At 39.1% G+C, this 144179-nt stretch overlaps 1 long non-coding RNA gene across 2 annotated transcripts; it reads right to left on the reverse strand.

Annotated features, from left to right (window-relative positions):
* Window positions 1-13725: 13725 nt before the first annotated feature.
* On the reverse strand, window positions 13726-116910 carry LOC116632393. Of its 2 annotated transcripts, XR_004299407.1 has the most exons (4): window positions 116806-116910; window positions 66929-67011; window positions 62250-62418; window positions 13726-14902 (listed from the first exon to the last, which is right to left on the reverse strand). It is a non-coding gene; the product is annotated as an uncharacterized LOC116632393 (long non-coding RNA). The 2 variants fall into 2 exon arrangements; XR_004299406.1 differs by lacking the exon at window positions 66929-67011.
* Window positions 116911-144179: the final 27269 nt, after the last annotated feature.

Here is a 144179-nt window from a genome sequence, read left to right on the forward strand (position 1 = left end):
GATTAAGTGTCCAAGGAAAGTGTCCAAGGCAAAGAACAGAGATTAAAGATCGAGAAAAAAAAAAAACAGTCTTGGCAACTTATTAGAGGTTATCAAATGGTCTAATATACAGGTAATTGATATGCCATAAGGAGCAGGGACCTAGAATGGAGTAGAAAAATGACTGAAAATATAACAGTTGAAAATTTCCCATTTTGATGAAATATAAAAATTTTCAAAAAGAACCTACTAAAGAAACATACAAGCAAAATAAACACCAAGAACCTGAGGTGAAGCTCATCACAGTCAAGATGACAAAAGCCAAAGATAAGGAGAAACTCTTGAAAGTGGTAAGAAAAAATGAGTTGGGGGGGAGGGGAAAAGATGGTGGAGGAGTAGGGGACCCTATTGCAACTGGTCCCCGGAATTGAGCTGGATATCTACCAGACCACTCTGAGCACCCACGAAATCAGCCTGAGATGTAAGAAGATCTGGATCTCTACAAACAGAAGATTGCAGGTGGTTGGTTTCAAGGTATGAAGCGAGGAGCCATGATCCCGCGGGCAGATATCAGAGGATAAATGGCAGCGGGACGGAGCCTCGCCATGGGGATCCAACACCCCCGGTGAGCGATAGTCTCCCATGCTGGGGACAAGGCACAGATTCGCAGACCGCTAGCAGCGGGGAAAGGACTTTAGACGGAAATCTGAGCAGCGGGGTCGTGCATGCAAACTGGGGGCAGCTGGTGGTTTTAGAGGCACAAAGGGCAGAGATGAGCCCTGACCTGGAGGCAGGACTGGGAGCACAGCTGAGGGGCGCACAACCCAGGTTGCTGCAGTTTATAGCAGCACAGACAGAAATAGAGAGAGTGTGGCCTGGAGAGCTCACTGAAGAACAGACTGCAGTCTCTCTGCTCTGAAGCAGAGGGTTGGAAATTGTCTCTTCTGCTCTGACTCTAGGAAGAGATGCAGAAACTAGTCACAGAAAGCCACCAGAGAACAAAAGCCCCCCAAAAAACGGTTTTTACTGAGCCCATCCCCTGCCACAGGGGGCAGGGCAACTCTGCCTAAACAGGGTTGCCTGAGTAACAGTGTGGCAGGCCCCTCCCCAAGACGACAGGGAAAACAGGAGGCCAGCAACCCTAAGGTCCCCAGAAAACAGGTGCATCTTGCTTGGGTTGTAGTCAATAATTTGGACTCTATACTTTCCCTCAACCACCCCTCAAAAGAACGACTAGGAGGAGGAACCACCAAAATAGGAAAGACTCAGAGATTATGACTTATACTGCAGATTTACAAATGGATGCAGATATAACCAAGATATGAGAGATGGAATTCAGGCTAGCAATTGTGAAGACAATAGCTAGAATGGAGAAATCAATTAATGGCAACATAGAGTCTCTAAGGGCAGAAATGAAAGCTGAATTGGCAGAACTTAAAAATGCTATCAATGAGATCCAATCTAATCTAGATAATCTAACAGCTAGGGTAAGTGAGGCAGAAGAACGAACTAGTGACCTGGAAGACAATTTAATAGATAAAAAGGGAAAAGAGGAGGCCAGGGAAAAACAACTCAGAATCCATGAAAATAGAATCAGAGAAATAAGTGACACCATGAAGCATTCCAATGTCAGAATTATTGGAATCCCGGAGGGGGTGGAGAGAGAGAGAGGACTAGAAGATATATTTGAGCAAATCGTAGCTGAGAATTTCCCTAATCTGGGGAATGAAACAAACATTCGTGTCCTAGAGGCAGAGAGGACCCCTCCCAAGATTAAGGAAAACAGGCCAACACCCCGGCATGTAATAGTAAAACTCACAAATCCTAGAACCAAGGAAACCATCTTAAGGACAGTTAGGGGGAAGAGATTCCTTACATACAGAGGGAGGAACATCAGAATAACGTCAGACCTATCCACAGAGACCTGGCAAGCCAGAAAGGCCTGGCAAGACATATTCAGGGTACTAAATGAGAAGAACATGCAGCCAAGAATACTTTATCCAGCAAGGCTGTCATTTAGAATGGATGGAGAGATGCAGAGCTTCCAAGACTGGCAGAAACTGAAAGAATATGTGATCACTAAGCTGGCCCTGCAAGAAATATTAAGGCGGGTTCTATAAAAGGAGAAAGACCCAAAGAGTGATATACAACAGAAATTTACAGGGACAATCTATAAAAACAACGTCTTCACAGGCAACATGATGACAATTCATTCATAGCTTTCAATAATCACTCTCAATGTGAATGGCCTAAATGCTCCCATAAAACGGCACAGGGTTGCAGACTGGATAAAAAGACAGGACCCATCCATATGCTGTCTACAAGAGACTCATTTTGAACCTAAAGACACATCCAGACTGAAAGTGAAGGGACGGAGATCCATCTTCCATGCCAGCGGACCTCAAAAGAAAGCTGGGGTAGCAATTCTTATATCGGACAAATTAGATTTTAAACTAAAGTCTGTAGTTAGAGACACAGAAGGACACTATATCATTCTTAAAAGGACTATCCAACAAGAAGATCTAACAACTGTAAATATCTATGCCCCCAACATGGGAGCAGCCATCTACATAAGCCAACTGTTAACCAAAATAAAGAGTCATATTGATAACAGTACGTTAATTGTAGGACACCTCAATACTCCACTCTCAGATCATCTAAGCAGAAAATCAACAAGGAAACAAGAGCTTTGAATGATACACTGGACCAGATGGACCTCATAGATATATACAGAACATTCCACCCTAAAACAACAGAATACTCATTCTTCTCGAGTGCACATGGAACTTTCTCCAGAATAGACCACATACTGGGTCACAAATCAGGTCTCAACCGATACCAAAAGATTGAGATTATTCCCTGCATATTCTCAGACCACAATGCTTTAAAACTGGAACTCAATCACAAGAAAAAATTTGGCAGAAATTCAAACACTTGGAAGCTGAAGACCACTCTGCTCAAGAACGTTTGGGTCAACCAGGAAATCAAAGAAGAACTTAAACAATTCATGGAAATCAATGAGAATGAAAACACATTGGTCCAAAACCTATGGGATACTGCAAAGGCATTCCTAAGGGGGAAATACATAGCCATCCAAGCCTCACTCAAAAAAATAGAAAAATCCCAAATTCACCAACTAACTTTACACCTTACAGAACTAGAGAAAAGGCAACAAACGATGCCTAAGCCACGCATTAGAAGAGAAATAATTAAGATTAGAGCAGAGATCAATGAATTAGAAACCAGAAACACAGTAGATCAGATCAACAAAACTAGAAGCTGGTTCTTTGAAAGAATTAATAAGATCTTATCCACTGGCCAGACTTATCCAAAAGAAAAGAGAAAGGACCCAAATTAATAAAATTATGAATGAAAGGGGAGAGATCACGACTAACACCAAGGGAATAGAAACAATTATTAGAAATTATTATCAACAACTATATGCCAATAAACTGAGCAATCTGGATGAAATGGAGGCCTTCCTGGAAACCTATAAGCTGCCAAGACTGAAACAGGAAGAAATTGACAACCTGAATAGGCCAATAACCAGTAACGAGATTGAAGCAGTGATCAAAAACCTCCCAAAAAACAAGAGTCCAGGGCCTGATGGATTCCCTGGAGAATTCTACCAAACATTCAAAGAAGAGATAATACGTATTCTACTGAAGCTGTTTCAAAAAATAGAAACAGAAGGAAAGCTTCCAGACTCATTCTATGAGGCCAGCATTACCTTAATCCCCAAACCAGGCAAAGACCCCATCAAAAAGGAGAATTTCAGAACAATATCCTTGATGAATATGGATTCCAAAATCCTCAACAAAATCCTAGCTAAGAGGATCCAGCAATACATCAAAAGGATCATCCACCACGACCAAGTGGGATTTATCCCCAGGATGCAAGGGTGGTTCAACATTCGCAAATCAATCAATGTGATAGAACACATTAATAAGAGGAGAGAGAAGAACCATATGGTCCTCTCAATTGATGCAGAAAAAGCATTTGACAAAATACAGCATCCTTTCCTGATTAAAACTCTTCAGAGTATAGGGATAGAGGGCACATTCCTCAAGTTCATAAAATCCAACTATGAAAAACCCACAGCAAATAACATCCTCAATGGGGAAAAGCTGAGAGCCTTTCCCTTAAGATCAGGAACACATCAAGGATGTCCACTCTCTCCACTACTGTTCAACATAGTACTAGAAGTCCTAGCAACAGCAATCAGACAACAAAAAGAAATAAAAGGCATCCGAATCAGCAAAGAAGAAGTCAAACTCTCTCTTTACGCAGATGAAATGATACTTTATGTGGAAAACCCAAAACACTCCACCCCAAAATTACTAGAACTCATCCAGCAATTCGGTAATGTGGCAGGATACAAAATCAATGCACAGAAATCAGTTGCTTTCTTATACACTAACAACGCAACTGTAGAAAGAGAAATTAGAGAAACGATTCCATTTACAATAGCACCAAAACCGTAAGATACCTTAGAATAAACCTAACCAAAGAGGTAAAGAGTCTATACTCTAGGAACTACAGAACACTCATGAAAGAAATTGAAGAAGACACAAAAAGATGGAAAAACATATCATGCTCATGGATCGGAAGAATAAACATTGTTAAAATGTCTATGCTACCCAGAGCAATCTATACCTTCAATGCCATCCCTATCAAAATTCCAATGACAGGGGCGCCTGGGTGGCTCAGTCGTTAAGCGTCTGCCTTCGGCTCAGGTCATGATTCCAGGGTCCTGGGATCGAGCCCCACATCAGGCTCCCTGCTCCACGGGAAGCCTGCTTCTCCCTCTCCCACTCCGCCAGCCTGTGTTCCCTCTCTCGCTGTGTCTCTCTCTGTCAAAAAATAAATAAAAATCTAAAAAAAAAAAAAAAAAAAATTCCAATGACATTTTTCAAAGTGCTGGGACAAACAATCCTAAAATTTGTATGGAATCAGCAAAGATCCTGAATCGCCAAGGAAATGTTGAAAAAGAAAAACAAAACTGGGGGCATCACGTTTTCTGATTTCAAACTATATTACAAAGCAGTGATCACCAAGACAGCATGGTACTGGCACAAAAACAGACATATAGACCAATGGAACAGAATAGAGAGCCCAGATATGGACCCTCAACTCTATGGTCAAATAATCTTCGACAAAGCAGGAAAAAACATCCAATGGAAAAAAGACAGTCTCTTCAATAAATGGTGCTGGAAAAATTGGACAGCCACATGCAGAAGAATGAAACTCGACCATTCTCTAGCACCATACACAAAGATAAACTCAAAATGGATGAAAGACCTCAATGTGAGACAGGAATCCATCAAAATCCTAGAGGAGAACATAAGCAGTAACCTCTTTGACATCGTCCACAGCAACTTCTTCCAAGACACATCTCCAAAAGCTAGTGAAACAAAAGCAAAAATGAACTTTTGGGACTTCATCAAGATAAAAAGCTTCTGCACAGCAAAGGAAACAGTCAACAAAACAAAGAGGCAACCCACAGAATGGGAGAAGATATTTGCAAATGACACTACAGATAAAGGGCTGGTATCCAAGATCTATAAAGAACTTCTCAAACTCAACACCCAAAAAACAAATAATCAAGTCAAAAAATGGGCAGAAGACATGAAAAGACACTTCTCCAAAGAAGACATACAAATGGCTAACAGACACATGAAAGAATGTTCATCATCATTAGCCATCAGGGAAATTCAAATCAAAACCACACTGAGATACCACCATATACCAGTTAGAATGGCAAAAATGGACAGGGAAAGAAACAACAAATGTTGGAGAGGTTGTGGAGAAAGGGGAACCCTCTTACACTGTTGGTGGGAATGCAAGTTGGTACAGCCACTTTGGAAAACAGTGTGGAGGTGCCTCAGAAAATTAAAAATAGAGCTACCCTATGACCCAGCAATTGCACTCCTGGGTATTTACCCCAAAGACACAGATGTAGTGAAAAGAAGGGCCATATGCACCCCAATGTTCATAGGAGCAATGTCCGCAATAGCCAAACTATGTAAAGAGCCGAGATACCCTTCAACAGATGAATGGATAAAGAAGATGTGGTCCATATATACAATGGAATATTACTCAGCCATCAGAAAAGATGAATCCCCAACTTTTACATCAACATGGCTGGGACTGGAGGAGATTATGCTAAGTGAAATAAGTCAAGCAGAGAAAGTCAATTATCATACGGTTTCACTTATTTGTGGAACATAAGGAATAGCATGGAGGACATTAGGAGAAGGAAGGGAAAAATGAAGGGGGGGAATTGGAGGGAGAGACGAATCATGAGACACTATGGACTCTGAGAAACAAACAGGGTTTTAGAGGGGAGGGGGGTGGGGGGATGGGTTAGCCCAGTGATGGGTATTAAGGAGGGTGCATACTGAATGGAGCACTGGGTGTTATACGAAAACAATGGATCGTGGATCACCACATCAAAAACAAATGATGTATTGTATGGTGACTAACATAATAAAAGAGAAAAGAAAGTATGAGTTAAATGTCACATAAAAAAAAGAAAGTGGTAAGAAAAAAACACCATGTTATGTTTTGAGGACCACAAATTCAATTAATGACTGATTTCATAGCAGAAACCATCAAGAATGAGAGAAATATATGGTACTTTATGAAATAGTTTTTTAAGTGTCAAGTTAGTATTCTTGGATACTCTATGCTAGATATTCAGGATATTTTCCTTCAAGAATGAAGATAAATTAAAGATATTTTTAGATAAAAGAAAACCAAGATGACTTCCCAGCAGCGTAATTGCACTACAGGAAATGCTAAAGGAAATTATTCAGGGTTTAAGGGAATGATATTGGATAGAAACTTGGAACCTCTGAAAATAATAAAAAGAACTGAATTCTGCCAGCAACCTGAGTGAATAAGGAACTGGATTCTTCTATCATCCCCAGAGAAGAACATAGCCCTGCCAACACCTTCATTTCTGACCTATAGAACCGTGACATAATAAATGTGTTGTTTAAGCTGCTAGTTCATGGTCAGCAAAAGATAACTAATAGAGGGGCTCTTGGATAATATTAACCCCTCTCTTGTGTTACAGAGAAAATTCTAAAGCGAAATCTGTACCATTTTATAAAGGGTCCCCAACAGAACTGAGCCCCCGTTTTCTACAGCAGTAACTAGCTCAATGACATGACTTAGGATAGGCTTTCTCTCATTGCCTGATTTATTCTTCCAAGTCCCACAACTCTAGGTCTCTCAAATCACGTTCTCAAGTAATACATCAGCAAACTAGCTTTTGTCTCAGATTCTGCTTTTTTGGGGGGGGGGACTCAAAGGGGGGACTCAAAGACAGCTGGTCCTGGGAGGAGCCCTAGAGTAAATCCTCAGGTTGGGAGATTACTCAGGTTAGGATCCTTGGTTGTTGTAAGCGACCCACACATCAGCTGGCAGTCAGGCCCCAAGTGCTGTTGGTAGGTGGGCTGGTCTGCATAGCTGGCTGCAGGAGCATCACAAGTGTAACACTCTATCCCTTGGTAGACTGGAACAAGTTACAAGTAAAAGTGAAGCACTGGCATTTGAGGTTGGGAAAGCATTTGAAAGGTTGGGGTCAGTGGCAATCCTAAGGTTTGTAGAATCGTCTGCCTTTGGTTGAATGTGTTAAGAGTTTCAACAAGAAAAAGACAGGTTTGGATTTTCCACTCCATTTAAGGCATACTGTGAAAGTGAACGAGTCTCATGGCAGCATTTGAGACTCTCTACAAGCCCCAATGGGGCAAAAATCAGGCTGAGCCTCCAATGGTACTGGTAGCACGCCTACAAGGAAACTGAATGCACAGCCTCAGCAGGACTCCTGCATAAAAAACCGGGTCCCTACCAGAGAAAGATTCTTGGCAAAGATGCTCTTGTAAATCAATTATGTGTAACTTAAGAATGTTACCTCATAAACATGAGTGTTTCATTTTTACAAGGATTTCTTTAGTCAGGAACTGCTTCTTGATTTTTTGAGTACTTCCAATGTCATACCAATATTTGACTGCAGAAGTTGAGGCAAGGCAAACAAAACTCCAGGTACTCAATTTTGGTGTGTTTACACTGCTAAAGTAGGTTAAGGAAAAAAAATGTATTTTTTTTTAATTGAGAGAAGATTTATTTAAACAAATAGTATTGCAAAAGTGTGTGGTTGCTTTGGGCTCTATATACTTTAAATAAAGGACGTGAATTCATTCTTTTGGAGAGAAGTATGCTAGTCACTACCAGATATGATAATATTGTGGAGTGTTACCACAGAGCTTTTGGTCCAGGCATAAATAAAAAAATTTGCCTTCATTGGGAGATCTGGCCCCTCAGTCAGTTGAATAAATTGGGCTTGAAAAAAGCGTGGAAGTTATTAGAGAAACCCTTTCTGGAGAAATAAAAGAACTAAAATCTAACCAAGTCGAAATCAAAAAGGCATTTAATGAGGTGCAATCAAAAATGGAGGCACTAACTGCTAGGATAAATGAGGCAGAAGAGAGAATCAGTGATATACAAGACCAAATGATGGAAAATAAAGAAGCTGAGAAAAAGAGAGATAAACAACTACTGGATCACGAGGGCAGAAATCGAGAGATAAGTGATACCATAAGACGAAACAATATTAGAATAATTGGGGTCCCAGAAGAAGACAACAGAGAGAGAGGGGCAGAAGGAATATTGGAGCAAATTATAGCAGAGAAATTTTCTAAATTGGGGAAGGAAACAGGCATCAAAATCCAGGAGGCACAGAGAACTCCCCTCAAAATCAATAAAAATGGGTCAACACCCTGACATCTAATAGTAAAACTTACAAGTCTCAGAGACAAAGAGAAAATCCTGAAAGCAGCTTGGGACAAGAGATCTGTAACCTACAATGGTAGAAACATTAGATTGGCAAAAGACCGATCCACAGAGACCTGGCAGGCCAGAAAGGACTGGCATGATATATTCAGAGCACTAAATGAGAAAAATATGCAGCCAAGAATACTGTATCCAGCTAGGCTGTCATTGAAAATAGAAGGACAGATAAAAAGCTTCCAGGACAAACAAAAACTAAAAGAATTTGCAAACACAAAACCAGCCCTACAAGAAATACTGAAAGGGGTCCTCTAAGCAAAGAAAGAGCCTAAAAGTAACATAGACCAGAAAGGAACAGAGACAGTATACAGTAACAGTCACCTTACAGGCAATACAATGGCACTAAATTCCTATCTTTCAATAGTTACCCTGAATGTAAATGGCCTAAATGCCCCAATCAAAAGACACAGGCTATCAGATTGGATTAAAAAACAAGACCCATCGATATGCTGTCTGCAAGAGACTCATTTTAGACCCAAAAACACCCCCAGATTGAAAGTGAGGGGGTGGAAAACCATTTACCATGCTAATGGACACCAAAAGAAAGCTGGGGTGGCAATCCTTATATCAGACAAATTAGATTTTAAACCAAAGACTGTAATAAGAGATGAGGAAGGACACTATATCCTACTTAAAGGGTCTATCCAACAAGAAGATCTAACAATTGTAAATATCTATGCCCCTAACATGGGAGCAGCCAATTATATAAGCCAATTAATAACAAAAACAAAGAAACACATTGACATTACAATAATAGTGGGGGACTTTAACACCCCCCTCACTGAAATGGACACATCATCTAACCAAAAGATCAACAAGGAAATAAATATTTTAAATGACACACTGGACCAAATGGACTTCACAGATATATTCAGAACATTCCATCCCAAAGCAATGGAATACACATTCTTCTCTAGTGCCCATGGAACATTCTCCAGAATAGATCACATCCTAGGTCATAAATCAGATCTCAACTGGTTCCAAAAGATTGGGATCATTCCCTGCCTATTTTTGGACCACAATGCTTTGAAACTAGAACTCAATCACAAGAGGAAAGTCGGAAAGAACTCAAGTACATGGAGGCTAAAGAGCATCCTACTAAAGAATGAATGGGTCAACCAGGAAATTAAAGAAGAATTTAAAAAATTCATGGAAACAAATGAAAATGAAAACACAACTGTTCAAAATCTTTGGGATACAGTAAAGGCAGTCCTGAGAGGAAAGTATAGAGCAATACAAGCCTTTCTCAAGAAAAAGAAAGGTCTCAAATATACAACCTAACCCTACACCTAAAGGAGCTGGAGAAAGAACAGCAAATAAAGCCTAAACCCAGCAGGAGAAGAGAAATAATAAACATCAGAGCAGAAATCAATGAAATAGAAACCAAAAGAACAGTAGAACAGATCAACGAAACTAGGAACTGGTTCTTTGAAAGAATTAACAAGATTGATAAACCCCTGGCCAGACTTATCAAAAAGAAAAGAGAAATGACCCAAATCAACAAAATCATGAATGAAAGAGGAGAGATCACAACCAACACCAAAGAAATACAAACAATTATAAGAACGTATTATGAGCAACTCTATGCTAGCAAATTAGATAACCTGGAAGAAATGGATGCATTCCTAGAGATGTATCAACTACCAAAACTGAACCAGGAAGAAGTAGAAAACCTGAACAGACCTATAACCACTAAGGAAATTGAAGAAGTCATCAAAAATCTCCCAAAAAACAAAAGCCCAGGGCCAGATGGCTTCCCAGGAGAATTCTACCAAACATTTAAAGAAGAATTAATACCTATTCTTCTGAAATTGTTCCAAAAAATAGAAATGGAAGGAAAACTTCCAAACTCGTTTTATGAGGCCACCATTACCTTGATCCCAAAACCAGACAAAGATCCCATCAAAAAGGAGAATTACAGACCAATATCCTTGATGAACATGGATGCAAAAATTCTCACCAAAATACTAGCCAACAGGATCCAACAGTACATTAAAAGGATTATTCACCACGACCAAGTCGATTTATCCCTGGGCTGCAAGGTTGGTTCAACATCCACAAATCAATCAATGTGATACTATACATTAATAAAAGAAAGAACAAGAAACATATGATCCTCTCAACAGATACAGAAAAAGCATTTGACAAAGTACAGCATCCTTTCTTGATCAAAACTCTTCAGAGTAGAGGGATAGAGGGTACATACCTCAATATCATAAAAGCTGCCTATGAAAAACCCACAGCGAATATCATTCTCAATGGGGAAAACCTGAGAGCTTTCCCCCTAAGGTCAGGAACACGGCAGAGATGTCCATTATCACCCCCGCTATTCAACGTAGTATTAGAAGTCCTAGCCATAGCAATCAGACAACAAAAAGAAACAAAAGACATCCAAATCGGCAAAGAAGAAGTCAAAGTCTCACTCTTTGCAGATGATATGATACTTTATGTGGAGAACACAAAAGACTCCACCCCAAAACTGCTGGAACTCATACAGGAATTCAATAAAGTGGCAGGATATAAAATCAATGCACACAAATCAGTGGCATTCCTATACACCAACAACAAGACAGAAGAAAGAGAAATTAAGGAGTCGATCCCATTTACAATTGCACCCAAAACCATAAGATACCTAGGAATAAATCTAACCAAAGAGGCAAAGGATCTGTACTCAGAAAACTATAAAATACTAATGAAAGAAATTGAGGAAGACACAAAGAAATGGAAAAATGTTCCATGTTCATGTATTGGAAGAACAAATATTGTGAAGATGTCAATGCTACCTAGAGCAATCTACACATTCAATGCAATCCCTATCAAAATACCATCCAGGGGCGCCTGGGTGGCTCAGTCGTTAAGCGTCTGCCTTCAGCTCAGGTCATGATCCCAGGGTCCTGGGATCGAGCCCCGCGTCTGGCTCCCTGCTCTGCGGGAAGCCTGCTTCTCCCTCTCCCACTCCCCCTGCTTGTGTTCCCTCTCTCGCTGTGTTTCTCTGTCAAATAAATAAATAAAATCTTTAAAAAAAAAAAAAAACAAAAAAAAACAACAAAATACCATCCACTTTTTTCAAAGAAACAGAACAAATAATCCTAAAATTTGTATGGAACCAGAAAAGACCCTGAATAGCCAGAGGAATGTTGAAAAAGAAAAGCAAAGCTGGTGGCATCACAATTCTGGACCTCAAGCTCTATTACAAAGCTGTCATCATCAAGACAGTATGGTACTGGCACAAAAACAGACACATAGATCAATGGAACAGAATAGAGAGCCCAGAAATGGACCCTCAACTCTATGGTCAACTCATCTTTGACAAAGCAGGAAAGAATGTCCAATGGAAAAAAGACAGTCTCTTCAACAAATGGTGTTGGGAAAATTGGATAGCCACATGCAGAAGAATGAAACTGGACCATTTCCTTACACCACACACAAAAGTAGACTCATATGGTTGAAAGACCTAAATATGAGACAGGAGTCCATCAAAATCCTAAAGGAGAACATAGGCAGCAACCTCTTTGACCTAAGCCACAGCCACTTCTTCCTAGAAACATCACCAAAGGCAAGGGAAGCAAGGGCAAAAATGAACTATTGAGACCTCATCAAGATAAAAAGCTTTTGCACAGCAAAAGAAACAGTCAACAAAACCAAAAGACAACTGACAGAATGGGAGAAGATATTTGCAAATGACATATCAGATAAAAGGCTAGTCTATATAGAACTTATCAAACTCTATAAAGAACTTATCATTATCTATATAGAACTTACCTATATCTATAAAGAACTTATCTATAAAGACCTTATCAAACTCAACACCCAAAGAATAAATGATCCAATCAAGAAATGGGCAGAAGACATCCAAATGGCCAACAGACATATGAAAAAGTGCTCAACATCACTCAGCATCAGGGAAATCCACAACAAAACCTCAGTGAGATACCACCTCACACCAGTCAGAATGGCTAAAATTAACAAGTCAGGAAATGACAGATGTTGGTGGGGATGCAGAGAAAGGGGAACTCTCCTACACTGTTGGTGGGAATGCAAGCTGGGGCAGCCACTCTGGAAAACAGTATGGAGGTTCCTCAAGAAGCTGAAAATAGAGCTACCATATGATCCAGCAATTGCACTACTGGGTATTTACCCCAAAGATACAAATGTAGGGATCCAAAGGGGTACATGCACCCCGATGTTTATAGCAGCAATGTCCACAATAGCCAAACTGTGGAAAGAGCCAAGATGTCCATCGACAGATGAATGGATAAAGAAGATGTGGTATATATATACAATGGAATATTATACAGCCATCAAAAGGAATGAAATCTTGCCATTTGCAACGACGTGGATGGAACTGGAGGATATTATGCTAAGCGAAATAAGTCAATCAGAGAAAGACATGTATCATATGACCTCACTGATATGAGGAATTCTTAATCTCAGGAAACAAACTAAGGGTTGCTGGAGTGGTGGGGGGTGGGAGGGATGGGGTGGCTGGGTAATAGACATTGGGGAGGTATGTGCTATGGTGAGCGCTGTGAATAGTGCAAGACTGTTGAATCCCAGACCTGTACCTCTGAAACAAATAATACATTATATGTTAAAAAAAAAAAAAAACCTGGATGGGAAGAATGAAGGGGGGAAAATCAGAGGGGGAGACGAACCATGAGAGACTATGGACTTTGAGAAACAAACTGAGGGTTCTGGAGGGGAGGGGGGTGGGGGTATGGGTTAGCCTGGTAATGGGTATTAAAGAGGGCACAAACTGCATGGAGCACTGGGTGTTATATGCAAACAATGAATCATGGAACACTACATCAAAAACTAATGATGTAATGTATGGTGATTAACATAATAAAAAAATGTTGAAAGAAAGGTTTATTATTGAATAAAACATCCAGCCAGAATATGCTGTGCAAAATCAGTCTGCTAAGAAATGGCAAAGATAGCAGGAAATCTTACCATTTTACGTAGCCAAGCAGGCAACTCATTACACACATGTTCTCAAGCTGAACAATAACTGGTCCTCAAGCGAGAGGATTTTACAGCACCCTGTGCCATGCATAAGTTCATCCTAAATGCACCTGGCAATTGGGGTGGCTGTAAGGGTTTGCTAATTAGATTTATCCAAAGGGAAAATAAACTTCTCAGATCTCTGTAACAGGAGACAGTATTGCAACTTAGAGCAATGTACCCACTGAAGTTAGCCTCTTACCCTCTCATGGAAACTAGGAAATAGGAGCACCATATTCCTTGATGGTCATGTTACAGAAATGGCTCCCAGATACTCCTGGGTCTTTAAGGGAATAAGAATCTTGCTGAGCTTTTTAGAAGACTTACATACATTTCTAAAAGACAGAGAAACAATTTACAAATTTTCTCAAGTAAATGCTGTCAGAATAAGGAGAACGAAGTATCTCTGATTTTCAACGGGAGAATTAAGCCTCTGATTTTTAACTGCATTTGACCTTACATAGAGCGCCATGTCTACCACATTGGTCTGCCTAGTCTATTATCCCTTCATAAAGACTCTTTTATTACATATAAAGTAACCATCCTTTTTAATTCCTACCAACACTGAAACTGGTATATAAAATCTCCAAATGTTTTTTCTGACCTATTAACAGTAATTAAAAAAAAAAAAAACAGGCCAAAAAACGTATAGGTTCTCAATATTAAAATTCATCTACGCAATATAAATTACTCCAGATTAATGCTTACATACAAACACAGAACCACAAACTTAACTACAACAATTTGAAAGACCCCAAACATTGAATTTCAAAGGATGAACAATACCTTGTGATGCACTTCAGGAGATTAAAAAGCAAGAAAAAGTTAATTCTCTTTGCAATTTGCAGCTCTAATAAGCTATTAGGTAGACCTGTATCAGCAATAGGTAGCTGAAAAAAAAGATGGGCCTGGAGGTTCCAGGACTGTTCTCTTACTCTGGAAGTACATGCTCCACAGTGGACATAATGCAGTCCTAGCACAGGGGCCTACCTGTATCTCACACAGTGTAGGCCCAGGGTCTCAAACTGACCGGCAAATGCATCTCGGTCCAATCTCAAAATTCCTGAGAAAAGAAAAAAAAAAGCTACTGAGGTAGAAATAAATTTCAAGTTTAGATAGAAGGAGGGATAATATAAGATCATATTTTTATAGAGATCCTCATTAACATCTGGAAAGGAAAGCAGAGACATCCTGAATTGTCAAGGTATTATCATTTAAAGGACAATGCTGAGCATAATAGGAAGCTCACCAAGCTGATTCCTGTCAGTCTGACACTTTGCTGGAGGCATGAAAATGTCAATTCAAATGAGGTTGCAGACTACAAAGTCCTTAAAACGACAGGTAAATTCAGGCACATTGTAGAAAATAATATTATTTGACAATCTTTAGTTTATAAATGGCTCAATAAATCACAGTGACAAAGAAAAAAACCATAGCCTTTAATAAAAATTTAACAGAATATAAGAAATAGTTGACAAACTGATGATTATAATGAAAGAGATTGACACACTTCTGAATAGTAGATTCCAGTAAAAAAAATTTAAATGTCACAGTTATAAAGTATGATCTAAGATTAATATATTAAGATCACTCATCTAACAGAAAATACACCTTCTCCATAAACATATATGAAATACCTGTAAAACTTGCCCACCACAAGATCTCAAAGCAAATCTCAACAAAAAATATGGCATACTCCTGTCAATTTTTACCATTCTAACTGGTGTAAGGTGGTATCGCAATGTGGTTTTGATTTGAATTTCCCTGATGGCTACTGATGATGAACATTCTTTCATGTGTCTGTTAGCCATTTCTATGTCTTCTTCAGAGAAGTGTCTGTTCATGTCTTCTGCCCATTTTTTGATTTATTTGTTTTCTGAGTGTTGAGTTTGAGAAGTTCTTTATAGATCTCAGATATCAGCCCTTTGTCTGTAGTGTCATTTACAAATATCTTCTCCCATTCTATGGGTTACTTCTTTGTTTTGTTGACTATTTCCTTTGCTGTGCAAAAGGCTTTTATCTTGAAGAAGTCCCAAAAGTTCATTTTTGCTTTTGTTTCACTAGCTTTTGGAGATGTATCTTGAAAGAAGTTGCTGTGGCCGATGTCAAAGAGGTTACTGCCTATGTTCTCCTCTAGGATTTTGATGGATTCCTGTCTCACATTGAGGTCTTCCATCCATTTTTAGTTTATCTTTGTGTATGGTGTTAGAGAATGGTCAAGTTTCATTCTTCTGCATGTGGCTGTCCAATTTTCCCAGCACCATTTATTGAAGAGACTGTCTTTTTTCCATTGCGTATTTTTTCCTGCTTTGTTGAAGATTATTTGACCATAGAGTTGAGGGTCCATATCTGGGCTCTCTATTCTGTTCCATTGGTCTATATGTCTGTTTTTGTGCCAGTACCATGCTGTCTTGGTGATCACTGCTTTGTAATATAGCTTGAAATCAGGCAACGTGATGCCCCCAGTTTTGTGTTTCTTTTTCAACATTTCCTTGGTGATTCGAGGTCATTTGTGGAACATAAGGAATAGCATGGAGGACATTAGGAGAAGGAAGGGAAAAATGAAGGGGGAAATCGGAGGGGAGATGAACCATGAGAGACTACGGACTCCAAGAAACAAACTGAGGGTTTTAGAGGGGAGGGGGTGGGGGGATGGGTTAGCCCGGTGATGGGTATTAAGGAAAGCATGTATTGCATGGAGCACTGGGTGTTATACAAGAACAATGAATCATGGGACACTACATCACAAACTAATGATGTACTGTATGGTGACTAACATAACAAAATTAAATTAAATTAAAAAAATATATGGCACAGTATTAAAATCATCTTCTTTGGGGCACCTGGGTGCTCAGCGGATTAAATGTCTGCCTTTGGCTCAGGTCATGATGCCAGGGTCCTGGGATCAAGCCCCAAGTTGGGCTCCCTGCTCAGTGGGGAGTCTGCTTCTCCCTCTGCCCCTCCCCCTGCTTGTGCTCTCTCTCTCTAATTATAAATAAAATCTTTAAAAAAATCTTCTTTGACCACAATGCAACAAAATGAGAACAAGAACCCCCCAACTTGATTTTTTTATAGTTCCACTCAGTACAATTCATTGTTCAAAGAAAAAAAATCTCAATGAAAATAAAATAGGCCTCTGTCAAAGTTGATTAAAAAAAACCGAAAAGGAGTGCCTGGGTCACTGACTCGGTTAAGCAGTTAAGCATCTGACTCTTGATTTCAGCTCAGGTCATGATCTCAGGGTTGTGAGCTCAGGCCCTGCATCAGGCTCTACACTGTGCATGGAGCCTGCTTGAGATTCTCTTTCTCCCTCTGTCCCTCCCCGCTCTTTAAAAAAGAAAACACAGACAAAATACAAATCAAACAAAATGAAAATAGAAAACTGGCTAGAGATAAAGCAAATTAAAAGATAATAAAGATATAATTGTTGGGCCACACTCATGGGATTTCCACAGGTGAAATCTGAAATTGGCCCCTGTGCATGCAAGGCAAGGAGAGACCAAAGACCAGGCCACTCCAGGTTGCTAGACGGCAGTTTTAATAAGCAAGGGGACTTACATTTAAGGCTTGGCTTGGGCGGCCACAAGATGAATAAATCTCCACACCCATGTATCAGAACCTTAAAAGTTTATATATAGAGGCCATCACTGGGTTCAGTCACATATACCATCAGAATAGTCTCAACAACACATTGCTCTCTCAATGCTGCACCCTTGAAACTGGGTCCTACCTGGGGAACAACAAGCAGAATATACATCCCAAAGACAAGGAAATGAGGAAGGGCAAGGAGGCTGAGATTGTCCAGGCCCACCTCACAGGTCAACTGGCAGTCATGTCCTCTTGATGACCTACCCCAACATTCTATATTTTGTAAGCAGCTCTTATTTCACATGCCCCCTTCTTCCACAGTGGGTCCTCAGCAGTTAATAAGAGGTTTTATTAGCATGGAGGTGGCTTGTTTGGTGACTGTCTGTACATGATACCATGATCTACATGATACCACAGCAGGAAGAGAGGAAGTTCTAAGAGAAAATACAGATTAAAATAATGATTCCCAATATAAGTGACAATATTTTCTACCAAGAGCCCCATGATCCAAACCATTTATTAAGTCCTTTAAGCTGGCGGGAGGAGGAGAGTCGGATTACTCATGTGTCTTCATGTGATTTAATAAAATGATGTATTAGCAGACTCTTTTGAGCCTACAGCTCAAATATACATAAGCCAGGGTAAGCCATATGAACCCATCCCAAATCTCAACATTGCCAACTATGGCTTCAGTGGTGGTACTTTTAGGACCTTCCCAGTCACCAGTCTGATGGGCTGCCTTGTGTAATCTGACAGAAAAAGTATGAACAATATACTACTTTGTCTGGAAAATGATATAGGTACCTCCTTGTGAGGCACTCATAATATCCAAACCCATTCTATTTTAGAAAACAGATTTTCTTATTAAAGACATTTCAGTGTTTCCTAAAGATAAGCTTTGCTTGCTGTCATTTCAGGCTTGCTAGGTTAATGTAGTAAGTGCTTCCTTGAGCACTATAGTGTCCTCCAGGCCAATGGAGGGGTCAAATACAGCAGCCAAACAATCATACCAGTGGAAAACAAAATGTGGCCATCTAGCCTTGGCAAGACAGAGGTTCACAATTTTTGATATGGTGGGGTGGATTCCCCCCTATGCGCAGGGAAAACCCGGAGTGCAGTGGCCCCACCACCCAGGTGGAAGGCATGGATGTGAGTCCTATAACCCATTGTATTCCATTTGATGTGCACCAGTAAATACCTGGGCAGCACTATCAGTCAGTGCCACACCAGTTGCTACCCTTTAATGTGACAGACTGACCACAAGGCCATCCATATCCATCCCATCTCTCTAGTGCAATTGGGCTGGTTCTATTTAGAGTCATTTTTCTGCTCTCAACATAGTGGTGCCCAGGTACTCAAACGTCCATAACCTGGGGTGAGCAACATGAATCTATTCCAAATCTGAGCAACAGCCATCCATGGCGTTGATGATGTATTTTTAGGACCCTTTTGATAAGCAGTTTGATGCGCAGCCTGTGTAGTTTGACAAAATATATATATATATATATATGTCCAGTGTTATTGATAAAGTGTGCCACAGGCTTTGTTTCTGGATCAGTATTAGTAATATCTGATGAATTACGAGTACTAATCCTAGCTTGTCCTTCTTTAATGTACTGCTTTAAGGCCTTCCAATCCCCCCCGCCCCAATGGAGTGCTAACATCCCCATGGAAATCTTCATGAACTGGAGGGGGACAGTGGCTGACATACACAACATACACACAACAGCTGGATTGATTTGACAGACATATAAATAAGCCCATTGTAGAAAGGTATTTCCATCAAGTGCCCATCCTATCACCAGAAGTAATAGAAGTAACAGAAGTCTAAGGTCAAAAAAGATCTATTTAGTAGAAACTTGTATAGGAAGGTCTTCCCCTTGCATAAGAATTACACTGGTAGTGTGATCCTTAGATGTTACTGTGGCTGCAGCTTTAGCAATAGGACCTGATTGTGCATACATCTTGGCCAGGGAGAGGCGGCACTATCACTTGTGAACAGATGAATTAGGGCTGGGATATACCAGACCAGGATTCCCATCTCTTCCTCTCTTACAAGGGTGTGTATTCCAATTCAAGTACAGTGAGTGTCAACAGGTTTGGCTTATAGCAAGAAAGCAAGTTCCCAAAGTAGGTAAATAATTCCCCTTCCCCCAATAGGATAAGATAACTCCTCTATAATGGTGGGATATTCCATTGCAAATTCCAGCCTTACAGATCATTATCTTTGAAATGTGACCCCTGATCATTGTCTATTCAACCAGAGTATCTGTAGATGTTACTCAGCTTCTCTAATCCCCTAATGGATGGTGACTGGGGAGAATTTGGTTGGGTCAGATATAGGATCCACACAAACTAAGACAAATCTAGAACACTCAGAGGGAAGGGGCCAATGTAATCAATTTGACAATCCTTCACCTGATGGGAAATGCAGTGGATGTTAGGAGACTCCTTCATAGTTAGCTTAGGCATTTTTTAGAATATGCCAGAAAGGTAATTATTCCATTCACCATGTCACTGTATTCCAGGGGCAATCTGGCATCCTTGGTAATGCCATCCCATTTGGATACTACAGTGCCTACAGCTCAAATATCCATAAGCCAGGGTAAGCCACATGAACCCATCCCAAATCTGAACATTGACAACTATGGCTTCAATGGTGGTACTTTTAGGACCTTTCCAGCCACCAGTCTGATGGGCTGCCTTGTGTAATTTGACAGAAAAAGTGACCATGACAGAAAAAGTGATCATGAAACTTAGCCTATGGCACACACCATTAGTAAAATCAGATGAAGAATAGAGTACTATTCCTAGTTTTCCCTTCCTTAATACACTACCTTTAAAGCCTTCCAATCCCCTCTCTGGAGTGGTGATACCCACCAGGGCAATCCTGACAAGCTAGAAAGGAGCAGGTGCCCACAGTTGGATTGATTCCTTTGCCAGGTATACAAGTGGGCCCATCCTGTGACCTGAACCCAAAGACTATCCAAAGTCTAAGGTTGAAGAGCCATATTTTGTAGGAACTTGACCTGTGGTCTGATCCTTCTATATTAACATGGCTGCAGCTTTAGAAATTCGACCTGGTTATATATACATACGTGTCAGCTAGGAGAAGCAGGATGGTCAGCTGGGAAGAGATGGACTGGGGGCAGGATATGCCAAATCAGGATTTCCATCTTTTTCTTTCACTGCTGTGTGTTCCATTCCAAATAGGAGTTTCAACAGGTTTGGCTTGCAGGATGAATGGGATTCCAGCGGAACTTAAGTACTTCCTCCTCATGGAGGCGTGGGGGTGGTGGTGCAAAGTAACTCTCCCACCCCAATGGGACATTTATCACACATGCCAGTAGAATATACTTTTCCCAGGTGTGATGGGGCTTGGTGTTCTCAGAAGCATAGCATGTTGACCACAAAGTCGGGGCAATGGCAGTCTCCCACAACTTAGATACGTTTACAGTGTTGAACGTCTCATCAAGGGTCCCCAGCCAGGAAGATAGCGCAACAGGCCCTACCAGTTGATCATTCAAATGTTGTGAAGCCTGGAACAGTACTTTTGTCCAAGCATCCAAAGTGGTTTCACCTGTTAGTAATTTAATCTTTGCTTTAGTATTCCATTTTTCCTTTCTACCAACAATACTCCTTGCAAGTCACAGGGGAGAGAGAACGTGCATTTCATGTGCTATTCTCTCACCCAGTTTTCTACATTGTGACCTATGAAATATGACCTCTGACCACCTTCTATTCCACAAGGGTATCCATATTACTCAGCTTCTCCAATCTCCAAATAGTGGCAGCCTGGTTGCACAGCCATGGGGGAAAGCTTGGGTTAGGCTAGACATGGTATCCGCACAAACCAAGTCATATTTAGAAACTTTACTCAGAAGAGGTTGGCAATATCCTCTAACTGCCGATTTCCAGTTGGGAACTCCTATGGATGGCCCCAGACTCCTTTGGCAGTTGCTTCAGGCATTATTTAGAAAACCTAGGACATGCCTTTATTACATTAGCCAAGTTGTTTTATTTCAAGAGCAGTTGGCATCTTTGGCAAAACAACCCAGCACCTAAGTGCTACAGTGGCTCTTCTTCCCATGTGCCGAGTCTGCTGTATATACTCAAGAGCCAGTTGCTAGAGCTAAGCCATCAGCTTCTTCATTGCCAGAGGTTGTTGGGACCTTACAAAGCAGGGGTAGATAATAGTGGGACTTGCCTCAGGCTCTTGCAGGTATTCTCAAATGTTTCTCTACATATCCAGACCCCATAAGGGCTTATTCATTATGATTTTTCCCTCCAGTTCCCACTCTCCAAGCCATAGGGTTAATCCCTGTAGCACAACCCAGTTGTCAGTGCTAAGTCTTAACAGCCAGGATTGTGAGTAATCACCAACCCGCTCTTAATTCACCCATGCTCTGGGGAAGTTCATTCCTCTTCCATCCAGATAGTGTCTGTGCTGAGCTAACAACTGCAGTCCATGGGCTTGGGTTGTCTTGATTAGAACCATCTATATACCACTCATCATCAGGAATTCTTCCCCATTCTCCCTATAGGTCACCATAGGAATAGGGGTGGGAAGACCTACACACTTTGTAGGGTCTAGTAGCACCCCTATTTCTAGAGATGCTGAACTGAAGGACTGGGTGTTCTTCTATTGCCAACAGGCAGGTCACTCAAAAAAGAGGAGTTTGGGCCATGGCAGAGGTGATTGATGGAACAGGTTTTCAACCCAAGCTTTAAAAGAAGGAAGGTTCTTACCACAATATGCTGTTACTTCATGAGAGATCTACCTGGAGTAGTGCTATGTACACTGCTAGGAGCTGTTGCTCTATAGAGGGTATACCAGGTTTCTGGCACATTCCCCAGCTGAGACCAAAAATCCTACAATTATGCTCTCCTGTCATTGCTGCCACAGAGCCCAACCCATACCTTTAGGAATCACAGAGGTATCAAATACCAATGGAATCCCTGCTTGAGAGATGCCTATAACTTTAATCTGCTTCACTAGTACTTTTATCTTCTCAAAGGCAGCTTGCTACTCTGATCCCCAGTCCCTTATTTGCCCTTTCTTTAGCAGGCAGTCTAAGGGATGGAGGTACTGTGCCCAGTAGGGAATGTTAGTCCCCCAAACACCCACTAAGGTTTGTATCAGTTTTATGTTCTTAGGAGTTGGATAGGCTAGCATTTTATCAATCATAGCTTCTAAAATGGTATGTATCTCACCCGACCAAATGACTCTCAAAGACCTTAGGGAAGTACCTGGGCCTTGAATATTCTGTGGGTTTTCTATGTGTCTTGTTTTTCACACAGAAACTACAGAATATCCTATAAACAGAGGCAGTCTTCACAGGTTAATTTATAATCAATGCAATGGGCCATTGTACTAATATGGGGAAACAGTACAGGGATAGATCTTACATTACCATTCCATGACTTATTAAGGGGCTATGCAGATCGAGTTGAGGAAGCATTTCAAAAGCCCATTGTTTTTCCTCTCTCATGAAGCCAAGTTAAGTTTGTGATTCAGCAGTCCAGGAATCACTGAAAAATATCATTTGCTCAGTCTAGTATATAGCATGGTACACCCCTAGGATGGTGGCCACGTTGGGCACAGCCACGTGGATGGGGGCACTACCTTGCTCAGTTCTCAGTAGCCCATCATCATGTACCATTACCTCTCTAGTGCTACTGGGCATACCGACTGTTAAAAGCACTATAGTCCATATAATACCCCCCACTCAATGTGGTTCTTAAATATGTTCTTTTTATGTTCTGAGGTAACTTGTATTATAGAACAGTTTTTGTTGTTTTAGTTTTTGTGTTTTTTTTGTCAGGGTAATCAACTTATGGGTTACTACTTTGGATTCTGTGGTTGGATTAATCTTACCTGGAGGCAGAATTCACAGAGATTTGTACAGCGGATTTTGTAGGTTACCTATGCCCAATATGCTGCCTGGCATTGGAAAAAAAAAAAAAAAACCCTCATTCTTATAGGTGCAGACTCCCAATTTGCACTGTCAAAAGGACCTTCCCGATCCTAACAGTATGTCCTCCATAACCACTGATGGCATTGAGGGGGCCAGAAGATTTCTGAGGGTTAGCAAGTATTAGAGTACATTCAGCTACAGCATCAAACAAAGCCTTCCCTTTTATTTTTCAAAGAGCAGCTAAGAGCTCAAAAGGCCCTCACCTGGAATCAATCTTGGCTTTTATCCTCTATTTGGGGTTTGGGAATTGCCCACCATGGATGGGACTGTATCCCTGAGGATCTGCTTGAGCAGACAGATCATCAGGGATGGTAGATGCAGTCCCAGCATAATGAGGTCAAACCACATTGGTTTCTGGGCTACCTTTATTGGACCCTTACAGCTGGTTGAGGTAGCCTTTGGCTTTTTGAGCTCCTGTTCTGTCTGAAGTCTTTCAAGTAGCCCATACTCATTGTTGGCATCTGTCCGCTTTCCTTCCAACAGCAATTCATCGCCTGACATCCTAGGTCTCATGATTAGGCTCAGGCTGGATATCAGCATCCCACACCAGGTGCCTGGAATATACTAGCTTTCATTCCTGCAGCCAGTGTGCCCCAACCCGAGCCTTCGAAGACAGGAACATAGAGGGCTGGTCACCTTCCCAACTCCTTCAGAAGAATTTATATTCCCTCCTCTACAGACTTCTACTGTCGCATGTCCAGGGAGAGCCCCCTCATTGGTTTAACAATGCCTGCAGAAAAGAGTAATTCAATCTTCAAGGAAGTGAGTTCCTTAAACACCCCTGTAACACTAGGAAGGTGCTGCTGAAGGCAAGAGTGTGTGCACTGTCAAAAGGACCTTCCTGATCCTAACAGTATGTCCTCCATAACCACTGATGGCATCGAGGGGGCCAGAAGATTTCTGAGGGTTACCATGTAGAGTACATTCAGCTACAGCATCAAACAAAGCCCTCACTTTTATTCTGTAAGAGCAGCTAAGAGCTCAAAAGGCCTGGAATCAATCTTGGCTTTTACCCTCTTTTATCCTTTATTTGGGGTTTGGGAATTGCCCACCATGGATGGGACTGTACCCCCTGTGGATTTGGTCACATATTCCATCCAGGTGTTCTCAGTACAATGTAACTCTCATGGCTACGTGCTTGAAACTGGCTCCTGCTGTGCTAACAGTGGGCCGAACAGACCTCCCAAGGATGTGGGGAGAATGTTGGCCTGGGTCCAGATCACAGGTCAACCAGCGGTCATGTTCTCTAGATGACCTCCTCCAGCAACACTCAGCTATACTCTAATCAAGACAATGACCAAGATTAAATGGTTCAATTACTTAAAAATTACGGAAAGCCAACATTGGTGCAAAAGAAATAGAAAATTTAAGTAACTAATAAGTTCAAAGATATTGAAATAATAATTGGAACCCTTCCTCCCAAAAACATTCGCAGTAACTATTCCCAAATATTCAATATCAATTTTAGGCTTTCTAATTTAAGCTAAACAAATATTGCCATTTTCCTTAGCCTCAATTGTGGAGTTGGGAGCAGTGAGTATACAAACAAATTATCTTACAAATATAATTGTTTCTAACTTTAAAAAAATGATGACCTTTTTTCAACGGAGTTGAGTTTATCCATGACCAGGAGTATCTCCATAACAAGTATAGACAGACTTAGTCAAATCTCCTTGAGCTCAGAGATAAATCTCCAACAATCTATAAAAATCAATGTGTACACTATTAAAGGGAAAGAATCAAATGTAATAAAACTGAGTTACAATGAGTTGATACATATAACTGAACACTAGCACAAGCCAATATTCCTTTGAAGAAAAAAACACCTCACACTCTGAACAATGACTTACAAATGGACTTTGGAAATGACACCCAGTCCCCTTCTTATTCCTGAAGCCTCGAAGGTCCGAAGCCGCCTGTATCCTATTTTCTAACCCATTTTCTAACCCATAACTGTTAACAAGGACCACAATTATTCTACTAGGAGATGCATCTGCCCAAACCAATGGACACATATGATGGGTAAGTATACCTCTCCTAAGCTATTCCTTCAAGCAGTATTTTTCCAAGTCCAGTGCCCACACCAGCAGCAATAGCCGCAGCATCCCCTGGGAAGTTGTTCGAAATGGAAATTCCAGGGCTCCACTATGGATCTACTAAATCAGAAACTCTGGGCTTTCAAGTCTTCCAGGTGATTCTGATACACACTCAAGTTTGAGAATCACTGGCCTCAAGATCTCGTCCAAGAAGCAGTGACTGTAATCTATTAAGGTATTTGTGCAGATGGCCAAACAATATTGTTTTCTTCAATGGCCTGAATTTACCCATCACTTAAGGAATTTGTAGGCTGCAGCCTCATTTGAGTTACATTTTCCATGGCTCCAGCAACCTGTCAGACTGCTAGCATGCAGTGTGTTGAGCTTCCCATAATGCGCAGCAATTGTCCTCCAAATATTAATACCCTGACATTTCAGAATACCCGTGCTCTCCTTCTCCAGATATTAAAATCCAAATGCCCAGGTCTCATTGCCAGCTATTCTGACTCAACAGATCTGGAATAAGGCCTTGAAATCAGCATTGTTAGGCCTCCCACAGCGAGTGCAGACACGCACACACACACCTCCTCCCAATATAAAGGCAGGGTTGAATACCACTACCCTTTAAAACCATTGCTAGATAAAGGTTAAAGAATTCAAATAAATCTTCAGGTGGTGATCTATGTGAGGAAGATTTAAACATTTTGGATGCTAAGTGCCCATGCTGTTCTGCACCATGCCCCATCTCCTCTTTGTCTTCCAGGACTAATTAGATAGGGACAAAAAGGGGAGAATGGCAATAATTAGGAGTGGGAAGCTCCAAACAACCATGTCTCAATTTTGTATCTCTTGCAGATGAGTTTACACTCCAGGGGAAGGATCAAACATGAGTCATTACTGAGGATCAAAGTGTTGGTTGGCATAGGGACTCTTGAAGAGTGGGGACCACATACAGAAAAACATGTTACCAGAAGACTTTCAGTTGAGGCTTGTGCTGTCTGTTCCTTGCATGACAACATTCTCTGCTGCTGAGAGCAGCCCACACTGAGGATTGCCGCCAGGAATCCTTCTAAATTTGAAGGGAGAGAGTTTCATCTTGTCAAATGCTATGAAGTCTCCATAGGGAAGGACCTTCTCAACATAGAAATCTGACCTTAGCCCCTTCCCTCTCACCAGAAGACATACTTGCCCACTGGGGTGGCAGCATCTGTACCGTGGGATCACACAGTGCCACATCACTGTCGGCAGTCACGGTCATGTTCAGAAATCATCTGGAAATGCATTTTGCCAATGCTTTTGTTCTGCTCAGTCCCAGACTCTAGATACAACTATATTTACCAGGGAAATAACAAAAAGCATGCTCCCATTTCCTATCACTGCTGCCCCCCATCACCATCTTTATATCTACCACCACCACTGCTTGCTAACTTCTGAAAACTCATAGCCCTGACAAAATAATATTAAAATTAACATATATAAGTGTACATGGCTTCATCTATATGCTTTGGGGGGGTGGCTAATACACTTCACACACTGAAAAGATTTTTATTGAAACTTGTTATGGACTGAATTGTGTTACCCACAGAAATTCCTATCTTGCAGTCCTAATCCCCAGTCCTTCAGAATGTGACTATTTTTGGAGAAAGGGTCCTTAAAGAGGTCATTAGGGTTGAATGAGATAATTACAGTGGACACTAACCCAATATGACTTTTATCCTTACAGAAAGTGGAAATTAGGACACAGATACACACAAAGCAACTCCAGGAAGATAAAGAGAGGAGAGGATGGCCAAGGGGAGAAGTCTCAGAAGAAACCAACCCCGTGGACACTTTATAGTCAGCCTTCTAACATCAAGGAACTGAGAGAAAATGATTTCTGTATTTAAGCCACCCAATCTGCGCTACTTTGTTAATGACAGCCCTAGGGGACTAGTACACTGCCTTTCCATGACACACATTTTCTCACACCTGGGAATCACCCTCTCTTTCCTAAACATTCACTCCTCTCTCACAATGAGGATCTGATTCGACCAGCACGCAAAATAGCATTTTTCTTTTACAAATGTTTTTCTCTCACCTAGGAGAGAAAAAATATTTCTCTGTATTCTCACAAATTCTTGCATCTAGGATGTGAAAGAAGAAGAGGAAGAGAGAAAAATAAATATATTTGAATAAGAGAAAAAAAATTGTAATGCAGAGTGAAGGGAGCAAGAAGGAAGGAAGCTGAGAGTTGCAAGAGGAAGGAAAGCAAACATAAAACAGTCTAATAAGTAAGCACAAGGATCAAATGATTCAAGATTATAATAGGAGATCTCATGGTAGACGTGAGGTGAAGAAAGCCTTCTTTAGATACCAATTACTGGGCTGACTATGCTAAGTATATTCATGAAATAAGATCAATATCAACAAAAATAAATAGTTTTTTGAGCATCCACAATGGGGAAGGTACTATCAGTATACTCTATCAGAAAGAAATCTTTTCATAAAGAAAGAGGATGTTCTGAAAGAAGACCAGGAAAGAGCTCTAAAAGGAAAGGAGAATGAGAAAGAGCCAACATGGCGCTTCCCAACAGGCTTTAGGTCACACACCTGGCCCCAACCATATGTCGCAGCTTGAAGCTGTATGAGTGATGACCCTGTTGTGATGACATCATCACCCCGTGTAAGGAAGGCCTTTTCATTAAGCACCTGTCCCTTCAAATCAGCAAACACTCACAACCACTTCTCACAGATAGAAGTCACCTTAATCTGACCCATTAGAGCCTCTAGAGTTTTCTAACCTCAAACCGCAGGAGAAAGGCAAGGTCAGATAATGGGGACCAGGAGAGGCAGAGTGTGAATGAAAAGTTATCAAACTGAGGTTTCCATCTCTTCCTCATCTTCAGATGAAATATTTCCCAAGAGTTTGAGTCCAAATAGGTGACAAAATATCATTCATATTTCTTCTATCTAGATCTTCTCAGCTTTTGAATTTATGAGAAATAGAAATAATGTTTTCAAAACCAAGAAGCTTCTTAGTGTACATTTACTAACAGGATATTACTAACAGTATTATTGCAATAATCAGATCTTATTCTTACAAAAACAGAACAGCCACAGGAGTGACTATTTAGCCATTCAGACACAATTACTTTCTAAGCATTCCATATTTAAGAATTACATGTCACTGTTCTCCCCAGGTTTGACAGAAAGAAAACTTGGTAAGTTACAACAGAGCTAGACATAGATTTTTTTTTTCCTCATTTTTCCTCTAAATTTCTTCTTTTTTTTCAATTACATCTGTTGGCTAGTCATCAGAAATTGACTTCAGCTCTTCTTGTAATGTGATTCAAAAGACTTACTCAAATGGGTTAGCTGGGCCACTAGGCTGGCACCAATCCTTGACTTCTCTGTCCTTTAATTAGATGAATCAGAGGAAAATGCTACCTGTGGGGCTTGGGTGACTCAAAAGAAAAGTTGTTAGCAGACCAATATTATAAACACTGCCATGAAATACAGGGAAGCATGCATTTCACTCAGTACTGTGTAAAATCTCACAGAAAGCTTCAATGACTGTGAGGTGAAGAAAGCCTTCTTTAGATACCAATTACTTTTTTGACTTTCCAGGAGATGGATGGACAGGATGAAGCAGTACATTGCAACCCGAGTATCCCATAGATCTGAAAGGAAATTTAAAATCAGCACTGAGCCACTAGTATTTAAGAGAGAATGTCAGCAGAGTAATTATTTTCCCTGGCTGGAGACTTCCTCACACTATATAAATCCTAGGTAGTATCAAAGCAAGCCAAGTTTTATAGTTATCAATATAAGTGTCTAAAAACTCAGTTTTATAGCAACTCCAACCAGCTGAGGTTGAGAAGCCAGCTCACAGGACTGTTCAAGCAGAGCAGAGTGTCAGCACTAAAGAAGAAAGCTAAGCATAGGAGAAAATACCTGTATAAGACTCACTGAAGGCTGCAATCAGATCAGCTGACGTTCCTACACAAGCTAACTTGTGACCCATCCCTGGAAAAGCACTACAGGCAAAAAGGTTGTAAGAGAGTGCGTGGAGGGAAAAGCCTAAGAGAGAGTATCAGAAAGATGGGCAACCACGGAGACACATGTTATATATATTTAAATTAAATAAATATTCTCCATTTATGTCTATTTATCTATGAGGGGACATGAACCATCAAAACATGTATATGTTCATCTATAAAAGGAATGACCAAGCCTGGAAACCAGAATTATTCTCATTCTCTGAAAATCTATCAAATGCAGATGAAGTGGTAACAATATATTTTATTTATAAGTAACCTTCCTTCCCTTACTAATGTAACTTAATTTGGGGGCACCTGGGTGGATCAGCGGGTTAAGAGTCTAACTCTTGATTTCAGCTCAGATCATGATCTCAGGGTTATGGGCTTGAGCCCCATATTGTGCTCTGCCCTCAGCAGGGAGTCTGCTTGAGATTCTCTCTCTCTCCCTCTGCCCATCTTCCTGCTCACTCTCTCTCTCAAAATCAATCAGTCTAATATAACTTAATTTTTACAATAGCCCTTTGAGAGGGTCAAAGTAAGAGGATATTGTCCCCCATTTTATATATTGGAAAACCAAGATCCCGTTATTGATTCACTTAAATTAGCAATAAAATCAGGTTGAAGACTTAGGACAACATATTCCTATTTCACAGAAGACACGAGAAGAGTTACTGTAATTTATATGAAAGAAATGTGGTTATAGTCACAAGACACCAATGTGGGATTTCTTTGACAGTTTTAGAAATAAATCATGTTCTATGAAGTAGTGATGTTCATTTGCCTATTCTTTAGTGTAAATCTATTCTTCTGTATGCCTCTGTCTTTGGAAAAGATAATACAAATGGACAGCTATACCTTAAATTATAATCAGCAAACTTATTTAGGAAGTTTAGAATTTAAAAATCACAATATACCCAGTGGAACACAATGAAATATTAACATACCAAATTTTAAAAGATGGAATATATAATGTGCCAAATCAAATATAATCAAGAGTAGAAGGAAATTTTTCAACATAACAAAGGGAATCTATTAGAAACCTACAATAAGAATCAGACTTAATAGAAAATGTAAAACTTGGGAAAAAATGCCTGCAATAGTTTTCCTGCTACTTATCAAAATCCAATTACAAAGTTTAACATTTTAAGTTTCTTATTTGAACTAATTATAGATTCACAGAAAGTTATAAAGATAGCAGGGTAGACTTTACCTGGTTTATCTCAAAGAGTCACCCCTTATAAAATAAGGGTACACTATCAAAGTAAAGAAACTGATGTTGGTATACTGTGTGTATATACTTTTTTTTATTTTATTTTATTATGTTATGTTAGTCACCATACATTACATCATTAGTTTTTGATGTAGTGTTCCATGATTCATTGTTTGTGTATAACACCCAATGCTCTGTTCAATACGTGCCCTCTTTAATACCCATCACCAGGCTAACCCATCCCCCCCACCCCTCCCAGAACCCTCAGTTTGTTTCTCAGCGTCCATAGTCTCTGACGGTTTGTCTCCCACTCCGATTTCCCCCCCTTCATTTTTCCCTTCCTACTATCTTCTTCTTCTTCTTTTTTTTTTTTTAACATATAATGTATTATTTGTTTCAGAGGTACAGGTCTGTGATTCATCAGTCTTGCACAATTCACAGCGCTCACCATAGCACATACCCTCCCCAGTGTCCATCACCCAGTCACCCCATCCCTCCCACCCCACCCCCCACTCCAGCAACCCTCAGTTTGTTTCCTGAGATTAAGAATTCCTCATATCAGTGAGATCATATGATACTTCTATGCCATGTTATCACATGGGTGGATTCATTAACCACTCTACTGTCAAGAAACAGAATCACGGGTGGCTCAGTCAGTTAAGCGTCTGCCTTCAGATCAGGTCATTATCTCACCTGGGATTGAGTCCAGTGTTGGGCTCCTCGCTCAGTGGGGAGTGTGCTTCTCCCTCTGCCCCTCCCTGCTATTTGTGCTCGCTCTCTCTCTCCCTTTTTCTCTCAAAAATTAAAATATTTTTTTTAAAAAAGAAACAGAATCAAAAGATGTTCCTCATGCTACCTTGAGGAGATACAGATATAGATCATACCTATCCCCTTCCTCCCCACCATATACCTAACCCTTGGAAATAATTAATTTGTTCTCTGTAATTTTGTTGTATCAAAAATGTTAAATAAATGGAATCATACAGAATGTGACTTTTTAAGAATTTTTCTTCTGTCAGTATGATGCCCTTAATGAAAACTGGACATTTTGGATATTATAATGTTATAACTTTGGAAAACAGACTCTTACATCTCCTTCAAGTCTGTTTATGTACTTTGATGTGTAGTAGCTAGATATTATATAATTTGCTTAGAGACTTTTCTAAACTGTATTTACTAAGTCTGTATGTTTGTCACATGTTGCCTCTGAAAGAATCTGTTCATGTAGCTTGAGTTCAGCTACTGTTTTGACAGATATCCTTGAATGCCAGGTGGGGCAGATGGGGTAAGAAGAAGAAAAGAAGGAAGAAGGAGGAGGAGAAGCAGTAGTAGTAGTAAAAGTGAAAGAAGAGAAAGAAACCCTCTCCTAGCTTTTACAAATTGACTCTGTGCTGGAGCACTCCTTCAGTGCTTAGCCAGGCTATTTCAAACCCTTCCTTAGCCTTCACTTTCAGCTTGCATTGAGCCTAGAGATCAGTCCAGGGTAAAACCTTCAAGTCGTCTGTTTTTTTCTGAGCATGTGTTCTGTCCTGGTCATGCCTGTGGCTCTCTAAATTCCCTGCTATACTATACACAGGCACTCTTTTTTTAACTAAAAAAAAATTTCTTAATATAGTTGTCACATGGCGTTACATTAGTTTCAGGAGTACAACATAGTGATTCAACAACTATACATTACACTGTGCTCACCACCAGGGTAGCTACCATCTGTCACCAGACAACGCTATTACAATACCATTGGCTATATTCCCTATGCTTTTGAATGCTCTAATTTCCCACAGAAATTCTCTCCCAGCTTTTCTTCCCAGGCTCTCAGCACTTTCCTGTGTGCCTCCATTTAATCTTTTGCCCCAGGTGGCTGCTGACTGTTCATTTACCTCATAATGTTTTTGAAGAATGCCAAGAACATTTCTGCCTTTAGTGAGTTCTAAGTTCTGCAAAACAAAGACAAGCACTTTGCTGCATGAGGTCTTCACGTAACCCCCAGACAGGTTAGAACAAATACAACTGTCTGTAAAGTCAACTCTGCTCCCTCCAGAATGAGAGACTAAAGTCCCACACTGGGAATGGACACTACCATCTTCAAGAGACCATCATTGGGCCAAGAACAGGAGTGGAGCAGGTTAAATAAAATGCTGCAGAGCTTTCCCATCATTTTTAAGTTAGCTTTTTCTTGATTCAGCATTTGTTTGGTTGCTGTGAAACCCTTTGACTATTTTCCAGAATTCTGACAAAGTTGATTCTAATAGTATTTGCTCAATGATTTGATGTTTCTGTGGAGATGTGGGCCCTTGGAGCTACCTACATCACCATTTTCACTGATGTCCCTCAGGATAATGCCTTTGAGATCCCCCTAAGTTTTTTTTGTAAATCAACAGTTTGTTCCTTTTTACTGCTGAGTAGTATTTCAGGATATGGCTCTCCCATGTTTTGTTTACCCACTCACCCATCATAAAACATTTGTGTTGCTTCCAGTTTGGGACTATTATAAGTGAGGCTACTATGAACTCTCATGTGCACGTTTTTGTGTGGATATAAGTTTCCATTTATCTGTGATAAATGCCCAGGATTAATGATTGTTGAGTCTCATGATAATATGTATATATTTAGTTTTTATTAAGAAATTACCAAACTATTTTTCAGAGTGACTATACTACTTCATATTCCTATCAGTGATGTATGAAAGGCGTAGTTTTTTGACATCCTCACCACCATTTGGTACTGTCACAATTTTTTTTTTTATTTTAGCTGCTCTAATAGGCGGGTACAGACATCTCATTATGGTCTTGATTTGCATTTCCTTAATAGTTAATGATAAACATATACATATATATAATTATGTGTGCTTATATATAAATAAGATGAATGACAGCAATGTACAAGGGATGAGAGTAAGGAATTAGGATATTTTGTTATTATAAGCTATTCACACTACCCATGGAGGTGGTACAGTGTTATTTGAAAGCACACTTGAATTAGGTCTAAATGAATACTGCAAATTCTAGGATAACCGCTATGAAAAGTTAAAAAAAAAAAAAAAGGATACGTTAAGAAAGAAGAGAAAATGGAATCATATAAAAATACTCAGTTAAAACCACAAAAAAAGTAGAAAAAATGGAAACCAAAAATGGGAACAAAGACCAAGGGCAACACATAGAAAACAGTAATGAACATGGCAGATATTTACTCCATGACATCAATAAACACTTTGAATGTTAGTGCTCTAAATGCACCGTGTAAAGGACAGAGATTGTCAGAGTGAATTAAAAAGTACAACCCAACTCTTTGATGAGAACTCAATCATATGCTCTCAATCTAATTACATGGCAGGTTTAGAAATTCAGATATCCTATATACTCAGGGGAAAGAAAAAAAAAAAAAAAACATTGTAATGAACATCCCAGAATTTCAGTGACTTAACATTTCAAATATTTATTCTTTATTCACATAAAGTCCATATGGCAGAAGAAAGGCTTGAGAGGAGGGCAAGCTCTGCTACCCAGGGGCTCAGTCTTAACGGAAGTTTCACTTTGCTCTACACTTGATTTTGAAAGTTGCTTTATGTCGAAGTCCATCCAGTAGAGGAGACAGAGTGGAAAAGCTACAACTACTTCGTAAGTATTTGGCCTGAAGTAACAGATTATTTCTACTCATATTATATTTGCGTGAAGCAGTCACATGCCTTGACCTCATTATGAGGAGGAAGAAGAGGGAGGGTTTGCAAATGTGGTTCCTGGCCAGGCAGCGACCACCCAGCAACGACTCTACATTATGGAATGTGAGCGTCACTGTTTGGTGGACAGTCATGTCTGCCATGGAATCATGTGTCAAGAACCCAAAACAGGATGTACTCTTTAAGTCATTAAGCCCAGTTCTGGGAACTTATGTTTAAAAAAATTATTCAAAATATTGCAAAAGTTCCCCAAGCATAGATGTCAGTGCTCCCTTGGTGTTCTTCCCAACTCTCTCCTCTCCTTCTGACAAGAACACCAAGAATGCTATAGGAGAATGATCTCCATTGATCTTCCAGGTATTATCTCTGAGCTTTTAGGGACATGGCTCCTTTAGAAGGTTCAAATGGAGGTGGCACTGGTTTAATATTTATGCGGTGGAAGATATACAACGAAAATGACCCAAACGACAAATCAAAAACTGGGAAGTTATTCCCAACACATATTATAGACAAAGGGCAGGTTTCCTTAAAATTCTTAAGAGAAGACTAAAACTCAATACAAAAAAAAAAAAAATTGTTCAAGCTGATCACAGAAATGGAAATATAAACAGATCTGAATACTTGAGAAGATACTCAATCTTACTCATAATTTAGAAAGTGTAAATTAGCTTTTCAATGAGATGCTTTCACCCATCAAATTGACAAAGGTAAAAAAAAGTTTGATAAAATAATTATTGGGGAGTATAGGAATTTTGCTTTTTGTTCATAAATATAAAACATAAAAATAAATTTTATTTTTTACAGAAATCCCATTAAGTTATTAATAATATTTACATTTTTACAGGTTTTTCAGGTACTACAAGATCTGTCAAGGTCCCAGTCATCTTGCTTAAAACCTATTCTCAGGTCACTTAAATCTTAATTATTTTGTGTTTTAATTTGCCTGCTTCATTGTCACCACCATGTTACACTGTATACCAAATTTGCAGACCTGGGTCAAGGCCTCAAAGGCGATTCTTTGAAATAGTGCATTATTACCACAGTTTGGCAGGAGGGATATTAATTTAAATATACTGAAATCAGTAAAACTCTGATTATGGCAATTTCCCACAGGTAGCCACAAAGAGCAAATAGAAAGAAAGTAACATGATGAATATCAGAGAGTCTGCTTTTATTTGGGTAAGCAATCCATTTTGCCCTTTTTCAATTTGGCACTGTCCATATGAAGCATTATCAAGCAGTATTATGAAGCCACAGAAATTTACGCATCTTTCTACAACAAAACACAGGGCCTCCACTAGCAAGCAAACTGATCTTTTCCCAGAAGGAGTACAAAATAATGTTTCCTGGTTTCAAATTCATCAATTTCATGACAAACAGAAAGACTGGAAATACAGAAGCATCATTCAAAGTTGTACCTTTTCTAGAAAAATGCAAATTTAAGTCACCGTATCACCGCAAAGATAGCCAAACTGAGCACAAAATTGATGATGACTATTGTGTGCAAAAACAAAGTAGAAAGAGCAATAGGTTTGTTTTTCAAAGGATACTGCTGGATAAAACACAACGTGAGTGATATTCAATATAAACGAGCAATGACAACCACTCTGTCCATGGTGACAGACACTTAACTTTACAATTGTATATAACCACTGACAAGTGTATGAATCTGCTCTTGGTGTATGTGCAGTGTGTGTGTGTATATATATATATATATATATATACACATATATATATGTATAATATATACATTTCTGTTACCCTCTTAAAACATTTACTCTAAAAAGCACATATTATATAAAACACTTGATTCTAAAATAGAACTATTTTCTGAGCTGTAATGGAGGCTGGAAACACATCAGCACTGAGTACCAGAGCTACATGTGCAGCCTGGAGAGAAATTGCTGTGAACAAAATGTCGCCCTTGAATGTCCATGCACACAGTGTTTCATGCACAGCAGAGAGTGGTGGGGGGTCAACCACTCGCCTCCTGACCTACATTCTCTGTTGAAGTACATAATGAAAATTAGGAATATATTTAAGTGAGGACTGTGCCTATTCTTCAATCTGATGTCTCAAGAAAACCCACCAATTATACAACTTACTTTCACAGTAAAATACATGTTCTGTTTGGGCCAAAGATAACAATTCACTGAGCACTTTCTAGGTACCAGGCATTCTACTTGCCTCATGTAATTTTCATTAATTCTCATGGTTTTATTTAATTCTCACCACAAACCTTCTATGGAAAGTATTGTTCCTCTTTTTAATAAGGCAACAAAGACTTAGAAAAGTTAAGTAACTGATACTTTGCTTTTTTAAAATCTAACTTGGAAGTTAAAAGATCTCTTTTTTATTATATGTCACAAGTTAACTAAATTCAGTGTGTGCTTTCTTTTTAGGATGAATAGATCACAAACCTCTCTTATATGTAAGTAAAAGTATACAGAACTACAGGGTGAGACTGACAATTTCTCTTCATAGATGATAAATAGAGAGAAAGATGAGAGAGAGATTCTGCTCCATATGGAAAAAAATATATTATTCTCAGGCATACATTGAAATTTTTTTAATTGGCAGTGGAAATCCTCATAAAAACAAATATCAACAAAGTTTCACATTATCAGTGTCATGTACACCATCTCTACCACATCACAATTAATTTAGAGGGCAATAAAAATGCATAACAAAAACCTTTTGGAAAATTTAAAACACATTTCAATTAACTACAGAGTCAAATATAGTAAGTAAGATACTTAGATCTAAATGATAACAAAATACCATAAAACACACTAATTTTGTGATATAGTAAAAGGGGTACTTAGCTCTGTTTCTTATACTAGGAAAAAAAAAAGGGGGCTGAAAATAAGTAACTTAAGTATCCAAACTAAGGAATTATAAAAAGAACAATTTAAGAATCTATGTGTAGTAGATTAAAAATGGCCACAGATTCTTTCATACTCCTCCCATGGAGATGGGGCGGGAAGCCAAGGGTTGTGGTGGCGGGGAAGGGGGGGAGGTTGTCTGCATCCCAGTCCTTTCAATCTGTCTGGTTCTTCTAACTTCTTTGATCATTAGAATAATGTACAAATGAGTAAGTGCCAGTTTCCAATCTCAGAGCCACAAGATGCCATTTAAGAAGTCCAACTACCCAGCTGGAGAGCCACATGGAGAGCCCCTTAAACCATAGGGAGAGGAAGAGAAGCTCAGGTGCACTCAGCCTTCCAGCTGCCATTTTGAACCTCTCGAAAATACCAGCGCCAACTGAATACCAAGTGACCACAGGCAACACATTATGGAGAATAATCCAGCCAAGCCCTTCTCAAATTCCTGACCCATATCCTCAGGCACAAATTGAATCTTAAGCCACTAAGATTTGGGGCAATTTGTTATACAGAAATAAGTAATTGTAATAGAAATTGGTTCCTAGATGCAAAATGCTACTATACCGAAAACCAGAAACATGTGGCAATGATTTTAGGAACCACAGCTGGGAGAAATTGGAAGAGCCTTGAAGACTCTACTGATGGAAGCTGGAAGGGCTTTGAAGCAGTATCTGTGAAGACTCAAAGGACGGGGAAAGAGATTCTAAATTTCCCCAACTTTCTTGCCTAATATGCCTTCTAGCCAGTCAGTTTCCTGAGTGACACATTTCCTTGTTCAGTATTCTCTTCCCCTGCCTGTGAAGCTCACCACCTAGCTTTGTGTGTGGACATGACAGCCTACTCTTCTGTTCAGGAAGGTCTGGCTTCTTTGCCTGCTATTGGCTGATACAAGAGGGAAACTCAAAATCGGCCACATACTTAGTATTAGTGCCAAACATAATCCTCACTCCTTCTGTTTCCATAGACAAAGAAATGACTTACACTCTACTGACCAGGAGCAAACAGTCTGACTCTCTCCTGCCCAGCCTCATGCCTTCCCATGGAGGAGAAGGTGAATTCATGGGTTGGTAAGTTGAAGGAAGGAACTCAACATAGTCTCTCTAGATTCACTCTTTCATACCTTTCTGCCTAGAAAGACTGCTGTGTGATAAGCTTAGCTGAAAAATTATACTATTTAAGGGGATGCTTGCTGTTGTGTATCTTATTTCTCACTTAGTTGTAAGCTACAATTGAGGAAGAAGAGGACATTTATACCTCATTTCCCCCAAATTCAAAACTTTACCTGTATCTTACCTATAGGAACCTGTTCACTTATCTAAATTTTATCCACTCAATCACATTCCAGAAGAGAAATTTTTAACCATATAAGCTTAGGGGATCCTTGAGCACCATGAAAATATATGCATAATCTTGTACTCACTAGTACTTTTTTCTGAGAGGGTCAAAAGATTGCTTTCATCAGATTTTCCAAGAGGTCCATAACCTAACTCTGGTTAACAACTATTGCTCTTGAAATAGCCTGCCGAGCATCTTTTTCCTTTCTGCCCACCCCCCATCCCCTCCACCAAGCACCTAGTTGTTAATTAAGTGCAGGAATAAAGAATCCTTTCCCTGTTTACAGGATTCTCTGACAGGCATTTATTTTTAAGGATCATCATTTTGCAATATCAATGTATCTCAAATTTATGAAAAGAGGAAGGAACAATGGGAAGAGGGTTATCCTTACAAAGCTAAATATGGAGGGGCACCTGGGTGGCTCAGTTGTTAAGCATCTGCCTTTGGCTCAGGCCATGATCCCAGGGTCCTGGGATTGAGGCCCGCATCGGGCTCCCTGCTCGGCGGGGAGCCTTCTTCTTCTCCCACTCCCCCTGCTTGTGTTCCCTCTCTCGCTGTGTCTCTCTCTGTCAAATAAATAAATAAAATCTTTAAAAAAAAAAAAAAAGAAGCTAAATATGGAAATGATCAACTACAAGACATAAGCCTAGAAAACAGATGTGTACCAAATTTCACACATTTTCAAACTTGAGAAAGATAATACGATGCATATATTCTCTATTACCCAATACCCCCAACAAGGTCTGGAGCAGTATTCCATGATGAAACATACAAGTATTTCTGTAGCAAAACATGAATATTCACTCTAAGTGGTATAGAGATTACATTAGTGTCATCTCACATTAGGTCCTTTTGTATAACTACAAAATGAGTTATGAAATACTTGTTTTTCAGTGGTTTGGGGGGGAGCATGTAGTTAAGGGATTATCAACCTATAACCAAACAACACCATTGCCTTCCTTCAATCTCCCCTTGGCCGAGACTAAATAACTATAGTTTCTTAAATATTTCTTTCAAAATCTGTTTTTTATCATCTTTAATGATCCCCATAGCTGTCCTTTGTTAGCATAATCTGACAAACAATCGAATCCAGAACACCATATATTATTACGTAGTGGGGTCTGAATGGAAGATTACTTTTGGCCTTCTAGGCCTGTAATGATACCCAAATGGCATCAGAGTCAACTTTCAATAGCTTCAGGGATAACCCATTTACATCTGCATCACTCTTCCTAGAACTTGATTATTAATCCCTGATCTAAACTCCAGTCTCCACACATCTGCGGAAGTCATCTTGTTCTTACAGCCCTTGGAAATAGGCCCAATGATGCTTTTATCCTACAACAAAATGAGCTGTCCAAAATGGAACAGGCTGTCTTCGAGGATAATGAGTTCCCTTTTATCAGAAGCATTTAGGCAGAAGCTAGACAATATAGTGAGTGTGCTCATAATACTGAATAATACTGAACAATAAACATAAAACAATAAAAGAAGTTCATTTAATCCTTGTGTAATTGCACATTTTATCTTGTAAACCTACTTACATAGAGTCCATAACTAAGCTTTATCCCACATGCTCGAAGTTATTAACCAACATTTGGGCAACTGAAAATCTATGATCTCAATGCTTTTGTCATCCACAGGGAGAAGGAGTATCCTATTTGTACTTACAGGGTTCTCACGTCACAGGACTGCTCTTCCTCAGAAGGGGTATACAACTACAACTCATTTCAATTCAAATCAGTTAGTATTTACTGCTACCTTAAATTATCTCTAATGAACTACTTAGAGCTTGTTGGGAAAAATTTACATGGATATAAAATAACTGGAGAACACTAAGGATGACATAAGCATGGGTGAAAAACCATGGTAAATTTCATAGGCAAGAATACACAGGAAATTCAAATAAAAGAAAATTAAGAAGCAAGGCACTTTGATTGAGAAGTCGAGAGTCTTGATATGCTCTGGGCCATATCAGGGCAAAATGGAGAAGTAGAAGCCATTTGTAATCAGGAGACTAAACTTCTAGTTTTTTACCCTTTCCTCCATTAGGTACTTTTAGGTCCTCAGTCCAAATTTTTACTGGATCTCAACCCTTCTCAAAAACTTGTAATCAGGAAAAATTCTGATCAGATTACTTCATTTACATTAGATTCTAATGAGGATTACATAGCATTTAGCACAGTTCTAGACACCTTCCTAAACCCTAAGTAAAAGGTAACAATTACTGTCAATAACGAATTATATTTCTAAGAATTATATTTCTAAAGAATTATATATATATTCTAAAGACAAAAAGTTATGATAAGAAAAGAGGTTAATGTATTTTAAAAAATTATAAAAGAAAGTTGCAAAAGGACAAATATAACATGATATTAACTTTGAAATACATGCAAAATTACTATATGTTTGGGGATATATAGTGAAAACATATATATAAAAATACTAAGAATACTCTCCCACTTAACAACAGAGATTTTCTCTAGGGAAGAAGGAAGTAGAATTGCACCCGTAATATTTCACTGAAAAATAAGATACACAGGGGGCACCTGGGTGGCTCAGTCGTTAAGTGTCTGCCTTCGGCTCAGGTCATGATCCCAGGGTCCTGGGATCGAGCCCCACATCAGTCTCCTTGCTCAGCGGGGAGCCTGCTTCTCCCCTCCCACTCCCCCTGCTTGTGTTCCTGCTCTCGCTGTCTCTCTCTCTGTCAAATAAATAAAATCTTTAAAAAAAAAAAATAAGATAGGCAGAAGATTCTAGATATATAGAGAAGTATAATGAAGTACAATAAATTTATAAGCTGCCTCTTAATAACCATTGCCAATGTTTTAGGTATACCTCTTTTAACCAGTCATATTTTATCTTACATAGTTGCAATTATACTACCAAGAAGTTTATCATCTACTTTTTTAAAAAGATTTTATTTATTTATTTGAGAGAGAGAACAAGTGGGTAGAGGGGCAGAGGGAGAAGGACAAGCAGGCTCCCCACTGAGCAGGGAGCCCTATGTGGGGCTCGATCCTGGGACTCTGGGATCACGACCTGAGCCAAAGGCATACACTTAACTGCCTGAGCCACCCAGATGCCCCTGTAATCTACTTTAATTAAGCATTTTCTCATGTCATTAAAGTTTATTTGTAAAAATTGTTTTTCTTTTAAAATTATTTCTCTATTGTATTTTCAAATTAGAAAACTAAAAGGCCCTTATAGGAAAAAGTGAAATAATGTGGCAATGTATTAAAAAAACTTCCTGATACTTCACCTCCCTCAATACTATCCTATTTACTTTATCAGTGTTAACATGCTGATATGTTTGGTTAGATACCACACACACACACACACGCACACACACACACACACACCCGTGTGCACACTCCTTTTCCATTTTTTCTATGCTTATTAAAATGTGGATACTCATGTAGGATTATTTAAAAAAAACATATATTAGTTTTGTTTTATTAATTTATAAATTCATTCAACAATTATTAATTAAGCATATTATATGTTCCAGACAATGAGGATATAGCTGTGTATAGGACAGACACAATATCTATGCCTTCATGGGGCTCTCACTTCATGTGTATCATGGTTATCACTCAAGGTCAATACATATATATCTAACTTATTGGTTTTGGGGAGAGAGGGGGTTGTGTTTTTATTTGTTTCTTTCAATTTTTTATTACAGAAAAAAATAAACACACAACATAAAATTTACCCTCCCAACAATTTTCTAGTGCACAGTATAATATTGTCAACCACAAGCACGCTGTGGTTCAACAGATCCCCAGAACCTTCCCATACTGCATTACTGAAACTCTACCTGAAACTCTATACCCCTCGAACAACTCCCTACTCCTTTTACCCCCCAGCCTCTGAAAACTATCATTCTATTTTTTGTTTCTATGTCTAATTCATTGTTTTAAATAGCTGCCTAGCATTCTCTAGTATTTATGAAATACTCTCATACAGTGCATAAATATAGATGACAGATATTTCATGGATATATACAGAAAAGACATAGTATAGTATAGTATTATAGATATATAGAGTATTATAGATAATCCTAACCCACAAAAGGCTTTTTTTTTTTACACTTAGATATTTGGTCTATCTGGAATATATTTTTATAAATTATTTGCAATACTGATTCATATTTCCTTTCTTCTGGTTGGATGGATGGATCCCTGTGTTAGCACTATCTATTAAATAAGTCTCTACATACCTAGTGAACTGAAAGAAACAACGCTATCTTACATTAAGCTCCCAAATATTCTTTAATCTGTTTCTAAACTCTCTATTCTTCTCTAACAATCTATATGTTCAATTCTGTATCAAAAAAATACTATTTTATTACAGTGGCTTGACAATGTATTTTAACATCTGGTAAAGGAAATCTACATTAGTCATTCAGTTTATAAAATATTCCTGGCTATTCTTAGTTATAATTCCATTGGAATTTTAAAAATTTTATCCAGTTCTAAAATTAAACCATTTTGATTATTATTAGAATTACACTAAAGTAGCATGTAAATTTGAAAGCACCGATATTTCCATATTATAGCTTCCTGTTAAAATATGTATTATGTTTCGTTTGATTACATCATGTTTTATGTCCTTGCATATTTTATCATGTATTTCCCATAGAACCTTTGCCTTACTTGTTAATTTATCCCTAATATGTTTCATCCCCTACAACAAACATGAATTTTTTGCAGTTTTAGAAAAAAGCAATAGATTAGTGCATATTTATCTACCCAACCACCTTCCTTGTTGTATGATTTATAATAATAGAAACCAAAAGTTTCTAAGGTATTATTAATTATTTCTTTCAGCAATTATAATACACATCATTTTGGAGTCTTATTGAATTGATTTTGATTCCAAAACAAGATTAAATAATACTGATGGTAGAAGACATTGTCTTATTTTGAATTTAAGTAGAAATGGCTTTAATATTGTACCATTCATATGCTATTTATTCTCGGTGTGTGGGAAAAGTTTTATCATATTTATTTATTTTTCCTTATTCCTATTTAAGTTTTACTTGAGATCAAAAATTTTTGCTAAAGTTTATGAAGTCTCCTTTTCTTCAAATGGGGAGAATACTCTAAGGATATGCTATGTAAACTTTATGCAAGCATAAAAGTTTTGTTTTTTTTAATTTACTGACATAGTGACTTATGTTGATAAATTTCTATTATTGAACCAAAAATGTATTCCTGGAATAATCTATGTATTGTTCTTTTAACACCCTATTGAATTTGATTTACTATTCAGCTTTTTATCCATATATCTATGTGAAATTAGTACATAGCTGTATTTGTACTATCTTTATTAAGACTTGTGAAATTATGTTTGCTTTATAAAATTAAGTAGGTTGATTCACATCACTTTTTTGTTTTGCAATAGTTTTCAGTTATTAGAGGCCATAAATAACTCAATTTTTAAGACAATAGGAGCATAATGTCTGTGTAATGGCACGTTTTCATTAGGTGAATCTCGACTTACATATCTAAGAAGATACCTTAAAATAAATAAATCAAAGGCAGAATAAAATGAGTGTCATATAAATAAAGAAAACTAAAATGTCAATATCTTACTCTAATCAGTGTATAAAAAGACAAACTTTAGAAATGTCCAATAACTGCCGAAATCCAATTTTATGAATCATATCATATAATTTGTGGTAAGTAGCCTGTAAGATGTCTGCTTTGTACAATTTGCTCTCCTTGAGTGGGGGCTAGACCCAGTAAGTTACTTCTAATGAACAGAATACAGCAAAGGTAATGAGATACCCCTTCTGAGATTCAGTTATGAAGAGACTGGCTAGCATCTGGTGTACCTTCTCTCATTCATCCTCTCTCTCTCTCCTCCCTCTCCTGCACTCTGGGAAAGGCAAGCCACATATCCTTTGAAATTTTATAAAAAATCTCCCTCTGTAAAATGTATAACTTTATCATTCTGTGATGGGGAAATCAGAACATAAATACTCTGTTTACCAGAGAAATCTTTTCATTGACTACTGAAAAGCTTGTTGCATCCTCCTAACATGGCCATTAAGAGGCCTCAAGTTTTAGCTGGCTGTTGGTGAGAGACAGCAGGTTCTCACTCGTTGGGTTTCTCCGTAAGGCAGCTCACAACATGGCATGATGTTCTGCCTTGTTTCTTGCTCTTATCCTTTGCAAGACAGCATAGCAAGATATGTGGCTTAGTTATACTTTTTTTTTTTTTAGTGTGGCTACTTACACCTATCAGTTTTGTCACTCTTTTTTTCTGAGTATAATCTCTTAGAAAAACAATTCCTTTTCTCAACAGCTGAAAAGTCAAAGGTGAAACCAAGTTTTAGGTATCCCCCTACAGCAGAATGATTATAGTGAAGCACTAACACAGGGCTTCTGTCCATTTATAATCATCTGAGAAACACTGAGGCAAAAAAGCAACACTCAGGAAGAAAAGCCTTTTTCTGCCCTTTCACTGTTGTCTTCCCAACCCACAGACACCATCATACACACAAACACACACACACACACTTCTAACAAACCAATATGCTACAGAACTTGATGTGACTCTAAAAGTTAAATACATCACTGACTAATAAGAATGTCACTTTTATATTTGTTTCCCCAAAACAGTGACAGTAGAACCACATTTGAACCATTTTGTTTTTTTAATGAGAAGGAGAATTTTAATGAGATTCAGTTTCACTTCTTGATATCAGCCACTGTGTGATCTCTTATCACAGCCTTGGTCTGATTCCAGTTGGCAAGACAGCAATGAAAGGCACAAAAAGAGTTAGTCCATCTTAGTAAAGGAAACATGATGCTTTTAAGAAAGTGCAGTCTATAGAGAATGATAATAGAAAGAATTAATTCATCCATCCTATCTTATTGTTTAATCCAGTACTTTCTCCTAAACCATCCTGAAATATTCACAATTTAAAATTTGAATGTATGACACTTAAATGACAAAAACACAACCTAGGGGTGGCTGGGTGGCTCAGTGTGTTAAGCATCTGTCTTTAGCTCAGGTCATGATCTCAGGATCCTGGGATCGGGCCCCCTTGAGGATCCCTGTTCAGTGGGAAGTCTGCTTCTCCCTCTCCCTCTGTCTCTCCCCTACCAGCTCGTAAGCACACTCTCCCTCTCTCAAATAAATAAACAAAATCTTTAAGAAAAAAACCTAATTTTTAAAAGATTATCATATTTCAGATGAATGAGGCAATTTAAAGCTCCCAAAATTTTTCTAAATAAATTTAAAAACAAAATAACAGTTTTAGATTTTACATTTCACATTTAATTGGCCTAAAATTAAACCAGACTCTGCTATTACCCTATCATATGACTAGAAACCAGTCTCCAATCTCTAGAAAATTTCTCATTAATCCGCATATATTATATAGGAGCAGATAGGAGCAAATCAAGGGAAAGAAGCAAATGTGAAGGAAGCAGGGCTTTTTTCCCTAAGCATATCAAAAATCTTTAGATGGCATGACTAGGAGTGTCTGCTGTGAAATTTTATGGAGGATGTGCTGTATGATAGAAAGAAAATCACTAATTTTGCTTTGCTATGCTGTCTTGCAAAGGATAAGAACAAGAAACAGGGGGAAAAGGGCATATTTAAGGCCTTTTGCCCCAGAGTGTGTCTACCTTTCATGTCATCACTTGACTGATTCTCTCACATTGCTGAATTCCCTGGCTTAGAGAAATAGCCACATTTTAAGAACCCAGTTCAATTGGATGCTACTTGTCCTTACCCAAATGACTTTCTGCTTAAATTTGTTCCAGTGCTGAAAGAACAATCTTAGCAAGCAAAAATCTAGAACTTAGGTCTACCCTCAGAGAAGTTTCTCCCAAATGTGGGGGTGTTTTTCTTTATCAGGCACATCAACAAAATACAGCCCTGATAATTCAGCAAACAACAGATGTTGTTCCTCCTAGGAGAAAAATACAGTAACTGCAGAGGATGAGAATTTCCATCTGTATCTAGGCCTGAGCGATAGCCTTCAACCTGGCTGGCAGCCTTCCCCCATCATGGGATTGCTAGCCGTCACCACTTTGCTTGCTGCCCAAGTACCGATGATTTCAGAAGTAAACAAGCTCAAGCAAGGAAGCAATTAGTCAATTAATAAATATACTCTAAATCCTCAGAGAACTCAGCACTGTGCTGGGCATCCAGGCAGATATAGAGAAAAAAAAAAAAAACTCAAGTAATTTGCAATTATCCAATGGAAAAAGAAATCCTCTTGACTAAGAAAGATAAATTAATCATGGGTTATTAAGGAGAAATAAAAAAAAACTTCAGACTATGCTTTGACTTTATAACCTTAGATAAATCTATAAACTCTGGGTCTTTAACTCCTCATACAGAAATCAAAGGGGAGTGAACTAAATTATTTCTCCTAAGGATTTGGTGATTCCATGAATTAAGTTTTGAATTATATGCTCCTGAAGGGGAACAGTGTTACATAATATTTAAGCATGCAAACTCTGTAGTTAAGGACATCTTGGCTCAAATCCCGGCCCTGTCACTTACTGTGAGGAGTTGAATAAGTAACTTAATCTGTTAACCCTAAATTTCCTCAGCCATTAAGTAGGGATATTAGTAATTGTACATCATTGTATAAGGAGGCTTAAATGAGGTGACGCTATGTGTAAGTGGTGTGAGAAAAACACTCAAAATTCAACGGCTTAAAACAATAACCATGTATTATTCTTTGAGTATATGGAATATCTGGATATTTCTGTTAATGTCAGCTGGGCTCACTCTTACATCCACAATCAGTTGTGGATTGAATAGACAGCTCTCTTGCATGTTTGGGGGTCAACTGGTATAGTCTGGCCTAGGAAAATCTTAGTAAGGACAATCGAGACAATCTCTTCCACATGGATCTCATCTTCCAAGAGGTAGTCCAGGTTTGTTTACGTGGTTGTAGTGGAGTTCAAGAGAAAGAGTGGATGCAAACAAGGTCCCTTGATGCCTTTGCTCAGAACTGGGACACTGCCAACTCAACCACATTCTGTAGTTCAAAACAAAATGCAAGATCAGCCTAGAAACAAGGACGAAGAAAAAAACTTCACTTCTTGGTGGATCAATAGATGTGGATACCTAGGGAGGGAGGTGAGAGTGGGAGATTATTGAAGAATCAAGGCTGTATTGTATCCAATTGATCCACTACTTTCATTAAAGTACTTAAAGTGCTTGGTGCTTAAGTAAACATCAAACATTGTCACTACAAGTTGAATAAGAATCCGAGGTTAAAATCATGGGATTAAAGCTAGATGCTTTTAAATTTGTAAGAAACGATTTTGCTAGAATGGGAAGTGGGCAACAGAGAGCATAACGTTTGAGTGAGGAGTTGGGAAGACTTGACAATGAAGGGCATAAGAACAGATGTTGGAGGTATATCAGAAATTATCAGAAAGGAAAGGTAGACCTTAATAAGGTCCATTAGCTTGAGGGTCTTTGAGCATCTCTGCCAAATTAGAGTTCCAAACTGTCAACCTGTCTTCTGTCCTTTTAAGTACCTGGATTAAGAAAGGAAAGCAAACAAGCCTGCATACTACCTGTTTCCGAAGCAATCTAGGCCAATTCAGAGCTAATAATTAAAGGTGAGACCCTAAATTAGCTATAGATGAGACAAGTGATACCTAGTCTAAAAGCAAACCTGGGCATTGCAAGGAGATCTGCTCCAGGACCTCCTAGAAGAGATATTCATGTTTGCAGTCTGCTATTAATGATTTGAATAGAAGGATTTCAGCTAATGGTGGAGAAAATCTGGGAGAAGAAAAGCTTTACCATGCCTCCCTCTGGTAACAGTACGGACAAATCATAGGAACCAACCAAGTTGTGTGCATTTTTTTTTTCATAAACACTTGGCAACGTATTGTGAGGGTTGGGATGGAAAGAGAAAATGGCCATGCATAGCAAAATTCTTCTGACTAGATTCCATTATACAATCAATTTTTAAACATCATTTATATTCAATTCAACACAGGTGCTATGGTTGCTCCACATATAAATATGGCAGTATTTTTGTCCCTGAGATGTTTATGTTCTTACTCTCAGGTACAGAAGACACTAGGAATGATGGACAATACTTTGAACATTGGTAAGTCCCCAATATGAACAACATCTAGCAAGTCACAGTAATCAGAAATGCTTGTAGTAATCAAAATTGGGCGTTGTATCAGGCCAAATTTCCAACTATGCTTCTGCTTATGTGCAATCTAGTACAGCGAACTAAAATCAGGGTTTACAGATAGGAATCCTGGGTTTATGTCTTGGCTCTCATGCCAGACAGGCCATGGAACAGTATTTTTTACCTTTTTAGGCCTCACTTTGTTCATCTGTAAGTTAGGGATCAGTAATAATACTTATATTACAGGGTTACTGTGAGTATTAAATATGATAAAATTTGTTTTTAAAAAAGTTCTTCATTATATATAAATTGTTACACAAATTTATTTAGCACCAAGTAACTACCTAGCACCATACTCAGTATTAATAATTCAGAGATGAATAAAATATGGACTTTGTCCTCAAGGAACTTAGAGGCTATTTTGGGAAATACTGATAATTAAGTATAAAACAAAGTATGATAAATGGTAACAAATTGTTATGAAAACCCAAAAGGAGAGGTTAATTAAGAAAGTAGGCAGATGGCTAAGCCAAAAAAAGATAACAAATAAGATGTAACATAAGAACTGGGCCTTAAAGAATGACTAGAAATTTACACGGCAAATCAGCTGAGATAAAGGCAAACTCATCATGAACCTAAGTTAGAGGACAGGGAAAAGCTTTTGGGGAACAGTGACATGGCCCATGTGTCTAGAGTGTGGGGTACATGGTAGCAAGAAGTGGCAGACAAGATCTCAGAGGGAAGTTGGCCCAATTATAAAACATCTCTTTGATGTGAAGAGTCAGGACTGTTTGTTGGTCATGTGGGATCATCAAAGTTTTCTGAGCAGAAAAGAAAACAATAACGCATTGGTGTTAGGAAGATTTTTTTTGAGACGGTATAAAGGACAAATTGAAAAACCTAAATTGTGTATAAAAGTGTGATTTTTTCTTGTTTGGCATTAATCTGGTTAAGGAATGATACGACACTGAGAGGAGGAAGAGACTGGGGCAGGGTTCTTTGAAGAGAAGAGATGAATTTGGGAGCTATTTCAGAGGAAAAGGAAACTAATGTAACTGATGGGATATAGAAAGTGAGAGAAATCAAAGATGATTCAGAGGCTTCTATCAGGGGAACTGTGTGGATGATATTCCCATTAACCAAGAAACAATGTCCAGAAAGAGGGATGTATTTTGGAATAAAGAAGAGATAGAGTTCAATTTGGAGTAAGTTGAGTTTAACAAGCCAGCAGGATATCCAGACGGAAATGTCCAGAAGGCTGGGCACAGATGCAAAGTGAGCAGTTTACTTCGCCTTTCTTTCTTCCACTGCAAAATGGATGGGATATTGCTTGCCACTTCTCTCCAAGGACCTTGGAGAGGATTAATGAGGCAGGGTTCACATTTATTCCACACCAGGGATCAGTGAGAGCTTGGCAAAATATTCGGTTGGAATCCCATTATGTTAACTTGAAAATGAAGCAGCTTTGATATGAAAGTCACTGAGGGAGGAGAATGAAAACCTGCAAGGCCACACTGTAGAATATACATGTATTTCATGCCAGTCCGAGCACAGCTTTGATGTGGGCGGCCACTAGCCTGTTTCCAGCTAAAGGCAATGAAAGTGAACCAGCCTTCCTATTGTCTGCACTTTCTTTTTTAATTCCTTTCCAAAGCCACCAGGACTCAGCCCAAATGTGAGTTTAGGAATTTCACAATTTCTCCCTTCATCAATAGAAGTGTTTCCTGAAGCAAGCTACTGTTGGCTGCCTCTGTTTTAGGTATGGATAACTTTGTTTTGACTCGTATGCTGGTGATTAATTGGCAACACTGAGGTCACCCAGCAACATGCTTAAGACCACTGCAAAGCCAACAGCTCAAATCTGAGGTGTTTCTTCTAAAAGTGTGAACTCAGGCACAGAATTACATCTAGTCATAAAATGGGAAGGTTTCCTAAGGTGCCAGTTTAAAACACTTTAATCCACAAATTTTATTCCTCGTCCTACACTTCAGAGAGGGCAGAGAAATATGGAATGAGGAATATATGGAAGAACATGTTCTTTGAGAGTTCAGTCAGATTTGGTTTCAGACTTGCCCCTTACTGTGGACCCTTCATCCTGGTCTTTCTGTGCCTCAGCATCCTTGTTGGTAAAGTGTAGTGTCATGAGGAATGAGCTCTTGCCACTTGCTATCAGCGTGACCTAGGATAAATTGCTGAGTCTTTCAGCTTCACTTTTCCCATCTATCAAATGAGGATAGTATCACCTGCCATGGTTTATGTCAGAAGTGGATGAGATAAAATCGGTCTTTAGCCTTGGGTCTGATACAGTTATTGCTATTTAAATGGCAGTTATTATGCTGCTGATGTAATAATATGAGGCAAATGGCTCATTGAAGATCTTCAAGAAAGGCAAACCTAACTATGGAGTGTGAAGAGGGATATGACTACAAATGTCTCCTGTGTGATACAAGTTATGTTATATAGCATGATCATTTTAAATAGGAAATAAAATCACCAAAGGACAGCCTTAGATGAATAAAAGTATCATATTACCTGCTTTGCCTTGGTTTTGAATGAGGAGGCACAATAGGTGGTTAGGATATTAAAGAATATACAAAAACAAAATAAAAATTTGGAACTTTTAATGATTCCCATAATTACTACCAAGGTTTCAAGGTTAAGATGTTGTCTTTTATTGTAGCACATTACTGCTATTAAAGTTACAACACTTTCAAAGTCAGCTGTGTAACTGGCCAATTAACTGCTGTGGGAAATTGACCTTTCACCAGTTATGCTGAGAATTAATATTATGACATATAATTTTGCCCGAAAGAATATCGGTGTTAGAAATGATTTGTGAAAATATAATTTCAGTTGACTGACTTTATTAAAATATTGCTGCCAAATTCTAGATATTATAGAAACAACATAAAGAACGATTCTTTTTATAGGTGAAAGTGCCTGAAAGAGCAAGAAGGTACAAATATTAGAGTGTTAACAAAATGTTTCTGAAAAAGAAAATGTACTATAAAATTTTTCCATATCTGGTCCCAAAAATGGATTTTGGAGGTAGGTTAAGCAAACCTCATATACAATAAAGTCATTATAATAAGGAGGATAGTAACAAAAAACTTGAAAATAAATGAAAGCCATGTGTCATTACAGTTAAGAACATAATCTTAAAGTAAGAAATAAGTCTTATAACTGATTAGAAAATGTAGTGCTGAGATTCACGGCAGCTAAAAAAGAGAAGGAAATCATTTGCTCAGGGGAGACAATTTTACCTAACATTAAACTCTAAGAGAAATTTACAGAAGTTTCTTTAGATAAAGAACATTTAACTAGCAACCGAGCAATGAATTAAGTAACTGTTTTACAAAAAATAGAGAAACTAGATTCGTGTAGTGGAGTTTTATGGAAACTTGTGACCAAAAAAAAAAGCCAAGAAAATACTAAAATCATAGTTCTGTTGAGAGTTTCTACCTGGCTTTAAAATAACGCAGTCCACAGGTGCTGCTTCTGGTACCCTAACTGGTAAAAGGGGGAGAAAAAGCTCCCATACAAGAGGCCACTACTCAATGTTTGAAACAAAAATCTTCATGGAATGTTTAGTAAGCAAGGGATATCTATATCTAGAGCTCAATATCACTGATCAAAACAAGTTGCTGATTTTATTTAGGGTTTTGAGAAACATAGAGTTTGAGGATTGGTGGACTTTGGGAAGTGGGACTGATTAAGAGTTAGTTGATCTTTAGTAGCTATGGAAGTGTCTCTAAAAGTGGAAGTGTCTCAAGCTGTGGAATTGTCTCTAAAACTCAACCATAGGAGGCTATTTTGATTAGCTGACCTTCAGCCACGTGCTAATGTCACAAACTGGACATTTTTCAGAAGTGCTGTTATAAAAGCAAGTTATCAGGAATTGATGAGGACGGATTACAGCCTAATAACTTTCTTGAGTTTGGAGTATAGAAGTTTTTATTCTTAGAGCAGAGAATCTAGAAATGGACTGTTACCTCTCTCCCCACTGTTGCCTCAGCTAAAATTTTTAAGGAGCTCATTACTAGTCAATTTGGGTTTTAGTTCTGAGTCCCTGAATAACAAATGGCTTGATTACAGGAACTCAGCATTGCCGTGGAGACCCGACATGTGGGTAATAATGTTAGCATATTGTTATAATAAGTGAGGAATTTACACTGCTTTCCATATACCAGCAATGAACAATAGGAATTTGAAATTAAAAACATAATGTCATTTGCCCTAGAATCAAATAATAATAATAATAATAATAATAATAATAAACCTTATCATAAATAAAAAAGTACAAGATCTATACAAGGAAAACTATAAAACTAATGAAAGAAATTAAAGAAAGTCTACACAAATGGGGACACATTCAACATTCACATATAAGTAAACACAGTCGTGTTAGAATTTCAGATCTTTCCTACTTGATCTATATAGTCAATGTAATCCCATTCAAAATCCCAGCAAGTCATCTTGTAGATGTTGACAAAGTGATTCTGATGTTTATATGAAAGATAAAGACCCAGAATAGCCAGCACAATATTGAAAAAGTGGAACAAAGTCAGAGCACTGACACCATCCAACTTTAAGACTTACTATAAAGTTACATTAATCAAGACAGTATAGTATTGACAAAAGGATATATAAATAGATGAGTGGGACAGAATAAACAGCCCAGGGGGCGGAGCAAGATGGTGGAGGAGTAAGAGACCTGGATTTCCTCTGGTCTCAGGAATTCAGCTAGATAGGGATCAAACCTTTCTGAACACCTACAAACTCAACAGAAGATCGAAGAAAAGAATAGCAACAACTCTCTGAGCAGAAAAGCGACCACTTTCTGGAAGGTAGGACGTGCGGAGAAGTGAATCCGAGACGATATCTGGGAGGACAGATGGCGGGGGAGGGGCCTCCGTCAGCCACTTCTGGCAAGTGATAGAGCCACGGAGCAAAAAATCGGAACTTTTAGAAGTCTGCTCCGCTGAGGGACGTCACTCCGGTGGCTAAGTGGGGGGTGGAACCCTCGTGGGACAGTGTGGTCTCAGGACCCTCGGGGTCACAGAAAGACCAGGGGTGCCTGAGTGCAGCAGAGCTCCCGGGGATTGGAGCAGGGAAGCCGGCTGCAGAGACGGAGCCGAGGCGCGGGCTCTCAGCTTGGGGTTGCCATAAACCGTGATCCATGGCACAGTCAGGCCACTGCTACTCCAGCAGGGACCCAACAAGCGGCAGATCCGGGGAGACTCACCTTTTTCCCTCAGGAGGAGAGGTGCGGGAGTGCACCACGGGGATCTGCTGGGTTTGGAGACTCCACACGGGGTCGGGTGCCAGAGATAGAAATGCGCGGTCACAGGCCGGGTGAGCACAGAGTGCGGCCGGAGACTGGGGAGACGGGAGTGACTGACAGCTTTTCTCTGGGGGCGCACTGAGGAGTGGGGCCCCGAGTTCTCAGCTCCTCCGGGGCAGAGATTGGGAGGCTGCCATTTTCACTCTCTGCCTCCAAAGCTGTACGGAAAGCTTGCAGGGAACAAAAGCTCCCAAGAGCAAACACGAGCAGATTACTTAGCCCGGACCCGAGCAAGGGCGGGGCAATTCGGCCTCTGGCAAAGACATTTGGGAACCACGGCAACAGGCCCCTCCCCCAGAAGATCAGCGAGAACAGCCAGCCAAGACCAGGTTTACCGATCAGTGAGAACGGCAGAACTCCAGCGCTAGGGGAATACTGCACATAGAATTCATGGCTTTTTTACCATGATTCTGTAGTCTTTCAAAGTTAATTTTTTTTTTAACTGTCTTTTTTTTTTTTTTGAATTTTTCTTTTTTCCTTTTTCAACCAACATCTTATCAATCCCTTTTTTAAAAAATTTTTATTTTTTCAATTTTAGAGTCATATTCTATCCCTTCATAGTAGTTACCCATATTTTTGGCATATATATATATAAGTTGTTCTCTCTTTAAAATTTTGAGATAGTTTCTTCTAACAGATCAAAATATACCCTAAATCTCTAGTGTATGGTTTTTTTCTACTCCCCTGCCTGATCACATTCTCTCCCTTTTTTTTCTTTTTTTTTAATCCTTTCTTTTTTCAAACAACTTATCAATTCCTTTTAAAAACTTTTTTATAATTTCCATCTTTACAGTCATATTCCATCCCTTCATCATATCAACCCTTATTTTTGTACATATATAAGTTTTTCTTTCTTTAAAATTTTGGGAGGCACTTTCTTCTAACAGACCAAAATACACCCAAAATCTAGTGTGTGGCACTGATCTATATACCAGCCTGATCATATTTGATCATATTCTGTTTTTGTTTGTTTTGTTCTGTTTTTGTTTGTTTTAATCTTTATCTTTTTTTTTTCTTTTTTTTTCTTTTTCTTTTTTTTCTCTTTCCCTTTCTTTTCCCACTGCTTCAGGGCTTTTCTGATTTGTTTAGAGTATATTTTCTGGGGACGTTGTTACCCTGTTAGCATTTTGTTCTCTCATTAATCTATTCTTCTCTGGACAAAATGACAAGATGGAAAAAATCACCTCAACAAAAAGAACAAGAGGTAGTACCAACTGCCAGGGACCTACTCAATACGGACATTAGTACGATGTCGGATCTAGAGTTCAGAATCATCACTTTAAAGATACTAGCTGGGCTTGAAAAAAGCATGGCAGTTTTTAGAGAAACCCTTTCTGGGGAAGTAAAAGAACTAAAATCTAACCAAGTCGAAATCAAAAAGGCTATTAATGAGGTGCAATCAAATATGGGGGCGCTAACTGCTAGGATAAATGAGGCAGAAGAAAGAATCAGTGAGATAGAAGACCAAATGATGGAAAATAAAGAAGCTGAGAAAAAGAGAGATAAACAACTACTGGATCACGAGGGCAGAATTTGAGAGATAAGCGATACCATAAGATGAAACAACATTAGAATAATTGGGATCCCAGAAGACGAAGAAAGAGAGAGAGGGGCAGAAGGTATATTGGAGCAAATTATAGCAGAGAACTTCCCTAATTTGGGGAAGGAAACAGGCATCAAAATCCAGGAAGCACAGAGAACCCCTCCAAAATTAATATAAATAGGTCAACACCCCGACATCTAATAGTAAAACTTACGAGTCTCAGAGACAAAGAGAAAATCCTGGAAGCAGCTCGGGAGAAGAGATATGTAACCTACAATGGTAGAAACATTAGATTGGCAACAGACCAATCCACAGAGACCTGGCAGGCCAGAAAGGACTGGCAGGATATATTCAGACCACTAAATGAGAAAAATATGCAGCCAAGAATACTATATCCAGCTAGGCTGTCATTGAAAATAGAAGGACAGATAAAAAGCTTCCAGGACAAACAAAAACTAAAGGAATTTGCAAACACAAAACCAGCCCTACAAGAAATCTTCAAAGGGGTCTTCTAAGCAAAGAGAGAGCCTAAAAGCAACATAGACCAGAAAGGAACACAGACAATATACAGTAACAGTCACCTTACAAGCAATACAATGGCACTAAATTCATATCTTTCAATAGTTACCCTGAATGTAAATGGGCTAAATGCCCCAATCAAAAGACACAGGCTATCAGATTGGATTAAAAAACAAGACCCATCGATATGCTGTCTGCAAGAGACTCATTTTAGACCCAAAGACACCCCCAGATTGAAAGTAAGGGGGTGGAAAACGATTTATCATGCTAATGGACACCAAAAGAAAGATGGTGTGGCAATCCTTATATCAGACAAATTAGATTTTAAACCAAAGACTGTAATAAGAGAGGTGGAAGGACACTATATCCTACTTAAAGGGTCTATCCAAAAAGAAGATCTAACAATTGTAAATATCTATGCCCCTAACATGGGAGCAGCCAATTATATAAGGCAATTAATAACAAAAGCAAAGAAACGCATCGACAACAAAACAATGACTTTAACACCCCCCTCACTGAAATGGACAGATCATCTAACCAAAAGATCAACAAGGAAATAAAGACTTTAAATGACACACTGGACCAAATGGACTTCACAGATCTCTTCATAACAATCCATCCCAAAGCAATGGAATACACATTCTTCTCTAGTGCCCATGGAACATTCTCCAGAATCGATCACATCCTAGGTCATAAATCAGGTCTCAACCAGTACCAAAAGATTGGGATCATTCCCTGCCTATTTTCAGACCACAATGCTTTGAAACTAGAACTCAATCACAAGAGGAAAGTCGGAAAGAACTCAAGTACATGGAGGCTAAAGAGCATCCTACTAAAGAATGAATGGGTCAACCAGAAAATTAAAGAAGAATTAAAAAAATTCATGGAAACCAATGAAAATGAAAACACAACTATTCAAAATCTTTGGGATGCAGCAAAGGCAGTCCTAAGAGGAAAGTATAGAGCAATACAAGCCTTTCTCAAGAAACAAGAAAGGTCTCAAGTACACAACCTAACCCTACACCTAAAGGAGCTGGAGAAAGAACAGCAAATAAAGCCTAAACCCAGCAGGAGAAGAGAAATAATAAAGATCAGAGCAGAAATCAATGAAATAGAAACCAAAAGAACAGTAGAACAGATCAACGAAACTAGGAACTGGTTCTTTGAAAGAATTAACAAGATTGATAAACTCCTGGCCAGACTTATCAAAAAGAAAAGAGAAATGACCCAAATCAACAAAATCATGAATGAAAGAGGAGAGATCACAACCAACACCAAAGAAATACAAACAATTATAAGAACATATTATGAGCAACTCTATGCCAGCAAATTCGATAACCTGGAAGAAATGGATGCATTCCTAGAGATGTATCAACTACCAAAACTGAACCAGGAAGAAATAGAAAACCTGAACAGACCTATAACCACTAAGGAAATTGAAGCAGTCATCAAAAATCTCCCAAAACACAAAAGCCCAGGCCAGATGGCTTTCCAGGGGAATTCTACCAAACATTTCAAGAAGAATTAATACCTATTCTTCTGAAACTCTTCCAAAAAATAGAAATGGAAGGAAAACTTCCAAACTCATTTTATGAGGCCACCATTACCTTGATCCCAAAACCAGACAAAGACCCCATCAAAAAGGAGAATTACAGACCAATATCCCTGATGAACATGGATGCAAAAATTCTCACCAAAATACTAGCCAACAGGATCCAACAGTACATTAAAAGGATTATTCACCACGACCAAGTGGGATTTATCCCTGGGCTGCAAGGTTGGTTCAACATCCGCAAATCAATCAACGTGATACAATACATTAACAAAAGAAAGAACAAGAATCATATGATCCTCTCAATAGATGCAGAAAAAGCATTTGACAAAGTACAGCATCCTTTTTTGATCAAAACTCTTCAGAGTATAGGCATAGAGGGTACATACCTCAATATCATAAAAGCCATCTATGAAAAACCTACAGCAAATATCATTCTCAATGGGGAAAAGCTGAGAGCTTTCCCCCTAAGGTCAGGAACGCGGCAGGGATGTCCACTATCACCACTGCTATTCAACATAGTTTTAGAAGTCCTGGCCATAGCAATCAGACAACAAAAAGAAATAAAAGGCATCTGAATTGGCAAAGAAGAAGTCAAACTCTCACTCTTTGCAGATGATATGATACTTTATGTGGAAAACCCCAAAGACTCCACCCCAAAACTGCTAGAACTCATACAGGAATTCAGTCAAGTGGCAGAATAGAAAATCAATGCACAGAAGCCAGTGGCATTCCTATATACCAACAACAAGACAGAAGAAAGAGAAATTAAGGAGTTGATCCCATTTACAATTGCATCCAAAACCATAAGATACCTAGGAATAAATCTAACCAAAGAGGCAAAGGATCTGTACTCAGAAAACTATAAAATACTCATGAAAGAAATTGAGGAAGACACAAAGAAATGGAAAAACGTTCCATGCTCATGGATTGGAAGAACAAATATTGTGAAGATGTCAATGCTACCTAGAGCAATCTACACATTCAATGCAGTCCCCATCAAAATACCATCCACTTTTTTCAAAGAAATGGAACGAATAATCCTAAAATTTGTATGGAACCAGAAAAGACCCCGAATAGCCAGAGGAATGTTGAAAAAGAAAAGCAAAGCTGGTGGCATCACAATTGCGGACTTCCAGCTCTATTACAAAGCTGTCATCATCAAGACAGTATGGTACTGGCACAAAAACAGACACATAGATCAATGGAACAGAATAGAGAGCCCAGAAATGGACCCTCAACTCTATGGTCAACTCATCTTTGACAAAGCAGGAAAGAATGTCCAATGGAAAAAAGACAGTCTCTTCAACAAATGGTGTTGGGAAAATTGGACAGCCACATGCAGAAGAATGAAACTGGACCATTTCCTTACACCACACACAAAAATAGACTCCAAATGGTTGAAAGACCTCAATGTGAGACAGGAGTCCATTCAAATCCTAACGGAGAACACAGGCAGCAACCTCTTCGACCTCAGCCGCAGCAACTTCTTCCTAGAAACATCGCCAAAGGCAAGGGAAGCAAGGGCAAAAATGAACTATTGGGACTTCATCAAGATAAAAAGCTTTTGCAAAGCAAAGGAAACAGTCAACAAAACCAAAAGACAACTGATAGAATGGGAGAAGATATTTGCAAATGACATATCAGATAAAGGGCTAGTATCCAAAATCTATAAAGAATTTATCAAACTCAACACCCAAAGAACAAAGAATCCAATCAAGAAATGGGCAGAAGACATGAACAGACATTTTTCCAAAGAAGACATCCAAATGGCCAACAGACATATGAAAAAGTGCTCAACATCACTCGGCATCAGGGAAATCCAAATCAAAACCTCAATGAGATAGCACCTCACACCAGTCAGAATGGCTAAAATTAACAAGTCAGGAAACGACAGATGTTGGCGGGGATGCAGAGAAAGGGGAACCCTCCTACACTGTTGGTGGGAATGCAAGCTGGTGCAGTCACTCTGGAAAACAGTATGGAGGTTCCTCAAAAAGTTGAAAATACAGCTACCATACAATCCAGCAATTGCACTCCTGGGTATTTACCCCAAAGATACAAAAGTAGGGATCCAAAAGGGTACGTGCACCCCGATGTTTATAGCAGCAATGTCCACAATAGCCAAACTGTGGAAAGAGCCAAGATGTCCATCGACAGATGAATGGATAAAGAAGATGTGGTATATATATACAATGGAATATTATGCAGCCATCAAAAGGAATGAGATCTTGCCTTTTGCAACGACGTGGACGGAACTGGAGGGTATTATGCTGAGCGAAATAAGTCAAACAGAGAAAGACATGTATCATATGACCTCACTGATATGAGGAATTCTTAATCTCAGGAAACAAACTGAGGGTTGCTGGAGTGGGGGGTGGGGTGGGAGGGATGGGGTGACTGGGTGATGGACACTGGGGAGGGTATGTGTTCTGGTAAGCGCTGTGAATTGTGCAAGACTGTTGAATCTCAGATCTGTACCTCTGAAACAAGTAATGCAATATATGTTAAGAAAAAAAAAAGAAGAAATAGCAGGAGGGGAAGAATGAAGGGGGGAAATTGGAGGGGTAGACGAACCATGAGAGACGATGGACTCTGAAAAACAAACTGAGGGTTCTAGAGGGGAGGGGGGTGGGGTGATGGGTTAGCCTGGTGATGGGTATTAAAGAGTGCACATTCTGCATGGAGCACTGGGTGTTATGTACAAACAATGAATCATGGAACACTATCTAAAACTAATGATGTAATGTATGGGGATTAACATAACAATAAAAAATTAAAAAAAAAAAAAAAAAGAATAAACAGCCCAGGATCAGACCCACACAAATATAGTCAAATTGATCTTTTGACAAATAAGCAAAGGTAATTCAATAGAGAAGAAGAATGTTTTCAACAACTGGTCCTGGAACAACATGACATCTACATGCGAAAAACAAAAACAAAAGAAAAAAAAAAAACATGAATTTAGAGACAGACCCTTCAACAAAAGCACCCTAACATGGATCATATACCTAAGGGTAAAGGGCAAAACTATAAAATTCCTCAAAGATAATATAAGAGAAAATCCAGGTAACCCTGGGTCTGGCAATGAGTTTTTAGATACATACCAAAAGTATGATCCATAAAAAAATATAATAAGTTGGACTTTATTAAAAGCTTCTACTCTGTGAAAAACACTGCTATAAGAATTAAAATACAAGTAACAAATTGGGAGAAAATATTTACAAAACACATAGGGTAAATAACTTGTATCCAAAATATATAAAGAACTTTTAAAATTCAACAATAAGTGCTTTTGTTTTCTTCAAGTATATAATGAGTAGTAGAATTAATGAATCAGACAATACTTCTATTTTGGAGACAACTCAATTCTAAAAATAAGCTAAAGATATGAACAGACACCCACCATATACCAATAGCAAATAAGTATATGAAAAGATGTTCATCATAAGTCATTAGGGAAATGCAAATTAAAACCATAATGAGATGCCAACATACAACTATTAGAATGGCTAAAATCCAAAACAATGACATCAAAGCTAGTGAGGTTGTGGAGCAACAGGAACTCTCATTTATTGGTGCTCATGGAGAAGTCCCACATAGTCATATCCTCTCTAGCAAGGGCTTCAACACTTAAGACTTACTCTTCTGATCATTCAAAACATATTCTTATCATATGATTTAGCAATCACAGTCCTTGACATTTGCCCAGATGAGTTGAAAACATCTATCAACACAAAAATCTACACACAGATATTTATATCAACTTTATAATAGCTGAAAGTTGGAAGCAACCAAGATGTACTTAGTAGGTAAATGGATAAACTGAGTACATTAATATAATAGAATGTTATTCAGCAATAAAAAAAAAAATGAGCTATCAAACCACAAAAAGACATTAAGGAGGAAACTTAAATGCATATTATTAAGCAAAAGATGACAATCTGCAAAGGTGACACATTGTATGATTCCAACTATAAGACATTCTGGAAAATATCAATCTATGGAGACAGTAAAAGATCAGTGGTGGCTAGGGACTTGGGGGAAGGAGAAAGAGGTATGAATCGTTGGAGCACAATAAATTTTTAGGGCAGTGAAATTATTCTTTATGATACTGTAATGGTAGGCACACGATATTTATATGCATGGATTTTATATGCATCTATAAAAATCTAACTACAACACAAAGAGTTAACCCTAAAGTAAAGTATGGATTTTTAGTATCATATTAGCTCATCATTTGTAACAAGTACACCACATTATTACAAGATATTAATAATAGGAGAAACCAGGGAGGGAGGTGGTATGTGGTATTTTCTAGTCAATTTTTCTGTAAATCTACAATTGCTCTGAAAATGAAGTCTATTAATTAAAAAAGAAATGAAAATTCTGACTTGACTTTTTGCCTAAAGGCAAGTCATTCTATCCCTGAAAGGAAATAAGCTACATAAGTCAAAGAATCAGTGAGTAAAACAGATTCTCTTCTCAGGAAGCAGATTTAAATTTGCTCATATGGTCAAAACTACATAAATGAAGCCCCAAAATTATATTTTAAAAAACTTAATAGGCCTCTGAGAATATATGGCTTACCTTTGGTTCTCTGACATCTCAGCATATCAACAAACGGCCTCATCCAAAAGGCCAGTGCCTTCCATCTACACTTCTAGAAGTGGGCAATGGTGTGAGTTGAAGGGAAAGGCAGACCTTGCAAAACAATCATAGGTGAAGCATCCTTGGGCATGTGGAATGATGAAATACCCTGTCAGGGAGATGCAGAAAAGCAGAGACAAGCATAAGATAGAGGCTAAGGATGAAATCACTGGGGCAAAAGGACACTAGTACAAATTATAAAGTCCTAGACAGTACAAGAAAACAGACTGAGCTGGATACTGATACACAAGTGGTAGAATCATGTGTTGAACATTGTGTGGGGACACAGATATATCAATAACAGAGGTTGTCGAGTCCGGTGGAGACCAGAAACCAAGCCCAGTTCAGGGAAAGGCAAAGGAGTAGGGCCCCTAATCCCACATTCTGGAGTTCTAAGAAGGGTCTCAAGTCCCATTAGGACCTAGAGTGGAAACTAGTTGCCATGGCTTTAGCAGTGTGTGCATCCCATGTGGTAGAAATAGAGACTATAGAACCAAGCCCATCAGTTGCTGGGGTTCCCTCCCCAACCCCAGTCTCGTTAGATATTTTGTGGATGTTCCAAACCACACTGAGAGGAAAAAAGGCCATGACACTTTTATTTTGTTCTCACTGATTTTGGAATCAAGTGGAACTAAGCCTACAAGTAACAGACCTCGAGTACAGACCTCGAGTACATCCTGCTAAGCTGAGCATAGGTAATGATTTTCTGGAACGCCTGATGGGAAGAGTAAGTTCTAAAGTGTGGAAGCCTTGCCAGAGGATAGGACTGTGTGGCACTTTCCATGGGCAGCAGGTAATCCCAAGAGCACCGGGAAAGATGGCTCTCTGCCTAGGCTAGAGGGCTGGAAGGGAGGAGGGGAGACACCAAAAAACTCCTTAAGGTCGCTCCGCCAAAAAACACTTCCATTTGTTTGCAGACATTCTGCCTCTTCCCACTGGAACCTAGGAATATCACCTGTCTGAGTCCATTGTTCTTCTGAAGCCCAAATATTCCAACCTCATTTTCTATTTTCTATCAAAACTAGCTCAGAAGGGGCAGTTTAAGGTACATGCTAAACAGGAACTAAAAGGAGTGTGTGCGCATGTATCTGTCTGACAAAACATGCATCTCTAACTCAAGATGACCATGTTCCCCAATCATAAATGAATAGAAGAGGAAACATAAAATACAGCTGTTACATTTTGATGCATCAATAATAGCATTTTCAGGGGCGCCTGGGTGGCTCAGTCATTAAGCATCTGCCTTCGGCTCAGGTCATGATCCCAGGGTCCTGGGATGGAGCCCCATGTTGGGCTCCCTGCTCAGTGAGGAGTCAGCTTCTCCCTCTGCCCCTCCCCCCACCTGTGTGCTCTCTCTCTCTCTCTCAAATAAATAAATAAGATCTTAAAACACACACACAGTAGCATTTTCAGATGCCAATCAAGGAGGTTTCTTTCAGAGATGATACATATCAAGCAGACTGATGAGTTTTCACAATCATAATATTTAACAAGGCCAAAAGCTCACTAATTATAGATATATCTCTTAATTCAATTACATATGAATATTTACAAAACCAGCTCAGCGTCTTTCAATAGAGAGCAATCAATATGTTTACTGAATTGAATAAAGCTGAATTATTTCGTTGAATTGGCTTGTATAAAGTAAATGCTCAATTAATTTATTTTTGTATTGATTTAAGAATTTCATTCTAAAACACAGTAAGGTGATTTTGTACAAGCCAAGGATTCAGGTTACCCAAAATAACCTGTAAAAAAAAACCACTCAAGTGTTGACAGTATAGCAAATGACTGAAGCCAGGTGTCTATAATCAGAGGAAAAGTTGACTGACTATGAAATCCTATCCTACTTGTTCTAAGATCTGATATATAAGTCTTGTAGTTTTCCAATTCAGACACCCATGTTTTATTACACTGTGGTTTAGTCTGCCTGCTGTAGCATAAACTGGCAAACTATATAACACGTGGGAGCAAGGCTATAATTATTTAATTAAGACATAACTAATAAACAAATAAAACATATAATTCAAAATAAAATATCTGCTTTCAGACTCTACCTTGATTCAGAACTGACTTTTAACAGTTCAGCCAAGTCAGTCACAGCCTACAATGGGTCTACGACTCAGTAAGTTTGGTGGTCGTGCCAGTACAGGGACAGCATTCCTGATAGGTAGGTGTTTCAATGAATAATTCATTATTCAGATAAGAGGTGATACATTAGATCAAAAGAGGGGTGATAGGATCTTGGATATTTTCATTCACTTGTCGACAAATAGTTTTAGCACCCACTATGTGGCACGTAATTTCATCTCTCCAGTGTTACCACAGTTCCTATCAAATTTCTGATATTTTATAAACTGTTGCCAAATGAAGTTACACAAACATTTGTCATTGAACTAGGTAGAAATCATGTTAGCGATTCCCTTTGAATGTTAGGGAAGTATTAAAAGAAAGGAAGAACACTTCAGAATATTATAGACTAATTCATTAACAGGTTATGTTAATGCTATTGCCCACAGCTGTTCCTGTGGAGTAATCTTTGGCAATGGTGCTAGCACACTACCAAGTAAAAAAAAAAACTGAAATGTACAAATCCATTAAAGTTTCAGAAAGGCACTGGAAGGCTTTTATATTTTATAGACTATGTAATGCAAAATTTGATTAGTTTAGCACTAAATTATTCACATTCTATATAATTCTTCACTGAAACACCAAAAAATCTCACCTTGAATAAATTTCAATGAGCATTTTCTAATTTTAAAAAGATTATCAAAGGCATCAAGTGTAAGATGTGCTATTAAGATGCCACCATAAGGGCACCTTAATCAATAAAGCTCTGGGGACCAAGTTTTTTTATAGTCAGGAAAATGACTTTAAGTCAAATAAACAATAGTCTTTATGAATCAGGGAAAGTCACTTTGGCATGGTTCACATGCCTCCGGCCCAGAGATGTTTATAAGATGCATCTATGCGTAATCGTACCTGACATAACTACACACATACCTCAACACACACACAGTGTTTCAGGTACAACCAATAAAACAAAACTGGATTCTCATCCAGGATTCTCATCCTTTTTTCCCTGAGCAGGTATGCCTCCCCCATCACTTTCCCTGAATTCTCCAGCTCCTTAAATACAAGCATTTAGGTGTGACCATGTACTGAGTTCTAGACATTGGAATAAATGTCAATGGAAATATATGGCCCGGCAAGACCTGACCCTAAAACATCCCACAGTTGTTCCCCTCTGCCTTTTTCCCCTTAGGGCTGGCTGAAATACGGATGATATATTTCAACCATGTAGAGACCTTGGAGGCTACATATTAAAGATGGCAGAGCCCCCATCAACCAGGACCCTAGATAGCAACATGGAGGAAGACCACCATGCCAACCCAGGCAAACGCTTAGTACTCTTAGCAAGAAATAAAGCTCTTTTGGCTTGAGCCACTGTACAGATTGGGTCTATCTGTGACAGCAATTAGCCTAATCTAACTAACACACTGCCTTACATGTGGAGGATCTAAATTTAGTCATGCCCACTTGCACGTGGTATTCTTAGAGCTTGATTCCTTAGAGAGCAGAGTCAAAGAACTAAATCATCTTTAGCTACTTGAGACAGTTCTCCCCTAAGCTTTACAAGTAGAGGGAACCTATGTCAGATTTAACCTGGATTTTTGCGTTGTCGAGTCTAAATGCTCCCTGCGGACCTCCTCCTCAATATCTTCCCCATTTTCCCTGTCCAACCACAGACCAACTCTCTTTATCCCTATTTCCAATTTAAGCCCTTTTCTTCTTCTGCCCTAGGACTTAAACCTTATACTTTTAATACTTTGGTGATAATTTCATTGTTACCAGCAATGTTTTACTGATAGAGCTCTTCTTACCTGGCATTTGAAATGTATCTCATTTGCCTCATATAACCTGAACAACTGGTAATGTTTTACGATATACTTTTCATCACTTTTGAGTTTGTCTAAAGGAAAAGAGGACATTTTGTTCTCTCCCAGAGTATGTCCCATGGTTCAACAGTATACAAGGGAACAGTGCAAACAGTACAGCACACTGAAAGGAGGAAAGAAGGGGTGGGACGGTCGGGCAGGGAATCCAGCTGGCTCACTAGCATGACCAGTTAGCATCCCCAGGTGAGTGATACTTCCATGGTTCTTCGGCTACCATACATTAAAGATGATAAGCTAGGTTTAATCAAATAAAAATTTATAGAGCATCTGCTACATGCTGAATATTAAGAGTTAAAGAGGATACCAAAAAATAGAAGGCAAAATTCTTTCCCACTAAAGTCTTGTGGCCTAATTAGAGACACAAGTCATACACATAAATATTTATATTACAGGACAGTAAATGATTAAGTGCCAAAACATATTATATAGACAATATAGGCCTCGGTTGGGTCAGAGACGGAGGAGATCACTGTGAAGTGCATCTGTCAAAAGACACTTCAGGAAGCCATAGGAAAGGGACAAACACTGAACCAGATCTGATTCAACTTTTCCTGTACCCTACACAGTTTATTTTTGCCTCTCTTCTATACAACAGCATACATAATTATATCAGGTACCAGGAACTAGAAAGCCTCCCCTCTGTTGACAGGTATAGTTTACCTGGAAAGGAGAATGTCAGAGATTCAAAGGGTATGAGCTCTAGCTGGCTCTTGTCTTCATTATGAGTTCTCCCTTGGGCAAAGCTATAAAAGAGCACATCACTTACATATCTGAAACATAATGAAATGGCATGTTTTTAAAAGGTCAGGATGCCAGAATGCAACATAACTATTTTGTTAAACTCAAATTTTTTTTAAAAAAAAAGGTAACCTTAAAGTCTTTACAGAGAATCATAATTAAATGCTACATAAAATGCCATTACTGAGCCCTTGAAAAATGTTATGAAAAATGTCATTCTAACAAAATCTAACACAAACCCAGAGGTCTAAGGTAATATTTCTTGTCTCAAGTATCTTCCATTCTCAAAATTTTGCGTTATAAAGTCTGACTTAGCACAATGTTTTAGATCAATAACTCAAAGCTAAATATAAGGATCTGGGTGGCATTATAGGAATTAACAATACTTAGCTCAGAGCTACTCATCTATTTTGGCTCTACCAAAGTGTCCACATTTGACTTAGAATGTATTTCATTCAGCTGACTGCTTCTTAACTCTGAGCTCTTTCCAAGGGAACCTAAGTTCCCCTGTAAAACTTCTCAAAAGGCAAAAAACGATGTATGGAAGGCCATTAACACATTCAGTTTAGGAAACAGGTCGTCAAACCCAAAGCTTGGAGGTTGACCTCCTCAATGCTTTATCAAAAAATGGATTATCAAAAAATCAAAAACAATGATTATTTTTGACAGTTTCAGATTTCAAGTCAATCCATCATAATTTGGTTATTATTACTGGTGTTATTTTTTAAATTTTAATTCCAATGTAGTTAACATATGGTATTATGTTAGTTTCAGGTATACAATACAGTGATTCCATATATTCCTCAGAGGTTTGGTGTAGTATTTTTAATATATTGAAAATGATTTAGTTCTTCACTTAGAATTAAATTATATATGCCACATCTCTACTAATATCTTGACTATCTCACTCCTTTGCTCTTCTTATAAGCACACGCATCCTAACAGACTCCTACCTCTAATTCAAGAGTCAGTTCAAAGTATCACCTCTTTGGGGAAGTCCCTCAGACAAAAGAAAACATTCTAAACTCTGTAGTCACCTGATATTGTGCATATTCCTTCATTTGAACAAATAATATTGCATTGTATTTGTGCATTTTTTCACTAGACTTCCTTGAAAAAAAAGATTGCCTCTTATTCCCTTTTGCTTTCCAGTACCCATTAAATAGAGTAGGAATTGAATACATATTTTTAAAGAAATGTATAAATGAGTGAAACTAAATTCTTAAATTACCTCTTCCCTTAGACATAATCAACATATTTAGCATCCTTTCCAGCCCACAGCAGTCTGGAAGTAAAATGGATTAGAAAATTTTACATTCATGAATTCAATTATTTATTTTTCCACTCATCCATTTAGTAAATATATTTTAGTGCCCAATATATGCCAAACACTCTCAGAGGAGCTAAAGAAAAAGCCTTGGGTTTTGATGTTTAAGTTCACTTCTGAATTGTTTCATATGTTTAATTATTTGCAAAGTGTGTCACTGACAAGTAGTCAAGCAGTACCTAAGCAGGGCTATGGTTGCAGCTGCAAGGTTGGCTTGTCACACTACCACAAATTCAGTCAGTAAGGAAACAAGGAGTCCAAATGGATGTAGACAGTTTATTACTTTCAGCAATAGTACCATCGTGCCATTGATCCTGAGCCCCAGTTTCTACATGGTGATGTGACTAGGGCTGGGTATTGCCTGCACACACATTGGGGATGCATTACAGGAGGGAAACCCCTGGATTTGGAGACTCTGATCTTCTATCAGGACAATTAGAAAATCTGCCCACAATCTCCTCTGGAGAGAGGCCTTGTCCTTATTACCCTGGAATATAAGCAAGTATCTCTGGGGAAAGTAGGAAGGTGTCTCCATCTTTAATGCAGGGAATTTAAATAAATTTGTGCCAGAGTCACTGGCTCCAACTTTCCACGCCATCTGCTTATACAAACATCTCTGAAAAATAGGTATGGAGCACTTGGCTTGTAATGCCTAGACAGTAGAAATCTGAGACTTATAGAGAAGTGTCTTCCAAATTTATGGCATATTATAATTATGTATATTTTAAAGTAACATTGTTATATACCTCTTTTAAATGTATCTAATGTAATCTAAATAGTGTCATAACATGATACCCACTGTCATCCATTTAAAAATTATACAGACTTACAACAAAGATTTTAATTATTCATTTTCCTCCTTGCATTAATATTTTCATTCCACTTCCAACACAAAATTTACCCATTATAACTTTAAACCTGAAAATATTTTGCTAATGATTCTATCATGCTTATTTGTAACTGAAATTTATTTTGTTATTTACTATGGCCATAATATTCTAAGGGTTAAAAATACTCTGAAATTATCATTGTAATTATACTACTACTATATGATTGTAATAAAATTCTTAATAAACATTAATACATATAAAGTTAAAATTATATTGGACATGCACTTTTGAAGAGATGAATGAGACTTTAAAAATTAGTCCATGTATCAATTTGGTGAGTGTCATCCATTGTTAGATAAAACATGTTCAAGACCAGTTCTATTCTGATATTTCATATTTCATAAATAAATATGTAAAATCTTACATACATAAAAATTAAAGTGAAAAGAAAGAGTTGAATGCTGGAAACCACATACTGGTTTTACAAACAGTTTTAATGATCTATGTGCTCACAAATATTTAAATTGTTTAAAAGAAAAAAAATAGAAACCACATGACTTACAAAAATATTTGTTACATGATCATCATCCAAAATGGTTTTAATGATTTATCAGCTCACAATTATTTAAAAAAAAAAATGGAAAACTACATGACCTGCAAAAGGATTTGCTACACAGTCGCTAAAGTATTTAATTTTCAACATAAAACTGTGTAACAAAGGATAAATTCAGCAAATCTAGGTTGTCTAAACCCTTAATAATCCAAAGAAAGCTTTGTCCCTTACCCAGCTCCTAGAAGGTAACGTCTTTGCTCTTGGAATATCCTGCCTGGTAAGAGTATTTTTGTTTACCTGGGAAATGTGGGCCACCCTAGATAGTCTATACTAACAGTACTATTTACATTATGGACCTTGAACTATGCAATACCAGCTTGACCCCTTAATAGGGCTGGATGCTAAGATCAGGCAGGCAAGCAGGCAGCCTTGCCTACATAACTGATCCCCAATAAAAACCCTGCACACCAAGCCTTGGGTGAGCATTCCATGGCCATGCTCCATGAATGTTATCACTCATCATTACTGGAAAGATCGAGTACTACAGTATAACACAAAAAAAGGTTTTAACAACATTTAATAAGTGACTGTTAATTATACCTACTACTCCTCACTTGAGATATTATATTCATAAAATCTAAAATTAGACAAAACTGTGTTTTAAAACACCCCCCGTAAAACAAAAACTTGAACAATGGATTTTTCTTGTTTAAATAAATATCAAAGTACGCATGCCAAATTTTAAATTTTCTAGATATCTCACAGTACCCTAAAAATGTGACAGATGAACAGAGAAATAGACTCTAGAGAATGAGCATATGAACATCAAAGAGAAAGAAAGAAATTAACCTTAATTAAACAGAGTATATAGCATTTTAGAAACATTTTGTCATAGATATCTAAGTAGATGTGTTTTTTAAAGCTTATACTACATTATGCAAAAGGACTAGAAAGCAGTAAACCACAGAGTTCACACAAGTTGTTGTAATAATGCTTAGGGTTAAGTACATTATTTACAACAGAACCCACAATATAATCCCACAACCAGCTTGGTTAATTTAAATCATGTAAGTAATGGAAGAATAAATGAGTATTTAGGAAATAAACAAGAAAAGTGGTTGATGAGTGATATGAACAGATTTGTACATAGGTATCATAAAAATGAATACGTATTTACATTCTCAAATAGTTTTCTGAAAACATTTAATGAAAGTTTATCTTTTGTAATTTAAATGATGCAACTATCACACTCTAATTGAGCTCGGACACATGCTCCTTTTTAGCTCTTATCTGTTGCAGGTAAATCTCTTCCTGATTGAATTCATGCCAACCATGCAATTCAAGTGCAAACTAAGACCTGGAAATATAAAAGTGCTCCTCAAGCTCTTTCTCATTTCTGAGAAATGATGACAGTGGCAAAAGCACACCGCATTGCAGAATGTACTTCCCAACATTTTCCAAATCTTGAAATTCTATTTCTGAGTTAGATGGATAGGGTACATATATAAGATGTGTAAACTTGCCATGAGTTTGTCACCTAGATGAAGTAAAATCTGCCACTGTCACTGTTTCTTTGGGGCTCTCTTTGTTCTGTTCTTATGATACATTTTCCCAGGTGGAACACATTCTTTGACAAGAGATCACGGGGTACAAGTACAAAGTTCTTAAAAATTTATTATTCCTATTGCCTAATAATATCATATACTATATCTGAACTGAAATTATCTCAGCATATATCAAAATATCCGTTCCTAATCCCATTAACAAAAATATATCTACATTGGAAAAGACATGAAACACTACAACAAGGTCATGGTGACTTGACCATCCAGAGCTTCACAAGATTTCTAGTTCTGCCAAGATGTAATAGCTCCATTCCTCCCATTTCTGTCCTCTTACAACAAAAACACTGTAGATGTAACACAACAAACAAGCAAAGGAAGTGCTGAAATCTATAAAGATGAAGGCAGACAGCCTAAGGCACCTGGGGAATCTAAGGAACAACATAGTGAGTTCCCTGGGTTTCTTCAGTGCTTCCTCCTGTATCCCAGATATAGAACACTGAGCCTTCAATTCAGGACCACCAACAGGAACAGATCTTTTTTTAAACTCCAAGAAAAGCCTGTTTATACCACACATTTTCTACCAACTGTTATTTATTCTAGAGGAGATGTCTCTGTGTGTTCATGTTTGAAGAACTGCTGACACTCAGAAGACATCAGCAAGAACATAGAAGTTAGCTCTTCACCTCCCATTTGAAAAACAATCATAAAGTATGTTTCTGTCTAGACCAGCAGTTCCCGGTGTTGGTTTGCAAGCCCCAGGGGAGTTTTCAGGGTACAATCTGAAATTGTCTCTGAAAGCGGAGGGCAGAGAGAAACCAAGAAAGAGGCAGAAACCAACTCCAGGTTGGTAGGTGGTACTTTTAGAAAGTAAATGGGACTTACATACAAGGTTATCTTGGGTTGCAACAAGATGAATGCATTCTTGTATCCACCCGCCAAACCTTAAAAGTTTGTATAGAGGTCTTAACTACGTTTAGTCATGTGTACGATGTAGGTATTCTTAACACCACATTACTATCTCAAAACTATGTCCTTGGAGCAACTTCTAGGAACAGGAAACACAAGCAGAACCCATATTCCAAGTACAGGAGAGGAGGTGAGGAGCCTCCAAGTGCCCAGGTCCCACTCACAAGTCAACCAGCAGTCACGTCTTTTTGATGATCTCCCCCAACACCCAAACTCTATCCTTGATCACAATCTCCCAGAGAACTGGTTGAAGTAGATTACTTCTATTCATCCCCAAACTTTCTAACTCAGTATATAATCTGGGAATGAGGTCCAAGAGTTTCCATTTCTAGAAAGTTAATACCAATGTAGTGCTAAAGGTAATACCAGTGATACTAAACCAATCTAACTGTAAAGTTAATATTCTCCCATTGGCAGTACAATTTAGGTTGGAATTCCCAGGTATAAATGTACTGATTATGGAGAATATAATTCCATGTGTATCTTGCAGGGAACAAAGACATGATCCCCTGAGTGAATAATGTGGTTTTATCAGGAATGTAGAGAATATTTCCACTGTCTACCATTTTGAGAAGAGATAGGTTTGGGCAGGACATGGGCATATGGAAGGCAAGCCACAGATTATAAAGTATGGTGAAGCAGCAAGACAGATCCCCCTCCTTGAATGTCATGGCTATTAGAAGATGAATACAGAAAGTATATAGAAAGTATAGAGATAAACTCCTGAAGTCATAAAAGTTAGTCTTATTTAGAAGGCTGAGTGAGTAGAACCATAGTCTGGAGAAAAGAAATAAGAGCAGATATTCTGGAGTTAAAGAGTTGATCCCTCAGTAGGGAAAGAAAACAGTGGCTTTGGATCTCTGAAGTGACCAAAATACCTAACTGATCTTGTCTCAGCACTACCAGGAACCATGAGAGCAGCTTAGCACTAAAGGATTACCCATCTTCAAGAAACACAATAGACTCTGCAGGATTCTGGATTATGTAGGTGTCATGAGACCAGTGATTCCATATTAATTCCACAACAGCAGGACTAAACTCAAAAGTCAAGCCCACCATACAGCAACAGATGCCATGGCCTTAGACTAGTAAGACCCTAAGATTCCTTCTTGTTGGTGCAAAAATATGAACTGCTTTGTGGCTGTGTGAGACTCTGAAGTTCTTAGGTAAATTCAGGGTAAGGGGAAACCCCAGGAGGAAGATTCTAGGTTTCCTGATAAATAAGGAGGTTGGGTACTGAAGTGATTAATTGAAAAAATTAAGGATATGTGACCAAACTGGTCTTCTGAATTAGTGGAGCATTTCATACCAATTACATGATAGTTGTTAAATTAATTCCCTGTGGCTGATTGGCTCATTGGTTAAATCATGATGCTAAGAAAGAATGGAGAGGAGATTTAATTTTACACTTGAAAAGACTGGTTCTGCTCATGTCCATAGACTCTGGAATTTCCCCCTAACACTAAAATGCCAGGCATTTTACAAAAGTGTGATGATGATCCAAAACAGGAACATGAAGAGATCATGGCTGATGAGCATAAATTCATTACCATAGTACCATGGCTGGAATAAACAGCTTAAAGATGTGCCTAGTGCCAGTGGGCAGCTGTATCATTTTGGTATTCTAATTATAGCACTATTTGAAAAAAGAGCTCTGACTTGACTGAGAAATGCCACTTTTACAGAGATCCTTGAAATTCATTCAACAAATTTATTATGTACCATACACTATCTACACTAAGTGATCGACTGTATTCTCCATTTAATCCTTAAAACAACTATATAAGATAGGTATTATCCTCCAATTACAGATGTAGGAGCCATGGTTTGAAGAGATTAGCAACTTAATTTGATTATAACTTGAAATTTTTTTCTAAAAAAAAAGGATCTGACTTATTAGGATGATGCTAGCAAAACAAGTTAAGTTTTATCTATTTAATATAAATTCCATCAGCAAAAAAGGCATGAAATAACCAAGGTCAGATCTTTGTCGGTGTAATTATAAATTAACATTATGCCTCATGAATCCCTCTGGGACTCTTTAGAGTAGCTTAACCTAGGTCTCCAAACCTGTATGTATATGAAGTTTTCCTGAAAAAGTTTGTTTTTTTTAATTATAGTTTCCCAGGTCTACCCAAGAATGTAAATCTATATTTTATTAAAACTCCCCTAAGGTTTTCTGATACACAGCCAAGTTTAGAAACAACAAATATATTCTGTTCTTTGTCCCAAAGAGCTGGAATAAGCCAACATGAAGAAAGGTGCCCCAGGGGTAATATAGCCTTTGGTAATATAGCAGAAGTGGTACGTTGAAAAGACTTCCTGCTTCAAATCACATAGATATTAGGTAGATTACCACAAAGAGGTGTTTTTTAATATTTATAGAAGAATAATACAGTAAAGTACACAAATCATAAGCATAAACTCAATGAATTTTTACAAACTGAACAAACTCATATAAATAACACATGGATCAAGAAAGAAAACATTACACCATCCCAGGAGGCATGCTTATGTTCCCTTCCTTTCACTAACCTGACCCATTTCATCCAAGATAACCATCACCTGACAAGAGCATAAATTAGGTTTCCCTGGCTTTGTATCTTTATAAATGAATCATACAGTATATCTTTGCTATCTAGTTTCTTTAATTGTTGTAAATGGTTCAATCTCATTGCTGTACAAAATTCCACAATTTATCCATTTCTTACAACAATTTAGTTATCCATCCTATGTTTGGAAGACATTTGGGTAGTTTCCATTTCTTTGCTTTTATCAAAAGTACTGCTATGAAAATTCATGTACATGTCCTTAGGTGAAAATTTGTACTTACTTCTGTTGGGCATATACCTACAAATACAAATACAGGATCAGAGGAATGGATGTTTTAGTTTTAGTACACACTGCCAATTTCACAAACCAAATGTACTGATTTATACTCCCACCACAGCACCAGAGAATTCCAATTGCTCCATATATGAGTAAATACTTAGTATTTTCCGTCTTTTTTACTTAAGCAAATTTGGTTGTGCAATTTTGACTTTTCATTTTCTTAATGGCTTATGAAATAAATGATCTTTTCATATGTTCACTGGCATTTGAATATCCTCTTTTGTGAAGCTCCTGCTACGTTTGTTTTTTTTTTTTTATACCATTGGACTATCTGTTTTTATTAACTTCTAGAAGTTCTTTATAAATTCTGGGTGTAAGAATTCCTTGTTCAAGGCTTCTGGGGAAGATGGCAGAGTAAGAAGATCCTATTCTTACTTCATCCCACAGATACAAGTAGATAACACCCACATCAGTGCAAATACCCAGAAAACAAACCAAAGATTGAGAGAACAGATTCTCCACAGCTAAATGTAAAGTCCACATCAAAGAGGGTAGGAAGGGCAGAGACACAGCTGGAAGCCAAATGGACTTGTAAGATTTGTTTATTAATCTCAAAGCATGTGCTGGAGGAGTAGGGATCATTGGGAGACTTCTCCAAGAACAAAAGACCTGGCAGGCACCATTTCCCTCCCTTGCCCCCCCACACCCAGCCTACATATACAGACAACTGCAGGAACCAGTACAACACAAATACTCTCCACCTAACTTACCAACAGCACACCCTGCCACACACACTTCTGTGATCTGGCTCCTCCAGCGAGGCCTTGTTTGCAGGTCTCCTGCCAGATCAGACCCTCGCACCTTGCTGGCACAGTGTGCCCTGCACTGGTGCTCTCCTGTGGACCTCCCCCTCCAGTATGCCCTTGGCCAGAGCTCATCCAAAGTGGTGCCACAAGCCTGGCAGGGTGCAAGCCCTGATGGGGGCCAGGACCACTCCAAAGTTTCTCCTGCCTTGGGGAGAGAGGGAGATACCCATACAAACCAGCCTGACAGCAGCCCCTGCAATGAGCTAGAGGCGGTCATCTGGTCTGAGGGCAGACCCCACCCACCAACAAGAGCTTCCCAGGGGGCAACACAGGGAAAGCACCCTACAATTCCACACTACTGCATTTGTGGGAAATGGTCTGACTCAACTTAAGTCTAGCATGACCCCAGACTGGCTTATACTAACAACATAGGGACCAAAGCCTACCAACAACAGACAAAGAGAGCCATTGTAGATGACCAGACTGAAAGCAAATTAGCTCAACCACAACAGTAGGGTGCACAAAACATACATGGAAGACACTGCAAGCACCAGGTTCTAGTGACAGAGTACATTTTACTGCAGGAAATTACAGGACATCTTCTTCATGAGGCTAATACTTCCAAGAGCAGGAGACATAGCTGACTTTCCTAACACATACAAACAGACACAGAGAGTTAAAAAATGAGGAGAGAGAGGACTAGGTCCCAAATGAAAGAACAGGACAAAATTACAGCCAGAGAACTAAAAGAAATGAAGGTAAGTAATATGCCTGATAGAGAATTTAAAGTAATGGTTATAAAGATACTCACTGGACTTGAGAGAAGAGTGGAGGACCTGAGTGAGACATAAAGAGATAGAAATTATAAAAAAGGACCAATGAGAGATGAAAAACTCAATAAGTGAAATTAAAAATACACTAGATGGAATTAGGAAGTAGACTAGAAGGAGCAAAAGAACAGATTAGTGACCTGGAGGAGGAAAGCAATCAAGCTAAAGAAGAGAGAGAAAAACGAATAAAAAACAAAAATAGACTCAGGGGCTCAGCAACACCATCAAGCCTAATAACATTCACATTACAGGGACTCCAGAAGAAAAGAGAGAAAATAGGGCAGAAAATTTATTTGAAGAAATAATAGCTGAAAACTTCCCTAATCTGGGGAAGGAAACAGAAATCCAGATCCAGGAGGTACAGAAAGCTCCCAACAAAATCAATCTAAGGAGGTCAACACCAAGACACATAATAATTAAAATGGCAAAAAGCAATGATTAGGACAGTTTTTTAAAAGCAGTAAGAGAAAAGAACACAGTTACATACAAAGGAAACCCCATATGGCTATCAGCTGATTTTTCAGCAGAAACTTTGCAGGCCAGAAGATAATGGCATGATACATTCAAACTGCTGAAAGAAAAAAACCTGCAATCAAGAGTATTCTATCGTTGAGCATCTCCCTTCAGCTCAGGTCATGATCTCAGGGTCCTGGGATGGAGCCCTGCATGGGGCTCCTTGCTCAGCGGGGAGCCTGTTTCTCCCTCTCCCTCTACCTGCTGCTTCCCCTGCTTGTGCTCTCTCTAACAAATAAATAAAATCTTTAAAAAGAAAGAATATTCTAGGCAGCAGCTCTTTCTGCCCACGGGTCCTGCCCCGGTGCTTTAATAAGCCACCATTTTGCACCAAAGATATCTCAAGAATTCTTTCTTAGTCATTGGCTCCAGACTCCACCCCATTGAACCTCGCCTATATCCCAAAACCCCATCATATGGTGCCCGAATGTGGGGCTTTGAGTCTTACATCTGGACTCTGAGCTTCGGTGGAAAATTGTATCTCAGGCATCATGGCTCCTCCCTTCACTGTCAAGGAGCAAGAAGAGCACCTCCTGGACCTAACACCACCTACTCCAGATTTCCCCACCAGTGTGTCAGTGTCAAGACTTCTTCACTGCCATAACTTCCAGCTAACAGATGATCCTTTCTACTCAAGGAGGTTCGATGTTGACCGCGTTGGATTCAGCTGCCTCCCCCTTTTGTAACTCCCCTATACATTCCCCAACTGACCAATATTGACCCATAGGTAGGGACATCTCTACGCCCCTGTTCAGCAGGAAGACATTACAGAAGATGAGACCTTCCACCTTCAACAACCTTAAAGATTTAAGGGTCAAATTGTTCAGGAGGGAATGATGAGGTAACAGAAGGCAAGCTGAGGACAAAGCAGAAGCTGACACCCCACAACCTGCTCCCCCATGGGATATATATGTGACATTCCTCAGGCACTTCTGGCTGCCCTAAAGGAAAAACTAACTCATAGAGTCTCCCTCAGTTTACAAATGTCTTAGCAATCTACAAGAACAAAGCATTTGATACTATCATCAATAACCTAGCTTCCAGAAGGAAATGTAGATACAGTTAAAGACTTTATAACCTGCAGCCCATTGACAGATACTTGAAGTGGGCAGAGTGTAATGTTCCTCCAGGAAGTTCCCAACTATCTTCATGTTAATGCCTTACTAAAGGGGTAAACAACCTTAACTTGACAATGGCAAGGCCTCCAGGATCCTGTGAGTCTTCTTTAGCATATGAAAGTTCTTTCAGAAACCTCCCTTTTTCTTTACCTCCCCCAACCCCATAGTATATAATCAGCCACCGCTCACAACCCCAGAGCAGCAGCTCTTTCTGCCCACGGGCCCTGTCCCCATACTTTAATAAACACCATTTTGCACCAATAAATAAAAATAAATAAATAAATAAATAAATAATAGAAAGAATATTCTATCAAGCAAAGCTGCCATTAAGAATAGAGGGAGAGATAGTTTCCCAGACAAACGAAAGCTAAAGGAATTTATGGATACTAAACCAACCCTACAAGAAATATGAAAAGGGATTCTGAGTGGAACCCAGCCCTACAAGAAATATGAAAGGGGACTCTAAGTGGAAAGGAAAGACCATAAGTAAGAGTAAGAAAAATAGGAAGCACAAAAGCAGTAAAAATAAGTATATCTGTAAAAATAAGTCAAGGGACTCACAGAAAAGGATGTAAAGTATGACACCATATACTTAAAACAAGAGGGGGAGAGGAGTAAAGAATGGGTTCAAACCTAAGCAACCATCAACTTAAGATAGACTGCTATATGCAGATGTTATATACAAACATAATAGTAACCACAAATCAAAAGCCAGTAATAGATATGCAAAAACTAAAGAGAAAGGAATCCAAGTGTATCACTAAAGAAAGCCAACTAATCATGAAAGAAGAGAGCAAGGGAAAAAAGGAACTGAGAAGAACTACAAATGCAACCATAAAACAAGTAACAAAATGGCAATAAGTACATACCTATCAATAATTCCTTTGAATGTAAATGGATTAAATGTTTCAATCAAAAGACATAGGGTCTTGAGTTAAATCCAACTTGGTCATACTAGTTTAAGTTACTTATACATTGCTCTTTGGGTATGTACTCACTTTTTAAGGATACTTAAAATGTCCCCACAGTTTTCCTTTCTTTAACTATACTCTTCTAATGTTTTATATTAAGAGACTATGGACTCCAAGAAACAGACTGAGGGTTTCAGAGGGGCGGGGGTGGGGGGATGGGATGGCCCAGTGATGGGTATTACAATGAGCACTTAGGTGTTACACACAAACAATGAATCATGGAACAATACATCAAAAACTACTGAACTACTGTATGGTGACTAACATAACATAATAAAAAAAAGATTATACCAATGTAACAAAATGTTGGGAAAACTTTTCATATATTTAATTCTTAAGAATAATATGTGTATGACAGAGACATTGCTTTCAGAAAATCATTTGAACCTGCTGATATTTTGATATGTAAATTTTAACTACTGTTCAATTTTTTAATGGAAATAAATATATGCAAATTATTTTTAACTCAGGTTTAATAAATTCTATTTTTCTAGAATATTTTCCATTTTATTCTGTTACTAATTTATCACCACAAAGTTGTGACCACTGTTCTCTTATTATATATGAATCTATGAGTTATGTTCCCTGTTTTTATCCTAACATCATTTTATAAATTTGAGCTTTTTAAGTTGATAGATAGTGGTTTCTTTGTAAATCATTAAAGCATAGAAACATAATATATAAATTGCAAACCCAAAGAAGAAAAATAAATAGAATGGAAGAAAACAATCAATCCAAATGAAAGTGTGAAAGGAGAAAAATGGGACCCAACAGAAAGTTAGACAAGTAGAAATCACATAATAAGATACAAATATAAACCCAGGTATGTTAGTTATAAAAATAAACATGAACATATTAAGCTCACAAAGCTAAGCACTGAAGCTGAGACATAAGGAAAAAAATAAGAATAAATCCAAAGTATATGGAAGAATATAATAAAGATAAGAGTAAAATTAATATTAATGGAATATAAAATGATGAGCCAACAGAAAAGTTTTAAAAAGGTAGATGTTAGTACTCTAAAAAGACAAATAAAACAGACAAAACTCTGGTGAAATTACCAGGAAAAAAAATAGAAGTCACAAATGAACACATTTGGAATAAAAAATGGGTTAATTACAGATAAAGTAAAAATTTTAATGTAAGATGATTCTATTTAATATGCCAGACAAACAAACATAAAAATACAGATGAGATGTTATAATACAAAAATATATGTAACTTTTAAAACCTGGCTCAAAAAGAAACAGAAAGCCCTTCTATTTCCATAAAACATTACATAATTTGAATGAGAAGTTTAAAACATGTCTACAACCACAAAGAAAGTTCCAGACCCAGCTAATGCAATAGGTGATTCCAACCAAACTTTGAAAAAATAGATAATTCCAGGGGTGCCTGGGTGGCTCAGTCGGTTAAGTGTCTGCCTTTAGCTCAGGTCATGATTCCAAGATCCTGGGATCAAGCACCGTATCAGGCTCCCTGCTCAATGGGGAGTCTGCTTCTCCCTCTGCCTCTCCCCCTAGCTTGTGCTCTCTCTCTCGCTCACTTACTCTCTCTCTCTCTCAAATAAATAAAATCTTAAAAAATGAAATAGATAATTCCAATTTTCAAAACTTTCCAAAGAATTTTATGAAAAAGAGTCCCAACTTCTGGAATTGTTCATGAGGCTAAATGGAACTAGATACCACAACCAGACAAGTACAATATGAGAAAAAAAAATCATACAGTAACCTCACTCATGAACACAGATCCAAATCAAAACAAAATATAGACAAACCAAAGCTGAATTATTTAAAAAATATAATACATCATAGACAAGTTTTTTTCCTACATAGGAATGCAAAGCTGGTTTAACTTTTTAAAAATCCAATTAACTGACTTTATCACATTAACAGATTAAAGCAGAAAACAATAGTATCTCATCAATAATAAAGGAACATCATTCAATAAAATTCAATACACTTTATGATAAATAAACATACGAACCAAAAAAAAATTATCTAGTAAAATAAGGGAAATATCTTAACTTGATAAAATGGTAACATGTATTTTCAAAACTGTATAACAAACATCAGAAATATGGCTAGAAGTGTGGTCAGGGGCTTTTATCGTATGGGTTAAGATGAGAACTTTGAAATTTTCAGGAACATTGTGGAAAACATTGAAAGATTTCAACAGATCCTATGTTGATTTTGAAAAGATATTTCTATGGAATATGCTAGAAGGAAATAAGATTATAGGTAACAGTCTGCAATCTCGTGATTGAATTGTAACGTGTGATTGAAATGCAGAGGAAATGGTAGGTTTGGAAAGGAAAGGGGTAAGAGATACTCAAAGTAAAAGACTGTAAAGCATGTTGCCTGGGAAGGGAGGAGAAGCAGAAGTCGCTACAATGTTTAGATTTACGAAGTGGATACTGGGAGGATGGGTGAGTCTCACTACATGGAGGTGGGACATACAAATGGAAATACCCTTTAGGCAACTCTATGTACAAGTGTAAGGCTCAGCAGAACAGGGGCTGGTAAGTATATGCTTGATGCCATTAATTTAGATCATTTATACAATGTCATCCAAAGTAAAAGTACAGAGGTACTATTAAAAGATAGAAGAAGAAGAATAAAAGAAGAGCACAAAAAGAAACTGGAAATGAAAAGCCAGGGAAATCAGAGAACCAAAGACTTGTCATTAAAAGTTTTAAGAAGAAACTGTTCAACAATGTAAAAGACTACAAAGCTTTAAATCCCTTTTGTTACCTCCTTTTCACCAATCACACTTCATCAAACCACACAAGATCTTTTGCAAAGAACATTAATGTATATAAGTGATCCAGCACTACCAGACCAGGTCAAGAAAAAAGTAGATGTTTATTCCCAACTCTTACCTTGCTGTAATAGAAAGCTAGTTAGGGGTGCCCGGATGGTGCAGTCAGTTGAGCATCTGACTCTTGGTTTTGGCTCAGGTCATGATCTCAGGGTTGTGAGATCAAGCCCTACATCAGGATCCATGCTCAGCAAGGAGTCTGCTTCAGATTTTCTTTCTCTGTCCCCCCCCCCCCCCCCCGCCAACTCGTGTGCATGCTCTCTCTCAAATTAATTAATTTTTTAAAACTCAAAAAAAAAAAAAAAATAGAAAGCTAGTTAGCTTCATCTGCCCCACAGCAGAATAAAGTAGTTGTCACAGTAAGCATTGGTTAGGAAAAAGTTTCTATAAACTCTAAAAATGTTTAAGAGTGCATTGGAATGGGCTTTTCACAGAAAATGAGACAAATAATACAAATGCAATTCCAAGCAGACTTCCAATTACTGGGCTTGATAAAAGGGAGAATAGAACACAACCAAAGCAAAAGGTGCCCTAAGTGGACAACGGCTAAAGTGCCCAAGGGAGATTAATGTGAACTGATTTAAATCCACTTAAGAGCTTATTTCCAAGAATTTAACAAAGTGCAATGTTTTCTCTTCCTTTTTCTTGGGAAAAAAAGAAACTGAAACACTGATAAAAGAAGGAAAATAGATTCTACATTATTGTTTCAGCAGCCTCACTCAATTCCATTCCAAACCCAATCTTACTCCCCAGAAATGACTTTTCTTTACCATTTGAATCAAGGTATAATTGACATACAATAAACTGCACATATTTATAAGGTACACTTTGCCAAATTTTGATATATTCATACACACATGAAACCATCACTGTGTCAGAATAACAAATATATCCCTCACCCCAAAAAGTTTCATCAGGTCCCCTTTCCTGCTCCCTCCCATCCCCAGCATACTACCCACCCCCCATATTTCCAGCCAGTTACTGATCTAATTTCTGTCACTAGAGATTAGTTTGTTTTTTCTACAACTTTTTACAAATGGAATCTTACATTGCATTAGTTTCCTAGGACTTCCATGACAAATCACCACTGGTCAAGTGTCTTAAAACAACAGAAATTTATTATCTAACAATTCTAGGACTTGAAGTCTGAAATCAGAAGTGTCAGCAAGGCCACGTTCCTCTAGGATTTAAAGGATTCCCCCCTTGTCTCTTCTAGCTTCTGATGGTGACTGGAATCCTTCACATTTCTTGGCTTGTGGTAGCTTAACTCCAGTATCTGCCTCTGCCTTAACATGGCTTTCTTCCCTGTGTGTTCTCTATGTCTCTGCTTGTCCCCAAATCTCTCTCTCCTTGTGAGGATATGAATCATTGGATATTCCAGCAAAGACTCTATCTCCAAATAAGGTCACATTCACAAGTACTAGGGCAACGACTCCAATATATCTTTTTGAAATCACAATTCAACCCACAATAGTCCATCATCTGGTCACCCAGAATTCATGTCCTTCCCAAATACAAAATGCATTCACCCCTTTACAACCTTCTCAAAAGCCTTAACCCATTCCAGCATGAACTCTAAGTCCAAAACCTCATCTAAATATCACCAGTTCAAAAAGTTCCAAATCTCACTTTCTAAATCATCTATCTCAGATGTGATGAGCTGGGTTTGGCTCATCCTGGGGTAAAATTCTTCTCCATCGGTGGACCTATGAAAGAAGAAAAGTTATCTGCTTCCAAAATAAAATGGTGGGACAGATATAGGACAGACATTCCCATTCCAAAATGGAGACACTGGAAGGAATAAAGGAGTCATGGTTCCAAAACATCTCAAACACAGTGAGGCAAATTCCATTAGGTTTCAAGGCATGAGAATACTCCTGTGGCCTGATGCTCAGCTCTCTGTACCTGCCATCAGCCCCAGTCTCTAGTCCAAGGAGACCCCAACATCTCTGCCAACCTCTGAGATACCCTCAGAAGCATTCTCTCCTTTCTTTCAAGGATAACATGTTTGTAACATATGCTTCATTGACTCATTTCCTAACTGTAGAATCCCCATAGCCTGACAGTCTTCCTTCATTTTATCCCGTCTCTATACTCTTGAGTTCAAGTTGGCAATGTTTTTCACAGTGCAACACTCTCAAAACCCTTGTGACTCCTTCCATGTAGGTCAAGGGAGAACATCTTAACTAGTTATATTTGCAAAGATCCTACTTCCAAATCAGGTTACATTCATGGGTTAGGACTTAACCATGTCTTTTGGGGGGACACAATTCAACCCATAACATACAATATGGGGGGTTTTTTTGTACTTCTTTTATTAGGCATAATTACTTTAACACTCATCCACATTTTTGCACATATCAATAGTTCATTCTTTTATTACTGATTAATATTCCATTGTATGGATAAATTTCCCTCTTTGTGTGCATTTGGAATGTTTCATTTTTGGCATTACAAATAAACAGCAATGAATAGTACAAGTCTGTGCATGAACCTATGCTTTCACTTCTTGGATAAAAGCTAGGACTGGAGTATCATAAAGTAGTGTACATTTAATCTTTTAAATAACTGCCAAACTATTTTCCAAAGTGATTGTCACAGTTCACATTCCCACAGTGGCATATTAGAGTTCCAGTTGCTCCATATCTTCATCAAAACTTTGTGTCATCAGTCTTTTTTTTTAATTTTATTTATTATGTTATGTTAGTCATCATTAGTTTTTGATGTAGTCTTCCATGATTCATTGTTTGCATATAACACCCAGTGCTACATTCAATACATGCCCTCCTTAATACCCATCACTGGGCTAACCCATCACCACACCCCTTCCCCTCTAAAACCCTCAGTTTGTTTCTCAGAGTCCATAGTCTCTCATGGTTTTCTCCCCCTCCGATTCCCCCCTCCTTCATTTTTCCCTTCCTACTATCTTTTTTTTTTTTTTTTAAACATATAATGTATTATTTGTTTCAGAGGTACAGGTCTGTCATTCATCAGTCTTACACAATTCACAGCATTCACCATAGCACATACCCTCCCCAATGTCCATCACCCAGCCACACTATCCCTCCCACCCCCCACCACTCCAGCAATCATATGATACTTATCCTTCTCTGATTGACTTATTTCGTTTAGCATAAAACCCTCTAGTTCCATCCATGTTGCTGCAAATGGCAAGATTTCGGGTTTTTTGATGGCTGCATAACATTCCATTGTATATATATACCACATTTTCTTTATCCATTTATCTGTTGATGGACATCTTGGTTCTTTCCACAGTTTGGCTATTGTGGACATTGCTGCTATAAACATTGGGGTGCATGTGCCCCATCAGATCACTACATTAGTATCGTTGGGGTAAATACCCAGTAGTGTAATTGCTGGGTCATACGGTAGCTCTATTTTCAACTTTTTGAGGAACCTCCATACTGTTTTCCAGAGTGGCTGCACCAGCTTGCATTCCCACCAACAGTGTAGGAGGGTTCCCCTTTCTCCACATCCTCGCCAACACCTGTCATTTCCTGACTTGTTAATTTTAGCCATTCTGACTGGTGTGAGGTGATATCTCATTGAGGTTTTGATTTGGATTTCCCTGATGCTGAGGATGTTGGGCACTTTTTGATGTGTCTGTTGGCCATTTATATGTCTTCTTTGGAAAAATGTCTGTTCATGTCTTCTGCCCATTTCTTGATTGGATTCTTTGTTCTTTGGGTGTTGAGTTTGATAAGTTCTTTATAGATTTTGGATACTAGCCCTTTATCTGATATGTCATTTGCAAATATCTTCTCCCATTCTATCAGTTGTCTTTTGGTTTTGTTGACTGTTTCCTTTGCTTTGCAAAAGCTTTTTATCTTGATGAAGTCCCAATAGTTCATTTTTGCCCTTGCTTCCCTTGCCTTTGGCGATGTTTCTAGGAAGAAGTTGCTGCGGCTGAGGTCGAACAGGTTGCTGCCTGTGTTCTCCGTTAGGATTTTGATGGACTCCTGTCTCACATTGAGATCTTTCAACCATTTGGAGTCTATTTTTGTGTGTGGTGTAAGGAAATGGTCCAGTTTCATTCTTCTGCATGTGGCTATCCAATTTTCCCAACACCATTTGTTGAAGAGACTGTCTTTTTCCCATTGAACATTCTTTCCTGCTTTGTCAAAGATTAGTTGACCATAGAGTTGAGGGTCCATTTCTGGGCTCTCTATTCTGTTCCATTGATCTATGTGTCTGTTTTTGTGCCAGTACCATACTGTCTTGATGATGACAGCTTTGTAATAGAGCTGGAAGTCCACAATTGTGATGCCACCAGCTTTGCTTTTCTTTTTCAACATTCCTCTGGCTATTCGGGGTCTTTTCTGGTTCCATACAAATTTTAGGATTATTCATTCCATTTCTTTGAAAAAAGTGGATGGTATTTTGATGGGGACTGCATTGAATGTGTAGATTGCTCTAGGTAGCATTGACATCTTCACAATATTTGTTCTTCCAATCCATGAGCATGGAACGTTTTTTCCATTTCTTTGTGTCTTCCTCAATTTCTGTCATGAGTATTTTATAGTTTTCTGAGTACAGATCCTTTGCCTCTTTGGTTAGATTTATTCCTAGGTATCTTATGGTTTTGGGTGCAATTGTAAATGGGATCGACTCCTTAATTTCTCTTTCTTCTGTCTTGTTGTTGGTGTATAGGAATGCCACTGATTTGTGTGCATTGATTTTATATCCTGCCACTTTACTGAATTCCTGTATGAGTTCTAGCAGTGTTGGGGTGGAGTCTTTTGGGTTTTCCACATAAAGTATCATATCATCTGCAAAAAAGAGAGTTTGACTTCTTCTTTGCCGATTTGGATGCCTTTGATTTCTTTTTGTTGTCTGATTGCTGTGGCTAGGACTTCTAATACTATGTTGAATAGCAGTGGTGATAGTGGACATCCCTGACGCGTTCCTGACCTTAGCAGGAAAGCTCTCAGTTTTTCCCCATGGAGAATGATATTCGCTGTAGGTTTTTCATAGGCGGCTTTTATGATATTGAGGTATGTACCCTCTATCCCTCTACTCTGAAGAGTTTTGATCAAGAAAGGATGCTGTACTTTGTCAAATGCTTTTTCTGCATCTATTGAGAGGATCATATGGTTCTTGTTCTTTCTTTTATTAATGTAGTGTATCACACTGATTGATTTGTGGATGTTGAATCAACCTTGCAGCCCAGGAATAAATCCCACTTGGTGGTGGTGAATAATCCTTTTAATGTACTGTTGGATCCTGTGGGCCAGCATTTTGGTCAGAATTTTTGCATCCATATTCATCAGGGATATTGGTGTGTAGTTCTCCTTTTTGATGGGGTCTTTGTCTGGTTTTGGGATCAAGGTAATGGTGGCCTCATAAAATGAGTTTGGAAGTTTTCCTTCTATTACTATTTTTTGGAAGAGTTTCAGAAGAATAGGTATTAATTCTTCTTTAAATGTTTGGTAGAATTCCCCTGGAAAGCCATCTGGCACTGGGCTCTTGGTTTTTGGGAGATTTTTGATGACTGCTTCAATTTCCTTAGTGGTTATAGGTCTGTTCAGGTTTTCTATTTCTTCCTGGTTCAGTTTTGGTAGTTGATGCATCTCTAGGAATGCATCCATTCCTTCCAGATTGTCTAATTTGCTGGCATATAGTTGCTCATAATATGTTCTTATAATTGTATGTATTTCTTTGGTGTTGGTTGTGATCTCTCCTCTTCTATTCATGATTTTATTTTTTGGGTCATTTCTCTTTTCTTGTTCATAAGTCGGGCCAGGGGTTTATCAATCTTGTTAATTCTTTCAAAGAACCAGCTCCTAGTTTCGTGGATCTGTTCTACTGTTCTTTTGGTTTCTATTTCATTGATTTCTGCTCTGATCTTTATTATTTCTCTTCTCCTGCTGTGTTTAGGCTTTATTTGCTGTTCTTTCTCCAGCTCCTTTAGATGTAGGGTTAGGTTGTATATTTGAGAACTTTCTTGTTTCTTGAGAAAGGTTTGTATTGCTATATACTTTCCCCTTAGGACCACCTTTGCTACATCCCAAAGATTTTGGACAGTTGTGTTTTCATTTTCATTTGTTTCCATGAATTTTTTTAATTCTTCTTTAATTTCCTGGTTGACCCATTCATTTTTCTGAAAATAGGCAGGGAATGTTCCCAATCTTTTGGTACCAGTTGAGACCTGATTTGTGACCTAGGATGTGATCTATTCTGGAGAATGTTCCATGGGCACTAGAGAAGAATATGTATTCTGTTGCTTTGGGATGGAATGTTCTGAAGAGATCTGTGAAGTCCATCTGGTCCAGTGTGTCATTTAAAGCCTTCATTTCCTTGTTGATCTTTTGCTTAGATGATCTGTCCATTTCGTTGAGGGGAGTGTTAAAGTCCCCTACTATTATTGTATTGTTGTTGATGTGTTTCTTTGATTTTGTTACTAATTGGCTTATATAATTGGCTGCTCCCATGTTAGGCATAGATATTTACAGATAATTACAGTTGTTAGATCTTCTTATTGGATAGACCCTTTAAGTATGATATAGTGTCCTTCCTCATCTCTTATTATAATCTTTGGTTTAAAATCTAATTTGTCTGCTATAAGGATTGCCACCCCAGCTTTCTTTTGATGTCCATTAGCATGGTAAATGGTTTTCTACCCCCTCACTTTCAATCTGGAGGTGTCTTTGGGTCTGAAATGAGTCTCTTGCAGGCAGCATATCGATGGGTCTTATTTTTTTTAATCCAATGTGATAGCCTGTGTCTTTTGATTGGGGCATTTAGGCCATTTACATTCAGGGTAACTATTGAAAGATATGAATTTAGTGCCATTGTATTGCCTATAAGGCAACTGTTACTGTATATTGTCTCTAATTCTTTCTGGTCTATGTTACTTTTAGGCTCTCTCTTTGCTTAGAGGACCCCTTCCAATATTTCTTGTAGGGCTGGTTTCGTGTTTGCAAATTCCTTTAGTTTTTGTTTGTCGTGGAAGCTTTTTTATCTCTCCTTCTATTTTCAATGACAGCCTAGCTGGATATAGTATTCTTGGCTGCATATTTTTCTCGTTTAGTGCTCTGAATATATCATGCCAGTCCTTTCTGGCCTGCCAGGTCTCTGTGGATAGGTCTGCTGCCCATCTAATGTTTGTACCATTGTAGGTTACCGACCTCTTGTCCCGAGCTGTTTTCAGGATTTTCTCTTTGTCTCTGAGACTTGTAAGTTTTACTATTAGATGTCAGGGTGTTGATCTATTTATTTTTATTGATTTTGAGAGGGGTTCTCTGTGCCTCCTAGATTTTGATGCCTGTTTCCTTCCCCAAATTAGGGAAGTTTTCTGCTATAATTTGCCCCAATATACCTTCTGCCCCTCTCTCTCTTTCTTCTTCTTCTGGGATCCCAATTATTCCAATATTGTTTCATCTTATGGTATCACTTATCTCTCAAATTCTGCCCTCATGATCCAGTAGCTGTTTATCTCTCTTTTTCTCAGCTTTTTTATTCTCCATCATTTGGTCTTCTATATTACTAATTCTCTCTTCTGCCTCATTTATCCTGGCAGTTAGCGCCTCCATTTTTGATTGCACCACATTAATAGCCTTTTTGACTTGAACTTGGTTAGATTTTAGTTCTTTTATTTCTCCAGAAAGGGTTTCTCTAGTATCTTCCATGCTTTTTTCAAGCCCAGCTAGTATCTTTATAATCGTCATTCTGAACTCTAGTTCCGACATCTTACTAATGTCCATATTGATTAGGTCCCTGGCAGTCGGTACTGCCTCTTGTTCTTTTTTGTGAGGTGAGTTTTTCCATCTTGTCATTTTGTCCAGAGGAGAATAGATGGATGAGAGAATAAAATGCTAGCAGGATAACAACAATCCCAGAAAAATATACACTAAACAAATCAGAAGAGACCCAAAACCAGGGGGAAAGAAAGAAAAAAGAAAAAGAAAGAACATGATCAAATATGATCAGGCTGGTGAATAGATCAGTGCCACACACTAGATTTGGGGTGTATTTTGGTCTGTTAGAAGAAACTGCCTCCCATAATCTTAAAGAAAGAAAAACTTATATATGTACAAAACTAAGGGTAAGTATGATGAAGGGATAGAATATGACTGTAAAGATGAAAATTATAAAAGATTTTTATAAAAGGAATTGAGAAGAAGTTCGTTGAAAAAAAGAAAGAAGAAAAATTTTTAAAAGACAACAGCAACAAAAAAGGGAGAGAATGTGATCAGACAGGAGACTAGAACAAAGCCATACACTAGAGATTTAGGGTATATTTTGATCTGTTAGAAGAAACTGTATCCCAAAATTTTAAAGAGAGAACAACTTATATATATACCAAAAATAAGGCTAACAACTACGAAGGGATAGAATATGACTCTAAAAATGAAAAATAAAAAAGATTTTTTAAAAAAGGGATTGATAAGATGGTTGAAAAAGGGAAAAAGAAAAATTCAAAAAAAAAAGAAAAAGAAAACTTTAAAAATGAACTTTGAAAGACTAAGGAATCGGGGGTGAAAAAGCTATGGCTTCTATGTGCTGTATTCCCCTAGCGCTGGAGTTCTGCCGTTCTCACTGATCGGTAAACTTGGTCTTGGCTGGCTGTTCTCGCTGATCTTCTGGGGGAGGGGCCTGTTGCCGTGGTTCCCAAATGTCTTTGCCGGAGGTGGAATTGCCCCACCCTTGCCGGTCCGGGCTAAGTCATCTGCTCGGGTTTGCTCTCGGGAGCTTTTGTTCCCTGCAAGCTTTCCGTACAGCGTTGGGGGACGAGAGTGAAAATGGCGGCCTCCCAGTCTCCGCCCCCGAGGAGCCGAGAACTCGGGCCCTGCTCCTCAGTGAGCCCCAGAGAAAAGCAGTCAATCACTCCCGTCTCCCCCGTCTCCGGCCGCACTCCGTGCTCACCTGGCCTGTGACCGAGCGTTTCTATCTCTGGCACCTGACTCGGTGTGGAGTCTCCAAACCCAGCAGATCCCTGCAGTGCGCTCCTGCGCCGCTCCTCCCGGGGGAGGAAGGGGAGTCTCCGTGGATCTGCCACTTGTTGGGTCCCTGCTGGAGGAGCAGTGGCCCGACTGTGCCACGGATCACGGTTTATGGCAACCCCGAGCTGAGAGCCCTCGCCTCGGCTCCGTGTCTGCAGCCAGCTTCCCTGCTCCGATACCTGGGAGCTCTGCCGCACTCAGGCACCCCCGGTCTTTCTGTGACCCCAAGGGTCCTGAGACCACATTGTCCCACGAGGGTTCCACCCACCACTTAGCCACTGGAGCGACGTCCCTCAGGGGAGCCGACTTCTAAACGTTCCGATTTTGTGCTCCGTGGTTCTATCACTTGCCAGAAGCGGCCGACGGAGGCCCCCTCCCCCGCCGTCTATCTTCCTGAATATCACCTCGGATTCACTTCTCCGCACGTCCTACCTTCCAGAAATCGGTTGCTTTTCTGTTCAGAGAGTTGTTGCTATTCTTTTCTTCGATCTCCTGTTGAGTTCATAGGTGTTCAGAATGGTTTGATCCCTATCTAGCTGAATTCCTGGGACCAGACGAAGTTTAGGTCTCCTACTCCTCCACCATCTTCAAATTTACTCCATCAGTCTTTTTAATTGTAGACGTTCTAATAGATATGTAGTGGTATCTAATACACAGAGAATGGTATTATATCGCATTTCCCTGATGAATGATACAATCTTTTTTATGTGCTTACTTATCTTCTTTGGTAAAATGTCTCTCCAAAACTTTTGCCCATTCTGGGGGAGGTAGTTTGTCTTGCTAACTGTCAAGATATTAAAATTCTTTGTATATTCTGAATACAAATCCCTCATCAGAAATTGATTTTCAAATATGTTCTCCCTGTTCATGACTTATCTTGTCATTCTTTTAACATGTATTTCAAAAAGCTGTTCTTAACTTTGATGAAGTAATTTTCAATTTTTTCTTCTATAAATTATATTTTGGGTGTTACATAAAGAATGTGTGTTAAAGCCAAAATCCTTACAAAGACCTGCAAGATTCTAACTGAACTACCCTCCTCCATTATCTTCCTGACCTCATTTTTTACTATGGATTCCTCTTTTCTCAAGCCAGACTGGCCTCCTGCTCCTTCCTGAACAATGCAGATGCAGTTCTGTCTCAGGGCATTTGCATTTGCTGTTCCTTTTGCCTGGGATTCTCTTTTCTCAAATATCTGCAGGGCTCACCTCCTGGTCTCCTCAGATCTCTATTAAATATTCATTCAGTGAAATTGATCCTGAACTTTCTTTTAACAGCTACAATTCTCCAACATTTCCAATCCCCCTACCTTGCTTTGCCTTTGTCCACAGTACTTTCTATCATGCTGTGTATTTTTCTTTATTCTTATTTTCTGATTCCCCTACTAAAATATAACCTCCATAAAGCCAAAGGTTTTTGTCTGTCCACCAGAATTCCCAATTAGAATGTTACCTGGCACTTAGTAGGTACTCAGAGAATATCTGCTCAATGCATGAATGAGTATCTCAATATATATATTGATTTTGTCTTCATAGTTATTTGATAGTTTGGCTAGATTTAGAACACTAATTAAAAATTACTTTTTCTCACAAATTTTTAGATAAACTTTTCATTTTGTAAAAATTTAAATTTACAGAAAAGTTGCAAAGATAGTATAGAGAGTTCCCCATGTCCCCATCATTTCGTTTCCCATACTACTAACGTTTTATATTACCATATTATAATTGTCAAAACAAAGAAAATGACATTGGTACATTATTATTAACCAAACCCCTCACTTCTCTCACAATTATAAAGGCAATTCTCCAATTCTCTCTAGTTTGTAGACTGCTAATAACAAATATAGTAAGTCTGATTTTCATTTTTCTATGAGTAGGCCCATGATAGGCCCCACATATAGTCATGGGAGATCTTAGCCAAGACAGGCATGAATCCATTGTAACTTTCTCTTCTGTTAGTAAAAAGTATTCTATCTGGCAGAAAAAGAACAACCACATTTCCTAGCAGATTCTTCCATCAAAAGTCCCAGCCACTCCAGATGCAAATTAATAGTGGCCTTTCTGCATTCTTGAGGAAAAGTTATTCTGCTAATCAAAACCGGGGGTATTATAAAATCTCAGATGAAATTAGTAACCATATTAGCAGAACATCAACTTATGAGAACATTCCAAAGGAGAAGGATGTTCAGTAAGGAGCACTGCAGAGAACTGGATATATGGAACAATTAGAGTAGATGGAGACCGACCTTGATGGTGCAAATGGCAGGCATCTGTAATTTAGGTTGTTGTTCCTTTGCCTGGTCTCCAGGGGACACTGTGTCACCTTGCCTCCTTCAGAGCAGGAAGCCTGCATAGGTGTCTGACTTTAGAAAAGTCTTCTAAAAAGGGCTTAATTCCCCCCTGCTTTCTCAAGCTCCCAGCATTCATTATGTGACATTTAAGTGTTAGCTGCCTGGAACTGCCTTAAGGCTGATAGGGACCTGGCACCACCAGACTGGTATTCTCAGGAGCTTGGATTTCCATGTGTTCATCATTCTTAAATGTTTTAGGATTGACATTGCTTTAGGCCTATAGACTAAAAATCTAAGACCAAAAAAACAAAAAAAAATCACCTAAAATTTAAATAATATTCATTTGTCAGAGAAAATGTGTGTGATGCAGATTGTATTATTTTCAAAAATAAGTGGTATATGGAGTTTTAAGGAGAGTCAAGATGCTTGAAACCAGCTTACTGATGAGTCAGTATTTTAGGGGAAAAAAAACAAGTAACACTTATTTTTCCAATAACTGATTCCCAGTTGTGCCCTGATGAGCCTTTTCTTCCACTAAATACTAGGTTCTTCAATGACATCTTGACCAGCTTCCTTAACTTTTCTGTCTCTTTTGATTATGAAGCCTTATTTCAGCACTTACACTCTGCCCTTACTGGAGGATCACTATAATTATATACATGGGCTACTACCTGAACTTATCCTGAGCTGAGGACTCCCAACCTTGTAGTTCTCTGGGTACATAATTTAAATAAGCTTAGTCTTGGTTTTACAGATTCTATTTTCCAAAGATATCCCAACAGTCTATTACCTACAATATAGCCTTGACACTTCTCTGGTCAAGAGGTGGAGTCTATGAACTCTGGCCTTCACTCTTGTGACTAACAGAATAAATATCGTGGTAGATATGACTCATGGGAGTTCTAACACTCAGTAATAAAAAGCTATGTAGCTTCCCCCTTGTCTGTTGGGATACTTGCCACATAAGAAGTCTGACTACCCTAAGGCTGCCATGTTGTGAGGAAACCATGTTACACAGTGAGGCCACATAGGGGTATTCCAGTCAGAGGTCACTGGAGGTATCCCAGGTAGCAGTCCTAGCCTTCGAATCTTCCATCCGAAGTGCAAGATGCAAATAAATGAGTCTTCAGGTTATTTTTGCCCTTAGCAATTGAGTCACTGCCCCCATCCTTTAAGTATTCCCAACCAAGGACCCAGACAGAGATCATGGAGCAGAGGAAAGCTGTCCCTACTGTGCTCTTTCTGAATTCCTGACGTAAAGAGTCTGTGAGCAAATTAAAGTAATTTTTTATGCCACTAAGTCTAAGATGGCTTATTATGCAGCAATAATAATTGATATATCTAGGGTCCTAAAAATGAGTCTATCCTCTCAGTTGTCTAGGGTATTTATATGTTTAAGGCAAAAGTAACTTTCTCTAAACCTGATAAGTTTAATGATTCTTATAATGACTTCTGGACCATCAATATAGGTAGAGCAGATAATGGAATTTAAAAACTCCCAAATCCTATTATTTATACTTCTAGGGAGATACAGTCACATTGGTAGGAAAGGTAGACCAACTTTATCTGTATAATTCAGGTATTACGATTTCTACCTCTCCACATATTTTGGTGTAACTTTTTAGTCATGAAGGAGCGTCCTGCTTTTTCCTAGGTATAGCTATGTAGTAAGGAGACTAAACCCTATTAGGATGAACAAATTTTATGCATTGATTTTAACTAACAAGAAACCCAGGTAACATGTCAGAGAAATTCTTTATCTTACTTCATTATATTAATCATGAAAATGTCATGAAAATCATGAGGCCAGGGAGCCTGGGTGGTTCAGTCAGTTAGGCATCTGCCTTTGACTCAGGTCATGATCTCAGGGTCCTGGGATCAAGCCCCTCACCAGGCTCCCTGCTCAGCAGCAAGTCTGCTTCTCCCTCTTCTTCTCCCTCTGTGATCTCTCTTGCTCTTGCTCTCTCTCAAATAAGGGGTAAGGGGATGGGTTAGCCTGGTGATGGGTATTAAAGAGAGCACGCAAACAATGAATCATGGAACACGACATCAAAAACTAATGATGTAGCGTATGGTGATTAACGTAACATAATAAAAAAATAAAAATAAATAAATATAGAAAATCTTAAAAAAAGAAAGAAAGAAAATCATGAGGCCATGTTCACCATGGCTATTTGTTTCTCTAGAACTTTCTATATTTTTCCTGGGCACCCAAGCTGTTTATTTATGTCAAGCTGCCCAAATGTACTTATTGACATACCCTGCGTAAGGCCTTTCTTAACTTCTCCAGTTCCTATTTTTAGGGTACCATTAGCTGCAATCTCTTTATATTAAATGATCCATGTAGAGATAAGAGAGAGCAAAGTTACCATTATGTAGACACACACTGAGCTTCCAGTATTCAGAAATTTGAAGCGAAGCTCTGAGGATAATAGCCAATGCTTATTATCCCTCTGTCGGTACACTGAAATTTGATTACTACATTTTATCAGTGGTTAAAAATTATAGCAATTCCACTTTCATAAAAGAGAGTGAACAATTAATGTATAGATTATATTCTTTGACCATCCTGAGGAACCATTCAGGGCTTGGCTAGAGTTTTTAGGGAGAATTTGTTAGAGTCTTCTAATCCCCCCAATTTTTAGAGACGCAGATGTTTCCACTATTTTTGGTGACATCCTGTTCCAACAAGTTGGTCTGCAGGTATGAAACAATATTTTATATTCAAAGCCAATGTCTAAACCACATGCATCAGACTATCTTTAATTTGAATAATATGATGTTAAACCCCAGAGAGGGAACCTAAAAAGTCCCTTTAATTCTCTAAAGGGCAGAGTGCTCATATAACAATTAAATTTACATAAGCCCTCAAAGTATCTATATAATTTAAGACCTAAAATACCTCTACAATTTAATTGGATTTGGGAAGTTTGGTGAACTGGACTAGTAACGTAATGATTCCATATTTACCAGACTTAAATATTGGGTAAACAATATTTAATATTTTAATAATATTGTAATATTTATTTAATTTATATTTAATATTTTATATTAAACATATTTATAATATTTATATTAATTTAATATTTAAAATATTTTAATATTATTTTTGAGTGGGAATTTATCCTGTGGGATCAGAATTGTATCTAAAGCCAAAAAAGTATTACTTACCCTACCATCTCCAGAGAGCCAATAGCATACCCCCCTAGTAATGAGAGTGTTATACAGCAGAAGCCAAGAAAGTTTTGGGAAAGAGGGATGGATTAGTTATATCAAGTTCATATATTTAAAAACACAATGACAAGAAAAAATATTGCCAGGTCTAGCAATTAGGAAAAGTTTTGGCAAAATGGTAGGAAATAATGCCAAGATGAATAGAGTTGAAAAATTACAAATAAATTAAACTAATCAGTATAGAACACTCTCCAAGAATATTCAAGAAAGGAAGACAAGAAACTGGATGGGAGCTCAAATTAGATGCTCTGATAGGAAACTAAGAAAGAAAAGTGGAAAATACTCAAAATGGAAAGCAAGGTTGGAGATGATGAAAGACAATGAGGCAGATCAAGGTCACTCAACTGGTTTAAAGAATATCTAGTTAGTTGATATTATCAAAGAAGTGATTTGTTCAGTTTTGTAGAAGAAATTCTGTAAGTAGTCAGTAAAAGGGTCCAGATGAACTTTAAATTCCCACCTTTGGGTTCTTGTGTTTAGCTTATTGGTCATACTACTCCGTCTTTCAAAACATCACACGCTGAATGTAAAGCTTTTTTAAATTAATATATTTATTTTTTAAAAAGGTTTATTTATTTATTTGAGAGAGAGAAAGAGATGGTGGGACCATGGGGATGACAGAGGGAGAAAGAAAATCTCAAAAAGACTCTCCGCTGAGCATAGAGCCTGATGGGGGAGAGCTCCTATGCCCCTGAGATCATGATCTGAGCCGAAATCAACAGTCGGACACTTAACCAACTGAGCCACCCAGGCTCCCCATAATTAATATATTTCTAACATGTTTTGTAATGAGCTCTTGGAGATTGTAATATAATTGCAGCTATGCTCATTTTATAACACTGAATTAAATATTTTTAAAAGCATATCAATTTCTATGGTACAAATTAGGCCTTAACACTTTTATGCATAATGAAGATATCAAAAATGTGGAATTCCTCTAAAAATTACCAAGAGGGGCACCTGGGTGGCTCAGTTGTTAAGCGTCTGCCTTCAGCTCAGGTTATGATCCCAGGGCACTGGGATCGAGCTCCACAGTGGGCTCCCTGCTCTGCGGGAAGCCTGCTTCTCCCTCTCCCACTCCCCCTGCTTGTGTTCCCCCTCTCGCTGTGTCTCTCTCTGTCAAATAAATAAAATCTTTTAAAAAATAAATAAATAAAATAAAAATAAATAAAAATTACCAAGAAAGTGTTAGAAGATGAGGTCTTGTATAAATGCTAATAATTTATTTTTTCACATATCAGACATTTTCAGAGTTAACCTTATTTGGCCATAATTTACAGCAAAATTATAAAATAAACTTTCAAAAAGACTTTAACATTTTGCATTTCTAGAAGATTATAATTATCCCTATGTCCTCTGAGGCTTACAATTTGATAGCACACCACTCCTAATAAATAGACCAGTTCTGCAATTCTAATATAATCCTATCACATCTTATTATTAGATGATCATTAACACTTAAACCCAATGATTTATTCTTGCACTTTGCTAATATATGCTGTCATCCCTTGTAAAAGGGATTAAAGGAAACAGAGAATGTGTTCTCCCCGGGGAGAGAGACGCAGTTTATGATACAGTGGCAAATAACCCTCATGAATAACTCCTCTTCAGTCCTTATTAATGATCCAAACCTTTAACCTATGCCAAGAAAACAAACAAACAACAACCGCCCCCCACCCCCACCCCACACACACACACCACCAACAACAAAACAAAACAAAACTGCCAGGACAAAATGGGCTCAAGTGCAAACCAAGCAGAAAGAGAATCCACTTGAACAACATCTGTGTTCAAATGACTTAAAGCACCACATGTAAGTTTCTATACCTAATTCACAACTACTTTGAATTTGAGATGCCTGTGGAATAGTCGGTTTGGCCAAATACTGAACAGAATGCTAAGTCTCTTACAAGACAGGGTGCCTGGGAACAATCTGATGATTGCTGCTTTAGCTCCTTCTGTGTAAGCAGTTGATGTCCTGGTGATGGGGCTTTCACAGCTGCCCATGTTCTGGACTCCCAAACCAGGAATTCACTCCATCATGTTACCTCAAAGCCAAGAATATTCTCCTGAAAAGGAATCAGGAAAAACTAAAACTAAAGACCAAGCTCATTTGCCTCCATGAGGGTGGGTTAGTAAGGGGAAGAAAAAGTCAACTAGCCTCTGAAGTCAAGCAGAAAACCACCGCTGGAGAAATCCCCTCAAGCTTCTCTTTTCATCAATCTTCCTCCAAGACGTGACAACTACCTTAAAACAGCAGAAAGCAATGGGCTCATAAATTACTGTTGAGTCACTTCAATATTTGGTTAAATAGTAATTTCCCCTGGTGGCTGAAACCAGACAGGATGTTCTGGTATTCGTGGTTCTTGGCTGTGAGGCTTATATCTCATTTGGGATCAAATGAATAGACTCTTCATTTTCTAAAGCAAGCTGGATTAAAAAAAAAAAAAAAAAAAAAGGATACAGCCATCATCAGAATACTCAAGAGAAAACATAAAAGTACAAGACCCCACAATAAGGACGAAAACTTTTCAGATTCATTTTTCAAAGGCTCCTGAATGCAAGTATTGGGAAACCTCCTCCTGGCGCAATTAATGAAGTCTGTGCACTTAAAATGGACCAAAAGAAAATTTAGAATCTTCATTATAATTAAAAAGAGCTCCATTGTGAGACACCAAAGGCATGGGGTAGAACAGAGTAGAATACTTACAAAGGAATTAAGGTAATAAACCTAAAAATCTGAAGAAGGTCAAGTCAGAGACAATTCTCTTAGCTAGAGCTAAGGTTTTCACTATTTCCTTAGGAAGGAGAAAGTAAAATGCTAATCTCAAAACCCTAGCCTACAACATTATAGTTGTCAGATCTACAAAATAACTAAAGTATATAATGTTCCAGGTCTACAACTTATGTTTATTCATTTGCAATAAATCCTTTTATTGTTCACATGAAGCCCTTCCAGAAGTAGGACGAATCATGACGTGGCCCTTGCGGGGTGTGTGCTCAGAATGGGCAGGTCATGCAAGCTTCACCTTACAGAACAGCACCTTAACATTTATTGCTGAATACAAGAACTATAACACCTGATTTTATTCATTCTTTGAAAAGCATTCACTGAGCACTTACAATGTGCACTGCCTTCTGAGAAATAAAAAGATGATAATTTGTGGGTGGCTAAGGAGAAGGTTGCAAAGGCATACAAATAAATACCAAGTGAATGACAGATCGAAATCTCCTGATTCCCCCAGAAGCTGTTCCCCTAGCTGTTTTGCAATGGCATTTGGCCACATATCTCTTACAAACATTTCCACTCTATTGTAATTAGTTACTAGGGAGAAGGGACTGACATATTCAAGTTTGTATTCCCACAGTATTATAAATACAGTGGGTGCTCTGGAGTATGTTTTTGGAATGGATGAATGAATTCAGGGGACAGAGACTAACTTTCAGTTCATGTGATCTGGAAAGACTTCAAGATTAAGGCAACTCAGCCACAAAGATTATGGTAGAAAGAAATCATAGTGGGAGATAATTTAGAGGAAAATGCCTCTAGCCTGGATAATACAACCGGGAACTTTCCATCCTGTCTCCTAATTCACAGAGTTTTCCTTCCCTATGACCTTTTCCTAGATCAGCCTTCAATATGTGGCACCTACAAGAAAATAAATTATAAGACAAGTGGAGATGATTTTTATATTAATTCAACTTTTGCAGACCTATTCAGTTCATGGAAGAAGAAGATAAAGATTTGATTTGAATTTTCCAGATAAATTACAGCTGTCAACATAGCTATATCTGTTGAAGTCCTGTTCCCTTAGGACAGTTTGTTTACTATATGTTGTGGACTGAATTGTGTCCCCTTAAAATTTCGTATGTTAAAGTCCTATCCCCTAGAACCTCAGAATTTAACTATATTTGAAGATAGGGTCTTTAAAGAGGTAACGAAATTGAAATGAGCTCATTAGGATGGGCCCTAATGCAATACGACTGATGTCCTTATAAGAAGAGGAACTTGGAGCACAGATAGGTACAGAGGGAAAATGATGAGAAGACACATGAGAAGCCAAAGAGAAAGGCCTGGGACATAAGGAACCAACCCTGCCAATGCCTTAATCTCAGATTCCAGCTTCCAGAACCCTGAGAAAATAAACTGCACTTGTTTAAATCACCAGCTCCAACCAGCAAAATAGTACACTGCACATAAACTTTGTAACACTTTCGCCATGGTTCAGTGGAAAAGTCTGCCCATCTTTGGCACTCGGATTAACTGATGAGAGGAGGGAGTGGGGCTCCCATTCTTGGATGGAGGTGCTATTATGTGCAAACCGGTGGCCCTGGAGATAAATGACCCCTTAGGGTGACCCCCAACTCCCGCACAGAATGCAAAATCATCCCAGCCACTGGACTACCTTCGAGAAAGAAAGAAAACAATTCTATAACAAGACCGTGACCTCTAGTGGAAGCTGCGCAGAATTACAGAGATCCCAGTAAGTCTCAATCCTTAGAGAGAACAGATTTAAACGTTAGAGTGACCTCGGAGGAATTTCCAAGGAGAGTAGTGTTATTCGCAACCACTTAGTAAGTCCAAGTTGAAAGCAAGTGTAGAAGAACAGAAAATAGGAAAACTTGCAAATCACGTTAACATCACCACAGAAGGCAAGGCAGGCAAGACGGAAAAGCACATGCGCAGGAGTGTCTCCACGCTCACGTCCTGGGAGGGGTTTCTAGCTTATCATTGAGCATGTGCTGGGGGGACCATAGCGGAGGCTCCCCCCACACAGAGTTGCTGGGTAAGAACCTAAATTTCAAGAAGGTTCCCCAGGTGATCTATAAACATTAAAATTTGAGAAGCACTGTAGTCTGGCTCGTTCGGAAAGTGGACATTTTAGTGCTGTCTTTGGATTTTCTCTAGTAAGTCCAGGTGGGGAAAGGCAACTCACCCTAAAGCAGCCACTACCCAGGACACAGTTCTAGGTGCTAAGTTCCTAAGCTCATTTTTCTGCACGTAACTACACATGGTGCAACTACTCATAAAATATACAGATTAAATTAACAAATGTTCAAGTGGTCACTTTTTTTTTTTCCTTTTAAACTTTTAAAACTCCACTAATGACAGCTTTGAAACCCTGATTTCCAGGGGTTTCCATGAAAATGTCAATCCTTCTAGCCCTCCTATTAATCATCATCCTGCTGTCAGGGAAGCAGGGAGTTTGAATTTTAACTCTTCTTAATGAATATATTTCACATACCAAAATTATCTCAGCAATTTGCTTGGCAGGTCTAGAAGCCGTTACTAAATTGCATTCAAATGCATTTCAACTGTTTCCTAAACCGACTACAGTTTTTCTTCACAAATGATTCTCCAGCACGGTACAAAGAAACAGGCATTTTTGTTCATCAGGAAAGACATTTTTTCTTGTAATCCCACCCCCCAAACCAGAGTATATTAATTTAAAACTGTAGTTCATTTCCAGTGGTGTCTGAGTGACTGTTTAATAACCAGCTTTCAACAACAACAGAAAAAGGTGAAACCCCGATTTGTAGCATTTGCCAGTTTCCAAGTGTACACATCCCATCCTGAGTAATTCCAAGATACCAACATGATCAGAGTTGGGAAGAGATGTACACAACTGCCTCATGCCAGCGCAGACAGGGACCACTAGTTACTTCCAAAATACTACCAAACACCCACCCCCATTTCCCAAGCTGTTTCCTTATTAGCTTCAAAATACATGTCGGTGTACAATATGTGTGCTACGCAATGGCACAATCTTAATACACACCCAAACAAAACTACCAATTTGGGGGGAAAGTACTACTTTTATTAATGATGGGATTAATGTTTTTCTCATAACAGTAAGATGGTTATCTATCATAAAAACTTAATGCTACTTTGTATGAAACTTTCAGGGGCATAGATATGAAACAGCAGTTGACTCAAAATTTACTCTAAAAAGCTTACCCTTGGGGCACGCCTGGGTGGCTCAGTCGATTAAGTGTCTGACTTTTGATTTCAGCTCAGGTCATGATCTCAGGATCATGAGATCGAGGCCCACAGAGCCCCACGTTGAGCTCCATGACAAGATTCTCTGAACCTCTCCCCTGCCCCTTCCCCCCTTCCCTCTCTTTAAAAAAAAATAATAAATAAAGCTTACCCTTCCCATACTTGTCTGTAAGGAGCATCCAATGAAAGAGGCTAACTCTGTGTTTGGTGTCTTTACAACTACTATAAGATAGTCTCCCTAGTTACAGCAACCCACCTACCACCATTCATTACCAATTGCTTTTTGTTGGCAAGTTCAAGGCCTTTCCATCTCAGCCAGTCATGCCCCTGGCAGTTCCTGTGCTCCATCTTTAATCTCTCCATCTCACACCAGAAAAAAATAACTTGTCTAAATTTTTATTAATTTCCTAAAGACCATGAGCTACCTCCTAAATTAATTCACTGATTTTTCAGCATCAATGCCACAAGACAATGGAATGCCACTGTTAGGGGTTTAATTCTATGTTCCCCAAAGATGCTGAGGTCCTAACTCTCCATACCGGTTAATGTGACCTCATTTGGGAATACAGTCTTTGCATAGGATCAAGTGAAAATGAGGTGATCAGGATGGGTCCTAACGCAATATAATAGGCGTCCTTGTGAAAAGAGGAAATTTGGACACAGAGCCAGGCATGTCTGGAGAGAAAACAATGTGAAGAGACCCAGAGAGAAGACAGCCATCCACAAGCCAAGGACAGAGGCCTGGAATACATCTTTCCTCAAAAGGAGCCAACCCTGCCAACCCCTTGATTTCAGATTTTCTGGCCTCCAGAACTGTGAGACAATAAATGTCTATTGTTTAAGCCATCCCGTCTGTGGTACTTTGTTGTGGCAACCCGAGCAAATGGATACAGTCATCATCAGAAGAGGTATGGCCCACGTAATTGTTTTTTACTCATATCCAACTTAGAAAATTAGTTACACTTTTATTCTTGTAAAACTTGACCAAATTCTAGGTTATTTTAATAATAATGTCATGGTCAGTATCTGCATTCTGAGATGTTTTCATAGAAGGAAGGAAAAGAGTAGAAATACAACTGGCATCATCCACAAGCCTGGCTCTATCAGTAAGAGGGTGAAGCACACATAATGATTTCTCACAGTGTCATAATAGAAAACGTGGTTGAGAAATCCTAAAATGTGATACAAAACTATTAATAATTCCTAAGACACTTACTAACCCCTACTAAAGGAGACCTAAATGTGTAAATAAAGAGACCTCGCCTTAACCCATTCCTCTAATGGAGAAATCTCTGAGACTCAAAGCAGATTGGTGTGGAAGATGTGCTGAGGAAGAAAGTCCTCCTTGGCACCCTTCCAGTGGACTCCACAGTCCACCACCAACTCCATCTATGTTAATGGTGGGCTCTGAAAATGAGTTTCTAAGCCCAAAGGCATAAAAACAGAAACATAACGCTGAAACTATGCTCGAAACTCTCATTTTTGAATCATAACATTTTAGAGCCTGGAGGGACCTGGGAGGCTCATATTTTATAAGAAAGAAGTGAAACCTAGAGGTACTTCACGAAGCTTGCAATGAGTGGGAAAACTCAACTTCGCTTCTGGGTTTCTTTCCTTCTCACTCCAACCAGCAGAAATGGAGCTTAAGAACCTGATCATGTCTCCTAGTTACCTGAAGAGTTTTTCTAAAAATGCAAATTTCCAGGGCTCAAACTTAAAAATTCTGATTCAAATCTCAAGTTTGGTTCACGGATCTGTAGTTAAACTCTGGGGGAGATTTGGCCATGTAGTGAGGTTTGGAACCACTGTGGAAACAATTCTGCCCAGAGACCTATGACCTTTGATCTGCTTCTAATTCCACTTGGACCCAGCCCTGTGTGATGATTACGATGTCTTCTCACATCCTGAGAAAAATGCTAAGAATCCTGTGGGCCTGCTTATCATGCCCAGCACACTTACACTGAGCCTTGTACTGGAGAAGCTGCTCCCCCCAACTCCTGGGCAAGTTCTAAGTACACAGAATATTTTAGAGCTGAAGGGGAAAAAACTAACCCCAAATTTCTTAAAACGACCTTCTTGAATATTCTCATCTCATACTCTTTGACTTCTGTTCCTTCACATGCCTGAATACAGTCACTTTGCAGCCTCCCAGATAGCCATGTGCCCATCCACCCCGGGTGAGATGACTTATGTCAGGAAAGTTGTGATAAGCACAGGTTTCATTTATTTTCAATCACTGCTGTGTCTCCCAGGGGGAGGAGAGTTGATTTAAAAACAAAACAAAACAAAAAATTAATAAAACTATGGCATAGTGAATCATAATTACTTATAAAATGGGATAGTTCATACTGGGACGCAGGGTTTCCTGGGGACTGTGGAGACTGAGGAGAACGCCAGAGAAAGCTGAACTCAGGACTCTGGAGCTGGAAGTAACTTGGTGCTGGTGGCAGTGAGCATAGGGGCTGTAAACTACAAGCTGTGGGACCAGGGTGAGGTTCCGTCTAATTTCTGGACGTCCATCCTGAACTTTCTCACTCTCACACTTGAAGATCCCACACAGCATCGTAAGGGGAGACTGAAACTCTAAACTTTAATAAGGGGGATGGTCGTACTGGAGATTTCACCCTTGGAACATGGCTCCAATAGTCTCTGTCTTCATCCCCACTCTACAGCCTGAGGTGAGACTCTTATCAATGCTGAACTACTTCAGCAGCCCCTAACTGCTTTCTCGCCTCTAGATGCATCCATACTCATGCCCGTGTAGCAATATCCTTCCCATTCAAGATCTTCACTCTCAGTATTTGCAGCTCCCACTCACCACAGTGATCTCCGGGCTTCTGGGAAATGGGAACTACCTCCTTTGTGCATCTCTTTGGAGATTCCTGCCCTATAGAGCCTATAACAATACCAGGGTTTCTTGGCCAAACTGGAGAACCAGAGGAAGATACGGAATAGCCACATTTTGAAAACTTCCTAGTTGGTCCGTCTCTCTCGAGAAACCATATTTCTTTGCAAGGAGGGGAATGAGGCTTTTTTGGAATTTGTGCTTCAGAGTCTAGAGTTGGCCTTTTGCCTTTGTTTTCAGCCCTGAAACATGAGACTAGCTCACGAGACTGTGGCAGACAGCGTGATTAGTACTAAATTCAACTTCAGATTCCTTCAGGTCTCTTCAGAAACTGCATTCTGAGCCAAAACTGTCCCACCTTTTCAGCAATGAAATAGATACACCACATTTTTCTATTGACATTATGTCTGACTTTGGGTTTCGTGAGTCCATAACAAAATGCTTTCATAATGAGCAAAGTATCTTCTGACACAGAGACATGCTGCACAAATCACCTCATGAATATGAACCTGTGGCATTTTAGGTTTAGGTCAAGCATTTACTCAGTCCTTCGGTATCACGGAAGAACAGGGATAAACCTTCCAGCACTCTGGTATGGACTCCCCAAGAAGTGATTCAGAGATTCAGAAGCTTAACTACAAGATGTCAGAGAAATTCAAGTCACTGATCTTTCTCTCAGGGACATCTATCTACAGAGACCGGGAGGCACAGACCCACCTGGCACTTGTCTTAGGAGATCACAGAAAGCTCCCAGACACCTGCAATGTGGGGAAACTCTTCCTCCTGCCTGTGCCTTCAGGAACCAGCACTGGCCAGGCCAGAACTGAGATTTTCCAGCCACCTTGGATCCACCATGGCCATTCTAGGAGCACAAAGCCCTCAATTCCCTGGCTTTCAGGGACCTCCATAAAGGAAGAAGAAAGAATTAGAGAACTCTCCCCTCACTGGCTTTTCCTATCTTCTACCCCCAGTTACTCCTGCCTGGACAAATATACACAACATAGCACTATTCCTAAATCAGAACTTAGGAGTCATGGAGCATCAATCACCATAACAGCTAGAGCAATTTCAGTCCATCTGGTAACTGCTCAACTGAAAAAAGTAAATAAGGTACACGATGTAGCTAGAGGCCAGCATTTTCCTACTTCTGGTATCTCTTTCATTCTGCAGATCTGTCTCCAACTTTAAGCATCACCTCTTTCTGGGACTGATGTCTTCTCTGTGGTCATTAAGCCCCTGATGTCATGGCAATGTCAGAACCTTCCAATCTATGCAAGGCTGTCTCAGAAATTTGTTCTTTTAACCCTACTGACGTTCTGTCCGGGTCTTGGCTAGTGTGCCCCTGTGATCCTACTCGCTGGGAGCATGAGGCCAGTCGTCTGTTCAAAGGAGATGGTGGACACAGAAGTTTCTTCCTCTTGAGGCCACCAGGGAGGACTCTTCATTCAGGCCCAACTCTCAGAGAGTACCTGAGGCAAGATCTCAGCTTTATTCCCTACCATCCCACGTCTTGACCAATCCAAATGTAGATACAAACATTGCTTTCATTCTGAAACCTAACTTCAGCCAGCTTTCTGCTTCTGTTATGAGTCTCCCCTCTGTGTTTCTCCCACAGGTGCTGACTCCCTCATCCAAATTAGCTTTCACAAATACCTCAATTTACAAAAGCTATAAATAAAATTCCATCAATGGGACTGGAGATGATCTCTGAACAGGGGCACCCAGGTGAGAATTGGTGTCCTGACCTTCCCGAGGCTTCTTCAAATTCCCCAAAGGTGGCTAATTGCCTTTGACAGATGAGCAAGGGCCCGCTTCTTGACAGCAAGAAATCAAGGACCTCTGAATTATTCCAAATAAAAACCAAGAAGCATATAACAACGATAAAGCTAAATTCATACATTCTTTAGGAGATGGAAAACTTCAATCATCCTCCCTGTGCTTTGGAAAATTCATGAATAAATAAATATGTTAATGCAAATAGCTCCCACCTCAGAGATGGTTTGTAAGAGGATGCCCTGTCCTTAAACTAAACTGCATTCTAAAGCAACTCTCCCACCTGACAGTACATCTGGCAGAATTCGAGAGTAGGACTGACCTTTACTCAGCCTGTAATCTGAACATGTAATTGATGACAACCTCCAAAAGGATACTAACATCTGACCAGGTACTATTACATTTTCAAGGTAATTTGTGTCATAATGGTTGATTTAAAAACACGTACAAACAAGCGTATGCAGTACAGAATATAATCACTTGTTACTCCTCAGGATCTAAGAGAAGCAGAATGGATTTTTAAGAATCAATACACAAGCCTAAGCCAAATGGATTGTTCACTGGAACCTGTTCAGCTGAACCACGGACTCACAATCCCCACATGGTCCTCAGCCGAGCTGGGTTAAAATGGAAGAATCCTAGGCTACCCACCCCCCCACTCGAGGAAATTTTAGGTGTCAGAGGGAAGAAAGGCTGCAAAGCAGTCCCAGTGACCAAGAAATCAGAGTCTGAGACAGTTTCGGGATGAACCAAGTTCTATGTTAGAGCAGGAGAGAAGGCCCTAAACACCAGGCCTGGTGCATTTTTCTCCCCCCTTGAAGTGCATTGTTCGCAGCAGCCTGGAACCACGAGCATTCTGGGAGCCTGGCGCCCTGGAAGAGTGGCAGCCAGAGATGTGACAGGCTGAGAGGAGAGCATAGAGCAGGATGTGTGGGACACTCCTGAATGGAATGTGTCCTAGCTGCTAAGGCAAGAAAACCAGAGTGGGGGGGGGGGCGGTATTTTGATTCAACAAATGATTCTATGGACAGTACTTTCCAGAACCCTGTGCCTTAGTGCATCCTTGGGTAAAATGAGTGTGGCAAGGAGGCTTTTAGGGTGAAAGGGATGACTTTTCTTCCAACGGCAGGATGCACTGATGAACAATTTCTGGATCAAAAGCACTCACCTGGCCTGGACTAGGCCAACTGACCAGGGTGACAATGGGACACATTAAGCTTCTGGCCACCCCAGAGCCTGCAGAAGTGGCATCGCCTGGTCCTAGGACTCCGCACTGTGTCTCTAGCCACACATCAGTGGTAGGACTCAAGGGCTCAAGGGGTGCCACAATTTTTTCAAAAGTAAAAAAAGATAAATTTGATTTACTTTTAAACATTCACATAGCCATATGACGATTTGGGGGCTGGCAGGAATTTGTGAAAGAGAAGGGAGGCATTGGGGACAGGGAGAAAGCTATCCCATATCCATGGGATAGTCAAATACTGAATTCTTTCCTATCAAATAAGCTAACTCAAAGGCCAACACTTATAGCCACATAGTCAGAGGCAATGTCATATTCATGATATCCTTGTTTATTTTACTCTTAGGGACTGATTTTTATCAACCTACATTCCAGACTACATTTTCTAAATTTCATAATCTGGATTCTATCATTGTAAATCAGAAGCCCACACATTCAAACATCACTTAATCATTAATAACTCACACAGGCATAATTTAAAACACATACACATGATTTAACTTTGCTTTCAGTGCACAATGGAGATGAGTAAACTTCACAAAGCTATCATATTTACAAAAGTAATAATCCATGCTTCTTTAACAACAGTTGTCTAATAAATAAAATTGAAGCAATAAATATAATTGTAACATCTATCGGGTAAGAAAAACATAGAATCGTGTGCAGATACGGTTTACTGTCATGACTCATCATTTCCGCAACCCTCTTAGAATAATGGGAAAAAAGCACCTAAACGAATGCTAATTCAGAGTTCAGACCAAAAGCTTCCTAAGCAAAAATTCTAACTCTTGTTTTTTGGTTAGTAGAGGAAGTCAAACACTAATGTCATTTATAACTAGGGTGTGATGGTAACAGATGAGCCTTTTCCCCACTCTGTACCTCTCTGCCAGAAATGTGGGATCCAGGTGTCAGCTATTCCATACTTAAGCCTCCATATGGACTTTCTAGAAGATAATGGGCATAAACGTACTTAGCATATAACCCAGCAGGCACTCCATAACTATTATTTTCTCGTCCCATCCTCCTTCCAACATTACTAACTCACCTGATTGTAATTAAGTCTTGTTTCCTTAAGGCATTGGAGCTTGAAATGAAATATGAACAAACTCCACTGTCGAAAAAAATACACATAAACTAGAAGACCCGACTCTTTCCACTCTTTTAAGTGTTCTGTGCCTATAAAAACCATTTCTTTAGCTCGAATACCCGTCTACCAGCAGGTCACCATCACGGTCCTCTGCATCCTCTCTGCACACAGCATGATGTCCCCCTCATCAGAATCCCCCACGTTAGCCTTGCAGGGATCCACAGGAGATTGCTAGGGATCCAAGTATCATCACTCAGAAAGGGAACATTTACTCCCAAGTGCTATCAAGTATCATGACAGTACAAAATGGCACTACCTTCAGGATCAATATATATGTTGTTAGTTTTAATATCACTTAGCTATAATAACAAAAGGAGGGAAAATCTATAACCTACATCTCTACCTCATAGCCTTATCTTATCTATTGTGTTTCCCAAGACCATGTATCTCCTTTACCATGGATGACTGATTAAAAACCTATATATATACTCTGCTTTACAAGCATTTACTTATTTATTACTAATGCTCTAATGCACAAAGTTCCACTATTTTCTTTAATAGAAATATTGCAAAACATTAATACTTCACTGTTATGGGAAAATGCAAAAAAGAAATGTTCCCACTGAGTACTCTAGAGGCCCCTATTATGCTTCATACCTCTCACATAAAATAACTCATGCATTCATTCGACAGTTATGAAGCTCTACCATGTACCAGGTACTGTACCCACCAGATACTGAACTCACAAGAGTGAATAAGACAGAAATGGTCCCACAGAAATTACATTCTAGCGAGAAAGACTCAAACTAAGCAAGCTAAAACTCTTCTTAAAGTCTCTAAAAAGATGAGCAGGGTGTTGTGATGGAGATTAGTAATGCAACTGGCAGACGAGGACCTAAGAGAGGGGGAGCAGTTGGGAAAGGTCATTTTGAGCAGGTGACGTGTGATCTAACACTTGAAGAACAAGAAGAAGCAACTGTGCAAATAGCTGGAGGCATTGAGGAAAGAAGGCTAGATGGCTTCGACGTGACCCCATTTCTGTCTCCCTAAGGCCCTCCTCTGTCACCCTGCTGTACCATCCAGGAACACACTACACCATGACTCAGGTGCATTCTCATACTGCCCTCAGAGGCCCTCCATGTGGTGTCCAGCAAGGCGTCCCTCCCCCAGGTGCTGAATCTCACATGCATAAAGAACACACTAATAGGTGACAACCAAAATTAGTCAGACTGACCTTGCTTTCCAAAACACAATCAGAATGCATGGCTAACACAGCAGTTTTCAAGCTGTGCTCTGCAAAGACAAAGGTTCACTCAGAGACCATTTTCATACAAGGCCAAGAAAGTGGGGTGTCACCTGACTATGACCACTTTCATCTATTTAACAGAGTGCAATCTGTCCAAGATTTCGTTTAATAAAAGAGTTGCGTGAGTGAAAGGGATATGAAAATCATGTTTTCTAGCCTGTTCTAGGAACTTTAAATGAATCCAATCTCTCAAATATGAGAAGACATGTTGGCACCTGATCTATGGTTCCTCCAGGCCACCCCCTATTTTTCTATTCACTAAACCTAAATCTCTTCTGTCCTTGTGCCCCAGCCCACACTCCATTTTGGCCTCATGCCTTGTATCCAGTTCTCTGCCTCACCTATAAACTATCTGATGAGCCAACTTCCTCCTCCTTACTTTAGGGCCCCCCCCAAAAAAAAACCCTTAAAATTAAAATACAGAGATCATTAATGTATAAAAGTTAGCTCAATCCAGAAACAAATATTTCTGACAATGATTCTAAATATGTCACTGATTTTCTGTGAGGAAAAAAATTGAGAAAAATAATAAAAATTCAGCTTGCCAAATTTTCAAAATAACTATGTGAAAATATGCAATGAAATCCAAATACAAAATTAATCAAAATGCATGCTATAGTCTCTTATTATGACCTCTCTTTTATTGGAATATATCTCCCCATCCACCATCTCTTTACTCTGGAAGTACAAAAAGGACAAAATCAGGGTTGAAAGAAGAGAGAAAAAAAATACAAAGACTAAAAAAAGTAGAAAGAGAAAGGGAGCAGGACTGTTTATACATAGGTTTAAAAAACATAAGGTCATCTTTCAAACTTCCAAAAACTGCTACTTCTAAAAAGTAATAGATTTTCCCACATATATTACTGTATAGTGACTTCATATCAACAGTCTACATAATAAGCATCCTATGGAAGGCATCCATCCTTAATTGTTATGAAAATTTTACTCATTGCATTCCAAGCCTAGACTAATCACTGCATTCCAAGCTCAGTGGACTCATTGCATTCTAAGCCCAGATGAACTGGTCTCTGCTGATTTTCAGGGCAGCATACACAGCTCTCTGGACTTTTGTTTCGGGGTTAGTGAAAATTAGATGCTGAGACACCAGGGAACAAGGGGACTCATTTTAACTGTCACAGATGCCTGTGCAACCCAGAGAAGACATCTGTATTGTATTAGCTATGTTAGAGGTGCCCACTTAATGTCTTCGTCAAATTTATTCTGTTATGATGAGTTGATTTCCACAATGCAATTTCCAGTCAGAAGCATGAAATCAAAATCAGTCAACTACATTCTAGCTTCCAATAGGGTGCAATGAATGAGTAGAATTAAAGTCAGCTAAGTCACCACTGATTAGAGAATTAGTGAAAACCTCAGATCCACAAATCAACAGGATTTATTTGTGTTGTGAAATCTAAAGAAATCAACGGTCATGTGACTCTAAAATAAACATACTGAATACTAATACTCAAACTATTCTTTATTTGAATTCCACAGAGGGTAGGAAGCCAATATGTATTCTCAAAAACAAGAACAGGAATAATTTACTGGCCTATCTGCATATTAGCAGCCCATGGAAGGCTTTTGGTAACCATCATCCATCTGTTCCTGCAACCTGTCAAAACCAAATTAATTAATTGGATTTCCCTGGCCTCCTGATACAGAAGATAAATTTACACATGCATATACAAGAAGTTACCTTGGATTTCTTTGGGAAGAAAACTTATATTAAAACAAAACCACAAACACAAGAGAACAACTAGTTTTTGGATATCCCTCAGAGCAGACACAAAGTTCATTTAACATTTCAGGACTTAATAATAAAAAAAATTAATTCTGTGATCTCCACCTACTTCTTGAAATTCAAACCTGGGGCTCCATTGGGGCTCTAGAGATGTAGGTATGGGAAAAGTTTGGAAAAGAGGGTTCCAACAGAATAAGAAAAGTCACCCCTCTGAAGAAATCTGGAGGGACAAATTTTTGCAGGCCAGAAAACACAGAACAATCTTAAGAGGCGAAATAAACTCTTCTAGTTCTAACTCAGGCACAGCTCCCATTCTGGTGTTGCCAAATGGCCCTACACTGGCTTAGGGTGAGGAAGTATTTAAAGGTGTTCACAAACAACATGTGCCACACATCTTTGCCGAGTCCCTCCTCCCCACGTAATGAGATCATGGCATCCTCCAGCAGAACATTTGTGTCTTTGTAAGACTGTAGGTCCTGAGTTGTCCCTCATATTGCTTCACCAAGAAGGCAAACCTACATCAATTTACTTTATAAATATGGTTCTAATTAGAATTCTATCTGCATTCATCCTCTTGTAAAATTACATATAAATGAGCATTTTGTCTTTTGTTGTAATCACAATCTTAAAAAGGTACAAGGTATTTAAAAATATTTAGAAGAATATTGAAATAAGCCCTTATTCTTAATAACTGTTAAAAGCCAAATAGATCATAGTGCATAAATAAATGAGGACTCTTAAAATAAACACGTTTATCAACTTCATATCAATTCATAGATATTTTATTTGAGAAGGCATGTAAAGTAATCTTGAATATTAAAAGCTTGTATTTCTTCCTATGAATTCTATAATTAGATGCTAAACTCACCAATCATTCCCATTAAACACAGTGTATCTAGTAAAGTTTATTACAGTAACATGTCACTATGATCAACATACATATGTCTAGGGCTTTGTGTGTCTCTCCACCCACCATAATTACTTTAAAGGCAATATTACAAAACCACACTTTTATTTTTATCTTGACTACAAATAGAATGGCTTAGTGAGCCTTCATGGCCTTACTTTTGTTAAATTAATCTGTACACTACAACTATAACTCTTCCACCTGAACATGTTACAATTCACTTATATTAATTTGTCTCCCCAGGAAATGAAATAATTGAAAACTCGTAAACTTTTCTTTTGAGGAAAAAGAACTTATTATTTCATCCAGGAGATGACTAACTTAATCATGTCTGTGTTCACTCCTCCCCTCCAGATATAACACACCCATGAAAGTTATAGCTGTCCCAGGACATCAGGCCTGTCACTTTTCCCCAGATCCACTCTGACTGCCATGCGCTAAGGGAATCCCAGCATGCCTTATGCCTGAGACTACATGAATTAGACAGTAATTAATGGTTATTATAGAAAAGACAGACTAAGCTTGGGGGAACAAGTCCTAGAAGGTGAGTTTGAATTGGCATTTGGGGGAAGGGATGTGCCGATAAAAGACAAAGAGAATATGAGATAGACCCAAAAAAGGACAAATGGCTGGACTTCAAAGTAAGCATCTTCACTGCCTCATAAACACGTTATAGTTTCTTCGGTAGAAAAGGATTCCCAATTAGAAGTAAGTTTGCAATAGGTACAATTTGCCACTTTCCCTACAGCTGGCCCTCATCAGAGGCCCCCCAACCATAGAACTTTCTGGGTGAATGGATAATTGATAATATCCTGCCAGATGCCTCTTAGCTTGGATGCTTATTATTAAGTTATCTCTCCTAAAGAAATATGAAGCTGAAATTACAGGGACCATGCAGACAAAATTCAACTTTAGATACCACCTCACACCAGTCAGAATGGCTAAAATTAACAAGTCAGGAAATGACAGATGTTGGCGAGGATTCAGAGAAAGGGGCACCCTCCTACACTGTTGGTGGGAATGCAAGCTGGTACAGCCACTCTGGAAAACAGTATGGAGGTTCCTCAAAAAGTTGAAAATAGGGCGCCTTTTTTTTTTGTAAAAAAAAAAAAAAAAAGAAAGAATTAAGAGTTCTAGACCACACAGGAGTCTGTCTCTTGCATAAAACTGAACTTAAAAAAAAAAAAAAAGCAAAAACAAAAAAAACTTATGAAATGGGAATTCTTAGGCAGGAAATTCTAAGTTGTCATCTCTGGTTTTGTTTTTTTGGTTTTGTTTCATTTTGTTTTGTTTTGTTTTTTCAAATTTGCCAAGAGTGGCTAAACAATTGTTAATGGCACTCTTGGTGATAAATTCCAGTAATTAAAACATACATTCATACAATATTTGTACAAAACCAACAGATTAAGTACCAAGAACAAAAGAGGCTATAATATGATGGGTGTGAGGATACATTTATTATAGAGCAGTCACTCTAAAAACACTTAACAAATTACTTAGGGGAGACATTTTTTCAGCCTGCACACTTATTCAAAGGAGTGGGAGGAGTGCTGTATTTGAAGTATGATTAATATAACAAGAACAATTACAACAAAAGCCACTTTACCCATTCCCAGATCAGAATATCCTGGAAAAATAAATTATGTGCAAATATACTTGAAAAAATACAGGGCTTTGAAACTATTTCTATAAAATGCATTCTATAAATGTGACCAAAAGACATTTCCTTTGCCCCAACAAGTTGAGAGTAGAGGAGCAGAAATGTGTTCTGGGTAAAGAAGTGGAAGAATTTAATGATGTCCTCTGACAAATTACACTACATGATTGCATTTCTTCTTGCCCTGGAAATTTATGATCAGTAGACCACTTCTCCAATCAGTAAAACAACATCATAGACAGGAAAAGCATGACGTTTAACTGGTAGGAATGGGGAGAGCCCAGAGACAGTCACCCCGAGACCTTGGTTCAAATGATGGCCCTCGCCCTAGTCTACTGTTTGTGCTTGGGGAAAGTCATTTCAGATTTGAAGAGGGCTGGGTGAAATGTTTTCCCTAAAGACCACAAGGTATGTGGAAGTTCTCCGTCACATCAGGCATATATCTGGCTTAAATAATGCCCCAAAAGGAAGGATCATGAGTTAATATATCTAATATTCCTGGGGTCTGTGGCACAATGTTTCCCTCAAGCACTACAAGGAAAAACTGCCCATAATAAATATTCAAAACAGGGAGTCCAGTATCAGTTTTCTTTTTAAATTGATTTGTAGCACCCCACCCACCTCCCAAAAAGCCTAAAACAGTGATTCTCAATCTTTGGTGCTTATCATTCCTGCTTCACTTATTAAAAATATATACTCCCAAGACACACACTCCAGGAATCTGGATTTAGTGGGATTTAGGGAGAACCCAAGAAGTTGCATTTTTAAAAATTACTCCAAATAACTTGGAGATAGTCTGTGAACCACCATTCACAACCACACCCCCATATGGCACTCTTCAGCCTGGAGGATAAATAATAAAATTTTGAAAGCGTTTATCATTATCATCATTGCAGATCATTTTTTTTCTTACCTATATTTTCTACATTGGTGTATAGTAGTAGTGTAATGGAATAATCAATCACAAAGGATTTTGAAAGAAAAGAAATGGCCTTAAAATCATATGGAAGATCCCATCCTGTTAAGAAAGCACATTTGTACACAACACCATGGCAGAAAGTGGCTGAGGGTTTTCTCCTGTAATTCAGGACAACATAACTCAGTCCTAGTCTTAAAGGCATGAGAAAACAGTATTTAGCAATGCAAAAGCAGACAATGAGTTAAAAGAGAGGGGGACAGCAGAGGAGGATTAAGAAAAAGAGAGAGTGGCATTGCTATTATCATTAGACAAATTTCCATTTTTCTCCAATTTCACTTTTTCTTTTTAAAAATTCCCTTTCCCCTTTTTCATCCTCTCCCCATTTCCCCTTTTTCCTTTATGTCTTCCTTAGATACCAGTAAGCAGTTTCAGAAACCTGAATCCAAAGAGAAAAACAACTTCTGAATTCTATTTTTGTTCCACCTCTTGACCCAACTCTCCCACATCAGATACTTTTTAACTGTGCAACAGATCACTTGTCCCTTATGGGAAAAACTGTACTGCTTTTACTTATCCTCTGGAACAACACAAAAACTGGTACAGAATAGTTCTGTGTAGTGTTCTTTTCTCCATCACTGCTATGTGGCAGACCCCAGCAGGAGTAAGCTGTGGCCAGGTATTATATGGAAAGGGACCACTTACCTTCCCTGGGCACCATTGTCATGACCTCCATGGTCACTGGATGTTCGTCCCAATCTGGAAGGCTTCTTTTAACTTGCATCTTTGAAGAAGAAGAACAAAAAGGAGGAGAAAGAGAAGGAGAAAGGGAAGGGGGTAGAGAGGAGGAGTGGGAAGAGGAGAAGGAAGGAGAAGCAATTGAGAAAAAATAAAGCAATATATGGGATTAATTAGACATGTTTTATTAAATAATTAAACTTAAATATGCACATAGCAAAATATAATGTGCAGCTGACAAGTCTAATGTATTTTGTTGCCAATATCCCCTCTTAAGAACATTAGTAAAAGCCTATATCTTTAGTGGCTTCTAAAAAAATTCCTCTATTTCTATTGTCATTTAAGTTGTGTACAATTCACTGATCATCTTCTATATTCAGATACCATTCCAATACAAATCCATATCAATCCATTCCAGATTGGTCTCTGCCTCAGATCAGAACTAATACATATACTGTAAAATTTCGTTTTAATCTGTCCACAATTATTCAAAGATCAGACTGCAAAGGCAGAGCTTTTATCAATTCAAAAAACCACAAGTTCATACCAAATCTGTAAGTGCAACTTCTCATTTTTACAAATAGTTCTGCTGTAACCACTTGTGAATAACCTGGGTTTCATGTCCACAAAATTTTATAGACTTTTCGTAGAAAAGTGTAAGTCTAAACAAAAAGAAGAAGAAAGGAAGGAAGGAAGGAAGGAAAGAAGGAAGCAAGGAAGGAAGGAAGGAAGGAAGGAAGGAAGGAAGGAAAGAAAAAGAAAAGAAAAGGAGAAAGAAAGGGAGAGAAAGAGAAAGAGAGGAAAGGAAAATATAACTTAGGCTGAATGCTACTTGAAAAATGATTTTTTCGTACCAGGAAGTCATTTAGCATATTGTACTATAAAATTTTCTGTATCCTTATTGCAATGACTGTAACTAGGGGGAAAATTATTTATTTATTCTTTTGAAATTTTGCTATTTGTATTAGTTTGGGTTCTGAAAGGAAGCAGAACCTGAGCCAAGGGCTTGTGTACAGAGAGTTTATTTTAGGAAATGATCCCAAGGAATAGGAGTTGGGACTGGGAATAAGGAAGGAGGGAAAGCCAATTCAAAGATGAATTTTTTAGCTAGTCACTGCCATGGGCAATAGGAACTCTATCTTACTGGAGACCCTCTGAAGAGTTTTGTAAAGTGAGCTTCATAACTTTGTCAAGAGACAATGAAGAGAGCATTTATCTGTTAGCTTTTATCCCTCATTAGTCAAAGTTTTCTTCTTTGAAGTAGAAAAGATTCTGAGAACAGGAACCCAATAGTCTTTAAGATAATGATGACAATGATGGTGGTGATAATGATTATGACTATGGTGTTCAACATCCCCTACTTAACTCTGTTTAAGGCATTGGGCAAAGCAATTATCCACATTTTCTCAATAGGTCCTTATGATAATTAATTATACGTGTCAACTTAACTGGGCCATGGGGCACCCAGACATTTGACCAAACATAATTCTAGGTATATCTATGAGAGTGTTTCTGTATGAGACAAGCATCTGAATCAGTAGAGTAAGGCAGATTGCCCTCCCTAATGTGGGTGGCCCTTGTCCAATCAATTAAAGACCCAAATGGAAAAAAGGCTGAGTAAGAGGGAACTTTTCCTCAGTGACTGCTTTGAGCTGAGACAGTAGCCTTTTCCAGCCTTGAGACTCAAACAGAAACCTCAGTTCTTCTTGAGTCAAGCCTGTCAAATTTTGGACTGTAACTACACATTGATTCTCTTGGGTCTCCAGCTTGCTGTCTGCAGTTGGAAATTCTCAGCTTTCATAATTGCATGAGCCAATTCCTTAGAATAAATCAATCGATTTCTAACTCTTGCTCTTGCTCTATATATGTGTATATATACAAACACACACACAAACACATCCTATTGGTTCTGTTTCTCTTGAGAACCCTAATTAATAGTCTTTATGTCAACACTAGTAAGTCAGCAATATAATCCCCATTTTGCATAAGAGAAAAATGAGGCACAGAAATGTTAACACAGCTAGTAGGTGGCAGAGTTACTCTGTCTGACTCCAAAACTACCTCTAATAATAGAAAACAGAATAATAATTCTTTGTTTCATGCAATGCTGTTGCATGTGGTATTGACATAGGGTAGAGTAACAAAAATAGGTAAGAGCTCAAGTAGGTTTTGTTTTTGTTTTTTTTTTTAATTTGACAGAGAGAGACACAGCGATAGAGGGAACACAAGCAGGGGGAGTAGGAGAGGGAGAAGCAGCCTTCCCGCTGGGCAGGGAGCCCGATGCGGGGCTTGATCCCAGGATCCTGAGATCATGACCTGAGCTGAAGGCAGACGCTTAACGACTGAGCCACCCAGGCGCCCCTCAAGTAGGTTTTATAAATGTAAGAATAAATAAAATTAAACAGGTTTTTATATTATAAGACTTTCGGAGGTCCTTAATATAAGAGAGGGATATATTGCATATTACTTTTCATACATGTTTATTCTCATAAAATTCTTTAGTGAAATATCTGTTAATATCTCCTAATACAAGTTGAAAAGTGTTTCACTTGATAATTATTGTTCTTCAATTATATATATTGAGTGGTACTTATTAGAAGGAAAATTTATCCAATTGGGGAGGGAAAAGGCATTAGGCTTTATTAGTAAAACAGAATGTGTTAAGATGATTAATTCACTGGCTACTTTGGGAAAGAGAGGCAGGAGAAAGAGGAGGAGATAGAAGACAGTTTACAGTCTTTCAGCCGCTAGAGTGGGAAAAATAGATTTGCAGTTCATCTAGAGTAGAAGATCCTACCAAGATTATATTCCACAAACAGTGCTCTCAGTTGTCCCAGTTTAGGGGCCATCCACCTAATGCTATTCATATTATATTAGAAAACCACTGGAGTGGGGCGCCTGGGTGGCTCAGTCGTTAAGCGTCTGCCTTCGGCTCAGGTCATGATCCCGGGGTCCTGGGATCGAGCCCCACATCGGGTTCCCTGTTCGGCGGGAGGCCTGCTTCTCCCTCTCCCACTCCCCCTTGCCTGCTTGTGTTCCCTCTCTCATCATGTCTCTATCTGTCAAATAAATAAATAAAATCTTTAAAAAAAAAAAACCCACTAGAAAAAGAACTAACCTATAAACAGCGGCAGGACAACACAATTGCCTACATCTGCCTTGACATGTTATGGAAGAAAAGAAATTTGAGACGAGTTTGCCCACAAAGGATGGAAACTTTGGTAGTCCTTAGATAAAAATAAGGGTGATTTTGCTGAATCTGGGAGGTTTAGAGCAGATCTAAGATTTTCCCTACGACATAAACACAGTAGATACAATAAAAAAGCATACTCATAAATCTTTGACTGATCTTACTACTGACCACTGCTACATGGGAAAAATTCCCAGGTCTAGGAGACGATACAGCATATCTTCCTGATGTTTTTATAGATTGCCTTAGATTATAACATTTGGATGAGTCTCTGTGCTATTTTGCTTCCCAGCCCTTTGCTGACGCCTTGCTCAAATTTAGCCAAGTGGTTAGGAGAAATAATATAGGTCAACAACAACAGTAAAATTATGCCTAGAACCAGAAAGAAAGTTGCTCTCAACAGACCAAGAATTCCATTTCTGAGGAGATGATAGGAATTATGATTGCCTATTGTTCAGAAATGAGACATTTTTAATTAGAAAGTTAAGCCATAACATCAATGGTATATCTTCATTAGCAAGGAATTTTTAAAATCATATATGGCATGCTTAAGGAACTTGGAATTTCAAAAACAGGTTTCTGCTCTAGCATTTACCATGGTTGGCAGTAGAATCTTGCAGTGTATGATTGAATAAGTATTTGATAAAACCGTGGAACTCCCCAAATGATATGCATGGAACTCCCCAAGTCATGTATCTAAGACATCACTATGGCCGGATTTATAGGATGGCTTAGTAAAAATATTCTCATCTCTATTCACACATAACAAAAACTAAGGAAAGGGAAAGGTATGAGCAGAGAGAGGCTTCCAGTCAAACCCATTTCAACCATGTGAGACACCAAACTGGTGGAAATAGGAGATTCTGCAACAAAAATAACTGCCATAATCAAAGATGAAAAGAAGGTCTGATTTAAAATGTTACTAGACCAGAGAACTAACAAATGTGTATATTATGGGGGGGAAAAGAGCTGGCATCCAGACAGAGAGAAATGGAGAAAGAGACATGGAATCAAAGTGAGAGAGAGAGATCGATCTTGTGCTCCAGGCACGGAGAAGGAAGGAAGAGGAGGAAACTAAATTGACAGCGTTTTTCTCCAGATTCCATTTGACAGCCTAAATTCCTAAGGCGGCATGCATTTCCTTCAGGTCTGTGACCTCATTTTGAGGCTTTCCAGAAGGCATCTTCTTAATATAAGCACTTTAAAATATAATTTCCCAAACAGCCCAGTTCCCAGGTAAGCAGAAACGTTTTCATTAGCAGAGGACTGGATGGAAGTAGATTGAAGCTGAGTCATCTGATCTGATTATCAGAGAGCTCTGCTCCTGACCCAGTGTGCCCACAACAACAGGAAAAAGATTCCAATCTCACCCATTTTTTAAATTTTGAGTAGCCTGATGCTAGTGTCCTGATGGGAAAAGAAGTACATTTCACTTCTCAAAAGAAAATCTGGGCACAAATGAATAAAGAAATTGCAAAAACTAGAGACCTAGACTTAACCAAATTGTATCTGTTTTTTCCAAATGGAGACGTATTCAATTATCCTGAAACTATGGCTTAGTTTAGCAGAGCAGAAAGTAACCAAAAGTAATGAAAAATAATTTGAATTCCATCACCGGAATCCTCATGCCAAATATCACCCATCGTACCCATTGTTGCACCTGACATACCAGTAACTGGGGTCATTCCTCCAGGTCAAAACATTTTTTTTCCATAGACTCATGTGAGAATAAATATAACATGGGGCACCTGGGTGGCTCAGATGGTTAAGCGTCTGCCTTTGGCTCAGGTCATGACCCCAGGGTCCTGGGATCGAGCCCCACATCGGGCTCCTGGCTCAGCGGGGAGCCTGCTTCTCCCTCTCCCTCTGCCTCTCTCCCTGCTCATGCTCTCTGTCTATCTCTGTGTCTCAAGTGAATAAATAAAATCTTTAAAAAAGTTTTTAAAAAAAGAATAAATACAACATCTGGGAAGAATAAAAACTTGCATCTCAGTTGGTATTTTGCTATAATGGTGCTTCCTATATTGAATCCATCACAAAAACTTCTATCTGAAAGATGTCAGGAGCTAATGAGCATTGTGAATCTTCAAGAGGATGGTATAGGATGCAGGATTTTCCAAACTTATTTTGTCAAAAACTCTTTTTGTATTCCCCTAAGTTGTGTATCTACTAAAATCTGGAGGAACATTAGCAGTAATTTGGGAAAGGACAGGTCACCAGATAAACTCTTACCTAACAGCAAACAGGGTCCTAGGATCGCGAGACTGAGAATGTGTAAGTTTAAATGGGAGTTATGTAGAAAGGAGAGGGCTGGAGCATGGACACAGCCAGGAACACCCCCAGCAGGGGTACCGGTGTGAAGTCTTGGGGAGCCAGAGGATGTGCATGGGCACCAAGGAAATGGGAAATGTGGGAAAGGTCTGGGCACAGGGTCATAGGAGGCCAGTGGGAGTAAGAAAAACCCAAGACTAATTTTGTCTACAGCAGCATTTTGCATGAGCTGGTACTCTTCTTCCAGGAGACAAAGTTCAGCATGAAAAATAATTTCTAGTGGACTTTCCAGCTCAGTATTTTTAACCAACCACATTGGTTGTATCAGGAACCCAAGTAAGATAAAAGGTTATATATTTTTTAATCTCTTAATTTGTTTGCAGGATAGTCAGTCTGCCTTTGTTAGAGAAGAAACTGAGCAGGAGTATTGTTGGACTGTCTTCAGAAAGATGAGGAGCCAGGCCCCTCACCACAACCCTTGTTATCACCCTAGGAATGCTGTCACCCTATGTCTTTAACTGTCCAGAGTCCTGCGTCCTGCTTTTCCCCATAATTCTAACCTAGTTAAAGCCTTTTACTATGAATGTAACTGTTGAACTGATGTACATTATGGCTTAAAATCCTATGAAGGCTTGAACATTTCACCTCTCCCTGGGTAAACACACTTCCATGATCTACACATGTGTCCAGAAACACATGCCCTTCCCTGACATTCCATCATGACAAGGCGATGAACTTCCTCCTGAGGAAGCCAACTAGGATTCTTTCTCAGTTTATATTATTGCCTTTAGGGAATAAATCCCATTCTTCTGTTTCTAGACTTGTTTAATCTTTCTTATTATTTACCAAAATTTTATTTTCCATTATAGCATCACCCAGTTGAAAGTAGTAGCTATGTCTATTACTGAATTGGCTCTTTGGGGCTCTGGTAATCTAACACTGAATTAAATTAGTGCTTCTGAAAATAGCATTTTTCCATTATAGTAAAAAATCAACTTCTTAAAAAAAAAATAGCTTTCCACAAGTGATTTTTACAGTAACAAGCAGGCCTACCAACTGTGAAGGAAGAAATCATTCCTGGGAGAGAAACAAGAAAGAGATTACCAGAGCCATTTTAAACTTAGAGTTTTTTCCATGGGTTGACTTAAATAATTTGACAAATAGCAGATAATATCAAATAATGTCAGTTTTAGTCAAGAAAACTGGAAAGGAATAAAGAATCTACGCTTTTTGCCTTAGAACTATAATGCAGAACATCAGAAGCCTCAGTTTCTTAGCCTGAAATGAGAATCCTTGTAATGTAAAAAAATTAAATAAAAAATAAAGTCCTCAAGAGAGCAGGGATACCAAAGAAAGGGCTCTAGTCAAGGTCACATGATCTATCTCTGACACTCACTCACTGTGTGAGCTGAAGAAAAATAAACAAGAAAGTTTAGCTTACATTTCCTCATAAGAAATATAGGAACAATAATAGTTTCTTCATACACTGTTTGGGAGGATGAAATGAGATCTGATGTGTATAAGGACTCTTTGTATGCTGTAAAGCACAGTTCAAGTGCTAGTTACAGTAAGGGTTTCTAATTAATAGAACTCACATTTCCACTAAGCTCCTTTGCCCCCAGGAATCTTAATTAACTTTGTTGGCAAACCCATTTGTAAGTCAGGAGCTCTCTCCAAATTTCCAAACTTAGTTCCTCAAAGCTCTCTGTAACTCCTCCAACACCATGGAGGTCATCTCCATTAGGCACCCTATCAGCTGTACAGAATTTTCTGCCCTTTCTCCAGTACTCTCAGGGAATCCAGTCATAGTATCTTGTGAAATGAGGAATTATACTGATGATTTCAGGACATCACCGGAGAGTGCCCGCTGGCTTCTGCCATCTCTCCATTTGGGCTCCTGATATGTGACCCCCTGTGCTGAGAGCAGCCCCATGGCAAGTAAGCCATTCTCACATTACAAATGCTTTTCTTCTGGGTAGTGGTCTCTTGGGTTCCAGTGAATATGATGATCACCAGCTTATCCTATGCATATAATGATTGTAAAAATGAAGATAGGACACAAATTGAAATTACGATAGGAAGATTGACCTGTGATCATATCCACTCTTGCAAATTACTAAAAATGTGCTCCTTTTAATTTCTGCACTCAGGAAAACGGACTAATCCTGAAGCACATTTTGGAGGGAATACACAGTCTACCACAGGAATCTGGGGCTCTTTTACCTGTTAGACCTAGCCTAATCTCTGAGGAAGGCGGCGAGTAGGAGAAGTTACCCATGCAGATGACCTTGCCTTCTCCAACTGAACACCACAAGTGTCAGGGTCCCTGCATCCCATCTTAAAAAGATAGACTTCAGTGAGCAACTACCCAGCATCAGAGACCTGGAGACCTCTAGGCAACTTCCACTGAGTTGATTGCAAATAATACTGGGGGAATAAAAAGTTTCCATGGAAAATAAAACATGCAGAGAATTGGCCATCTTTTTCAAAACTATACATGAAATGTGTTTCACTTTCCTGGGATTCGGAACTGCTACATTACAATGTTCTTACTTGTGCTGAATAAGGGAGAAAGATCAGAGGCCTTATTTGAGAAAAGAGACATGTGCATGCAAAGACATACATTTCTTCTCCACACCTCCCTAAAAATGTCTTTCTTTTTTTCTAATAGTCTGGGCTTTTAGAGTCATCTATTTTCCTCCATTTTCTACTCACAGAGATTATTCAAAAGACCATAGGAAATTAGGAAGAGTTTGAGTCAGAGGCAGATCACCTGTGAGAGTAACTATGAACTAGGACTCCCTCCCACAGGGCCACCTAAGGAGTTTACACATGTGTCCAAACATCCATTTCTATCTTCCCCTTCACTTTTCATCTCCCTCCTCCCAGCCCAACACACCAAAGGGAAAAGAAAGGTGGAAAGTGCAATTTAATAGCAAGTTTCCCTCCCCCAGTGCCTGTCCCCTTAGGCCAATGATCAACCCTGAGCCACTGATAAATCGTGAGCTAGGAAAAGAGGGTAGGTGTGATTGGAGTTTTAGATTGGACTGGACTGAGTAACTGGAATTTATTTGAAAGAGATCTGACCAAAATGTCAGTAATGTCCAGGAAAATCCGATTCAGCAGAATGAGGTTAAATGCAGTGGTTAAAAAGAAACAACACCCTTGCATGTTTGTATCCCGCGAGGATAAACTTTCAACAAACCAGTTACAATGGAATTGCTTTTATTATTTCTATTCACTCTATTTCTCTATCAGAACTTGGTTTACCTTTGAAATATAAAGGAACTAGAACCAACATAACCAGTGCCCTTAACCAGGGCCATAAAAGTGTCTCACCATTCTTTGAACCTTTTATTATACAATATAGGCCTGAATTTTCACACTCTGTGTCTAAGACAGATGGAAGACAACCATCTATGTTTTCCCTTCTTTGACACTGTTTTCTCTGCAGATGTGTTTGCACCCAACACATATCTTAACTGGAGCAGTATTTAGGGCAAGTTATCTTCGTGCCCTCTTAACGTTAGACCATGATCTGTTTCCCTACATCCATGAATTACAATATTGGAATGTTATGTAATAGCTTCTGAAATTCTAAACAGTTGAACTGTTGAATCATTCCATTGTATATCTGAGGCTCCTATAACACTGTATTTTAATTATACTTAAATTTTTTAAAAATGGGGAGGACCTATGGGAGTCAGGGCAAGGGAAACAGCAGAGGGAGTCATGTGGGGGGGCGGTCTACTTAACAGGAGTTATGACCTTCAGTTGAAAGACAAAGTCGGCCCAAAGTGACCTCACAAAAAGAGACCTGAGCTCGCCATGACTCTCCCTCCAAGCTCCTGCTGGGGATCAGCCCTTACCAAACCCCAGAGGAAACCAGAAAGCTAGGAAGCCACTGATATAGTTATAAAGTTCAGCCACCTGGGACAGAAAGGGGTTAGAGAAGAGGTAGGAAGGGCATACAGAGGGCAACAGGCAGTAACCTCGCAGTTGAGGTGCTCTGCCCTGGAGCACAGAGCTGTTAGGTAATAGAAAAGACACAAAAACACACGCTTTCTTATTCTCAAGCCTTTTCTTTGCATGCCGCTGTGTGCGTGCACATGCGTGCATGTTTGTGTTCACCTGGGCACACGCACACAGGTGAGTATACACACGGGTACCCTGAGGATAGGAAGTGGCTACTGAGCAGCTGGGACTGTTTGGCTCAAAATGCTTCAGTTGGTCCCCTGATTCTGTAACTAGCCTAGACCTTCCAGGTCAAGCAGTCCTTGGAGTTCTAGATCCAACCGACGTGACCAGAGGAGCTGCAGACGAAGCCAGCTGGCCGGTGGGGCCCTTCCAGTGCAGTGCTGTAATGTGACTCTAGGGAGTGTTTCCTTCCTTCTACTGAGTAAAACAGAAAGCTGCTTTCCAGATTGACATGAGCCCAAATTAGCTTACCTTCCTGACCCATAACATTACTGGAAATGTCAATCTGTCTTCAACTCAATGTTATTTTGCAAAGTCCTGCACCCATAATTAACTCAGTGTCGTGTCCCAACCTCCTATGGTATTTGGTGAGAGTAAACAGAGAGGAGTTATTAATGAGTGGGGCGTTCAATATTGTTTCAAATGCCACAAATTTCTCAGTTGCTACTATTAGCTAAGAAATCTTTCCTCTTCTTTTTTTAAAGCTCCCATCGTGAAAATATATGTTGAAAACACGTATTTGGGTTGGGACAGCTCTTTGTATACTAAATCTTACAACAGGATCCTATTTCTTGACATTCAGTGAAAACATTTTTGGTATGATTTTATATGGGATGTTTTCCAAAATACTTCAATTTCCCGCTCCAGTTTTTACTGCATAGTCAGGATATTACATTTCCATAAGGATACATATTTACTTACTTTGGTATAAAGAAACTAAATCACAACTAAAGCAATCAACTAGGAAATGAACACTTGCTTGTTTTCACATTCAAATCACACCACTTACCGACTCTCTCCTGTGTACCCAAAATGGTCCTACGTGCTGAACAAATCCAGCAACAGGTAACATGCCAACAATTATCCCAAAACACTGTCCTGCTTCAAGCTACTCTGTCATCAAAAGCCCTGACAGTGTCATTAGTAAATATGAACAATACTGGTAAATATTTGTGATTTTTAAAATGACATAATCTGTGTGAAAGACTTTTCACTAAGAATAATAATAGTTTCTAGATCAAAGTCACTAAAAGAAATTCTGTTTTCGCATTAACAACAGGTCACAAGAAGAAAGGACCAATAATACAGTCAGGTCCACATGGTGGTAGAGCCCTTTCACACTTAGGAAATCCTTTTATTTATATTTAAACTTCTGCAGCAGGTGAGGCTTAGTGGTTTGAACAGGTAAGGCAATGGGGTAGACAAAGGGATAAGAGGTGGGAGGGAAGAAAACACACCAGCAATTGCTTCACCGGATGGGAGCCCATACTCATTTATCAGAGAAACAAAGCTACGTCCAGTTACCCAGCTAGTCAGTGACAGAGCCAGAAACAAATCAAGGCTGTCTTACTCCTCTGGTGCACTTCCCCTACATTTCATCTGATGATTCTCCTTTATTTGGAATGAATTCACAGCCCCTACCTTTCTAGGCCAAGTACTCCAAATAAATGGACATCCAATTCAGTTAAAACAAAACAACCTGTGTTAGAAATCAAAAGCAATTAAGATGCACACACCATCTATTTATGTAAGGTAATCTTACCCCAACGATTACTGGCTCAACTAATAAAGTAACGATGCCCCTAGGTTACAAGATCCCAGGTGGCAGCTCATTTTAATGTGGAAATCATTTTTTATAGAAAAAAAATCTATTTGGAGATCTCAAACTATGTACAAAGCTATATTTAAAATACTATGAAAATGATCGTGGACTGTGAAGCCAGCCCAAACAAACACAATCAGTGAGTGGGCAAAATGTGATGGAAGATTAACACTGACAACAGACGCAGCTAGTCTGTTTCTTTTATTTGTTAAAGTTTTTATATAAACTCTAGTTAGTTAAAATACAGTGTAATATTAGTTTCAGGTGTACAATTTAGTGATTCAACACTTCCATACATCACCTGGTGCTCATCACAGGTGCCCTCCTTAATCCCCATCACCCTAGTTGACCCATCCCTCCACCCACCTCCCGTCTGGCAACCACCAGTTTATTCTCTATAGTGAAGAATCTGTTTCTTGGTTTGTCTCCCTCTCTCTCTTTCTTTCCCTTTCCTTGTTTGTTTTGTTTAAATTCCACATATGAGTGAAATCATATGGTATTCGTCTTTCTCTGACTCTTTTAAAACAGTGTTTTCCACCTGTATGTGGTTTTCCTCCCATTTCCACCAACATGCTAATAATTCAGGCTCCTGCTGTCTCATACCTAAAAATGATGTTCCTGATTCTGCCTTATAGCTTTTGCTCCTCCAATTTACCCTCAATATAAAGTAAAAGCAGTGAGTGAGAAGTTTCAGTAAATAAACTAATAATTATTAAGCCCAAACGAAGTACCAGGCTCAGTACAAAGGACTTCACAGATGTATTTTCTCATTTAAAATTATACTCTTTGGGGGTGCCTGGGTGGCTCAGTCGTTAAGCGTCTGCCTTCGGCTCAGGTCATGATCCCAGGATCCTGGGATCGAGCCCCACATCGGGCTTCCTGCTCGGCGAGGAGCCTGCTTCTCCCTCTCCCGCTCCCCCTGCTTGTGTTCCCTCTCTCGCTGTGTCTCTCTGTCAAATAAATAAATAAAATCTTAAAAAAAAAAAAACAAAATAAAATTATACTCTTTGAAGTGAGTAATAATCTCCCCATTTTAGATGAAAAAACTCAGACTCGAAGAGGTTCAGCAACTTGCCCAAGATCATGCAGCTAGTAAATGGCAGAACCCCAAATATCAATCCACAATCTTTTCCATAACTAATCTAATCCATACCTAAAGCATATCCCATTCCTACATTATGTGGACAGATGTGATTAATAGCACAACTGGCAAAAATGATCCCTTTGACAAGTGATACTTAGGTTCATGATCCTTTCCCTGCCTTGCACAGTTCCTCCATTAGAAACTATCCTGCTAGTCTTCCAAGACTCAGCTTTGGTTGTGTTTCATCTCTTGCAGGAAGCCTTCCCCTTTTCACAGCTTGATCTCAGCACCCTTCCCCTGCTTTGATATGCCCCTAAGCATACCTGTATCACAGCATAGATCACACTGCAGTCTAATTTGTCTATCCCTCTAAAAGCCACTGAGCTCCTTGACAAGTAGGGCTGTATTTTGTTCCTCATTGTCAAGCACCACACTCACTTTCCAACTGTAGGCTTCTAGCCTGAAACAGGCAGAATTGGAAGAAGGAAAAGATTCAACACTAAATCAAGTTTAGGGCTTTAGTTATGTGTTAGACTGGAAATTCTACTGAATTTAGACTCAGTTTGTGACATAGGCGGCAGAAAGAATGCCTGTTACTCAAGACTGAACATCACATCCATAGGACTTAATGGATTTTTATCCTGTGGCTGAGAAAGTTTAAAGACCAGAGGAAACAAAAACAGAATTTTGCATTTTAGGTGCAACAGACTCACTCACAAAACTAGTCATTTTGCATCACCAGTGCCTAAGACACTGAAGAAAAAAATGATTTTTCATATCTTAACTATGAAGGCTTCCCTAGTAATTTCCAAGAAATGTAGGACATCACTCAATCCTCTAAGTAAGCAAATTTTTTACACACCGGAGCCCCCATCTTTAGAGATCTCAGTGGTAGAAGGAATTAAATTTGCCTTAAGAAATGTATGTCCTAGTAGCTAACTTGTATAGCATATTGATTATGTGATGAGAAGGGATGGGGAGGCCTGCTTGTGAAGGGCGCTGTAGAGCATGATAAGGAGCTTTACACATATTTTTTTTAATTTTATTATGTTATGTTAGTCACCATACATTACAACATTAGTTTTTGATGTAGTGTTCCATGATTCATTGTTTGCGTATAACACCCAGTGCTCCATTCAATACGTGCCCTTCTTAATGCCCATCACCAGGCTAACCCCTCTCCCCGCTCTCCTCCCCTCTAAAACCCTTCGTTTGATCCTCAGAGTCCATCGTCTCTCATGGTTCGTCTCCCCCTCCAATTTCCCAATTCACTTTTCCCTTCCTACTATCTTGTTTCAGAGGTACAGCTCTGTGATTCATCAGTCTTACACAATTCACAACTCTCACCATAGCACATACACTCTTCAATTTCCATTACCCATCCCACCCCTCATTCACCCACTTCGTTGCGGTGAATAATCCTTTTAATGTACTGTTGGATCCTGTGGGCTAGTATTTTGGTGAGAATTTTTGCATCCATGTTCATCAGGGATATTGGTCTGTAATTCTCCTTTTTGATGGTTTCTAGTTCTTCCTGGTTCAGTTTTGGTAGTTGATACATCTCTAGGAATGCATCCATTCCTTCCAGATTGTCTAATTTGCTGGCATAGAGTTGCTCATAATATGTTCTTGTAATTGTTTGTATTTCTTTGGTGTTGGTTGTGATCTCTCCTCTTTCATTCATGATTTTGTTGATTTGGGTCATTTCTCTTTTCTTTTTGATAAGTCTGGCCAGGGGTTTATCAATCTTATTAATTCTTTCAAAGAACCAGCTCCTACTTTCGTTGATCTGTTCTATTGTTCTTTTAGTTTCTATTTCATTGATTTCTGCTTCGATCTTTATTATTTCTCTTCTCCTGCTGGGTTTAGGCTTTATTTGCTGTTCTTTCTCCAGCTCCTTTAGGTGTAGGGTTAGATTGTTTATTGGAGAACTTTCTTGTTTCTTGAGAAAGGTTTGTATTGCTTCCTCTTAGGACTGCCTTTGCTGCATCCCAAAGATTTTGAACAGTTGTGTTTTCATTTTCATTTGTTTCCATGAATTTTTTAAATTCTTCTTTAATTTCCTGGTTGACCCATTCATTCTTTAGTAGGATGTATTTGAGTTCTTAGCCTTCATGTATTTGAGTTCTCTCTGACTTTCCTCTGGTGATAGAGTTCTAGTTTCAAAGCATTGTGGTCCGAAAATATGCAGGGAATGATCTCAATCTTTTGGTACCAGTTGAGGCCTGATTTGTGACCTAGGATGTGATCTATTCAGGAGAATGTTCCATGGGCACTAGAGAAGAATGTGTATTCTGTTGCTTTGGGATGGAATGTTCTGAAGAGATCTGTGAAGTCCATCTGGTCCAGTGTGTCATTTAAAGCCTTCATTTCCTTGTTGATCTTTTGCTTAGATGATCTGTCCATTTCATTGAGGGGGGTGTTAAAGTCCCGTACTATTATTGTATTGTTGTCAATGTGTTTCTTTGATTTTGTTATTAATTGGCTTATATAATTGGCTACTCCCATGTTAGGGGTATAGATATTTACAATTGTTAGATCTTCTTGTTGGATAGACCCTTTAAGTATGATATAGTGTCCTTCCTCATCTCTTATTAAAGTCTTTGGTTTAAAATCGAATTTATCTGATATAAGAATTGCCACCCCAGCTTTCTTTTGATGTCCATTAGCATGGTAAATTGTTTTCTACCCCCTCACTTTCAATCTGGAGGTGTCTTTGGGTCTAAAATGAGCCTCTTGCAGGCAGCACATCGATGGTTCTTGTCTTTTTATCCAATGTGATACCCCATGCCTTTTGATTGGGCATTTAGCCCATTTACATTCAGGGTAACTATTGAAAGATATGAATTTAGTGCCATTGTATTGCCTATAAGGCGACTGTTACTGTATATTGTCTCTATTCCTCTCTGGTCTATGTTACTTTTAGGCTCTCTCTTTGCTTAGAAGACCCCTTCCAATATTTCTTGTAGGGCTAGTTTGGTGTTCCCAAATTCTTTTAGTTTTTGTTTGTCCCAGAAGCTTTTTATCTCTCCTTCTATTTTCAATGACAGCCTAGCTGGATATAGCATTCTTGGCTGCATATTTTTCTCATTTAGTGCTCTGAATATATCATGCCAGTCCTTTCTGGCTTGCCAGGTCTCTGTGGATAGGTCTGTTGCCAATCTAATGTTCCTACCGTTGTAGGTTACAGACCTCTTGTCCCGAGCTGCTTTCAGGATTTTCTCTTTGTCTCTGAGACTTGTAAGTTTTACTATTAGATGTCGGGGTGTTGACCTATTTTTATTGATTTTGAGGGGGGTTCTCTGTGCCTCCTGGATTTTGATGCCTGTTTCCTTCCCCAAATTAGGGAAGTTCTCTGCTATAATTTGCTCCATTATACCTTCTGCCCCTCTCTCTCTTTCTTCTTCTTCTGGGATCCCAATTATTCTAATGTTGTTTCATCTTATGGTATCACTTATCTCTCGAATTCTGCCCTCGTGATCCAGTAGTTGTTATCTCTCTTTTTCTCAGCTTCTTTATTTTCCATCATTTGGTCTTCTATATCACTAATTCTCTCTCTGCCTCATTCATGCTAGCAGTTAGAGCCTCCATTTTTTATTGCACCTCATTAATAGTCTTTTTGATTTTGACTTGGTTAGATGTTAGTTCTTTTATTTTCCAGAAAGGGACTCTTTAGTATGTTCCATGCTTTTTTCAAGCCCAGCTACTATCTTTATAATCGTCATTCTAAACTCTAGTTCCAACATCTTACTAATGTCCACATTGATTAGGTCCCTGGCAGTTGGTACTGCCTCTTGTTTTTTTGGGGGGGGTGAGTTTTTCCATCTTGTCATTTTGCCCAGAGGAGAATAAATGAATGGGAGAACAAAATGCTAACAGGGTAACAATGACCCCAGAAAAATATACACTAAACAAATCAGAAGAGACCCGAAACTGGGGGGAAAAGAAAGGGAAAGAAAGAAAGAAAAAAGGGACACCTGGGTGGCTCAGTCAGTTAAGCGTCTGCCTTTGGCTCAGGTCATGATCCCAGAGTCCTGGGATCCAGCCCGTCAGGCTCCCTGCTCCACGGAGAGCCTGCTTCTCTCTCTCCCTCTGCCTGCTGCTCTGCCTACTGGTGCTCTCGCTCTCTCTCTGTCAAATAAATAAATAAAATCTTTAAAAAGAAAAAGAAAGAAAGAAAGAAAAAGAATATGATCAAATATGATCAGGCTGGTGAATAGATCAGTGCCACACACTAGATTTTGGGCATATTTTGGTCTGTTAGAAGAAACTGCCTCCCAAAATTTTAAAGAAATAAAAACTTATATATGTACAAAAATAAGGGTAAATATGATAAAGGGATGGAGTATGACTGTAAAGATGAAAATTATAAAAGATTTTATAGAAGGAATTGATAAGAAGTTGGTTGAAAAAAGAAAGAAGAGAAATTAAAAAAGAACAACAAAGAAAGGGAGAGAATGTGATCAGGCAGGAGACTAGAACAAAGCCATACACTAGAGATTTAGGGTATATTTTGGTCTGTTAGAAGAAACTGTATCCTAAAATTTTAAACAGAGAACTTAAATATATACAAACAATAAGGTTAACTACAATGAAGGGATAGAATATGGCTCTAAAAATGAAAAATAAAAAAGATTTTTAAAAAAGGGATTGATAAGATGTTGGTTGAAAAAGGGAAAAAGAAAAAATCAAGAAAAAATAAATTTAAAAAATTAACTTTGAAAGACTAAGAATCATGGTAAAAAAGCCATGAATTCTATGTGCAGTGTTCCCCTAGTGCTGGAGTTCTGCCGTTCTCACTGATCGGTAAACTTGGTCTTGGCTGGCTGTTCTCGCTGATCTTCTAGGGGAGGGGCCTGTTGCCGTGGTTCCCAAATGTCTTTGCCGGAGGCGGAATTGCCCCGCCCTTGCTGGGTCCGGACTAAGTAATCTGCTCGGGTTTGCTCTCGGGAGCTTTTGTTCCCTGCAAGCTTTCCGTACAGCTTTGGAGGCCGAGAGTGAAGATAGCGGCCTCCCAATCTCCGCCCCCGAGGAGCCGAGAACTCAGGCCCCGCTCCTCAGTGAGCCCCCAGAGAAAAGCAGTCAGTCACTCCCATCTCCCCAGTCTCCGGCCGCACTCCGTGCTCACCCGGCCTGTGACCGAGCGTTTCTATCTCTGGCACCCGACCCCGTGTGGAGTCTCCAAACCCAGCAGATCCCTGTGGTGCGCTCCCGCGCCGCTCCTCCCGGGGGAAGAAGGTGAGTCTCCCTGGATCTGCCGCTTGTTGGGTCCTTGCTGGAGGAGCAGTGGCCCGACTGTGCCGCGGATCACGGTTTATGGCAACCCCGAGCTGAGAGCCCGCGCCTCGGCTCCGTCTCTGCAGCCGGCTTCTCGGTTCCGATAACTGGGAGCTCTGCCACACTCAGGCACCCCGGTTCTTCCTGTGACCCCGAGGGTCCTGAGACCACACTGTCCCAGGAAGGTTCCACCCCCCACTTAGCCACTGGAACGATGTCCCTCAGCGGAGCCGACTTCTAAAAGTTCCGATTTTGTGCTCCGCGGCTCTATCACTTGCCAGAAGCGGCTGACAGAGGCCCCCTCCCCCGCCGTCTATCCTCCCGAATATCACCTCGGATTCACTTTTCCGCACGTCCTACTTTCCAGAAAGTGGTCGCTTTTCTGTTCAGAGAGTTGCTGCTATTCTTTTCTTCGATCGCCTGTTGAGTTCGTTGGTGTTCTGAATGGTTTGATCCCTATCTAGCTGAATTCCTGGGACCAGATCAAATTTAGGTCTCCTCCTCTTCTGCCATCTTGCTCTTCCCGCTTTACACATATTTTACCATTTAACTCTCATAACAATCAGCATTCATCTTCCCATCTTATGGACATGGAAAGCAAAGCGAGAGAAGTTAAGTGACTTGCCTAAGATCGCACTGTAAGTTAATGGACGATTCCAACCTAGACTGTCTCCACAGCCTATACCCATAGCCAATACCCAAGACTTCCACCCATTCAGAGGCAGCTGCAAAGATGATGCAGGAGGAGGGATAAAGGAATTCAAGGCAGAGGCAGTTGGCGTACAAATAAGTGGAAGTACGGAGGAGCCAGGTGGGTGGGGCAACGAGGGAGTTCCAAGGAGCTGGACTCAGGAAGGGGGAGTGGTATATTGGGACCTGGCTGTGAGGGGCCTTGTACAGAGTGATGAGGAGTTTGAGCATCACCTGTGGCCTGCAGAGTGGGAGATGGCTCTGGCAGCGTAATGGAAGATAAAGAGAAATTCGGCAAGACTGAATTAGGGCAGACCTACAGATGAGCATCTGATCTAAGGCAGTGGGAAGGGTGGCAGAGAGAAGAGAGATTTGCATCCAAACAACTGTTCAGAGGGAGAAGCAACAGGATTCCATGAACAACCAAACATGAGGAGTCAATGAAAAGGAGAAAAAGAGGATGATTCTGGGGCTCATTGTGGGAGATTTGGTTGGATACTGATGGCAATGAGGAACAGGTTTCAAAGGGAAGTGACGGGTCCACTATGGGGTACTCTGAATGTGAGGGGCTAGAGTACCCACGGGGAATATCTAGAGGCAGCTGAATGTATAGGGCTCAGGTGAAAGGGTCACTGGTAGAACATTATCTGGTAAACATTTGTTAAAAATTTCTCTTCTGGTCAACATGTATATGCTGACATCTGGGCTGAAATGCTGGAAGTGAATGAGATCACCTGGGAAGGGTACAGAATGAATGAGGAAAGAATGGACTTTTTTCCCCACATTTTTAATTTTTAGGTTGTATTCAGGTTCTTTTGATTCAAATGACCATTTATTATTCTTCCAGATATGAATTCTGGCCTAGATAATATGTTTTTATTTATTCTCTAGGATTACTTTTTATTCTTTATTTATATTTTGTTTCTGTACTCTTCAGTGGGTTTTTTCTTATATCAAATATTAGCTCCATAAACACACACACATACACACACTGTATTAGTAACAATTCTCCAGAGAAACAGAACCAATATGTCACACACACACACACATATATATATAAATATAAATATATATATATATATATAAATCCATGTGTCTATATATATAAATATTTATTATAAGAATTGGCTTATATGGTGATGGGTATTGAGGAGGGCACGTTCTGCATGGAGCACTGGGTGTTATGCACAAACAATGAATCATGGAACACTATATCTAAAACTAATGATGTAATGTATGGGGATTAACATAACAATAAAAAAATTTAAAAAAAAAAAAAAAAAAAGTAAAAAAAAAAAAAAAAAGAATTGGCTTATAAAGGCTAAGAAGTTCCACTATCAGCTGTCTACAATGTGGAGATCCAGGAACACTGTTGGTATAATTCAATATGAATCTGAAGGTCTCAGAATCCAGGGGCTGATGGTGTAAGTCCTAGTTCCTAGTCCAAAAGCCAAAGAACCAGGAGTACCAATGTTCAAGGGTAGAAGATGGATGTCTCAGCTCAAGCAGAGAGAGTGAATCCACCCTTCCTCTCCCTCTATTCTATTCAGGCCCACCCACACTGGGGAGGGCAATCTTCTCAACTCAGTCTACTAATTCAAAAGCATCCTCACAGACACACCCAAAAATCATGTTTTACCATGTATCTGACCATCCCTTTAGCCCAATCAAGTTGACACATAAAATTAACCATCATGAGTCTATCCTTTTCAACCTGGCATCCATATGCATCTCTTCAAGCCATACTTAATCTCCAGATAAAGACAATAACAAGGTCATAATTCCACCTAACATGATACATCTCTCCCATGTATAACCAAAAATGTACTAATACGTTAGTAGAAGAGGATGGAAAGTCCTTGAGTGATGTTTATTCTTCTACTGATATTCTGTAACTTAAATACTATGCTGTAGAATCAACAATACATAAATACTGATATCAAATCAATGCATCTTACCTTACATGATAAAGGAATAAGAGAGGAAAATAAAACAAAGACATTTACTTAACATATGGATATATACACACAAACATATTCATTAAAAATAAGGAGGAAATACTCATGACAATTACAGTCCTCATTTCTATAATTGGTCAAGTGCTTGTAGTTGATATTCATAACTACTTTCTAATACTACCCATTCTGTATTTCCTTTGCCGTCAGCAGGTACCTCAGCTGGTTATGATTTTTTACTTGGCAGACTGACCCAAACCTTCATTCCTGAAGGGTCTGGGCCATTAGTAGTTATGCCAGAATTGGGTTGTTGTGGTTTTCCATTGATCTTATTCACAGGGCCCCTAAGGGACCTCTTGCATTCCACACATACTCTTCCTTATATCCCTTGTAGATTAGCCGTCCAATTTCCCCTTGATAAACAGAATCAATCATCCCAGCTAGTACTATAACTCTTTTCCTTGCCTACTGAATCAGAGGCATGAGGAGTTCAAAATGGCCAGGTCTTAAGGTTCTGTTCAATGGAATCCCTGTTGTGTCCCCTGGTGGAAGCATTCCTCTCTTTGGAACTAAAACCACTAAAGCCACAGGAACAGTAAGCAAAAATTTCACTAGTGGGTTAACAGAGGTAATAGTGAGTGGTGCCACTCCCATTTCCACCCTTAACTCCTAGAACCATGAATCCTACCTATGAAAGACACAGAACCACATATTGTATTCTGATTCAGAGCATATACAGCCTTCTGGAGAACTTTTCCTCGGCCCTGCAAGGTACTGCCACCTAGCTGGCTCTATAACTGAATCTTCAAAAAGGCATTCTACCAATCTATTGAGCCAGGTGCTTTAGAATGGTGGGGAACATGGTAAGACCAGTGAATTCCACGAATGTGTCCCATCGCTACATTTATTTTGCTTTGAGATGAGTTCCTTTATCAGAAGCAATGCTGTATGTAAATCTGTATGCAGAGTGTCTATTCCAGTAAGAACAAAACCCTGCCACTTCCTGATGAAGGTGGTCCAATGGAATCAACTTGCCATGAGGTAGCTGGCTGATCATTCCAATGGATGGTACCATATAAGGGGCTCGGCTGGCAGACTGGGTACTCAGTGGTGACCACAGCAAAGTCAGCATCGGTGAATGGAATTCTATGTTGCTGAGCCCATGCAGAACCTCCATCCCTGCCATTGTGGCCACTTTCTTCATGTGCCTATTGGGCGATGACAGGGTTGCTGGGAAAAGAAGCTTACTGATATCTACAGAATGGGTCATCCTAGCCATTTGATTATTAAAACTCTCCTCTGATGAAGTTGATTTGGTGAGGATTTACATGGGACCACACACACACAGAAATTTCCTTTAATTTTCTTTCTAAATTGTATATGACATCTGGGGGGCATGCCCAATCTGAAAAGGCACCAGGTCTCACCTCACAGAGAATTTCATCCCAAAAGCCCACTTCAGCATCATCAAATTGTATTTATTAAGTGTCAAAACAGAGACAGCATTTTTGTAAATTCAGTTATAGTAGCCAGATCCCTTTTTGGCAAACTACCCAGTAATGAGCTGCTAGAGTTTTCTTTGTCTTAGGCAGGGATATTATCTAAGCCTATACTGAGCCCCTTTGGCTTAGTAAACACAACAGGAAATGCATTATTTATATTGGTCTTCATTAATAGTTAATAAAATTACAGGTATATCAGATTTCCAGGCTACCCAGCTCACATCAGTGAAACCAGTACACAACTGCCTTCTCCCAAAAGATCACAATTAAATGAATGCTGCTGAATGTATGTTTTTAATTAATTTGTGTGACCTTCTCATGCTGAAGCTGGAAAATAATGAGGCAAATTTTCAAGTAGAGAAACATGCCACGGTTTGTGAGCTTTTTGTTCTTACGGTGTTAAAATTGCATCAGACTCATTTTTTCACTTCCTGTAGACATGTAAAGAAATAATTATTACTAAATTATTCTAAAGTCCCAGAAAAGAAAATAGACAGTAGTGGAGTATCCTCATAGCATATGGGATTTGGCTTTCAAATCCAATTTTTCTTTTGCTTCCTTTGCCTGTCCCCCACTCTGACTCTTATCTTTTCACCAACATCACTGTCTCCCTCTCACTCTCAGGTGGATACTCTCCCTCATCATCCAGTCATTGACAACGAATAGTTAATGATCAATTATCAAAAAGTTACTGGACAATTAATAATAGTAATTATTATTAATCATGTTTATAAAGCTCCCTTAAAACTTTTTAAGTGCTTCCAAAAATATTAATTTCCTGGTACATGTTCATCTCCATAGAGATACAAAGATGATTGACATCCTGCACTCAGAATGCTAAAGTCTATATGGACTCTGAGGGTTCTAGAGGGGAGGGGGGTGGGGGGATGGGTTAGCCTGGTGATGGGTATTAAAGAGGGCACATTCTGCATGGAGCACTGGGTGTTATACGCAAAGAATGAATCATGGAACACTACATCAAAAACTAATGATGTAATTTATGGTGATTAACATAACATAATAATAAAAAAAATTTTAAAAAGAATGCTAAAGTCTAGTAGTAAAAATAAAATATGTAGCACAAATGACCAAACTATGAATCAGAAAATCGGAAGTACATGCTCTTCTCCACTCAGAGCTGCTCGAAGACAGGACCCTATCTTATTCCTCTTGATTCCCAATATCTAGCTCCATGGTTGGCAAAGAGATTGTTGGCTGAATGAAGAGCCCGAAGGAAAGTGTCATTCTTTTTACCCCGTGTATTATTAACTGAGCTGCAAGCCCCAGGTAAGGCAATGAAGATAACCAACCAGGTCTCCGCCCTCATGGTGCTGAGATTTTAATGGGAGGAACATCCACTAGCATGGAGGCAAACAAAAAACAACACTGTAACAGATTTGATAAGTGCCAGGAAGTGAATAACAGAAAAAATGGGTTAAAGGGTGATGGGAGGTGAGTAGAAAGAGAGGGTGAATAGATCAGGAAATCAGAAGACCCTCCAACTTGAGAAAGATCTGCAAAATGAGAAGGAGCCAGCCATGGGAAGAAGCAGGTAAGGGACATACTAGGCAAAGAGAACAGCAATGGTAAAAGCCGTCAGGCGTAGAAGCATGGAGAAAGAATTGTAGGAGGACAAGAGTGAAGCAGAGAGACCAGGAGGAACCCCAGTAAGACATGAAGGGGCTCTGGTCTAAGAAGGTGGCAGTGGAGATGGAAAGATACGGGTAAGTTTGACATGGATCTTGAGACACGGATTTCTCTGCTTTTGACTGCCTTGCAATAGAATCTCAGTTGCTTTCTGTCTTCTAGGTACTGTTCACATTTTTCTTATTTTCCAGTGCACTTATGGATTTAGTCAGTCTTTGGGGAAAAGATAGAAATACCAAGTCTTTTTCTAATATTTCAAAGAATGCTGCCTAGAAGGGGAATAGCTCTTTACCCCTCTATACACAAAACACTCCCAAGTAAGCAAAGTTTGAGTTTAAAGTTTTATTTTCCCAATCTTATTCTCTTTTTTGATGAGTATCTGAGCTTGGGTTTCCTAGAAAATAGAGTGGGAAACAAAGACCAAGTTCTCAGGGACTCTGATCCAGGGAGGAGGTATGAGGGGAAGTGAAATGAAGTGGAAAGCTGGGAGAAGCGACAGAAAGATGCATGAGGGTGGTGGCTACTGCAGCAGAAACTGGCTGCTCCGTTCACAGGGCCTCCTGAGGGGGTCACAGGAAATGCATTTCAGGAGCATCTGAGGGGAGGAGGGGATGAGGGAGGAAGCATTCATTCAACATCTGGTTTCTTATTTCACCCTGTAAGACCCTGAACTCCTTCCACTTCTGAGTTCCTGCAATGTCTCCCCACCCCCTGGACCCCACTCCACCCCCCACCCCTCCCCCCCAACACACACACAGTGTAGCATCAGCAGGGCAGCCCTGGCACAGGAAGCTAGAGGCCTGAGGTGAAGTGTGGTCAGGGTGCATCTGCACAGAGCTGCTTCCACAGCAGCGACGGGCATAAGATCAGCTGATGCCAAAAGAATCTGATGAGGTATCTAAAAGTCACTTGGTCTTTTGAATTTTCGGAGTCCTCCCTGAAAATCGTGAAGTAATTAAAGTTCCAAGTCAGAGTGAGATGGACAAGCAGATTAATATTCTATGCAATGCCAGTTTTAAAATATACACTTCAAATCCCCCTTCTTGTCAGCATCCTACACTACCCATTCATGCATGTGTGTGTGTTTGTCTAAGTCATTTCTTTCCATTTCCAAGATGGCCCTGATGATTTTTGTGTGGGGATATAAGGTAGAGAGCAATCTAGAAGTTTCCCAAGGGATGCCTTTTTGAGAGGTATTTTTTAAATGAAAAATTGTGTTGATATCCTTTTTAATTCCTCCAAATGTGAGCAAAACAAAATTATCTTAAGGTAAAGTTAGGTCCCAAAATATTATTCCTATAGCAACTGATGACCATTTTAGTACAAAGCTGGTGATGTTTTCAGGCCACAGCTCTCTGGCAGCAGAATAACTTAGGGTAGCCAACATGACTGGCTAAGTGCTACAACGACAGGGGCAGATGTAGCTTAGAGCTTTCATATCCCAATTAATGCTGCCAATGATCTTTCTACAGATACGGTTAATTCCATTACCACAATAACTGAGGGTATGTTGAAGGTTGGACAAATTCAATACCTCCAGGACTCCACTCTAGAAGGATGCTACAGTATCATGGGAATCATTTTAACTCAAGCTGACACACCAAAACACCTCTTTATGAAATGGAAAAATGTAAACAGGCCCCCATGCCTATGCCGACCATGTAAGAAATTGCTTATTTTGTATTTTACTATAGAAATTTGCTCACAGTAGATGTTTTATTTCCCATTGCCTTCTGAGGAAAGTGAATTCTGGTATTTAGAAGAACTTCTATTTGTTAAACAGAAGAAAACTTTTGTCCTTCATATAATGGCCCTTGATGTTACTGCAGGCAGCTTAAACTAGTGAGTTTGAAGTTAGAGCTGTTGTGTAACTAAACTGTGCTGCCCAAGAAAGGTGAAGAGGGATTAAAAATCCCAGGAAGAGATCTAGAAAATGTGAGGCAGGGGCAAGAAGACAGCACAGATGGGAAAGCAGAGAGGGAAGAAACCTGGTAGCTGTGAACATGGGAAGACCAGGCAGGGCTCACTCACTGAGCTTGGTGTGCAATGAGCAAGAGAGCCAGTACCGCACAGGGCAACCACCTGCCTGGGCACCTCTGTGCGGCCTCGGAAATACTTCAGTGTCCCCTCATGCTCTCACTGAAGTGAAGTTTTATTTGGGAGACAGTAAAATAGAAAAAGAAAGGAAGGAAGGAAGGAAGGAAGGGGGGAGGGAGGGAGGGAGGGAGAGGGGGGAGGGCAGGGGAAGGAAGGGAAGGAAAGATTTAATTTTTAAGACCTAATGATATAACTTGATCTGTAAAGGAAAGACTACCTTTACTCCCACCCTTCTGGTCATTTGTCAAGACCTTCTGGTTCATACTACAAAGAACAGGGCCTCCTTGAAGCAGGGGGGCATATTTTCCTTACGCAGGCTATGGAATAAACATGAGTTAGCCTACTCCACTCTAAGAAATAGAAATATGCCTTATATAAAACACTTCAATTCAACATTAAAGTACCTAATAACGTTTTCCACATTAATATCTATCTCTGTTTTGTATGCTTCCTTACCATTCAAGCTACTGTGACAGACTATTTGCAAATACGGCCACAATTAATCTCCTCCCTATATCTATACCCATTTGTAATGTAATTGCGCAGCTGGGCTGGACTTGTGCCTTAGAGTAATTAATATAATGCATGTGAAGTGATGTACCAATTTTGAGCATAAGCCACAGAAGACCTTATATGCAGCCTATATTAGTTTGGTAGGGCTGCCATAACCACAGACAGGGTGGCTTAACCAACAGAAATTTATTTTCTCCCAGTTCCGGAGGCTAGGAGTCCAGGTTTGAGGTGCTGGCAGGTTTGCTTTCTTCTGAGACCTCTCTCCTTGGCTCGCAGAGGGCCATCCTCTTGCTGTGTCCTCACATGGTCTTTCCTCTATGTGTGTGCACCCCGAGTGTTTCTCTCTGTGTCCAAACTTCCTCTTCTGATAAGAACATCAGTCAGATGAGATTAGTGCCCACCCTATCAGTTTCATTAAAGATCCTGTCTCTAAACAGAGTCACAGTCTGAGATACTGGGAGTTAGGACCTCAACATAGGAGTTTGGAGAAAACATAATTCAATCCATTATTCATCCATCATTCTCTTGAGACCCCACTGGCACCATCTAACAAGAGCAAGCCAACTTTATAGATGGTCAGCCAACCCAGAAGTAAAGCTGCCCCAATGACCTGTACCTCATCACGAATACATGAGAAAATCCAGTTGAGACCAAAAGAACCATCCAGCTGAACCCAATCTAATCTGCAGAACTGTACAACTGTGAGCTAAATAGATGGTCGCTGCTTCAAACTCTAGGTTTAGAGGTGGCTTATGACACAGCAGTAATTAATGGAGACACTAACCATATAATTAAAATGTATCGAGGACTTACCTTGTGCATAGCTCTATCAGTCAGAATTGTTTGGTTGCAACCAACAGGAACCATCTCTGGTTAACTTCAGTAAATAGTAAGTCACTGGAAAGAATGCACTAACCAAATCAATGGGAAAGCTTGGAAATAGAAACACAAGTAGCCCTGAAGTCTAGAGAACAAGAACTACCCTGTTGTTTTGTCAGAGTGCTCTGCTGGCAGTAAAATTAAAAAAAAAAATCCATTTGGAACATGTGCCACCAACCTAATATTCAAAGTCCCAAGAGCAAGGGTCATTGACTGAACCTGGGGCCTGTGGGGCAGAATTGTCAACCAAATGCATAGGATACAAAAGGCCGACCCCACACTAAGTTCACATGGCTCTAAGAAAGGATACAGCAGTGACAACAATTTCATGGAGACACTGGAAATCTCACACACATCTTCTGATGCCCCAGTCACTACATGGGATACAATCTACAAGTACTGACATGAGTGTGAATCACATAAGCACAAGAAAACT

The sequence above is a fragment of the Phoca vitulina genome, unplaced genomic scaffold (assembly GCF_004348235.1).
Source record: "Phoca vitulina isolate PV1807 unplaced genomic scaffold, GSC_HSeal_1.0 scaffold6, whole genome shotgun sequence".
Taxonomy (NCBI): Eukaryota; Metazoa; Chordata; class Mammalia; order Carnivora; family Phocidae; genus Phoca; species Phoca vitulina.